Source organism: Eschscholzia californica, unplaced genomic scaffold, assembly GCF_041429995.1.
Source record: "Eschscholzia californica isolate CP2 unplaced genomic scaffold, dmEscCali1.0.p SCAF_3, whole genome shotgun sequence".
NCBI lineage: Eukaryota > Viridiplantae > Streptophyta > Magnoliopsida > Ranunculales > Papaveraceae > Eschscholzia > Eschscholzia californica.
Window position 1 is genome coordinate 48,220,094 of NW_028238420.1, and position 140,646 is coordinate 48,360,739.

At 36.3% G+C, this 140,646-nt stretch overlaps 12 protein-coding genes, 1 long non-coding RNA gene and 2 pseudogenes across 21 annotated transcripts in view; 7 read left to right on the forward strand and 8 right to left on the reverse strand.

Annotated features, from left to right (window-relative positions):
- The window catches only part of LOC147551123 (uncharacterized), a 1,707-nt gene extending 583 nt beyond the window's left edge, over nt 1–1,124 (reverse strand). The window contains exons 1-3 of the long non-coding RNA XR_015237629.1: nt 1,106–1,124; nt 655–775; nt 1–241 (exon numbers count right to left, since the gene is read on the reverse strand). The exon at nt 1–241 is cut by the window's left edge and continues 583 nt beyond it. This is a non-coding gene — a long non-coding RNA (uncharacterized LOC147551123). The remainder of the gene's footprint in view (nt 242–654; nt 776–1,105) is intronic.
- A 2,668-nt stretch (nt 1,125–3,792) lies between these two features.
- On the reverse strand, nt 3,793–9,751 carry LOC147551124 (F-box protein At1g20360-like). Its single transcript, XM_086669230.1, has 3 exons — nt 9,477–9,751; nt 5,642–5,844; nt 3,793–5,102 (listed from the first exon to the last, which is right to left on the reverse strand). The coding sequence occupies exons 2-3, from the start codon at nt 5,772–5,774 to the stop codon at nt 3,946–3,948; spliced, it is 1,290 nt and encodes a 429-aa protein (XP_086525356.1). The 5' UTR covers nt 5,775–5,844; nt 9,477–9,751; the 3' UTR covers nt 3,793–3,945.
- On the reverse strand, nt 5,980–6,466 carry LOC147551125 (uncharacterized). Its single transcript, XM_086668529.1, has 2 exons — nt 6,437–6,466; nt 5,980–6,393 (listed from the first exon to the last, which is right to left on the reverse strand). The coding sequence occupies exons 1-2, from the start codon at nt 6,464–6,466 to the stop codon at nt 5,980–5,982; spliced, it is 444 nt and encodes a 147-aa protein (XP_086524655.1).
- Nucleotides 9,752–17,882: 8,131 nt separating the features above from the next.
- On the reverse strand, nt 17,883–24,360 carry LOC147551126 (F-box protein At1g20360-like). 2 transcript variants are annotated; one of them, XM_086671680.1, is made up of 3 exons: nt 24,327–24,360; nt 19,734–19,908; nt 17,883–19,192 (listed from the first exon to the last, which is right to left on the reverse strand). In XM_086671680.1, exons 2-3 carry the CDS (start codon nt 19,864–19,866, stop codon nt 18,036–18,038), a joined length of 1,290 nt encoding a protein of 429 aa, XP_086527806.1. In that variant the 5' UTR covers nt 19,867–19,908; nt 24,327–24,360; the 3' UTR covers nt 17,883–18,035. The 2 variants fall into 2 exon arrangements, 1 of the variants encoding a protein (XP_086527806.1); XR_015238556.1 differs by lacking the exon at nt 24,327–24,360 and having other exon boundaries at nt 18,845–18,970; nt 19,072–19,192; nt 19,734–19,872.
- Nucleotides 24,361–40,095: 15,735 nt separating this feature from the next.
- LOC147551127 (acylamino-acid-releasing enzyme-like) lies at nt 40,096–44,732 on the forward strand (annotated as a pseudogene). Its single transcript, XR_015237035.1, has 13 exons — nt 40,096–40,271; nt 40,378–40,687; nt 40,798–41,024; nt 41,110–41,450; nt 41,967–42,091; nt 42,173–42,258; nt 42,517–42,694; nt 43,042–43,087; nt 43,200–43,352; nt 43,587–43,787; nt 44,155–44,223; nt 44,322–44,398; nt 44,491–44,732. The product of XR_015237035.1 is annotated as an acylamino-acid-releasing enzyme-like (transcript).
- Nucleotides 44,733–48,690: 3,958 nt separating this feature from the next.
- Nucleotides 48,691–60,551, forward strand: LOC147551128 (vesicle-fusing ATPase-like). Of its 3 annotated transcripts, none has more exons than XM_086667720.1 (11): nt 48,691–49,522; nt 49,705–49,836; nt 49,914–49,974; nt 52,769–52,887; nt 53,003–53,090; nt 55,948–56,070; nt 56,159–56,224; nt 56,849–59,566; nt 59,658–59,709; nt 59,869–60,128; nt 60,193–60,551. In XM_086667720.1, the coding sequence occupies exons 1-8, from the start codon at nt 48,900–48,902 to the stop codon at nt 56,987–56,989; spliced, it is 1,353 nt and encodes a 450-aa protein (XP_086523846.1). In that variant the 5' UTR covers nt 48,691–48,899; the 3' UTR covers nt 56,990–59,566; nt 59,658–59,709; nt 59,869–60,128; nt 60,193–60,551. The 3 variants fall into 3 exon arrangements, with proteins under 3 accessions (XP_086523846.1, XP_086523847.1, XP_086523845.1); XM_086667721.1 differs by having other exon boundaries at nt 56,849–59,562; nt 59,810–60,128; XM_086667719.1 differs by having other exon boundaries at nt 56,849–59,562.
- On the reverse strand, nt 50,194–52,493 carry LOC147551129 (kinesin-like protein KIN-5B pseudogene; annotated as a pseudogene).
- A 5,129-nt stretch (nt 60,552–65,680) lies between the features above and the next one.
- Nucleotides 65,681–69,920, forward strand: LOC147551130 (V-type proton ATPase subunit F-like). The gene is made up of 5 exons (XM_086666567.1): nt 65,681–65,807; nt 66,835–66,911; nt 67,383–67,464; nt 69,232–69,314; nt 69,580–69,920. The coding sequence occupies exons 2-5, from the start codon at nt 66,852–66,854 to the stop codon at nt 69,742–69,744; spliced, it is 390 nt and encodes a 129-aa protein (XP_086522693.1). The 5' UTR covers nt 65,681–65,807; nt 66,835–66,851; the 3' UTR covers nt 69,745–69,920.
- A 222-nt stretch (nt 69,921–70,142) lies between these two features.
- Nucleotides 70,143–77,861, forward strand: LOC147551131 (acylamino-acid-releasing enzyme-like). 3 transcript variants are annotated; one of them, XM_086666560.1, is made up of 19 exons: nt 70,470–70,815; nt 70,866–70,902; nt 71,756–72,098; nt 72,204–72,513; nt 72,628–72,849; nt 72,935–73,171; nt 73,298–73,375; nt 74,076–74,214; nt 74,772–74,923; nt 75,020–75,102; nt 75,198–75,322; nt 75,404–75,482; nt 75,581–75,758; nt 76,101–76,161; nt 76,297–76,419; nt 76,667–76,867; nt 77,295–77,363; nt 77,449–77,525; nt 77,619–77,861. In XM_086666560.1, the coding sequence occupies exons 3-19, from the start codon at nt 71,948–71,950 to the stop codon at nt 77,680–77,682; spliced, it is 2,349 nt and encodes a 782-aa protein (XP_086522686.1). In that variant the 5' UTR covers nt 70,470–70,815; nt 70,866–70,902; nt 71,756–71,947; the 3' UTR covers nt 77,683–77,861. The 3 variants fall into 3 exon arrangements, with proteins under 3 accessions (XP_086522684.1, XP_086522685.1, XP_086522686.1); XM_086666558.1 differs by lacking the exon at nt 70,866–70,902 and having other exon boundaries at nt 70,143–70,628; nt 71,923–72,098; XM_086666559.1 differs by lacking the exon at nt 70,866–70,902 and having other exon boundaries at nt 70,336–70,698; nt 71,923–72,098.
- A 4,950-nt stretch (nt 77,862–82,811) lies between these two features.
- LOC147551132 (acylamino-acid-releasing enzyme-like) lies at nt 82,812–91,035 on the reverse strand. Of its 2 annotated transcripts, none has more exons than XM_086666561.1 (18): nt 90,561–91,035; nt 89,624–89,799; nt 89,209–89,518; nt 88,876–89,097; nt 88,554–88,790; nt 88,392–88,469; nt 86,700–86,838; nt 86,006–86,157; nt 85,826–85,908; nt 85,606–85,730; nt 85,447–85,525; nt 85,038–85,215; nt 84,625–84,685; nt 84,379–84,501; nt 83,964–84,164; nt 83,466–83,534; nt 83,287–83,363; nt 82,812–83,193 (listed from the first exon to the last, which is right to left on the reverse strand). In XM_086666561.1, exons 2-18 carry the CDS (start codon nt 89,772–89,774, stop codon nt 83,130–83,132), a joined length of 2,349 nt encoding a protein of 782 aa, XP_086522687.1. In that variant the 5' UTR covers nt 89,775–89,799; nt 90,561–91,035; the 3' UTR covers nt 82,812–83,129. The 2 variants fall into 2 exon arrangements, with proteins under 2 accessions (XP_086522687.1, XP_086522688.1); XM_086666562.1 differs by having other exon boundaries at nt 89,624–89,776; nt 90,561–90,975.
- A 360-nt stretch (nt 91,036–91,395) lies between these two features.
- LOC147551133 (uncharacterized) lies at nt 91,396–93,285 on the forward strand. The gene is made up of 2 exons (XM_086666568.1): nt 91,396–91,651; nt 93,031–93,285. The coding sequence occupies exons 1-2, from the start codon at nt 91,523–91,525 to the stop codon at nt 93,127–93,129; spliced, it is 228 nt and encodes a 75-aa protein (XP_086522694.1). The 5' UTR covers nt 91,396–91,522; the 3' UTR covers nt 93,130–93,285.
- Nucleotides 93,286–93,424: 139 nt separating this feature from the next.
- On the reverse strand, nt 93,425–95,641 carry LOC147551134 (DJ-1 protein homolog E-like). The gene is made up of 4 exons (XM_086666564.1): nt 94,913–95,641; nt 94,382–94,825; nt 93,792–94,154; nt 93,425–93,693 (listed from the first exon to the last, which is right to left on the reverse strand). Exons 1-4 carry the CDS (start codon nt 95,093–95,095, stop codon nt 93,514–93,516), a joined length of 1,170 nt encoding a protein of 389 aa, XP_086522690.1. The 5' UTR covers nt 95,096–95,641; the 3' UTR covers nt 93,425–93,513.
- An 8,043-nt stretch (nt 95,642–103,684) lies between these two features.
- On the forward strand, nt 103,685–107,332 carry LOC147551135 (3-ketoacyl-CoA synthase 11-like). The gene is made up of 2 exons (XM_086666563.1): nt 103,685–104,693; nt 106,442–107,332. The coding sequence occupies exons 1-2, from the start codon at nt 103,914–103,916 to the stop codon at nt 107,222–107,224; spliced, it is 1,563 nt and encodes a 520-aa protein (XP_086522689.1). The 5' UTR covers nt 103,685–103,913; the 3' UTR covers nt 107,225–107,332.
- A 14,834-nt stretch (nt 107,333–122,166) lies between these two features.
- Nucleotides 122,167–124,890, forward strand: LOC147551136 (GDP-mannose 3,5-epimerase 1-like). Its single transcript, XM_086666565.1, has 7 exons — nt 122,167–122,470; nt 122,951–123,358; nt 123,490–123,583; nt 123,673–123,802; nt 123,918–124,050; nt 124,172–124,379; nt 124,477–124,890. The coding sequence occupies exons 2-7, from the start codon at nt 122,952–122,954 to the stop codon at nt 124,630–124,632; spliced, it is 1,128 nt and encodes a 375-aa protein (XP_086522691.1). The 5' UTR covers nt 122,167–122,470; nt 122,951; the 3' UTR covers nt 124,633–124,890.
- A 1,433-nt stretch (nt 124,891–126,323) lies between these two features.
- On the reverse strand, nt 126,324–129,481 carry TRM5 (zinc finger CCCH domain protein). Of its 2 annotated transcripts, none has more exons than XM_086665786.1 (4): nt 129,070–129,481; nt 127,620–128,954; nt 127,335–127,530; nt 126,324–127,126 (listed from the first exon to the last, which is right to left on the reverse strand). In XM_086665786.1, the coding sequence occupies exons 1-4, from the start codon at nt 129,220–129,222 to the stop codon at nt 126,543–126,545; spliced, it is 2,268 nt and encodes a 755-aa protein (XP_086521912.1). In that variant the 5' UTR covers nt 129,223–129,481; the 3' UTR covers nt 126,324–126,542. The 2 variants fall into 2 exon arrangements, with proteins under 2 accessions (XP_086521912.1, XP_086521913.1); XM_086665787.1 differs by having other exon boundaries at nt 127,335–127,524; nt 129,070–129,475.
- Between the last annotated feature and the right edge of the window lie 11,165 nt (nt 129,482–140,646).

A 140,646-nucleotide genomic window follows, 5' to 3' on the forward strand; every position in this document is an offset into this window, starting at 1 on the left:
CCTATTTCAGATATACCCTTTGGCATTTCAATCATCCTAGTCTCTTCTTTAACCACATCGAATGCCATAATACGTCCCTCTTTAGTTAACCAATGTATACTTCCTCTAAAGCAGACAGGAGTACATCCCGAGCATAGTGACTCACTATTCAAGCCATTACCGTAGCTTATCATTGTACTCTTATCAGCATCTCTCCAACGGCCGATCTCCGGAGAGAAAATCTTGAATTGAAAAGCCGTCTCTGCTAGCAACAAGCAAACAACATTGTAGTGGTTGTAGTAATATGAAGAGGACGCTTGCCCAAAGGCTAACACAAATTCCCGATGGTATCGACGAGGGATTTTCTTGGGAGAGGGAATAAACTGTTTTTTCTTGGTTGAAGGGTTGAAAACGAACATTGATTGGTTTGTAAGTGTAAGCAAAAGAAGGCCGTGACAACTGTGCGTAGTGAATACATAATTCTTCTCAAGCTCTATAGGTAAGTGCAGAGAAATAATGGTTTCACTTAAGATAGAGGGTGAAGAGGGATCAAAAGATAGTCGGACGACATTCCCTAAATAGTGTGAAATTTCGCGAAAAAAACTAGGAGCATCTTGATTGGTTTGAAGTCGAGTATGTTTATTTACAAAAGAAGGATTAGAGATCAAGGAATACCATCTTTTGTTGATAACTTTTAACTGAGCTAGGGTCTTTGCAGGCAGTCTTGTTAAGATTTCGCCAAGGAGATCGTCGTCAAGGTTGTCCAAGACCACCATAGTTGTCATCATACAATAACCTGCACAAACACAAAGATGTGAGAATAGTCCTACATGGGAGAAGGGCGATATAGCAACCAAGAATATAATGTCAATTGGTTTTGAATTCAATGATTACAAACTTAACAACAGGGAAACTCTTAAGATACCATGTCTTTCTCAATCTCCAAGAGGGGGAATCCAGAGCTATATATATATATAATATAGCTCAATTTATACAAACATAGAAAGATGAAGTTTTTAACTCTGACCAACTAAAAATTCGCTTTCCTGAATGAACTGATTAGCCCAATTCATCTTTCCGCATAAGAGATGACGATTAAAAGTTATATATAGGGAGAGATAATTACCTAGTTTGCTTCTGACAATCCTCCTGTTTGGGGAAGTAGTCTTGCGTTTCGAAGTCATTCTGTCGGCGAACACTGATGCTGATCTCCGAGACGATGATGTTGATACCAAGATGACGGCCACATACAGGGAACCCAAATAGATAAACAAAGTGGGCAGCCGACTCTCTATTTATCTATCAAGTAGATGGTACTACTGGGGTTCAAAAAAAAAGGGGGAAGTTACTAAAATATTATAGGTAAATATATGATAGTGGTATATTTGAATTCACTAAGGATCAACCAGATTTAAAACAACAAAAAGGCACAGATCTGACTTGATTTATCAAAAAATGACCAAACTCAAAACCTAAACCCTAATTTGATGCGAACAATAAGAAATTCTCAAGTAGAAAAACTTAAAACGAACCTGTTGAAAGCTTTTAATTGTTTTTCCAAGACTCTTACCAACCTCCGGCAACTTAGAAGGACCAAAAACTAAAGCAACAACACCGGCGATAACAGCAAGTTCCGGTACACCAAGACCAAACATACTCCGACAATTAAATCCCCTTTGACCTCTTCTGTTTCTACTCAAAATCAAGGTTTTGGTAGTGTTTTTGTTCGTCAAGAGAAGAGATCTTCTTCCATCGTTAAAGAAAACAGAATTTGAAGAAGAAGAAGAAGAAGAAGAAGATGAAGGTTGTGTTTGATAGCAATTTGAACAAAGGAAAAAAGTTATGGAAAATTTTACTCCGACAAACTTTTTCTTGGAGAATCATTTTCTCTATAAATATTTTCTTATTTTTCATCGTTTGGTTGGGCAAGAGAAAAATTAATAGTTTCTCGTTTTTTTTCCATTTTCTTTACCGTTTGCTGTACTAAGAAAAAATAATTAACATAAAAAACACAAACAGGTAGAAGTTGATGAGCCAATCAATTTGGCACATCCAATATGTCAACACACAAGCCTGAGAGACAGATTCTTTTTGGGTATTGCATGATTGTATCTGTTTTACTCCACCTTTACCATCACCACTAACAACTTTTTGCAAAAAAATTGTGTAATGATCAACCTTATTAAGCAATAAACCCTAACACATTTTTACCTTAGATATTGTTTTTCAATCACATACATCTTCTTACTTCTACAATGGACAAAAGTAGAACCACCCAGATTGTAACAGTTACATATAAAAATCCTTTCCCAAACTCTTTATCTTCTTCTGTACTGTATTTATATTTGATCAAGAGGAGAAGGGAAATTGTTTACAATATACTAGAGAAAAAGAAGGAACCATATTAGGGATATCATGAGTCTCTATAATTTTAGAGAGAGAGAGAACTTTAGATCAATGTTAGAACGAACAGGAAAGATCATTTCCGAATTGTTCGATCGTTCCGGGTGTTCTTCCACTTACCATTATCATGTTTACCCACATTAAAAGCATCTTCTTCTTCTTCTTTAGAAATCCATTTTTTGCTTCAGAACTCTCATTTTCCCTCTCCATTTACTCCCTCCAATTGATTTGTCCATTTTTCTTATTCAATTTTATTTTTTAGAGAGAAATAGAGAGATGAAAATGAACCCTAAGCTTTTTTAGAGAGAGAAAGAGGTCAAGATGAACTCTGGACTTAGTTGATAATTTGAGCACCACTAGTTGTTGGCAACGGTTAATTGTTTTGAAGTGTTGATCTGATGAGATGTTTTTAACAAAAAAAAAGAAAAGAAGAAAAAGAGAATTTGACAGGTTGTTATTTGGAGCGCTCGGTTGTTACCCATTTGGTCTGCTTCTCTAGTACGTATTTTGGCAACGAACGTGAGTGGCATGGATGTTTGTGGGGCTGAAGCAAGTGTGAGTGTTCTAAGGCAGCTGCCAAATTCCATATAGGTCTGAAAGGGAAGTGGGGAGTACCAAAAGAAACAAGGAATGAATATCTACGCAAGCCTCAAGGCATGCCAAACACCAAGTTATACATGTTGGATAATAACCAAGGTAGTCGATGTTTGAGGGTCAAATCAGGGCCAATATAAAAAGAGGTTTGCTAGTAAAACTAAGGATAGGATACCTGAAAAATATCAATTGTGCTTTTATATGTTTTGCTTGCTCAAGTCTATATCAGTGTTGAAATGCTGATAGTTTTTGTAAAGTTGGTTAATTTTACATGTTAATGAGGCATCGACAGAAATAGAGAATATATGGAAAGCTGCGACTTTGAGGCATAAAGCATAATTCACTTGATTGAATTTTACCCCCCAATCTCCATCTTCATCACCACCATTTGCCAACACCACCAATAGATATTTCATTTTCAATAATTCGTTTCACAAAATTACAAGTTTTCAACATACATATATGAAAAAAGAGAATACCAATAATTGGAAAAATAGTAGCCCTGACGACAGGTTCTTAATAATTGGAAAAAACAGATTCTGCAAATTCAACAACAAACATATATGGAGCTTCAGGTAAGTGTTTTCTTGCTCAGACAAAAAACCTAACCCTGATGACAGGTTGCTATACAGGATGAAATTATTTCAATGTTGTGGAAATGGGAAGCCATAAAGATTTACGGTAATAGAACCTTGTTCCAGCCGAAAGTGTGAGAAAAAGAAATGCTTTCTTGTAATTAGAGACAACTATATTATGATCAACAACAAATAGAACAAGTTCGAGTTGTAATAAATATTTAAGAACTTTTCGACAAGTTCATAAAAATGAAATTGATAATAAATTAGCTTAAGAAAAGGAAGAGGAAAACTAACCCCCTCCTCCTCCCCTAGTGCAATAAAACATTAGATTATATGTTCTCTTACAATAAATATCTACCCAAGTTTCATAGTACTAGTTTTCTAATCAAGCTTAGTTACTACCACAAACTTCAGTTAGAGTGCTTATATAAGGAAAACACCGCATACCATTTCTACGACATAAAGGTCCTAAAACGCCGGTTCGGATATTGTATTCTTGCCAATGATCTTTGGAGCCACTACCCCACCAACCACCCTCGCCAAAGGTTTGGACGGCTAAAACAAACCTCTCACCATCGAAGAAGATGGGAATAATAGTGCAGTTATTGTCTGCTTTTATAACATCTGTTCTCTTTATTTTCCATTGCTTGTTTTCGTAATCATGGAGTACCCATACTTTTATTTCATGTTCGTGCGTAATTAGTACAAGATTAACTTCATCTTCTACAACTCCAAGCCAAGTACGCCACCACCAATGAATATTTAATACAGTTCCTATGTCAGATACACTCTTTGGCATTTCAATCATCCTAGTCTCTTCTTTAACCACATCGAATGCCATAATATGTCCCTCTTTAGTTAACCAATGTATACTTCCTCTAAAGCAGACAGGAGTACGTCCCGTGCATAGTGACTCACTATTCAAGCCATTACTGTAGCTTACCATGGTACTCTTAGCAGCATCTCTCCAACGGGCGATCTCCGGGGAGAAAATCTTGAATTGAAAAGCCGTCTCTGCTTCCACCATGCAAACAACATTGTAGTGGTTGTAGTAATATGAAGAGGACGCTTGCCCAAAGGCTAACACAAATCTCCGATGGTATCGACGAGGGATTTTCTTGGGAGAGGGAATAAACTGTTTTTTCTTGGTTGAAGGGTTGAAAACGAACATTGATTGGTTTGTAAGTCTAAGCAAAAGAAGGCCGTGACAACTGTGCGTAGTGAATACATAATTCTTCTCAAGCTCTATAGGTAAGTGGAGAGAAATAATGGTTTCACTTAAGATAGAGGGTGAAGAGGGATCAAAAGATAGTCGGACGGCATTCCCTACATAGAGTGAAATTTCGGGAAAAAAACTAAGAGCATATTGATTGGTTTGAAGTCGAGTGTGTTTATTTACAAAAGAAGGATTAGAGATCAAGGAATACCATCTTTTGTTGATAACTTTTAACTGAGCTAGGGTCTTTGCAGGCAGTCTTGTTAAGATTTCGCCAAGGAGATCGTCGTCAAGGTTGTCCAAGACCACCATAGTTGTCATCATACAATAACCTGCACAAACACAAAGATGTGAGAATAGTCCTACATGGGAGAAGGGCGATATAGCAACCAAGAATATAATGTCTATATCCTCTCCCCTCATTGCCAATTGGTTTTGAATTCAATGATTACAAACTTAACAACAGGGAACCTCTTAAGATACCATCTCTTTCTCAATCTCCAAGTATATATATATATATATATATATATATATATATATATATATATAATTGGGCATAACTTATCATTATATATCTAACACTATCTGTTTTGTGGTTCTCACATCAATTTATCAATATACACAAACAATATAAAGTTTCTAAAACAACAACTAAGTAGATCTATCTACAAACAGAAAAAAAAATTAAGTTTTTAAGATGTCTACAACAACCAAGTAAATCGATGAATCAATTTATACAAACATAGAAAGATGAAGTTTTTAACCCTGACCAACTAAAAATTCGCTTTCCTGAATGAATTGATTAGCCCAATTCATCTTTCCCCATAAGAGATGACGATTAAAAGCTATATATACAGGGAGAGATAATTACCTAGTTTGCTTCTGACAATCCTCCTGGTTGGGGAAGTAGCCTTGCGTTTCGAAGTCATTCTGCCGGCGAACACTGATGCTGAGTGATGCTGATCTCCGAGACGATGATGTTGATACCAAGATGACGGCCACATACAGGGAACCCAAATAGATAAACAAAGTGGGCAGCCGACTCCCTATTTATCTATCAAGTAGAAGGTACTACTTTTTTTTTTTTTTTTTGAACAGAAATATCATTAAACCCAAAAGATTACAATGAAGTCCTTAAAGTAATGAAGAAAAATAAGAGGACTACAGAGTGACAAGTTAACTACTAAGGACCATAGACGGATAACCAAATTAAGGAGGATTGAACCAAGATGAAGCTAAATTATGCGCCAGTTGATTCTGAGAACGTGGACAGTAGGTTATCTCCACTCGGCTTGAATATATTCTTTCACGTAGCTCATTTATGACCGTCCACAGACGCCAAGGTATCGAAGGATCAATGGTTGTGATCAAATCAACCATAACCCTAGAATCTGTCTCCAATATAAACCCTATCTCCAAATCAGTCGCTAACTCCAACCCTAGAGAAATGGCGAGCATCTCACTTTCTAGGGCAGTTTGTGGCTCGATCAGTTTAGTTTTTTCTCCGATGATGGTTCCTGAGCTATTTCTAGCAACCGCAGCACATGATCCTCCATCAGATCTAAACGAACCATCACAGTTAATCTTCACTTTACCCATTGGAGGTGGGTTCCAGTCGTGTTCCTGCATGCGATTATCAGAAAAAATAGGAGTAAAGTTAACATACCTCAGTGACTCCTTGGTTCGTCGCCAACATCGATCTATATCAACCGGTGTTTGGTTGAAGATTAGGTCATTCCTCATCTTCCAATGATTCCATATCAGATAAGTTGCTTCATACCAAATATGGGAACCTATATTATCCTTTACAAGCATATCTTTTAGGGTTCCTATTAAATCGATTGTAAGTGGTTGAAGGTCCGGATGATTTGTATGATTAATAAGATCTCTGAACACCTTGCATGTACTGAAAAGATGATCTCTGGTTTCGAGTTCTTGTCTATTACAAAGAGTGCAGAAATTAGGTATGTTCGGAACCTTACTACTAATATTTGTTAGATTAGGTAACCCATCATGGATCAACTTCCATATAAATATTTGAATGTTAGGATCCATATATTTCTGCTTCCAAAATTTCTTCCAAGGGAAGTTATATGCTTGATCTGACAGTATTGGATTAACCTTGATCTGTTGATAATATGACTTTGAAGAAAATTTCCCATTTTCTACACATGTCCACATGAGTTTATCTTTCTGTTGATGTTGCGGAATGTGTATACTTGATATGGCTTGAACAGTGGACTCATCAAAATATGTTTGTAATAGGTCCTGATTCCATAGGTATGATGATGATTCCCTCTTAATAAGATCAGCCACCCAAAAAATGTTGTATGGTAGTTCTCGAATGATATGTGGTTGGTGTCCTTGAATGTTAGGAATCCATGGGTCTTGTTGTATTTTGGTACTGGAACCATCTCCAATAATCCAGAGACAATTATTACGAATGGTATCCTTCGTAGTTATAATAGCCTTCCAGAAATTCGAAATTGATGAGGGACTTTCCGAAGTCCAAAAGTCATCTTCCTTAATGTATTTGGACTTAACTAACTTGACCCATATACTGTTAGGATTGGTGAGGAGCTTCCAAGTAAGTTTAGCTATAAGTGATTCATTGACTTCCTTTAAAGATCTTATACCAAGTCCACCCTTATGCTTAGGACTACAAAGTATATCCCATCTAAGGAAATGAAATTTCCTATCAGTGATTTCATGACCCCACCAAAAGGTCCTTTCTGCTTTCTCTAGTTTCTTTATTACTGTCTGAGGCAAAATCTGAAAACTAAAGGGGTAAGTACAAAAAGAGGATAGAATAGTTTTAATGAGTACTGTTCTTCCTGCTTGAGTGATAAACTAACTTCCAATTTGAGAGTGATTTGACAAATTTCTCTTCTAACCATTGGTGACTTTTGACTCTGTTACTTGGCTTGAGGAGGAAAGAACCCAGATATTTGGACTGATCAGTCATCAAAGGTGCCTGGAGTTGTGAGATGTATATATTCTTGATGTTGGTGGGAACCCCTCTGCTAAAATGGATGGAAGATTTGTTGAAGTTGACGCTCTGCCCTGAAAATTTAGCATAAATGTCCATTAATTGTATAATAGAGCTTAAATTTTCAGTTGTAGCTTTACCAAATATAATCAGGTCGTCCGCGAATAAAAGATGTGAAATACTAGGTGCGGCCTGATTAATTTGGTACCCTGTAAATTTCCCTATTTGTTCATAATGAGAAATTAAGAGGGAGAGTGACTGTGAGGCTAGGATGAAAAGATATGGAGAAAGTGGGCAGCCTTGCCTAAGGCCTCTAGAGGCCGTGAAATCTCCAACCAGACTACCATTCAATTGAATGTTAAAATGGGTAGTGGTTATACAAGATAAAATAAGGGATAAAATGTTTCCCTCAATGCCAGTGGCTCGTAATACTGCCTCAAGAAAACTCCAGCTGACCCGATCATAGGCTTTGGCCATATCTATTTTAAGAGAAAAGTGGCCCTTCTTAGCAGTAGATTTATTCATTGAATGCAGTAGTTCCTGAGTAATAACAATGTTTTCCATGATTTGTCTGCCTGGGACAAAGGCATTTTGTGTCCACATCACACATTCACTCAAAAAAGGGCCCAAACGATTGGCGATGATTTTTGTGATGAATTTGTAGACCGAGTTACACAAGGAAATTGGACGATAGTCAGAGGTCATACTCGGGTTCCTGATCTTAGGAATTAAAGCAATTGTAGTATAATTAAGAGCTGGAGGGATACAACCTGATTCAAATGTTGACTGGATGAAGGTGATTAGCTCGGCTCCAATTGTGTCCCAATTATGTTGAAAGAAAAAATGTGGGAGCCCATCAGGTCCCGGGCTTTTAATTGCCCCCATATCCATAACTACTTGCTTAATTTCCTCGGGAGAAGGAACTCTTGAGATGTAGCCCAACTGTTCGGCCGAGAGTATCTTGTATGAGTTAAGAATCTCGGTCGGACTGGGGTTCAAAAAAAAAAGGGAAGTTACTAAAATATTATAGGTAAATATATGATAGTGGTATATTTGAATTCACTAAGAGGGTGTTTGATTCTTGCACTTATTAAGTGATTTTCACTTAATAAGTGTGGGCCGGCAATTTTATGCCGTTTGTTTTTTCACTTAATAAGTGAATATCACTTGTAAGTGGGGTCAAAGTAAGTGCAAAAAAGTAAGCTCCAACTCATCTCTTCCTTCATTAGTCACGGAACCATCCAAACTCCATGATGCAACGTAAGTTATTTCTCCTTCATACTTTTTAATTATTTGAGGTTAATATTTTCAACACAAAGTATTAATAAACCGTAATTCTCTTGTATCTAAACTCGCGAACACAATGAATTAGTATGAAATACTAATATGCAAATACTTTAAGGTCAAAATAGACAATTTCTCATTTTTATGACATTTAGAATTAATATAAAAACAAAAATCAAGCACTTAGAAGTGATGGAAAACAAACGCCACAACACTTACAAGTGATATCACTTACTAAGTGATTATCACTTAGTAAGTGATAGCACTTACAAGTGCTAAAAAATCAAACACCCTCTAAGAATCAACCAGATTTAAAAGCACAAAAAGGCACAGATCTGACTTGATTAATAAAAAACTGACCAAACTCAAAACCTAAACCCTAATTTGATGCGAACAATAATGAAATTCTCGAGTAGAAAAACTTAAAACGAACCTGTTGAAAGATTTTAATTATTTTTCCAAGACTCTTACCAACCTCCGGCAACTTAGAAGGACCAAAAACTAAAGCAACAACACCGGCGATAACAGAATTTGAAGAAGAAATTGATTGAGAAGAAGAAGATGAAGATGAAGTTTTTAGAAAGAGAGATAATACAGAGAGGAGAGATAACATCATCACTTTGGGTGACAGAAATACTAGATTCTTTCATGCTTTAGCTTCTGCTAGGAAAAGAAACAACAAAATCATAGGACTCCAGAACCCTGATGGAAAATGGGAAGTAGACCCTCCAACTATCAGTAAACTGCTAAATTCCCATTTTCTCCAACTTCTCTCAACCACCCTTCCTCCCAGGGCTGACTTCATCAAAGATATCTTTCAACCTGTTATCTCTATGGAGACCAATAACACTCTCACTGCCATACCCTCAGCTGATGAAATATCTCAAGTGGTTCATAACTTTATGGCTGATAAATCTCCAGGCCCTGGTGGATTCTCTCCATCTTTCTTCCAACAAAATTGGGACCTAGTAGCTGAAGACACAATCAAAATGGTTCAAACTTTCTTCAAAACCCACCACCTTCCATCCCAGTTAAACCAAACTCACATAACCCTCATACCAAAAACTAAATCCCCCTCATCTCCCTCAGATTTCAGACCTATAAGTCTATGCAATACCACATACAAAATAATTTCAAAGATTCTGGCAAATAGGATCAAGCCTCATCTAGATAATATTATTAGTCCTCACCAAACTGCCTTTGTTCCTGGGAGACAAGGGACTGACAATATCATTATTGCTTCAGAAATCACTCACTCTATGAGACTTCAGAAGGGAAACCAAAAATACCTGGGACTAAAATTAGATATGTCAAAAGCATTTGATAGAATAGAATGGAGTTTCCTATCTGACATCATGATTCAACTTGGATTCTAAGACTCCTTTTGTACTCTTATAAACCAATGCATCTCAACTTCATCATCCTCTGTCCTTCTCAATGGTATTCCTAGAGAACACTTCTTCCCTTCTAGGGGACTTAGACAGGGGGATCCTCTCTCCCCTTATCAGGGTCGTGCCTGAGAATCCGGGGGCCCGGTGCCAAATTTTTTAGTTGGCCCCCCTTGTATAAGCAAACGTAAAATCTAAATTTTTTTACGCATTCGGTTGCTTTTGTGTATGTCAAGGTTGTGGCTAACTTTTTCATCTCACACATGAAATTATAGTTTAGTTATGAATGATAATGAGAGTTTGGATAGAGATTTATATGATAGAAAGAATGAGAAATTTTAGAGAGGAAAAATAAGGATTAAAAAGTATGTGTCAAAGAACAAATTGCGTTGCGATAAAAATTATAGAAATATCATGTCGCAAGAGAGACTGAGAGAAAGGAGATATGTGATAGTTAGAGAATAGTTTTGTTTTCCTTATTAGCTTTGGGATGAAAATACTATATATTATACCATTTTTTTTGTTGACATGTATATTATACGACTTGAATCATTGACCATTAACGTTTCAATGTGACCTCTTCCAAAAAAATTAAGGGAAAGTGCTACTGGAAGCACTCGAACCCAAGACCTCTAGCCCAAGAGATGAACGATGCACCAGCTGAGCTACTTAACAACTCATGCTAATCCTATAACCTTCCCGCTTTAATAGGGTTAATAAATGGCCAAAAACTTAAAAATGACCCTTTGTGGTGGGGGGCCTTGTGCGGGCGCACGACCCGCACCCCCCACTGCACGGCCCTGCCCCTTATTTATTTATCATCTGTATGGAAGCACTGAGCAGATTGTTAGGTAAGGCTCAAAATAAAGTTAAACTATAAGGGTTCAAGTCCTCTAATAGTGCACCTATAATTACTCACCTCCTATTTGCTGATGACTGCCTTCTCTTCACTAAAATGGATATCCCCTCTGTACATAATCTTCTTCATTTGCTTAGGAATTTTGGGGAGGTTTCAGGTCAAGTCATCAACTTTCAGAAAAGTGGTATCTTCTTCAGTGCTAATGCTCATCCTAAACATTGCAAGATTGTATCTCGAATACTTAAAGTTAGAGCTATCAACAGAGAAGACCCATACCTTGGAACTAACATCTTCATCTCCAGATAAAAAATAAAACCCTTTCTACCCATTTTGGACAAACTCCAACAAAAGCTAAGTAATTGGAAAAGAAACCTTCTCTCTCAGGCAGGAAGAGGTGAACTCATCAAGTCATCTATGTCTGCTGCCCCTAGATACCAAATGGCTATTTTTGATCTTCCCTGCAAGATCAAAAATTCCATCACTTCCCTTCAGAGGGAATTTTGGTGGGGATCATCTCCAAACAAGAAGAAAATATATTTCAAAAATTGGAACTCCATATGCAAACCAAAAACTCAAGGTGGCCTTGGTTTCAGAAACATCAACATGTACTTGGCACTTAGAAGCAAACTGAACTGGACTCTCAGGACAAAAAAAAAACACTCCCTGGGTTCAAATCATAGAAGCTAAATACAAAAGCAATTCCAGACAGAATTCTTCTAAGGCTTCATGGCTATGGAATAACATCAAAAGCAACCAAGCTAAAACAGATGAACACATGTCATGGGATATTGGTGATGGTTCTCAGGTCAATATATGGACATACAGATGGATTCCAGGTATTCCACCTCTAGGTCTCCCTTCTCAGACTCATGGGTTTGATAAGGTTTCCCAACTTATTCTTCCTAACAATGTTTGGAACACAGAAGCACTCTCAATCCTCTTCCTTGAGCATATCCAAGAGCATATAAAAACCATCCCCCTCAACTCTGAGTCAGACCATCTCAAATGGATTCTATCTAATTCAGGTGATTATTCTGTTTCCTCATATTACAAACATCTTATCCATACTCACAATCACAATGGTCATCCTTTTGGTCATTGGAAGGACCTTTGGAAACTCAGAGTCCACCCTAGAATCCTCCTATTCCTTTGGAAGTTAGCCCAGAACATACTCCCTTTAAACAAAAAACTTTCAGAGGTACAAGGAACCATTTCTCCAATGTGTATTCTGTGTGGTGTAGGAGAAGAATCTCCCATGCATTTCATTCAACAATGCACAACTGTCTGAGGTATCTTAGGTGAGATTATCCAAAGCTACCCAGATCTAAATCACACCAATTTCGAAGAATGGTTTAATCACTTCCACAAAATAGATGAAGACAATAACCTGGAAGCAACTCTAAGCCAACTGGAGACTTTGGTAACTGCTCTCTGGCTAGTTTGGAAATGCAGATGTGACATAGTTTTCAGAAATACAACGATGAACATTCCTCTTTTAGTCAGGAATATTCGAAGTTACATCCAATCTCAAACCAGCATGTTGAAAGCTTTCCCTCTTCTTCAACAGCCAAACACCAATCACTGGAACAGGCCCCCTCAAGGAGTTCTTAAGATCAACTATGATGTTTCTTTTATCAAGACCACTTTAACCTCAGCTCTAGCTTTTGTTGTTCATGACTTCAAAGGAAAGCAAATTGCAGGAGGGTCCTTCCTCACCAAAGCCAGGTCCGTAGATGAGGGTGAAGGGAAAGCAGCCGTTCTTGGAATTCATTGAGCTATTGATGGGCCTAAAAGGTTACCCTAAATAGGTCTCCACCCGCAAGTATACGGGCGTCAAGTAATAACCCGGTAAGACCGGGATCGATCCTCAAGGATAGAGAGGTAATTCGGATATCAAGAGAGTCTAGCCACCGGTCTAGGTGTCACTCACTATCTCAGACTAAAATGAAAAGATGATAATTGGGGTTTTGATTGGTTTATAATACATAAACAAATAAAACGATCTAATCTAAAGGTGAGAGGTGAGAGTGATTCGGGAAAAATGGTCGAGCAAGAATCGAATGAGGAGGATACTTCGATCCACAAAGTCGATAGTGACTAGTACTAATGATCTATAAGCATAAAAAGTTAGTTAACTTCACCCATTTACTTGGATGGGTCAACGAACTCTTGGTTTAACTCAGATTCCAGTCCATGAACGGTCTAAAAATCCGGAAGATTTTATCATTAAAAGCAATAAAACTCTTGTCACATCAAAACATGTATCTCGAGTATCCGACTACAAAAGCAAGCTAGACATGGCAATACAAATAATAAACGGGAAGAAAACAAAGAAAGACACGAGTTAAGGTGAGAATCTCCCTATTCCGATGAGACGCGAGACTAAGATCGACGGAAAATATATGTGTTTAAGTGTTGTCGATCTCCCTGTAACAGAATGCAGGAGTCCCTTTAACAATGTATAATAGGTGTCCTCTCAGCAGAACCAGAGTTCCCCTTAGCAACAGAGCTTCTTCTTCCTCATAAACAAAGATCCACCATAAAGCAAGCTTGAAGCTTTCTCTCTCTAAAATTTAAGCACGCACAAGGAAATCACAACCAAATATAACCCAAGGATTCTAGCAAGATAATAAGAAGAATCAATCACAAAAATTGCTCCAAAATCCGGCACAAAGAAAGCTTCAAACTCCGGCCAAACAAAGGTGAAGATTCCGGCCAAATCTGCTATTCCCGAGCTCTCCTTCCTTCCACCTACTGTTCCGGGCTGCTACTATGGGTCGTCCCGTGAAGAACCAGGGCTGCTGTTCCCGTGATTGAGTTCGTCCCGAGCAGCTGTTGTCCCGAGCTGCTGCTAATGGCGTCGATCTGAGCAGCTCCTATGGGTTTGATGAAGAACCCGAGCTGGTTCTTGTTGAAGACCGATTTGAATCTGCTGTGAAGGTTAATCCCGTGCTTTGCTGCCTCTATTCGTGTTCTAACCGTGTCGTCCCTTCTCTGCCGGCCAAAGCTTTGGCCGGTTTAACTTTCTGGCCAAGCTTTGGCCGGAATCTTTCACCCTCCCTTTCTCTCTTTCTCTAACTCTCCAAACCCTAATACTTTGATGGAGATGATGACCTGATTTTTTTTGCTTTTTATTTTCCCTCTTTTCTTTTCTAAAGGCAGCCCAAGGACTAAAACTCTCTAAAATCTCAAGTCACTTGGTTGGGTGCCTACAAGTTTCTTCATTTGTCTCTTTTCTTTCAATTCTTGGGCCTTTGGGCTTTGGATTTTGGGCTACATTAAGTAACCAAGGGGTGCTTGCATAATTGTTTCTACTTCTTCTAATTTTCAGAAAAGACAAAAATGTCCTTCGGCTTCTTTCCTCCGTAACTTTTCCGTCCCAACTCCGATTCGACTTCCGTCTTCGCCGTTGGGTTCACCATAGACTCTGCTTCCCATCTAACCTCTGATTTTATCAAAATGACCAAAATACCCCTGGCGCTCTTTCCTATCGATTTCTTCCACACGAGATGAAAAAGTGATAAATGCTCTGTTTTATTCCAAATCAAACGTCAAACTCCAAATAAGCTACCTACCAGGGAAAACATATAAATAATTAAAATTAAAACCCGAAACGAACTAACTCATCAAAGTTAAAGTATCCAAATGTGGCATTTTAACGCCACATCAGCTATCAACAATGGAGTCAGGAAGGTCATTTTGGAGGGAGACTCCATAAATATTAACAACTTTTTGAATGGAGTTCCAAATAACATGCACTGGACAGCAAAGCATGTTCTTAGACAAGTAAAAGAAGCTAGAAGTTATTTTGATTGTATATCTTTTGTGTATGTTAATAGGAAGCTAAACTCTAAAGCTAACTCACTTGCTATTAACACTAGGAATGGGGTTTCTTCTACCTCTACTTCTATTCCTATTTGCTACTCTTCTCATCATAACTCTTATGTAACTATTTTGAATCATCAATAGAAGTTATGTTGTTTGAAAAAAAGAGAGGAGAAGAATCTGCCTCGGAATAAAATACGCCTCTAATTACGTACTACATTTTATTAAATTTCGCACGTGCTACTATTAAACGGAATTTGGGGTGGAAAAATCACTATTGAATAAAAGGGAACGCGGCTAACCAGATTTGACCAAATCCATGGGCCATGAGAGTGAGGGCAGCCCAAGAATAAAAGAGAATAGACTAAATCCATACAATGTGATAAGCATGATAACTGTCGAATTACTACTGGTCTAAAACCCGACGAGACTATAAATGGCTTAAAACTCACAGAAACTACTTTATTTATACCTAGGTTTGATATTCTTAGATTTGCAATTTCATGGGATCAAACGTGGAACCTCAGCTTGTGAAGTAGATGCACTGACCAACTGGGCTATCAGTTGTTGGCAACGGTGTAATTGTTTTGAAGTGTTGATCTGACGGGATGTTTTTAACAAAAAAAGAAAAAAAAAAGGGAATTTGACAGGTTGTTGTTTGGAGCCATTGGTAGCTACCCATTTGGTCTGCTTCTCTAGTACGTATTTTGGCAACGAACATGCGTGGCATGAGTGTTTGTGGGGCTGAAGCAAGTGTGAGTGTTCTAAGGCAGCTGCCAAATTCCATATAGGTCTGAAAGAAAAGTGGGGAGTACCAAAAGAAACAAGGAATGAATATCTATGCAAGCCCCAAGGCATGCCAAACACCAAGTTATACATGTTGGATAGTAACCAAGGTATTCATTTCACCAAATTACAAGTTTTCAACGTACATATATGAAAAAAGAGAATACCAATAATTGGAAAAATAGTAACCCTCACGACAGGTTCTTAATAATTGGAAAAAGCAGATTCTGCAAATTCACAACGAACCTATATGGAGCTTCGTGTAAGTGTTTTCCTGCTCAGGCAAAAAACCTAACCCTGATGACAGGTTGCTATACAGGATGAAATTATTTCAATGTTGTGGAAGTGGGAAGCCATAAAGATTTACGGTAATAGAACCTTGTTCCAGCCGAAAGTGTGAGAAAAAGAAATGCTTTCTTGTAATTAGAGACAACTATATTATGATCAACAACAAATAGAACAAGTTCGAGTTGCAATAAATATTTAAGCACTTTTCGACAAGTTCATAAAAATGAAATTGATAATAAATTAGCTTAAGAAAAGGAAGAGGAAAACTAACCCCCTCCTCCTCCCCTAGTGCTAGTGCTATAAAACATTATAGATTATTCTCTTACAATAAATATTCACCCAAGTTTCATACATACTAGTTTTCTAATCAAGCTTTATTACTACCACAAACTTCAGTTAGAGTGCTTATATAAGGAAAACACCGCATATCATTTTTAGGACATAAATGTCATAAAACGACGGTTCGGATATTGTATTCTTGCCAATGACCTTAGTAACTACCCCGACCACCCTCACCGAAGGTTTCAACGGTTAAAACAAACCTCTCACCATCGAGGAAGATGGGAATAATAGTGTGGTTCTAGTCCGCTTTTATCACATACTTTCTCTTTATTTTCCATTGCTTGTTTTCATAATCATGGAGTACCCATATTGTTACTTCATGTTCTGGCGTAACTAGTACAAGATTAACTTCATCTTCTACAACTCCAACCCAAGTACGGCGCCACCATGGAATATGTAACACAGTTCCTATTTCAGATATACTCTTTGGCATTTCAATCATCCTAGTCTCTTCTTTAACCACATCAAATGCCATAATATGTCCCTCTTTAGTTAACCAATGTATACTTCCTTTAAACGCTAAACCCTAAGCCCATAGATTGACAACCCTCTTCATTTATCTATCCCTATCCCTTCTTTGAAAACAAGTAGGTCTAGCCGAACTTCAAATAACAATAAGAGAATATATGGGTAAAATTTCAGCGGACTCCTTAGTTATAGAGACCCCCGGTGTCCCTTCTTCTAAACCAAGTCAGTCTCGCTGGTACTTTCGGAACAATAAGAAAAGATTGAGGTATAAAATTTCAAAAGGAATTTGTGTGGGTCAAAATTTGCGGAGCTACAATCTCTGTTTTTTTCGCTTGAAACTCTTTCCTTCACCAGAAAGTGTGATTAAAGAGTGCCAAAGTAGAAGGAAGACAGAGAGAAGAGAGGAGAGAATGGTTGTAGTCTGAAGTGGTGGGTGGAGGAAGAGACCAAAATTTGAAGTAAATAAATATTAAAGGTCGCTGCAGACATCAGTTTGTCACGATTTGTATCCGTTCCAGGCCAATAAATCAGGACATTTCTGTCATATATACTCCTCTGGCATGGTAAGTGAAAACTGCTGATTGAGAGTTACAGAACAGGTCAGTTTATTTTTCACCGAAAACAACAAACCCATATGGATGTTTTTCCTGCTCGACAAAAAACCTAACCCCGATGAGGCAATGACAGGTTGCTATACAGGATGAAATTATTTCAATGTTGTGGAAATGGGAAGCCATAAAGATTTACGGTAATAGAACCTTGTTCCAGCCGAAAGTGTGAGAAAAAGAAATGCTTTCTTGTAATTAGAGACAACTATATTATGATCAACAACAAATAGAACAAGTTCGAGTTGTAATAAATATTTAAGCACTTTTCGACAAGTTCATAAAAATGAAATTGATAATAAATTAGCTTAAGAAAAGGAAGAGGAAAACTAACCCCCTCCTCCTCCCCTAGTGCAATAAAACATTAGATTATATGTTCTCTTACAATAAATATCTACCCAAGTTTCATAGTACTAGTTTTCTAATCAAGCTTAGTTACTACCACAAACTTCAGTTAGAGTGCTTATATAAGGAAAACACCGCATACCATTTCTACGACATAAAGGTCCTAAAACGCCGGTTCGGATATTGTATTCTTGCCAATGATCTTTGGAGCCACTACCCCACCAACCACCCTCGCCAAAGGTTTGGACGGCTAAAACAAACCTCTCACCATCGAAGAAGATGGGAATAATAGTGCAGTTATTGTCTGCTTTTATAACATCTGTTCTCTTTATTTTCCATTGCTTGTTTTCGTAATCATGGAGTACCCATACTTTTATTTCATGTTCGTGCGTAATTAGTACAAGATTAACTTCATCTTCTACAACTCCAAGCCAAGTACGCCACCACCAATGAATATTTAATACAGTTCCTATGTCAGATACACTCTTTGGCATTTCAATCATCCTAGTCTCTTCTTTAACCACATCGAATGCCATAATATGTCCCTCTTTAGTTAACCAATGTATACTTCCTCTAAAGCAGACAGGAGTACGTCCCGTGCATAGTGACTCACTATTCAAGCCATTACTGTAGCTTACCATGGTACTCTTAGCAGCATCTCTCCAACGGGCGATCTCCGGGGAGAAAATCTTGAATTGAAAAGCCGTCTCTGCTTCCACCATGCAAACAACATTGTAGTGGTTGTAGTAATATGAAGAGGACGCTTGCCCAAAGGCTAACACAAATCTCCGATGGTATCGACGAGGGATTTTCTTGGGAGAGGGAATAAACTGTTTTTTCTTGGTTGAAGGGTTGAAAACGAACATTGATTGGTTTGTAAGTCTAAGCAAAAGAAGGCCGTGACAACTGTGCGTAGTGAATACATAATTCTTCTCAAGCTCTATAGGTAAGTGGAGAGAAATAATGGTTTCACTTAAGATAGAGGGTGAAGAGGGATCAAAAGATAGTCGGACGGCATTCCCTACATAGAGTGAAATTTCGGGAAAAAAACTAAGAGCATATTGATTGGTTTGAAGTCGAGTGTGTTTATTTACAAAAGAAGGATTAGAGATCAAGGAATACCATCTTTTGTTGATAACTTTTAACTGAGCTAGGGTCTTTGCAGGCAGTCTTGTTAAGATTTCGCCAAGGAGATCGTCGTCAAGGTTGTCCAAGACCACCATAGTTGTCATCATACAATAACCTGCACAAACACAAAGATGTGAGAATAGTCCTACATGGGAGAAGGGCGATATAGCAACCAAGAATATAATGTCTATATCCTCTCCCCTCATTGCCAATTGGTTTTGAATTCAATGATTACAAACTTAACAACAGGGAACCTCTTAAGATACCATCTCTTTCTCAATCTCCAAGTATATATATATATATATATATATATATATATATATATATATATATAATTGGGCATAACTTATCATTATATATCTAACACTATCTGTTTTGTGGTTCTCACATCAATTTATCAATATACACAAACAATATAAAGTTTCTAAAACAACAACTAAGTAGATCTATCTACAAACAGAAAAAAAAATTAAGTTTTTAAGATGTCTACAACAACCAAGTAAATCGATGAATCAATTTATACAAACATAGAAAGATGAAGTTTTTAACCCTGACCAACTAAAAATTCGCTTTCCTGAATGAATTGATTAGCCCAATTCATCTTTCCCCATAAGAGATGACGATTAAAAGCTATATATACAGGGAGAGATAATTACCTAGTTTGCTTCTGACAATCCTCCTGGTTGGGGAAGTAGCCTTGCGTTTCGAAGTCATTCTGCCGGCGAACACTGATGCTGAGTGATGCTGATCTCCGAGACGATGATGTTGATACCAAGATGACGGCCACATACAGGGAACCCAAAGAGATAAACAAAGTGGCCACCGGACTCTCTATTTATCATTTTTTTTTTGTTAAGGAATTTATTTTTATTTTTTTATGAGAATTAATTTTTTTTTTTTTTTGTTGAAAGCTCCATTTATCAATTAGGGACGCCCATATTTTGTTGAGTCCATGGGTATATAGACCAAAATTAATTTGATAATAGGTCTATAGACCATTCTTCTTAGATTATGGATTTTTGGTCCTTTTACAAGAAGGGTATAAAGTATGGCTAATTTATTGGGTAATACCAAATGTATCCCAAATCAAAAAACCCCGGGTTTTTTGAATTTACGAGGGTTTTAGGAAACTTTCCCAAAACCGTGGGCGTGATTTGTGGGGGATCTTTATTCAGCCGAAACAGATTGGATACCAATCTTCATAAAGACACTTTCTCTCTCTAAACCTACTTCATTTGGGATTTCAATCGGTTTAATGTACCTTGATTTTAGGATAAATTTAGGAAAAACGGTTAGATTCTCACGAAAATTTCTCTCTCTTCTATAATCTGTTTAGAAACAAAATCTAAACTTTCCCAAATCAATTTTCTCTCTCTTCTTTACAGATTTAATATGGAGATTTATTAGCCAAAAATATGGAGATTTATTAGAAAAAAAAGATATAAACAAATCATAATTTCTCTCTCCTCTAAACAGATTTGGAAATCAAATTTTCTCTTTCCTATTATCTGAATCAATCTAGGATCAATTTAGCGTGATTTGGGGGTTAATATACAAAACATATATATCACTTTCTCTCACTTAACTCTCAGTTTTGGAAATAGTATATTTTTCTGGAAACATTAAAGCAGCATTTGTTTTCGTTTTTACTCATACATAAATACAAATCGAATACAAATTATGAAACAAATACGTAAATTATGTATTATTTATGACGAATAAACCATCATTAGTCAAGTATACAACGTAATTTTTTGTATACCCTTCTTGTAAAAGGACCAAAAATCCATAATCTAAGAAGAATGGTCTATAGACCTATTATCAAATTAATTTTGGTCTATATACCCATGGACTCAATATTTAATTTTTGAGTCTATAGACATACTTTCTTGTTCAGTAAATTACACATACTTTAATTTTGGTCTATATACCCATGGACTCAATATTTAATTTTTGAGTCTATAGACCTATTATCAAATGTATTTGGGTCTTGTTCAGTAAATTACACATACTTTCTATTACATAATACATAATTTCTTTTACATTACACATCGTTTACATTCTGTTACCAAAAAATCGTTTACACTATATTGTCGAAGAGCATATGTAGTCTTGAGCAGGACAAACAACATTTACACTATATTGTCGAAGAGCATATCCAAATGATTTTGCACCACCAGGAAACAAATGACCAACTTCAGTAGCAAATTCCATAAGTAACAACAAAACTGCAAAAAGAAAACATATACATTTGTTAACAAAACAAACAATTTACTAGAAACGACATGTATAATGGAATAAATTATGCATACTGTTTGTTAAACTTCATAATGTGTTAGAAGACAAACATAACGTTAGTTCGAATCACAAGGTCACTGTTATGTGAAAAAATATGTATAATGTGCAATAAATTACATATAATTTTTGGAACATTTATTGTACTATAAACGGCAACTGTTTTGTGAAAAAAGTACGCGTAAAGTACATGTACTTTATATCCAGAGAAAATAATGAATCTGAATATACCGCAAATCTGAATCCGTCAGTGAAGATGAATCTGATCTAAAAAAAACTTCAGTAATGATTAAACGAAAATCTTAAGATACATACCACGAAAATTGAAAGATATAGAACATACCTAGATTCAATAAAACATTAAATATGATATAAAGATCAAAGATTTCATTATTGATATTAAAATTTTAGAGAGAGAGAGAAGTTTAGACTTCCATTTCAGATCTATCAAAGATGGAAATATATATTATGAGAAAGATCTACAATTGAATCGTTTTTTCAGAAATAATACATAACAATTTGATACAGTTTAAAAAATTAATTATTAGATCTTAAAAATGAATCTAAATACAAAACAGTAATATCAAATACATGAAAACAAAACGAAATCTTACAAATGAATGTTCTCATTATGATTTTAGCAAAAATAATTACCTTCAAGAATTGATCTTCGATAAGTTTAATGGAGATGAATGTAGAGTTCTGATGTTAATAGTGGTTAAACAACTAGGTTAATGTTCTTGAAAATGAGATATACTATATTACGGTTACATATTAGATTTGTTAATATTTCTTTCTTTATAATTCTGATTGGAGAGAGAAAGATGGAGACAATTAAGGAAATGATATATACATGATTATTTTGGCAAAAACGGTTACAAAATATATGGAAAGGTTATAATAGGTATTAATAAGGATTAAATATTATAGAGATTTGATATTTCTCTCGAGATGAATACAAATGGACTAGATCTCTTTTATGATGATTAATTTGGTTTTTAAATCCTTTTTAGGATTATAGAGGATTAAATCTCCTATTAGGACCCTATTTTTGGTCTATAGACTCAAAAATTATTTTGAAGAAGGGTTTTTTTAGGAGAGAGAAACACCCGAAATAAGGGCGATTTTCTCATCTCCTTTTCTTCCTTTGCAAGTCACCCAAATCATGCACTATCTTCACCTCAAATCTCTAACTCTTAGTAGTATTTCTCGAATCTGGATAAACAAGCTTGAATTCTTTCAAAAATCTTGATTCAAGCTGTGAAGATTTGAAGTTTTTTTGGGAGAGAACAACCGGGAGCAGTCACGACTTGTTTCATCCCTTTTCCACTCTTCAATTTTCATATACTCAGTTATCCCTGAATCATCCCCAAATCACATAAAAAGTTTGTAACAACTTCTCACCCACCCTCAAATCACATACAAAGATCAAACAACCCCTCAATCCATCCCAACATAACTCTTCCAGTTAGGACATGATTTCAATAATTCCAAAAACCACAAATAGCTCGAACACATATCATCTCCCAAATAAATTTCAAACCAGAACAACTAATAGCCCAGGAAAGTGAAGGCTAGGGTTTATTCTTAGATCAGCTAGCCCTCAAATATGAATCTCCATCTAATCCGTACCACTTCGACCATTAGCTGAGGAGAAGAAATAAATCGGCGAATCGATCTTTCGAAACAGATCTGCACTTCAAAACATCAGGGAGTTCCTCATCTCTTACCTCTTTTCTCTTGTCATTTAACATCATGCATGTTTATCTTTATGATTTTCTGTACCAAACCGGTAACTAGATTGATAGCTTCATCTTTTTTATATTTCTAGTCTTTATTCTAGGCCTTATTCTCATCCTTATTATAGTGTCTGGAATGGTATTTTGCATTTTTTGGTTGAATTTTGTGTTCTTTAGAGCTGTCCGTAACAGTACTTCCACAAACATGTCTATTTTTCTGCATCTCTTGGCTTTTAGATGTACTTCTTTAGAGATCAATCTTAGCGCTAAACCTCGGTTGGCGGTTTTCAACCCCCTCCGGTTAACCGATGATCATACTTTAGGTTCAAATTTCTCTTCTATTTTACCTAAAAATTACTTTAACCTCAGTCAATCTTCCACCATCTTACAGTCCATCACCAAGAAAGGTTATATAGTAGGGGATCAATTCATGTTAATTTGGATCCATCGCTTAACCTTATGGCTCATGATCTCATATCGCTTATCTTATAAAAGATTCAACATTAGTATTAATTTACCTTTCGACCCAGGTAGACACTTCGATTCAAATAGTTATGTCCATCTAAGTACCCCACCTTTTGTTTCTTACGCTTCAGCTCAATCTCTGTCGAATTCTTTCGTGTTTGATGTTCGAATAGATTTAACTATTTATCCGCGGTCCTTAACATGCTCACTTCCACCCATCTTCGCAACTCATTTGCGATCTTTTGTCGGATTAGCAGAGTATTTATACTCGGGCTATTACGGCGATCCCAATTTCCAGGTATCTGATCAGATTCTACTTTGTGGAACTCGAAAAGATATGGTCTCTGCATATGGAGAATACTGGCGGGATAACTCGGAACCATCTTTTGGTTCCACCTTACAGACACCCTGGTTTCGTTCTGGAACTTCGGGTGTTTGTTTAATCCATCTTCAATGTTACAGGAAAGCAGGTACTAGTTTCATCTTTCAATCTATCGGAAGAAATATCAAGACCAACTTTTTCATCATCCTCTTTAAGAGCTGTCAGGCGTATACGCTACAGAATGAAGGAAGTTACACTACTATGAACTATTTTAAGCAACTCCTCAATTCTGTATTTTGTTGTATTACTTTGTTTACTGTTATGTTTTCTTTTTGAATTTGGATATTGTAATAGACTCTTAAGTTAATGAATTTGCTTTCAACAAAAAAAAAAATTAGGGACGCCCATATCCCTTCTTCCAAACGGACTCTCTATTTATCTATCAAGTAGAAGGTACTACTGGGGTTCGACAAAAAAAAAAAGAAAAAGGGAAGTTACTAAATTATTATAGGTAAATATATGACACGTTTAAAATAATGTTTGATCAAAAAAAATATTTAAAATAATAAACAAGTTTAAAATAACATTTGATAATTGTTATTCATGTCATTTTTTTCATTCCCAGAATAATCTTGCCCACTAAAACTCACTCTCTCTAAAAAATACGTAAATTTTTTGGGTTTCTTCTTCCACTTAGGATTTCATCTTCTTCTGCGAATTTTTTGTTCGGTTATGGTGTCTCCTAGTGTTTTAAGCGGAATCTCAGTCATTTAATGTCTAACACTAGTATTCTCAAGATCTCATGCATAAGTATAATATGAACATATTTATGGGTATAACCCATGTTTATATGTCTTATCTTTCTAGTCATATCTTTCGATCAAGTCGACACTCTTTGGTGCAACCCGATGTAAGATCCGGACGAAGTTAGCCGCAAATCGCATCGTGATTCGACAATCGTAGTCGGTTCCTAGCTAAACACTACGGTCCCTAAATCATCCGGACTTGATGATCTTCTTCATCAATTGTCTTATCCGATAAATTGCTCGCATGCTCGAATGACATCTCCTTCATCTTCTTCTTCTTATGCCATTTTTTAACCCTAACAGATTTGAAGAAGAAACTCTGATTTTGTTGTTGTTATCAATTTGCAAACGGGTTTGCAAAATCTGAACCTGATGGGTTATGAAAATGTCCCATCTAAGTCGTTTAATTTAGCCAAGTTAGTCGGTTTCGAGTCTTTATTATAATAAAATGGTTGGTTTTCTTGATTACGTGTTTTTTGCAGAGTTAGGTGTGAAAAACGGTTACAAACGAGGAAAAGATGAATGAAGGGTATTTTGGTCATTTGGATTCAAGGACATTTTGGTAATTTGGCCAAGGTCGGTGAGTGGTTGAAAAGTAGAGGTCGAGACGAGTTCGTAGGAGAAAACGGAAGTCAAATCGGAGTCCGGATGAGTGAAATATGCAAAGTCAAAGATGGGTCAAGTTCTGTTAACCAGGTGGGATACAATCGGTGCAAATTCGGGCATGCGGGATTCTGCGGGACACGTGTCGAGGGACGGAGGCCGGTGCATCCAAATCCCATGTTTTTGCTAAGCAGCGAAATGGACCCTATAGGCCTGATCAGGTGGATCGCGCTGCAGCTTAACTCAGTGGTCCCAAGCCCACGTTTTAATCTCAGCCGCTTCTTTCCGTGTTTTTGAAATCCGACGGCTCCTGTGCATCAGCTCCTTTATCACTTATCCCATGCGCCAGAAACAGTTTAGATCCCGTGCTCCTGGACGCGTGGCTCTTTCTCGTCCCTCCATATCCGTGCGCTTCAAGATTTAACGGTTGCTGAATCGTCTCACCTTATTATCTTATAACCGGTTCCACCTTATCATCCGAATTAACACCCTAACGGCCAGATTCTCTCTCCCAGTTCATAGCCGACACATGGCACCTTACCCTAGCTGCTTGGAAGCTTCCATTTTCACCAAAATTCCAGAAATAACCCCCAATTTATCATTTTCTACCATTTTAACCCTACACAAACCCTAACTCTATTTAATAACACTTCTTCCTTCTTTTCTCTTTAGACTTGAAAACCCTCTCAATCCCCTCTTACCTATTTCTTTCTCCTACCTTCTTCTTCCCTCTCATTTAGTATTAGTAGTAGTAGCTAATCTTCTTCTTACTAGTTCTTCTTACTACTACTACTACTACTTCTTCTCTACCACTATTATTCTTCCATTAATAGTTTTCTCCTTCTTCCTTCCATATTCTTCTATCATCTTTATCCCCTTTCATCTCTTATTTCCAACTTCTTTCTACATCTAATTTCTTCTTTCTCTTTCTTTTTCTTATTTGGGTGACAATAAAATAGCTATTACTTGGATTTCTTGGAGTAAAATTCTTGAGTATAAATGGAGCAAATCTTGGATAAAATGGAGATACATGGTAATATGGAGTTTGAACATTCTTGGTGATTTCTTTCCATTAATTTCTTAGTATTTTCATTTATTTTACAATGTCAATGAATGTTACTCTAAATTTCATGTATAGTTAATTTAGCAATCTAAGGTTGTAGATGTACCCATAATAGATCTTTGTAATACTTGTTCTTGATTAATTAAATCCCTTGATGTGCTTTAATGTCTATGGATTGTTTGTCTATATGGATTAGATTTTCTTTCCATTATTCATGCCTCATAATTAGATATTTCATATTTCCGTTAAGTTGTTAGATGGAGTATGCTTTTTAGATGATGAATAGTAGTTAAGCAATCCGAATCTCTATAAGGAAGACAATTAGAATTGGTGATTATAAAATTATTTTATCTAGAACATCAGCCGGAATCCAAATAGTTCATTATATTGGATCCCGAGTAAATACAAAAGAGATTTAAGTAATTAAGTGCTTGTTTTATAAAGTAAAATTATGCGGTGGATTTTATAACCTTAGATATCTTCTTACCTCTCTCTTAGTTAGTTTATTTAGTTTTATTCGTTTTCTTATTTCTTACATATCAATCATCAAATCTATGAAGTGGGGTGTGTGTGTGTTTTAGTCTAGTTAGTTATTGACATTTTGATTATTGGGCTAAACTCGCCGTCAATATCCGAAGTGCCTACCTATCCCTAGGGACGATTCACGAATTTACTAACATATTATAACTTGACTCCCTATACTTGGGGAATAGACCTATTTTTAGGCCTATCAAGTATTTGGCGCCGCTGCCGGGGATAGGTTTAGTAGTTTGGATATCGTTTGCTTGTTTGTTCATTAGTTTAGTGTTAATTTCTTACTTAGACATTTTTGCTTTATTTATTTTTCTATTTTCTTAATTGTATTTTTTTTTAGGTACCATTTCAAGGAAATAGCCAGAAGAGACATAGGAGCGAAGGAAAGGAAGGAATCAAGAAGTAAAGCTAAAAGTCGATAGTATCGCATTCTGTCTCTTCTTTCTTACTTTTGTGCGGTTGTTTAGTTCAATAATTGTTTGTTCCCATTTTGTGATTATGTGTTACCATCTTTGAATACTGTTAGATCATGGCCCGTTCTTATAACGGTTGGCCATTCGATGTTGATGATGATGAGCTTATTTCGAGGATTCCCCGCACTAACCGACCTGATATGACCTTAGGTGAATAGCAAAGGATGTGTAGGGATGCTCCGATTAGTGAGGGGAATAGACCATTTGAGCCTGACCGATCTCGTATGACCCTAAGAGAATACCGATGGATGTGTAGAGACGATCAGATTAGTGATGGATATGATCCAACATCAAATATGTATGAGAGACTTTACATTTCACACTTTTCTGAGACAAATGATTTTAGAGGTAGGTATCATCCTAGCGTGTATGGTGGGAACTATCAACAAGAGTCTTCATCTCGTTACACTTGTGAGCCTTATCATGAAGAGACTCTTGAAGATAGTTCTCAATTAGAGTTTGTGAGTCGTCTGACTGAAATGATGTTACAACTTAAAGAGACACAAGATCGATTTCAACAAACGCAAACTCAAATGCAACAAGAGATACATCAGAAGCAGATTCAAATGCAACAAGAGTTACATCAGAGGTTTGAGTCTCTAAATCGTAATTTTGAGTCTCTAAATCATCAATTAGAGATGATTGCTCCACAGTTATTAGCCGACGAGGAAGGGGTTTTACCACCCCAAACTCAAGAGGGTACTAGGTCTGATGGCGAGGGTAATACGTCTAACCCTAGTACGAAGTTAAATGTCGACGAATCAACTGAGAGGGCCCAAGAGCTTGAACAAACTGATAACCTTGTTGTCTCGTTTCCTCACCATGTGTCGTCTCATCATGATAGGACTACATTAGACATTGAGATTCAGGGTGATGGATCTATGAACAAGTTTGGGGATGACACTATATTGAACTTTTCGATGTTCGACACTTGTAAGGAGTCAGTCTTAGATGCCAGACATGATGTTATAACTGACTGCGAGGCTCCAGATGCCTTTGAGGATATCGATGACGTAGTAGTTAGAGACATGTTGGATAGTTTGTCAGACTATTTACCTAAGGAAACCATGGACCTTGACTTGGTCCCCGAGCCTATTGCCTTACTCTTAGAGTCTAGTTCGACTTTCCACATGATCTCAAACTCGGTTGTTGATCCCTTTTGGGACATTTCAGACGTCTTCCCGAAGACGTCTATGGACATAGTGGATGTTTTATCCACTAAGCTTCCAGATGACTTTTTGCCTTCGACTGGCCTCTTAGTCTTTCACTTGTATGTCGATCCTTTTGACGACTTCTTAGTCGTCGCCCCTAGCATTTATGCTTACTTGGTGGATCGTGCATCCACTAAGTTTGGGAATGACTTATTTTCTTCAATCGTCTTACTTGCACTTTACAGTTTGTATATAGTTGTGAGACGATTACCATTTGTATATAGATTTCTTTGGGTTGACCCCCAAATCTTTCGTCTTTTGCTTTATGATCGTTAGGCCGATTGAGATGGGTCTTGATGTTTGTGGGTATCATCTCTGGAAACCCTCCACGAGACATAACTCGTGTTCTTGTGTGAAATCAAGAGAATCAAAGGCTAATTGCATAGGTCAATGCAATCGTGTATACCCGCGTTAATGGTAGATTTGTATGTGGTCATGTCTTTTATGTGATTCATTCTCATGATATTTGTTGATATTTTAGGAGCAATTCTTATATGTTTTACTTCTAAGGCGTGGTTTGTTCCAAGTTTGGGGATGGCGCGAGCTTGGCATCAACTTGGAACCTCTTTATACATGAGCCTTGGTAGTATCATCTTTTATCTCCTTCGGTTGTGGTAATATCTCTCAACTCTTTTCTTTAAATTAATGTGTCTCTTTATCTTTTGGTGAGTGTATGCTTTAAACATTGAGGACAATGTTAGTTTTAAGTTTGGGGATGCGGGATATAACCATAACCAATGCATGACCATGGGTTTCAAAGACAAAAGGGTTCAAATTAAGCCAAAATTTGAAAATTTTGAACATTTTGAGTAGATTTGCATGTGATTCTAGTGATAGTTTTAAGAATTTTGATGCATATGTGTCGAATTGATGAGTTTTGTGATTGTTAATGACCTTTGCATGAAAGTCGAGTCTTTTAGTGTTTGTGTTGTGCCATGTAAGTGACATCTTAGTAAAGAAGAAACTTTTTTAAGAGACCTAAAGTAGTCATTATTGGAGACTTAACCCATGTGAGAGCTCAAAGCCTAAATTGCCATTCGAGTGAACTCTTCCGCGCTAACTCCGAGTAGAATGAAGAGCTACTCAACCTCGTAACTTATAAAAGAGCTCATTTGATCTCGTGTGCTCAACTTCCTTAGCCACTAGGAGTGACATTAGGATAGCAAATTAACCTTGCCCTTGTAGTCCATGAAACCCAATGAGAATGTCAACTAGAGGAAAGCGGATACTCCATCACCATCCATCATCTTATATCCCGGGAATGAAGACATGAGATAAAAGAATGAAGAATGTCAAAAGCAAGTATGAAATGAAAAGTTGATTGCAAGAATAAAGTTGTGTGTGTAGTATTTTGTTTTGGTTGATTGTAGTTGTGTTATAAAAAGAAAAAAAAGAAAAAAAAAAGAAAAGAATGCAAAAACAAAAAAATGAATGAAAAAAAAGTGATGTGAAAAAAAAACAAGTGAAATAAAGTGACTTTTTATGTATGTTTGAGCATGTGTTAGCTCTTTTGTGTGAGTGTTGTGATTGTGTATATGTGTTGGTGTTTTTGTTCATGAATAAGTATTCGAAGCAAGAAACAAATATTGAGATACTTAAGAGGTTCTACCATAATGAAGAGGTCAAAATTCTCGAGAATCCACCATCATCATCCATCTCTAGTATCCGCTAAACTTTAGAAGACATTTTTAGAGGGTAGAATGGGTGAGAAGAGCGAGTGAGCTTCCCCACTCTATTTACTGGCTAATTCCTTTTCGAAGATCATTTGTTCCAAATGTTATCCTCACCCCTTTTTATGTGTTGAGTCCTAGTTAAGTGATCACACTCACACATACGAGTGAACCATTCTTGAGTGATTTCATTTTTGGAGTGTATGTCTGTGAGGCCGAAGTCAAGGCGAAATGTACTAACTTGGAAATCAAGGTTTTGTGACTTCGGAACATAGATGTGCTTATTATGGTATGACACTTGCATTTTAGGGTAAGATCATTAGTGAAGGGGCCTTTAGCTTTTACAAGAGCTTATTTACTTGATTAATTATGTGTTGACATGCTTAAACCCTTTACTATATCAATCATGCTTATCTACGATTTGGATTTTGGACCCTTATGTATTTGAAACCATGATGTTTGTGGGTCATCTATGGAAACCCTCACGAGACCACACTCGTCCACGAGGGCAACCTAGGGGTTTAACGGCTTGTTGCATACGCTAAATGCAACCGGGATGCCTCCGAAAGTGAGTTAGGTTTTTCTTTCATTTTGTTTTGCTCGAGAACTAGCAAATTAAGTTTGGGGATGTTTGATGGGTTATGAAAATGTCCCATCTAAGTCGTTTAATTTAGCCAAGTTAGTCGGTTTCGAGTCTTTATTATAATAAAATGGTTGGTTTTCTTGATTAGGTGTCTTTTGCAGAGTTAGGTGTGAAAAACGGTTAAAAACGAGGAAAAGATGAATGAAGGGTATTTTGGTCATTTGGGTCAAGGACATTCTGGTAATTTGGCCAAGGTCAGTGCGTGGTTGAAAAGTAGAGGTCGAGACGAGTTCGTAGGAGAAAACGGAAGTCAAATCGGAGTCCGGATGAGTGAAATATGCAAAGTCAAAGATGGGTCAAATTCTGTTAACCAGGTGGGATACAATCGGTGCAAATTCGGGACGTTTTTAGATTAACTTTATCCTTGTCAGTTGTTTTGGGCACTGATTTCCTACTGGATGTTAGTGACGTTGTTGTTGTTGCCCGTAACGATGTTAATTCATTAAGAAAACGTGGTGGTGTTGTTGCTCTTGGAGTGGTTGAACCTTATGTTGCCTGTGATTGTGAAGTATCATGTGCAGATAGAGTTGGAGTTGCAGACTCTCCTTCTTGTGAGGGATTCTCTACTACGATAGTTGTACTCTTTTTTGGGTTACTTCTAACAACACCTCCATGACAACTTCTGACATCATGACCAGTCTCATAGCATCTTGAGCACTTCCTAAGTTTGTTTGTTGACTGTTGATTATGTTCTCCGACAACCTTATATCTATTCACCTTTTGTAGACCTGGTTGCCTTAATGGAGGCGTACTAACTATATCAATGGTAGGCTGCATGTTCAAAATAGGAAAGAATAAGAAACAAGAAACCTTAACCTCTTTATAAGAGAAAAAAATCGAATGACACAATGTAATAAACATCAAAGTATAAGACATCCATTCATATAAACACAAAAGACATTGAACACAACAAATCAAATATTAAAAACCACACATTTAAAATTAAACCATTTCTTTACCCACTCAGTAGAATCACCAATTGGATGCACACTTCCTTGAGAGGAATCTTTATATGTCAGCACATTTATTAAGCGCGCTACACATTCTACATAAATAATAAACAAACATGAGATAAAAATAAGGATAAAGGCAAATATGCACATCATGTACAAATTATTTATGAACAAACTAATGCTAAATTTCAGACAAATTCTAACTGAATGGAACCCTAGATTACAGTCTCTATAACCATAATTTGAAACTCATCAACTAAAATGGAGCAGATTTAGTGGAATCATAGTTCTAACTGAATGGAACCCAATCCAAAATTACCCCTAGTTCGAAGGGATAGTTCAAATGGAGTACCAAGAGAGGGCGAAAATGCTTGGTAATTCGAAAGGATTGCTGTTACGGAGAGAGTACCTGGAGACCTTCGAATGGAACTCTAATTCGATCGAGTTACTGAAATTACCCAAGTTGATTCATCAAGTTGTCTTCGGGCAATTTCCCTTTCTTGATTTGGAGATTTTAGAGTTTGGAGTTGGCTGAGTTTGTTGAGTGAGTAAGGGAGAAGAAGGGTTGGTGTTATAAGCGCCTCAGTGTTCTATCGAAGGCGCCCCAACTTTTTGGTGTCAGAAACGAGGGTTATGTAGCAAATTCGCTACCGTGAAATCTAACATAACATTAGGATATATGTAGTCCACCACCTTTATAGTAATTTCTCTCTTACTATAAAAGCAAAACCAACGTTAGGGGGCTGGGAGTCCCAACCCCCAACCCCACCCTCTCAATTCGGGAGCCCCTCAGACCCATTATTGTACCGTTTGGAGTCCCCAACTGTAGTATTGGGGTGATCCCCTATTTAATAGGGATCCACCCTTCTCTCAATCAATTTCCAAATCTCTCTCTTTCTCTCTATCAATGTGTCTTCCTCCATTAATTTTTCAATCTCTCTCTTTCTCTCCATTTTGTGTTTAATTTCTCTTTCTCTCTATCAATTTATCTCTACAACTTATCTCTATCTTCTCTCTGATCAATCCATCTTCTCTTTTCATTTTCAACTTTGTATCATCTTATTCTAACTTCAATGGCTAGTCCAAACTCCCAATATAACACTAATGAAAGCTTTAACGATAATGAAAGCTTCGTAGAAATGTTACATAATTACGAGGAAGTTGGTTTATCGAATGACGGGGTCGAAGAAACTTTTAAGTTTAATGAAACGCCGAATTCATCGGTAACTCATAAGCGTTATACTCATGTAGATGATAATGTGCTCGTTAATGCTTATTTACATATTACCACTGACGCACTTGTTGACAATGATCAAAGAGTGGGTACTTTTTGGAACAAGATTGCCGGACACTTCAACGAGCGTACAAATCAAAATCGTGCTCCAAAGGATCTTAAATGTCGTTGGAGCAAAATTAACAAGCAATGCGCGAAGTTTTGTGGGTATTTGTCATTGTTGTAAATGAACCCAAAAAGCAGAGAAAATGATGATGATCGGGTAATTACTCTTACTATATTTGGACAACATTATGATTTATTTTTGACAACATATTTGAAATTAAATTTTTTATTTTGAAGTTGAAATCCGCATATGAATTGTTTAAACGAAACAATGGCGACAAACCTTTTAAGTTCGAACATTGTTATAAAATTTTGAAAGACCATCCCAGATGGTCATCAAACTTATCTCAATCTACGTCAAACAAAAGAAAAACTTCTTCGGATCAAGACGAAGGATCTCCCTCTACAAACCAACAAAGACCACTTGGAAGAAAAGTAAGCAAGGAGGTTAGAGATAAAGGCAAAAGTGGTGAAAGTTCTATAACGATTGAGTTTTGGAAGGAGAGAAATGCAAATCAAGAGACTAGAGATAAACTTCTCAATGACTCCATAAATGCGCAAAAAGAAAGTCTAGTCCTTCAAGAGAAACAATTAGACGTGAAAAAGATAGAATTAGACGTGAAAAACAAAGAATTAGACGTGCAAATAGACACCAACAACGTTAAACTCATAAGAGAAGAAAATCTTCGGATGCAAATTGGAGTAGAGTTGATGGACAAAGATAATTCAAACATGAATTCCGAACAACTTGCTATGCATAGGATGTTGACAAAATGGATGAATGCGAATAATTAGATTAGTTTTATTTTTTTTAGAGTTCTATTTTAGTTGTTTTAATTATGCATGATTTTTAGTTATGAGTTAAATCTTAATTAATTTTAATAAATTTGAATTATAACAATTCATAATTTGAATTTAGGAGTCCTTATTGGGAGCCTTGGAATTGAAAAAAACTCAAAAAAAACTCAAATTGTCCTATGTGTCAAGACGCTATTGAGTTTCTCTTTCCTAGATGTCAATGTTGAGATCCTCAATTCAAAAGACATCTCCAATGCAACACTCTAAAAACCTAAATATAATTTATGTGTCATTTCCTAGATGGTTAGAGCATCTCCAATGCAGAACTCAAAAAAATCTCTATTCATCCTACGTGTCAAGTTCCAATTGAGATCTCACTCCTAGATGGAGTCAATAGAGATCCTCAAATTTTTTGTGTCTCCAATGCAAAACTCTAAACTTGTCTTATTTACTTATGTGTCATGGTTATTTTTGTAAATAAATAATTAGTTATTTTAGAAAATATAGAAGACTCGATTTCTATTGGTTGAAAATCAAATATTGATGAGGTGGATAATTAGAGATATCTCAAGAGGACACTCTAGAAATAGAGTGTCCTCTTGAGATATCTCTATTCCACCCTCGACACGTCATCTTAGATATCCAAATAGAGTGTTGCATTGGAGATGGTTTTTAAGAAAAAACTCTAAAAATCCTAAGTGGCACTCGGAGTTTCTAAGATTGATTGTTGTATTGGAGATGCTCTTTAGAGCATCTCCGAGCATCTCCAATGGGACACTCAATCTCTAACACTTAGAGTGCCACATATGACTTTTTTGAGTTTTTGTTAAAATATCATCTCCAATGGAACACTTTGTTAGAGCATGTCCAATGTGGGGGGGCTGGGGCTCCCAAATTCAAAATTTGGGAGCCCCAGCCCACATGCTCCAACCCGGGAGCCCAGCCCAGCCCCAGCCCACATGCTCCAACCCGGGAGCCCCGGGGCTGGGCTCCCGGGTGGGTTGGGAGCCCGGGCTGGGGGCTCCCAGCCCCAATTATATTCCCGTTGGGATCCACCCCAATTTTTTTTTGTTAAATCTCATTTTCTCTCTCTCTCTTTTATCTCTCTTTTATCTCTCTCTCTCTCTATTTCATCTCCTCTCTCTCTATCAATTTGTCCTCCATTAATTTTTTTTTTCAATGGATCCAAATGCCAATTTGCATAATTTAGGCTATATGGAATGTTGAACTCCGATTTCAATTATGTCGATGAAGTTAATTTATCCAATGATGGGATCGAAGAAAGGGTCGAAGAAAATCTTGATTGTAATGAAACGCCAATGTCGTCGGTTTCTAGTAAGCGTTATACTAATGATGATGATATTGTGCTCGTTCATGCTTATTTGCATATTGCCACCGATGCGATTATTGGTAATGATCAAAGAGCGGGTACTTTTTGGAGCAAAATTGCCGAACACTTCAACGAACGTAAAAATCAAAATCGTGTACCAAAAGGTCTTAAATGTCGTTGGGGCGAAATTAACAAGCAATGCGCGAAGTTTTGTGGGTATTTGGCATTGTTGCAAAGGAACCCAAAAAGCGGAGAAAATGATAACGATCGGGTAATTACTCTTATTTTACATTTTGACAACATTATGATTTATTTTTGACACATATTTGAAATTTTAAAATTTTATTTTTGTAGATAAAATCCGCAATGGCAATGTTTAAACAAAACGGCAACAAAGAATTTAAGTTCGAACATTGTTATAAAATTTTGAAAGACCATCCCAAATGGTCATTAAATTTATCTCAATCTTCATCACACAAAAGAAAAAATTCTTTTGACCAAGACGAAGGATCTCCCTCAATAACCCAACAAAGACCACTTGGAAGAAAAGCAAGCAAGGAGGCTAGAGATAAATCCAAAGGTAGTGAAATTTCCGCGGTGCTTGAATTTTGGAAAAAGAAACAAGATAGTAGAGATGAACTTATCAATGACGCCATTAATTCGCAAAAAGAAAGTCGACTACTTCAAAACAAACAATTAGAAATGAAAGAAAAAGAATTAGTCATCGAAGAAAGAAAATTAAACGCTAAAGTGATGCAAATGGGGATAGACTTGGTGGGCAAAGATACTTCGAACATGACTCCCGAACAACTTGCTCTTCATAGGATGTTGATCTTAAATTGGCAAAAAAATAATGGGGGTGCATTTTAGTGATTCTAATTAGATCCTTTTAATTATGTATGAATTTTAATTATTTATGAATTTCAATTATGTATGAATTTTAATTATTTATAAAATTTTAATGATTTTAATTATAATAATGTAATGGGTGAAAATTAAAACACAAACCTCACACACTTACACCACACATGTACAAAATTTAGATTTGGGAGCCCAACATTGGAGTTGCTCTAAGCCCCGGAGCTCCCAAAATTCAGGGGCTCCCAAAATTGGGAGCCCGAGCCCCACATTGGAGTTTGCCCTTAGACACTCTATTATGAGTTGGACACATTTATTATAGAGTGTCTAGAGAGAGAAACTCTAAAATGAGAATGCCTACTTGAGACTCTCTAAGTGTTACTTTATAATTTCAACCAATAGAAAACTTTGCTTTTCAACTACTTTTTCTCTATTGAATTGAAAATGGACATGTGTATTTAGTAAGAGATTTTAGAAATCTCCATTGGAGACCAAACAAATGTAGAGTATCTCTATTTTGACACTAGGAAAGAGAATCTTTTTTTGACACTTGACAACTAGATTTCTAGAGTGTTTATTAGAGTGTGCCATTGGAGATGCTGTAAGGGTTTATTTCAATTGCGTAATTTTATGAAAGGATTTCATAGAAATTAGGGCTTATTCTCAGTCATCTGAGTATTTCAACAACAAAAAAATAGTCATCTGAGTACTATTTCTTTTTAGGTTTAATCTTTCCTAGAGGTAAAATTAGTTCGCGTACTGAAATTTTAGTTGATTATAGTTCTCTTTAGTTTGATTAGGGTTTATTTCCTTATAGTAAGAGAGATTCTTAGTGAAATTTTAACGCTCTTATACATTAAGTGGATCTTCTTGTATAACGCTGAAATTTGTATTCTCGTTTGCTTGGTTCAGTTGATATGGGGTCTTGATTTGCATTGGAGAGTGAGATAAGGTTTCTTTTTCGTGTTGGTATCCGATCCACTTGAAATTTCTGCCAAATTCCTGCCATTCTTTGTATAATTGGAGAGAAAATGACTCCTATTTTTCGAAAAATCTTTTCTGCTTAAAGCACATAGTGATTATACATTATTCCCCTGTTAACGTTTGAATACCCTTTTCCTTAATCTTATAACTTAAAAACTAAAAGACACCCATAAGATTGTTTTCGTTTGAAAATTGGTAATTGTTCTCAGTATTGTTAAAAAAAACTCTTTTAAGATGGGGTTCACCAACATGCAGATTTACATGTTGAAATTTGAAAAGCCTTCAGCTTTTTGTCTTGTAAATTGTTCTAATACTGGTTATTTATTTTCGCAGGATACTATAACCAGATTCCTACTCGCTGGAGTGGGTAATGTTGACTTGCGGAGAAATATCAATTACTTAATTGTGGACTCAAGTATGGTAACAAGCTTTGGCGAATCTTCATATATTACAATACGTTTTCCTGTAAAAGATGTCTGAGGGCATAAGCTAGTGAAATATGGGTTATACTTTCTTGTTCATCTTAGGCTTCACAACGTATATTTTAGCTCAATTAGATATTAAATGTCGGTTTTTGTCTATCTTTAGAACATATATGTAAGTTCAATTCCACATTAACAACTATATTTCAGAAAGATAAAGCTACCCATGTTTTATGTCTGTTCTTTTGTAGTTGAAGTGAGAATAACATACTTACAAACTATTTCATTGATAGAAAAGACTGAAGTATAAGTTTAGCACCAATTAAGTTCAATTTCCTAATGTTCTTTATGTCCTTGATTTTGATTTAGAAACAACGGTTAATGCGATAGAAGATGCATTTGAAGATTTTACAACAAGGGAGGATATTGCTATCGTGTTGATTAGCCAATATGTAAGTCGTTCTTTATATTCCCAACTTCTCTTTAGTGTATTTCTTGCTGTTATTGGACTAGTTTAATTCAAACAACTTATTTAGGGAGGAAAAGGATACATCGAAAGAGAAAAATAAGCTCCTTTTAGATCCTCACTAGGCAAACATATGTTGTATTTTTAATTTCTCTAACGTTCTATTAAATGACATGATGAAATTCGACCAACTCCTATTTACCTTTGCGATCAAGTTGCGAACATGATAAGGTTCTTTGACTCTTTGTCGATAGCTACAATAAACCCGTTCCAGAAACTTTGGAGATTCCTTCCAAGGATCATCCATATGATCCGACACACGATTCTGTTCTTTCTCGAGTGAAGTACCTATTTTCTTCTGAATCAGTAGCCTCCGACAGGTGTTGAGGAGTTGATCGGAGCTTTGTTATGCATTTATCGATATATGAAACTCTAGATTCTTGTTATTTATATGTTTTCTATTTCTATTGTAATCTGTATTTTATGTTTAATTTGTTTCAAATTATATTCCAAATAAGAACAGTAATGTTATAATAATTCAAATAAATTGTTTTGGAACCGACCTGTTGGATTAAAAGCTTGCTTGCAAGCAAAACTGTATTCTCTTACCAAAACCGGCCGGTGTGCTATGAGATCATATCTTTTTGGTTCTCTATGGGGGCTATGTGTACAAGGGTATTTTATCCAAAAAAAAGGAAAAAAGATGTCTGCAACCCCGACTCATTATGACCACCTCACTTCATATGAGATTAGAGACATCTTGGTTTACTAGAGTTCCGTCTGTTTGAAGTGAACATCTTACTTCTCTTTCTGTCTACAAAAACCAGTTAAAATTTTATTAGCCGGGTTGTCTAGGATATCATCGTAAATATGGTAAGAGAAAGTTGACGTCATGCTGGCACACATTTTACTCCCAACGCATATTTGGCACATTTTTTTCCCGAAAGAAGAAACAGACCCCTTAGATAAGTGGAATTAGGTGGATGGTCTTTTTTTGTCGTTGAAATTAAGTGGATGGTCTCGATTTAAAGAGAAAATAAAACATCTTGGTCAAGTCAGTCGGGTATCGGGTAGGTGGTGGGTATCACAATCCGAAGGTGGCTATGAGCCTATGACGAGTGCGTATATCATCACCACTTGATTCTCTTTCCATATCTTGTCAGTTAAATTTTTATTAGTCGAGTTGTCTAGAATATCATCGTTATAGGAGAACTTGACGTTATGCGTAGCACACATTAGACTCAAATATTTGTCGGAACTCGGAAAAATAAACAGACCCCTTAAATCAGTGGAATTAAGTGGATGGTCTCGATTTAGAGAGAAAAGAGAACATCTTTGGTCAAGTCAGTCGGGTATCGGGTAGGTGGTGGGTATCACAATCCGAAGGTGGCTATGAAGAGTGCGTCTATCATCACCACTACCAATGCTAGCTCACTAAAAAATTACGCTAGAAGAACCACTAATTTCTTACTTTCTTCTTCATCTTCTCCTCTTCTTCATCTCAGAATCAGACCTGTCTCTTCTCCACCCTACTAATAAGTCTCTCTCTCTCTCTCATATTGATTGTTTCTCGATTCGTGTTAGTCTTTAGTGGATTCAGAAATCAAAATTGACATGAAATTGATTTGAATTTCTTGCTGATAAGATTAGGATAAGATTTTGAGATCCATTCCTGGGTAATACTTCATTTTGTTAAATTCCCATTTTGATTTTATGCATGTTCCTAGTAGAGTTGGAACTTGTTATTCATCAATACTATCTTATGAGTTGACTCTCTGTTTAAGATGATGAATATGTGAAATTTTTGTCTTATGATGTTAATTTTATTTTTAATCTTGTGAGTTGTGATTAGTTTAAGAGGGAGGGGATTTTAATCGTGGTTTTGATTAGATTGCTCCTTGTTAATCTTTGATCATTAATTGGGATTTCAGAAAGTGTGAATCTTTTGTTCATATAACTGTTGAAACTAAATATGAAATCTAGTTTGTTTGTAGTTGGTTATTGTTCTTAAATTTTTATTATGTTCTTCACATTCAATCAATAGTCAGACATCGTCGGCATTGTTAGCTATGGATGCTATTGGAGCTGTATCTTCTAAAGAAGTGCCTCAAGGTTTAGAGGTAACTGATGAAGAAGAGTTTGCTTCTCAGTCTAAACTACTTCAAGAATTTGCCACCATGTCTATTATCGACAAGGCATGGGTTTTTCCATCTGACAATGGTATGGCCTCTATCTTCATAAAATTTTACTTTCGTTCGTCGAAAAATGTATTTTTTTGCAATATATTGATATCTGAGTATATTTGTGTGTAATTGTTTACCTGTAGGAAGTAGTTCTCGTGCAATGTTTTCCGTTGCCCAACCAAATATATTAGGAAACAAAAAGCGAACGCATATTCTTTCCGCTCATATTTCAAAAGAGACTAAAGAGTCTGTAAACTTTCAATGGTCTCCATTTCCTGTTGAAATGTTGGGTGTATCAACAATTGTCCCATCACCATCGGGATTGAAAATGCTCGTCGTGAGGAATCAGGAAAATGATAGTCCAACCCAATTTGAAATATGGGGTCCATCTCAATTGCAGAAGAAAATACATGTTTCTAAATCTGTTCATGGCTCAGTATATACAGATGGATGGTATTTACTAATAAACCTGTTTTCATGTTTTATCTGTTTGTATGTTTAACTGTTTCTAGAGAGGGAAGTGGACAACATTATAACTTTGAGAAGCTTTCTCGACTTCATAGGTTTGAAGGGATCTCCTGGAACTCCGATGAAACTTTAATTGCATATGTTGCTGAGGAGCCATCACCGTCCAAGCCTGTCTTTGATGGTTCGGGTTACAAAAAAGGAGGTTCAACTCAACGGAGAAGGGAAGTGGTAGTTGGAAAGGTCAAGGAGATTGGGAAGAAGAATGGGGTGAAACCTATGTGGGAAAAAAACGTCCTGCACTATTTGTAGTCAACACTGTCAGGTTGAATTTCATTCTCTGTAATCATTTTGTTAAGAATGAGATACATATGCAGAAAGAAAATGATTTCAACTTCTCGTGATTACAGTGGAGATATACAAGTCGTTGATGGAATCTCGAAGTTTTTAAGTGTAGGACAAGTTGTTTGGGCACCGAAGATGAATGGTTTGGATTACTACTTGGTTTTTGTTGGGTGGCCATCAGATTGTGGTTCTCAAAAACTGGGAAGAAAGCTTGGTATAAAGTACTGTTACAACAGACCATGTTCACTGTAGCCCATGTGAGTTACTGGAGTTTAAGTTTGTGATATTTTTCCTTGTATCATTTTCTTATTATGTTTCAGAGACGAAACAACTGAAGATACGACGGCAATCATCAATCTAACTCAAGATATAAGTAGTTCATTCTTTCCTCGGTTCAGGACTTCAGGTTCATTTTATTACTTCACCTCTTTGCTTTGACATATGCAGTGTAAGCGACTATAGTTTTACTCATGGTTTCGCCTCAATGTATGTGAAGCCCATCTGTTTTACTGGAGAAAGGAATAATATGACAGATGGTGTTATTGTGTTAATACTATAAATTATTAAACCTCGGCCTATTCAAGAATGCTATGTTTCTAGATGTTAAGTCCTTGGAGCAGAGGAAGAAAAACTTCTAACATGAAAGTGGACCCAATTGGTTGAACTGCTCTTCCAACCCATGATTTAGGTCCACATAAGCTCCTTCCACATCCCACATTTCCTGGGCTAGGTTTTAGTCTTTATGCCGAACAGAGAAAAACTTATGTTTGATTTGCGAGTTCTGGAAGGATTATCCATTGTAGTAGATGGGAACATTATTCTTTCTGGTAACATCAAAACACTGAAGTGACTACTCTCCCATAAAACTAAAGAATGAATTTTGTATGACTTTACCAATTTCTTTTCCTTTCTATGTATAAAGTGTGCAGTAGTCCTACAGAGCCTCCTCAAATCAAGTATGGTCGTCCTATTGCGAATGAGCCAATTGCAACTGCTGGATGGGGTTGGTTAGATGTTACTAGTCCTCTATCTAGATACTCTGCGAAGGTAAGCAACTTCTTTTTTTGACTTTCTAATTCTAGCACTTGAACTATTGTTAAACATGTCTCTTGTTCTTATCTTTGACAGGTTACATCTTTGCTGTCATCTCTCCAGTTTAATATTATATCAATCCCTGTTAGGCGTTAGCAATGTCACCGAAAACCTTGCAGAAGGTACTCTTTCGATACCAAAAATATTGATTCACCTTTTCAATCTCTACTGAAAGAATTTTAGTAGTGAATACTGAAGAGTCTGGGTGGGAAAGGATAGGGGGGTCAAAAGGGTAAGTTCTGAATTTGTGACTATGCACAAAAGTTTAGTAGGAACTGACCTATTTTTCTAATCCCATGATAATTGAACTGTTTCTTCGTAATGTTTTAAGTTCGTTTGTATAGTTGTACTGATATCAATGACTGTTGAGTTCATTTCAGGAGCTAATAAACCTTATGAGGCCATATTCGTGTCTCACAAAAGTCAGAAGAATGGTGGATGTCTTCCACTATTCGTGATCCTTCATGGCGGACCACATTCTGTGTCATTGGCAAGCTTTAGTAAATCTCTGGCTTTCCTATCTTCATTAGGTTACAACTTGCTCATCGTAAATTATAGGTGAGTCCCATAAATTCTTTTTCTTGTCATTCAAACTTAGACTTGGATCTACTTTTGCTAGCTACTTAATACTGATCATCATATCCATTATCCAACATCAGTTTAATGGAATATAAATTTTGCTCCCATGCTTCTCAAAAACTTGTCCGGATAGCATTATTAATTGCTTTCACAGTAATCGGCATTGGAGGAGGATTCACCGTATCTCAGACTCCATGAATTCTCGAAAATTAACAATATTCGTTTGTGTTATTACTGCAATATTTCAACTGTTTTAGTGACAGATTGACAAAAAACAAAATTAGTATTCCACCGTTATTGGAATCACTTGATTTTTTGTTGTTCAGAGGTTCATTGGGTTTTGGGGAGGAAGCACTGCAATCTCTTCCAGGGGTGTTTTAACTTTTACTCTTTTATATCAATACACATACAGGTGTTTATTGTCGTTTGTGGATATTTTTTGGTTTAGGTATTTAAACAAATCACAGTGAAGTCGTGTTTTCAGACAGTAATCACCAGTTTTTATTATGTCCAGAATGTTAATGATGTACTCACAGCTCTGGATTATGTCATTGAGAAGGGACTTGCAGACCCATCAAAAGGCGCTGTTCTTGGAGTTTCACATGGTGGCTTTTTGACGACCCACTTGATTGGCCAGGTACAGTTTAATTACTTATTATGAAGTATTAATATATCATTTTTATCATGCTAAGATGCTATAATATGAGATTATCTTTATGATTAACTCAAGCTCGAGTAAATAAACCAACAGAGTATGATAACAGTGAGTTTAGCAACTTTTGTGTATATTCTTGTATCTGATAGTTTCATTACACCCATGTAATTTTTGTATTTGCTTTTGACAGCTCTAAGATACCCGTGTTGTATGTAGGCACCAGATAGATTTGTCGTAGCAGCAGTGAGGAATCCTGTTTGTAACCTTGCATTGATGGTTGGTACATCTGATATCCCTGATTGGTGTTACGTGGAAGCATATGGTACTAGTGAGGGTAAAGCTCACTTTACAGAGGCACCAACACTTGAAGACCTTCACGGCCTTTACAATAAATCTCCAATTTCGCATCTTTCAAAGGTATGGTATATTTGTAACTGGAGTTTGAGGTTGGGTTTTCCCTAAAACAAGCTCGAGTTGAGTTTCCATGTTTTGGTTTCTATGGTATTTCATAACAAAATACTGAAACTAACTTGTTTAGGAGGGCACGATAATATTTTAGTTTCAGTCACTTACTCACTTATATAGTATATAATATTTTCGGTCATACTTATTCTAAGATTAAACAGGAATACAAGTATGACTATGTTAACTTTCAACTTTCTTTTTCCTCAAATGTGTCTCTGTTAGATTTTAATTGTCACTCAGACGGGTAGATCCAATACTACCTTAGAAGGAATAGGTAATTCATATTGGGGCAATTTCATGTTCACGCTCTGAAATGCAGGTCAAAACACCGACTCTTTTCCTTTTAGGCGCACAAGATCTTCGTGTTCCAGTCTCTAATGGATTGCAGGTAAGATTTTCTTTTTACCCTTCAAAGTCTAAATTCTTCGGAAATGACAGTCATTGCTGGAAATTATTACATAGATAACATGGTATAACTTTGTGTAGTATGTTCGAGCATTGAAGGAGAAAGGGGTTGAAGTAAAGGTGATTGTTTTTCGTAACGATTGCCATGGAATTGAAAGGTACGCTAATATACTCTATAAGCTTATTTTCTGGAACAAAATTAGTTGTTAAGTTGGATCAGATTCTTGACATTATTGTTTCTTTCATACAGGCCACAATCAGAGTTCGAAAGCTTTCTCAACATCCGTGGTTGGTTCAAGAAGTTTTTAAAATGAACATGTATGTTAATTGTTATGACCATTTCAAATACTTGAATAAACTATAAAAATGGTGATTCGGAAGCTTATTTGCCTCGGTGGTCCTCATTCCAGTGTTCTCTTGGAGAACTTAACTCGTGTCGTTCTATTGGTAATTATGATATTTAAAATAATGTTAATACTACATTTAGGGCCATGATAGTGGTTTCTGACTCCATTGTCTCGCTAGTTTGACTGCATTCTACTAATCTAGTTTCAGGGATCCTGATATTATGACCCTTAAAATAATAAATAGACTCTAGTTTTATGGTTTCATCTGTGTTTGTTTGAACCCTGAATCCTTTTCAGAGAAAATTGTGACATCTCTATGTCTAACAGGCTCTAAAATCTATTTTCGTAAAATTTGGACTAATGGCACGTTATGTTTCTTCCTAGATGATTTCTAAAATCGTTTTAGGAAAAACTCCGTTTGGGCCTCGGACGGGTCAATGTCGGAAAAAATATGCTTGAGACCGGAAAGAAAAGGTTGAAAATCTCCCACTCGAGTCAAGGCCAAACTCAAAAAGATCCAAGTCAAACTTGGTCAAAATCCTTTGACTGGTCCCGGGTCAACCCAAGATATGTCTCGGCTTAGCCTAGTCAAAACCAGACCTAGGGATAGCACGTCCCAAACGCGCTCAGTCCCTAGCCGTTCGGGACCAACATATGTCATCTTGGATTCCAAGTCCAAGATGCATAGGGACGCACAAAACGCGTCCTAGACGCGTTTGGGCACGGGACAAGTGCCTAGACCATCTCAGACTCCAAGTCTGAGATGCTTAAGTGCACCGGAGACGCGCCTAAGACGCGTCTCGTGCATCAGATGGCATAGGCCGTCTCGGACATTTAAGTTTGAGACGCCTCTGGACGCGTCTGGTTACTTCAGACGCGTCCTAGACGAATCTGGATGCACCAGTCGCATCCTAGGTGCGTCTGGAAGCTTCCAGATGCATTCGGTCGTTCCAGACGCATCCTTGATGCGTTTGGACACCGTCCTTGGACCTTGGTCTCGATCCAATATGCGTCCAAGACGCGTTTGGGATGTTTGAGACAGGAAGTCTCGGACATTCCCAAGTTCGGTTGGGACTGGGATGTCCGAGACCTATGGGTCTCGGACTCCCAGTTCGAGTAGGACTAGGAGTCCCAGTCCTTTTTGGATTAGGATTTGCTAGTCCCGGGTATCCCAAACTCCCGGGACTCTTTCCCGGGATGGGTCACGCCAGATGCGTCCTAGCCGCCCTGGTTAGGTTAGTTTCTAAAATTTGATTTAGAAAGTCTAACCACCCCTATCTTCTTCCTTCTTTTGGCTTCTAAGCTGTTGTTTTTGATGATCGTCATCAGCAAAGACACAGTTTTGATTAAAATAATCAATCTACATAAACCCTAAAACATGTTTTTCGAAAACTATTTTCAAAAAACTAAAGTTCTAAGGATATTTGCTATTGAAAATCAATCAAAACCTTCATGATTACGTCTAAATCACATTCAACCCAATCATATACATGTTCAAATCCATATTCAAACAAATCTATCTAGTATTCAAGTTTGAATCTAATTCGTCTAGCCAAAAATAATTTCATGCAACCGGCTCGTGATGTCACTGTTGGGAATTACATGTCTCTAAGACTACCCTAATCATCTAGCTAGTGTTGTTAGCGGAATCTCAAACATCATATGTTTAAAACTAGATTATCCAGGATCATATACATGAACTAACTATGAACTAGAAGGAAAGATGAATACCTTATTCGCTTTTCCACAAACTAAATCCGGACTAGTATTTGAAAGATAAAGAGCTTCAAGTGTAGCTCCTCTACTTAAGACACCGAATGTATAACTTGAACTCACTTCTTTCAGTCAGCTGGGACCTTCTTGAAGGTTGAGATGAAGAACACCTTCTTCTAGACTAGAAAACTAGAATGAGAATTTTTCTTCTGAAATCCTCTTTCTCCAATAATTGTGTGAAGAGAGTAATTTCCTTCCTGAGAAAATTCTGCACCTTTTCTGTTCTCTAACTTGGTCCTTATATAGGCAATCCCTTAGTAGAGTTTCACTCAAATAATAATTCCTTAAGTCCCACAGAAAAGATAAGCTTTGTCAGAGTCCCATCTGACTGGGAATCCCTATTAGGACCATACTCCCATTAGGGTTTTTCTTAGTGTATGGTCGGCCAGACTAGCCCCTTAATGGGCTTAGTCTGTCCGGCCCACTACCTTCTTTTGGCCGGCCATCCCTTAAAGGGGTTTGACCTAGTTGGTCCAAAAGTGAGTTTTACACTTTTCCGGGCTTCCCTTTCGAGCCCTATTCTTTTTTATCTTTTATGCACTATCAAACTGGATCATATCCATCTATATGCCAATTCCCACTAGTCTATTTTCTTTGTTCAAGTTACCATTCTTATGTGTAACCCGTTGCAGGATCCGATCTATGTTAGCCGCAGATAACCGAAGTGATCTGACAGACGTAACCGACTTCTAGCTAAGCATTACGACTCCTAATTGAACTAGACTGAATGATCTTCCAAATAAGGTCATCATTATCCTATGAGCCAAATCGTACGCATTGCCATCTTGGTCGAAGGACACCCCTTCGGAAGGACATCCTTCAGACCGCAAGGACATATCCTTCATAAAGGTTGGTTTAAGTTTGTGGAAGGCTTAAACTTGTGCTAGTACGGGATCAAACTAATTACATGTGCCACATGTTGTCGAAAGTTCGAGGGGCGAAAGTTTATTCTGTGACAAGGCCCTAGAACCCCTTTAGGGACGATTGGGTATGTGAGGTCAGCGGGCTCTCGCGTCATTTTTCCATCCCTAACCACAACTCATGTGTGCGTCTATAGGCATCCACTTTTATTTTACTCTTGGACCATCCCTTTTTCTTTGCGCCTCACAGATGAGGGTGGTCTGGGGTAGGGGTGGGAATCGGACCGGACGGGCAGTCCGTGGACAACCGTCGTCCTGGTCCGGGCAGATCGGACACATGCTACCATTGACCGCTCGGACAATCAGACTAAACGAAAATTACTTGGTGAAAAAGCCCGTCTATAACCGTTTTTTTTTTGCCAGACTTGCCGGACATCGGTCGGACGGGAACGGGTATAAAGCCCAAAAAAGAACAAAAATTGATCCATTTATTAGAAGTTCTTCTTCACTTTAAGCTATAAGAATGAAGTGATGAAGATCCAAATCTGAAGTTGGATCTCCATTTGACAAAAACAAAGATTACGCAATGATACTGTTTCATATCCATAATTTCACACAAGAAAACATAAAGTGCAACATCATCAAGTAGAAGCAGCAAGGGCCAAGGAGCAACACTGCAGCAACACATAGGCAAGAAATCGACGACGAAGATGAAAAAAAAACATTAGAACATAGGCAAGAAATCGAAGAAGAAGATGAAAAAAACAAAAATAAATCGAAGAAGAGAAACAGTGGATACCTACATCATGAGAGAGTCTAAGTGTTCAAGATTAGAGTTCGTGAAGATGAAGTTGATTTTCAGATTCAGAGTAAACAAAAAACAATTTTTTTTCCAGATTATCAAATAATCGAAAAAGATGGAAATAAAAAATAATAATAAAAGAAAAGTAACAGATTAAGAAGAATAAGAAGATACTAACAGAGATTCAAAGAAGAATAAGAAGAACTGAGGACGAAAACGAAAAAAGGCAGGAGAGAGTGAGTGAGGGGTTCAGCCGTTCAGTCAATTAGAATGAGATGTTTAAGGTCAGATGTTTCAATACTTGTTTATATATGGTGACTCTAGGTATTAATCTAACCGCTCACATTAAACCCTAGTTAATCTAACGGACGAAACATATTCGGAAAGGCGGGTTATCTTCCGAACTAATGGGCGGTGTTTCGGTCGGGCGGACGTGGCGGACTGCGTAAGGGCTGTGCCTGCGTCCGTCCACTTAAACCTTCCCGGACGTCGGGTTTTGTCCGAGCCGGTTATCGGGCGTCCACGGACCCCGACGGACCCGGGCGTCCGTGAACGGATCCGGGCTGCGGACCAAAATCCCACCCCTAGTTTGGGGTCTCTCAAATTGGGCTTAATATGTGTTGGGCTTGAACATTACATATTAGGCCCAGTTGGAGGGCACTCGGACTGTCCTTATCCATGGCCTCACAGCAGAAAGAACCGACCCTTATTACTCTTTTTTTTTTTTTTTTGTTGAAATAACCGACCCTTGTTACTCACAAGTCACAACTCATTCGTTACTTTTCTCAAGAAAAAAAAGAAACTCATTCTTTACTATTCTTTCGTTCCAAGAAGTAAACCCCAGAGAGAGTGAGAGAGAGGAGATCGAGCTTCATCAATGGCTGAAGATCTTGAAGATCGTCACAATTTGACGATCCAGGTTGATGATCCGCCTCAAAATCCGCCTCAAAATCCGCCGCAAAATGCAAATAATCTAAATCAAATCAGACAGAACGACAAAATCCCAGTAAAGCTCTTTCGGTGGATTTCAGATCCTGCTAATCATGGGGCAGTGAGATGGGAGGGAATGGATTTCATTATTATATTTACAGAAGCATTTCAGATACGGTTTCCTGAGGAAGCTGGAGATATGATCAGATTCAGAAGGTTCAGGACTAGGATGAGAGATGCAGGGTTCGTATTGCAACCCATGAAGACAAGATGTAGAACCAGACCCTTTTATCTATACTGGCATTCAAAGTTTACTAGCAACACAGAAGCAAGTGACTTAGGCAAGGTAAAGTTCGATCGGAGTCAACCTAGGCAATTTCCCGTTAATAGGGTGCCCAGAGATTATCGGGTTGAAGATCCTCCTGCTCCACGCCAACCCGCTGCTAGGAGACAACAGCAAGCAGTCGCCCCTACACCAACTGAAGGAGTCGCTGTTCAAGTAGCCCCTCTTGCTGGAGGCCTACCCATCGAAGGATGCGTGCAACAAGGAGTGAACCTGGCGCGCTATCGGTAATATAATTAAATGTTGTATTACTAATTTACTATAAGTGCCTAATAAAGTTATTTAGTGAGTCCTTTTATTTTGTTGAAGTCTAGTATTTCTTATTTGAGTTAGTCTGAATCAAAAGCTTGTTCCTAGTGAAGATCATTGACGTTACATAGTATTATAATATTATCACATTATTTTGTAGACTCAATGGGATTCTCGACTGTGGTGAACCACACTCTCACGTTTATGAAAGAGCTACCCGGTTCTTAAAGCAACTCAAAGCCAGTAGAGGAGGTCCTCTTGTTACATGCCTTTTGGAAGGCCCAAGTGGCAGGTGTGTCTAGTTATCTCGCTTACCATGCTCTTGCTTATTCACATGTACTTTAATTTATGAACCTCTTTCTCTCGCAGTGGTAAGACCGCAATGGCAGCTACAATAAGCATTAATAGCGGTTTTGCTTGTACGAAGATGGTGAGTTCCCTCCCCCTCTCTCTCTCTGTGTGTTTTTCTCTTTTCTTTTTTTAAAATTAGTGCATCTCTGTGCAAATTATATTCTGCAAAAGTGTACATCTTTTCTACAATGAGAGGTTGTTACATTTCACCGCGGTTTTAGGATGCAGTCTGAGTTGATAAACTGACCTCATCTTCAATATACAACATTTAAACTTGCCGGTTCCTTCGACATTTCAATCAGTTAACAGAAGCAAAAGGGATTCTGTTTGGTGATGACTCCATAAGACATTGCTCGTTCTTCCCACCTTCAGTTTCTTCTCCTTTTGTTCTGTTTAATGACTTCATCTTTCCCACTAGAACTTCAAAGAAATCTGTAGTAGCTCTAGGTATTAGTTGCGTTGGAACCAAACTCCTTCGAAGTCCCTCCCCTTGTTGTCGAAAAGAGAAAGTTAATAGCTCTTTTTGTTCATCAAGATTAGTGTTGAACTGTTGAAAGTTAATACCTCTCCAGACTCCAAAACAGTAGTTGATAGGAAATTATCTATGGCCATAGTTTGAGCTAAAAACTTTTGCTCTTTTTTATCTTTCAAATTTGAGGATCCGGCTCTTTGTAGTGTTTCAGCTAGCTCCTTCAAGAATATGACTCCTGAAGAAAAGACACCTTTCATTTTCTCGATTCAATATTTCCATCAACTTGTTTTCATCACATTTACTAGCAATGAATGAGCTGACATGTTCTTCCGTACATCTTAGTTGTGGCTGTTGGGAAAGTGACCCCAGGATTGTCTTGTGCAAACCTTTTAAGCTTTGATCAAGCTGAGACCCAAAAGACAGAACTAACCCATGGTTTGCTGTTTCCATCACATTTTTACAATCTATTTTCGAACAGAGAGCTGTTATATCATCTGATGCATATTGCAAATTGGCTTGTAACTCCTTTACCCGTTCAATTATCGAGTTTTCAGACTCTAGTAAATTAGAAATTATGAATTCCTTATCCTTCAACTTTGGTACGGCTATCTTGTGGTTGTCTTAAGTTCTTGCAATGTTTTTGTTAGTATTTTCCAAATTTATCTTTCATTTCTTAAGTTCACCTTCAAGATCCAGTTTATCTTCTTGCTCAGAAAGGTAAAGCTCTTGAAATTTATCAGCTTGTTTTCCCCTTAAGATCGAGATCGAGCTCCAACTGTTCTATCTTCTCAATCATTGCCTTCTTCTCAGCTTCATCTTGGACAATCTTTCATGTGGAATAGAACACCATTATTTTTCCTCGGTGCTTTACCATCTTGTTTAATTCTTTCAATTTTCGAGTACAAGTCCTTGAGAAGTACAGCTTTCGAATTTTTTTGGTAAACCTCTAGTTTATATTTTTAGCTCGGTATGCATGGTCAAGTGTACTCAAGGTTTCGTCCGAACAATGAAAAGTTGGAGCTATGAGTCGATGACACAGGTTTTTGTTTTACCGCCCAATGAGTCTCTTAACAATCTGGTCAGTTTACTATCCTGTAAGGTATATGACTAGAATGTTCAACAAGTGCATTGATGCAGCGACCAAGGGTAAACAAGCTCTTGTTTATCTCCCCTGCTTTCCTCGCTCGTGCCTCTCTTGCACCTGTCCGACATATATTTTCTGAGCCTGCCAAGTCGATAAGATTAAGTATTCCACAGTTTATTAGATCCTCTTCTCCCATTGTTGTTTCTTTAACATGGATTGTTATAGAAAACAGAGAATAAGACCGGCTGCTGTGCTTCTTTAATAAAGTATCGATTGTGCGTCTTCTAGCTGATCCCCATTCCAAGAGGCTATAAATCTCATTTGCACTGTAGTTAACTTCTTCTTCAAGACCTCTCACAAGGACACCACCTTTTCCGTCCTCCATCAGAGATATTGTTCTTTTCTGTTTATCATCCATAGTATTGGAAGAATCTTCTGGAGCTGACAGATCGGTTATTTCTTCATTGTATAGTTCCAAAAAGGTTTTCATACTATAGCCGACCTTTTGTGCTTCTAGTGTTTCAAATATTTGTTGTACTGCCCTTGGAATGACACCAGCTTCAACAGGAAGGTCTCCTGTCTTTGCTGTCATGCCTCCTTCCATTGTATATGTGTTACCTGTGCCCGTTTACCAATTAGCAAAGACCGTGCAGTTGAAACCCTCAAAAACTTCATCGACAATCGGTGAAATAGCATGTTCATATATTGACCGTTGTTGTGCCTTCAGACCAAAAACCTTATCATAGGTGAATACCCTATGTACTTGCTTGTTAGCTATACTTTGCAAAACAGTGACTTCATTTTTTTTGCTCATTACATGAGTTGACCTTTGGCACGTTAAGTCTTTGCTCCTCATCCCTTAATGGCCTGCCTCAAGTAGAACTTGAACATTAACCTCTCGGTCTCTGTCCTGCCGATTTGTATTAGCATCCAGCGGTCTTGGATCTGTTCTTCGTCTTTCAGGACGACACATTAAAAAGGGAGAAGGAGATGGTATTACTCCTACTCCAACTTTTCTTTGATGGTCAGGCGTAAAATGCATTTCTCTTACTTCTTTTGAAATCGTATTTTAGAGTTTAAGAACCTTAAAGAGATGGATTGGTTCTTGATGAATCTTGAAATTATAGCTTTTTCTTCTTATAAGTTTCAAGTCCTTGATTTTGATCTCCTTTAGAGCTTCTTCTTTTGCAACTCCCCCTGATTGAACAGGAAATAGGACTTTTAAAATCTGGGAGTCTCTAACGACTATATTTGATGCTTTTGTGTTTTTTCTGATATAGTTGTTATTCTAACCTTTTACCCTTTGCATGTGATTAGATATCAGCGGAGACGATGGTTGGTCTTAACGAGAGCTCCAAATGTGCGTATATTATCAAGGTCTTTGAAGAAGCATACCAGTCAGACCTAAGCATCGTTATTCTCGATGACATTGAAAGGTGAGTTCCGTTAGTTTTAGTCTCGATGCATCTTTTTTTAATTCATTGTCTTCTCTATATCAATATCTTTGTTTCAAGTTGCAATCAATAGTTCCTCTTAATCTTAAATGTGTAGGCTAGTGGAGTATGTTCCAGTTGGACCACAGTTTTCAAATTCAATATGTCAGACCTTACTGGTCTTGATGAAACGATATCCTCCAGAGGTATTGCATTACTGGTCTACAATTTTTTTTTTTTTTGAATGATTGGAAATAATGAAGTAATATTTATAGAACTGCCTAAGAAATTTGTCAAGGGCTAAGGCAGAATAGGCTTCTGCAGGCCAATTTACAAAATGTTAACGATCTATTATTTCTATTATCCCCTGCCAAGAGATAATGAAGTCAAGATAAGAGTAATGCTTCGTCCATTTATCCTCCCTATTCCAAAAATACAGAAACGATTTTACATCTTCTAAAATTTTCTCGGAGCTGACCTTGCTGCCTTTAAAGACAGCATTGTTTCTCTCTTTCTATACTGCCCAAACCATGGTGTGAGGAATTATTATCCATATCTTCCTTCCCTTTTTAGGTAGAGCATCAATGCCCCATCAAACAAACACATCTTGTTTTAGCTGTGGGAGACAACCCATTACACTGAAGCTATAGATAAAAAGAAATACCGCGCTGCTAAAGTAATGCTGCAGCGTATGAAAAAATGAGGACCAGATTCGGTTTCTTTTTTGCCCAAGCTGCGTATATTCGGCCTCGTGGATCCCCTTTTGATTAATTGGTCCTCTGTTGGGAGCGTACCTAGGATGGCTGCCCATATCACAAAGCTCAAACTGGGTGGAATGTTTCCTTTCCAAATGTGAAGCATGATCCTATCTTGCACGATTGGGACTCGAGTAAATTTGCAATAACAGTTTCTCACTGAGAGTCTGTGATTCCCTCCTCCCTTCATTCCATTTATACTTGTGTACATCATCTGAGATCTGAGTGGAGTTAATAGTCATAAGGATAGATCCCACATATTCGACTTCCCAGTCATTTAAGTTCCGTCTAAGATGAATGCTCGACTCAGTGTTATTCCTTCGATTCACATGGTCTGACACTAATCCATCTTTCTCGATAGCAATGTTAAATATATCAGGGCAGGACTCCTTGAAGGGGTCAATGGAGCACCATCAATCGTGCCTAAACAAAGTTGATATACCACTTCTCTCTTCAACAGTTCTTTAAGCTTCTGCTTTTGATTGTAGATTCCTGTCCATACCGAGCAGCTGTATGCTTTGGTCAGAGTTTTACTAAGTCTGTTCCCTGCCTCCAAGTTATACTTTTCTTCTATTATCTTCCTCCAAAAAAGCATTGTTCTCAGCATCAAACCTTCAAATCCATTTTGCCAGTAGTGCTTCACTGATGGCTTTAATATTCTTTATTCCAAGACCACCTTCTGATGTTGGCTGGCAACATTGATCCCATGACACCAAATGGATCTTTTTCTCTTCCTCGCTGTTGTCCAAATGGAAATTTTTTGCATTTGGATTCTATTATCTTGGAGTAGAGGTTAGGATGTGGAATAAGGATAAGAAGCATACATTTGACGATAATTCTAAGAAGGTCCATGTTATCTACCCCCGACCTCCATTCTACAGGTTCCTTATAAGAAGCACACCACACCACCTCATAGATACATCTTGATCTGAATCTGTAGTACTTTAGTTTGGTCCACCACCAGGCTCAAAATTTTGTTGAGCCTCAGCTCTACATTGATGATCTTGTGGAAGTATTTTGAGTTCCTACCCTTGCCTTTAGCCACTTCACTCTAGACTTCTGTCCAAGATTTCTTCCATTTTCAGTAACTTTTCTAACTCTGCCTTATTAGCACTCCTATGGAATTCCTCATCATTTAGATATCTATATTCTTTTTCCCAAATCCCCATTGTTTATGTCTTTTTGCAACTTATCTAATTCCTTACAGAATGCTTTAAACTTAGATATCGACCATTGCTTTAGGTTGCCTTTCAAGTGCTGAAGTTTCCTCCTCAAATTCTCCCCTTTATTATAATCTGTATCACTTCTTTCCAGCATTTGTCAACCAGAGGGAGGAACTCATCGTCTTCCATCCATGTTTCTTCAAGTCTAAAAGGAGGATTGATCCTATTTGGTTCCTCCGTATTTAGCACCACAGGACAGTAACCAGAGGTAGCTTTGCCAAGGATAATTTGAGATGTCATCAAAGTGATCATCCCATTCAGAATTGATGATGAATCTATCTAATCTGCAGTTCTGCACATGGCCGGATTTCTCTGGTTGTTGGACCAAGTGAAACTCCTTCCACCTCAGGAAGATTGATCATATGGTTTTGATTTGTCCCCTGAAATTCCAAGTTGGGAGTTTTAGAAACACGGATACTCAACTGCTCCCAAACTGGACATCGATTTAGTTCTCTTACTGGTGTTTATTTGTCCATCTTCCATGTGCCACTCTAGCCTCTTGGCCCTTCTCTCGGCTTTTGTTAAACTCCCTGGTTTGTTCTTGAGATCTGTTACGCCATACGCATCTCTCTCTCTTTTTTTTTTTCTGGTGTGATGTTAGATGAATCTAGAGGAATGACATTCAAGGGCTTATCATCACTGATTTCCATAACGTGCAGGTTGTTTTTTGTTCCTTCCTCTTCTATGGACCATCCTCATTATCAGAACTATCAAACTCCGAGACTCCCTTAAATTTCGTTATCCTCCTCTTCTTCGTCTACCTGCGTTTCCTTCGGATGTAAGGGTATGTTCAGGTTCTCCATTAAGACAAATACCTTATCAGATTGATTATCATGCGAGAAACCCTAGCTATTTCCAGTGGCCTTCATTTCTTCTTTTCCAGAATCCAAAGCAGAAATCACTAATATCTCATTGTTATCAAATTCAATGCCTCTTTGGCTGCTTCTTTCACTATGATCCATCTCTGTGCAATGATGTATTACTCCCTTTGTTTCCTTGTGCTGGTTCCTTTTTCTTCCCCCTCTAAAAAAAACTTGAACCCTTGAATGCTTTTAGTTTGTATTAAGTTTTGGTGATTGTTTCAGGGGAGGAAAATGATGTTGATCGGGACGACAAGTGAACTGGGATTCCTGCAATCTGTTGGAATCTCAGATGCTTTCACCGTGGCTTACCACATTCCTAAACTTAACAGTTTAGATGCGAAAAAGGTAAACTAAGTAAAGCATCAGTAGTTAACTATAAAGATACTTTTACGCTTCAATCTAATTTTACTGATGCTTTCGTCATTTCTTATAGGTCTTGCAGCAACTTAACGTATTTGGTGAAGAAGATGTTGATGCCGCTGCTGAAGCCATCAACAATGTAAGCGACCCTATTACTAATGAAGTTATAAAGTAGTTAAGAACGCAAAATTCATTTCCCTGCAGTAATATTAAAGTTGTTAGAAAAATGCATATGATTTGGATTTGATATAACTTGTTAACTGATAAAATGACAACAACTATTCATGCATATGGGAGATGTCAAAAGGATTTCAAGGCCCAAATTCTGATTTGGCATGCCCTAGATGAATTGACCCATTTAGGACCTTGAATAATGTGATCCTAATCCACATGGGTCTTTGTGGAAATTTTACTTGTTTCTAAGTATTAATTAGGATGGTCAAGTGTCTTTAATGTGTTTAATATCTTTTCTGACGTCGATAGAGTCCTACTAGCTCAGAATTTCAAAGGTCTAGAAGTAAATTTAGTATTGGATGCCAAGGGCTAGTTATGACTATGTATATAGGTTCTGTTCCTGCTTTTAAGGGGACAGAGAGAAAAACTTCAGCAGCTTTGAAGCTACCTATATTTGTGTGATGTAAATATATCTCTAGGTGTTACTTATCTTATGATTAAGTTATTTTCCTCTTCGATTCGTTTTCCCTTGTCCTACATCATTAACTCCTAACTATGTTCATTATTTGTGAATAAATGCATGGTTCAGATTCCAATTAAAAAGTTGTTCTTCTTAATTGGAATGGCTGTTCAAGGAGAGGAAGGTGAATCTGCCGAAGCTATCTACTCAGGCGTAGAGAAAATAAAGTTTTCTCACTTCCTTGATTGTCTCCGCGACATCCTCAGCTGAGTGACTCACTTCCTTTTACTATTTGAATTCGTTTTACTTAATTCTTCATAAAACATTTACATGACTTCAAACTCTACAAGAAAAATGTAGCGAAGTGTAGCTCAAAAACCAGTCTTACTAACTATTGAGGTCATTAGTTTACCTTGAGCATATGATCTAATATGAAGAATTTCCTGAAACATTTCAACTCATGAGTTTGTTATTGATATCTCTGTAACATGCTGATTTGATTTTTATATCTTACTCAACAACTATAACCATAGGACAAATTTAGATAAAAGTTAAAGACTACCCTTGGTATAGTTTGTAGAGTATCACGAATAGACGTATCGAAGGAGAAAGAATCATTAGAAGAGCTTGAACCAAGAGCCTTTTCTAGTGCCCATTTTACATACTGAGTTTTGCCTCCAAATGGTTGCAAATTATTAACTAAACTAAGGATTGCCTCCAAATGGTTGCAAATTATTATCACGAATAGACGTATCGAAGGAGAAAGAATCATTTGAATAGCTTGACCCAATATCATTTTCTAGTGCCCATTTTACATACTGAGTTTTGCCTCCAAATGGTTGCAAATTATTAACTAAACTAAGGATTAGCCTAATTTTGTATCTTCTTGCTTGTGTAATCCAGTGCCTGCCATTTACCCAAGACTTAAACTCAGTTGTTAGGGTCTCTCTCTTAACTAAACATAAAACAAGCAAGAAATCAGAGACATACATATTGAGTTTTCTTTTTTTTTTTTCTTCTTCTATATATTCATTTGAAGTTTCAAGGAAAAAAAAAGCTCCATCATTAAAGGCCCAAGTCCTGCAAACTGTGAGATCCATTTTTGAACCAGCTTGTAACATAGCTCTCACCTTAGGCCTACTGAATTCTCCAACAGCTTGATCCATGGAGCAATATGAATTTCAACCATCCACATAAAACACTTGTCCATCCACCATAAATTGAGTCCCACTTTTTCCCACAAACCTATCTTAGGTTCTTTATACTGAATTTTCAGATTTCCAAAAAGACATAAATATGAAGCAAAACTGACACATGGCAATGCAAGTCCATTTCCTCCCACCATTTCTTTTTTGTTCATACTATGCTGGAGAAGCTCAGAACTAGATATCACAAAAGAAAAGGCCAAAGATATGTAACAGTTCACCTGCAATTCCGAAAACCAGAGATACCCAAGTCAAGTTTTAGCTACCCAAATTTCTGCTGTCCTCTTACTACCAAAACTAGAAAGATAACTTACATCTGATTTTGTAGAGAGAGAGAGAGAGAGAGAGAGAGACAATCTCTCTTGTCTCACTCTCTCTCTTTCTCTACACTTCCAATACTGGGTTGGAACAAAATGGATTGTCTTGGTAAGAAGTCATAACCACCGGAGAATGAATTGTTGACAATTGGCCGATTGACCACTTATCACCAACCTGCATAAAAAAAGATCACTTTTTTTCTTCTTCCCCTGTACCACTTATCACCAACCTGCATCAAAAAAGATCACTTTTTTTCTTCTTCCCCTGTACCACCTCCGACAACCCACCACCACAACCATCTCATTTAGTCATGTCTATAACCAGTTCTTGTGAAGAAATTAAGTTTCAAAATATTTGAGCGCATAACCGAAATCAAAACCCTTGAAATACTTTAGGACCAAGGGTTTGACAAAAAAAAAGTATAAACATGAGAAGGGTAAAAAAGGAAGTTGATTTTGAAGGTTGGATTTTTGGCCAACTAGTTACGAGATCAAAGATGTGATAAACACGATTGTATGGACACATCAAAGATGTGGTAAACATGATAACCTTCTAATTCAAACTCTTACAAGAACGTCCAACTAAACTATGGCCTTAAAGCTCAACAACATTATATATTACCTTAATAACCTTGAATTCATTAAACCATGGAATTCACCTCTCCTGAACTGAAACTTCTAGGGATTTGGAGTTTATGTGAACATTATCCACCCACTTGGGCTACCAAATGTTGACAAGATTGGAAGAAGTTGAAATGATAAAAATTGATTCTTTTTCTCTTTCCAGATTTAGGGTTACAAGAAGAGAAGGGATTAAAGAAGTGTGTATTTTGAAAAGTGGGTTATTGGCATACAAACAAATTAGATGTAAATAAATGCAATAAAATATCAGTTTAAGTTTCTTTAAACTAAAAAACAAGTTATACTTTGTTTGGTTAAAAATCAATAACACCTAATATTTGTACTTTGTTTGGTTAAAAATCTAAAAGAATTTGCAAAGTATTGCAAGCAGTTGCAACCCACTTGCAACCAGTTGCAAATGATGAAAATACTCTGGGAGCTAAAGACTGGAAAATGATCATTTTTCAGCAAAACAAAAAAATTATAAAGAGTTTTGACCAAATTTCACATAAAATATATTAGTTTAGTAATAAAATAGTATTACTACCTCAAAATATAAGAAATTGAAGGTTGTGTATAGCAATTTGTTTGGGTATATCTTAGAGATGCTAATTGAACTTCCCTTGCACTTTTTAGGACATGTTGGTGAAGGTTAGCTCCAAGGATGAGAAATAAGATATGATGCACTTTCATTTCGAGGGTTGGTTATTTGTCCAGATTTTGATGTAACTAGAATTCTATTCGTCCTTCCGTTTACTTGCTTCTATCTCTGATATGGTGGATTTAAATGTGCAGTATCTTGATGAGAACAAATCCGTTCATCCACAAAGACGAGTGAATGTGCAGAGTAAGTTAATCTAAAACATGAGCTTATCTTATCCTCGCACAACACCACACCTAGGAAAATCTCTTTGTGGCTCACAGTTATAGTTCAATCATGGTGTTAGTGGCATATCACTTATTTTGTTAGAAACGGGTTCTTGATTCTATGCTCCACTATTATCAGCAATGCAACAATAGCAAGGTTATATAATCACCATGGCATGAGCTCTGGCGGTAGAGTAAAGCTGGGCTTAACCTGATCCACAATGAAAGGGGCTTCTTAATTTCAGCTGCATCAACCTTAGTGGGGATTTGCAGGGCAGTAGCAGAGGAGTAACAGTTTCCTCTCATTGTTCGGGTGAACTGGTAACTCTGAAAGACAAGGTCGAGAAAATATGTATTAGGAGAGCTGCGAAGAAGAGAGTAACTGATGGCCAGAAAAAGGTAAACACCTAGTCTCAATGTTTTAAGATCGGTATCTTGTTGAGCAATGAATTTTTTTCTATAGGCTTTCGGTGATAACTGGTGAAACGGAACCTGGGTGGGAGTTGATATTTGAAAACTATGTGGCCTGAAAATGTTTGAGTCTTAGATCATCATCCTGCCATCAAACACTGATGCTGATCTCCGGGACAATGATGCTGATGTGAAGATGAGGGCCACAGAATGGGGAAAGCAGAGAGAAATAGGAAGGTGTAAAAAGACCTGATAAAGTAAAGAATGTTCTTCAATTAGCAGCATTTGATCCTTTCCTCCCCAAGACGTTCAAATTGTTTATACCTTAAGATCATAAAACTACAACACATATGCAACAAATTGCTTATACTAAATAAATGAATAGACATCAGAAGAAGGTATTGACAATCCTACTGTTATTGCAAAATCCAAATGAACTAATTGCATGTCTACCCACCACAAGCTTCAAACTGAAAACAGTTTTGTTAACCAAATGACTCCCACCCAAATCAGTTCTGTTGATTTTATCTTCTACTAAAACAGCAAAGTTGATTTCACCTTCTTGGCACCAAATTTGTTTTTGTCCCATCACCTACTCAGAGCTATACCATATAATCTTCCTCCTAAGTTAACTAACTATGTAAGGGATGGTCCTGAAACAACCATCTACCAACTACACATTTAACAGGTCTTCCCTTTCCATGTGTTGCACGGACTATGACGGATATAAGTGTATGTGGGTAATACACAACTCTACTTAAGTTATCATAACTTGCCGAATTATTTTTGGCTTTAATCAGCTTCTCCTGGGTTTTGTTTAGGTTTTTGGTGTTAGAAAAGTTAACAATCAAAAGCGATGACAATATGGCGAGACAATCATAAGACTCAGAGCACTTTAGTATTGAGGTCATTGATGAACATATTATGGCTATTCTGGATAAGTGTTTTATTTCTCAGGAACTATATAATTCTTTTTTTAACACATAATATCTATCGATTATAATTAAGATCAGTAACATGGATGTAATGATGAGAGAAAATGCAGTTAGGAATACAAGTGAAGGAGTTAGTACTAGCTTTCCTAGATTTAGTAGCAAGAGTGTTAGCTTTGCTATTGAACTTTCTATTGACAAACAAAAACGAGAGGAGACTAGTTTCTTGATTTCCTTTAGCACATTGATAGCTGTCCAGTGGATCGAGCTTTGTATTCCATTCAAAAAGTTGTAGACATCAGTTGAGTCTCCTTCCAAAAGGACCTTAGTAGCTCCATGATTCTTAGCCCACATGACACCTTGAAGTGCCGCTTTCCCTTCCGCTTTGTCTACTGTTCTGGAGGTGGAGGTGATGGATTCACTCGCAAGTTGCTTACCTGTGTATTCTCAGGCTCATAACTTGTGATCGGAAGAAACTTTTAGTGACAACATAGATGACAGATTGAATTAAATTCCTCCGAAAACAATATCACAGAGATGACGGATTGACTGATAACAAGGAAGCTTTTAGGAACTAGTATATAATTGAGTAATGAATATAAATGTCTCGCGTAACTATATTTTATTCTTCTTTGTGATATTAATGTGTTTATATCCTATTTTTTCCTGTCTTGTGATGCCCAGATGTTCCTCCACAGGTAAACTGAAATCTCGACAAAAACTATACAACAAAATTGAACTCATAATTTCTCCAACTTGTATCTTCTATACTCCCTCATTTATATTCAGTCTTTGTCTTGGTCGGAATAACATTTCGGAATACTAAAAACTTGAGCTAAATAAACATGAGATTAATATCTGAACCCACATAACTAGGAAATTCTTAAGTTTTTTTTTTTTTTTTTTGAGATAAACCAGAATTTTATTCGTAGAAAGATTTCAATTCGACAACTACATGGTTTTGATGTTTTTGACTCCTTTGAGTACTACATGGATTTACTAATGAAAATTACAACATGAATCTCAAAGTAAAGACAACATGAATGAAAATAGGTACAAGATTGCAAAAATTAAAATAAAAAGACCATAAAGGTCACAAGCTAAGGATCCTAAAAATCACAAATGAGAGGACCCTAAAGGTCATGAGTTATTATACGTACATATATGTATTAGGATCTTGCCCTGATTCGTCGACCTTCAACTCGATCTTTGATTGAAGCCCTATTCGATGTTGTTGCATATGTTACCACCAGCATCTCCATTTGACAAACATTTTTTTTTTTGGTGATTTGGGTGTTGATTTAGTAAGGTTTTATCATTTTCTTCTTCAATTTCTTGATTCTGGATCGAATCCATCATATAAAAAAAGAAAACCCTAAGGTCCAAATTCCGGAAACACCTAGATTAAAGAGAGAGGAATTGGTTTTCTGATCCAACAATTACATTTACAACAAAAACCGATGAGAACCAAGTTCATACCCGAAAATAATACACTAGTAGAGGGAAGGAAAAGAGATTCCGGCGAAGAGACAACCCTTTGCCGGAGGAAAGTGTAGATCTAAAGTGGTTTTCTCTGTAAAAGTAGTTTCTAGCGAGAAAGAATTTTGTTTTTATCGTAAAACCAACTCCTTAAGTTCTTATCACTTACATTGTTTTGTTGCAAAAATGACATTTAGGAGTACTAAAACTTGAGCTAAATAAACATGAGATTAATATCCCAACCCACATAATTATGAACTCCTTAAGTTCTTATCACTTGACATTTTTTGTTGCAAAAATGAAGGTCCTACTGCTCACACAACCACTACTCCAACAGATAGAATGAAAGTCATTGTTGAATCATCAGAAAGGTTCGTAAACCTCAAGAGTTCCTTTGTTTCATTTCATAGTCTTTGCTTCTCCCTTTATGAGATTCCAATCATAAACTTGTTCGCAAATAGAAATCATCGCAAATTCTTTTAAACATTTGAACTTTATGCGACTGGTCATTTCAATTTTGAGCAACTAAAAGATCTTAAAGTCCTTTATGTACGTGGAATTTATGTATATTCCAGTTGGCCAGTGCATCTACTATGTAATGCAGACATTTCATTTTGTTTGTATTTAATTTTATCGGGTTTTAGATCAATAGTAATTCGGCATATCGGGCCTATCATGTGGTATCTATGTATTAATGCCTATGTAAAACTGCAGGCAGACCAGGCAGACAAACCAACGTGGACTCTAACAAAATTTGGTACTTTCTCTATTAAATCAATGTATAATTTTCTTCGAACAGGAAGCTCAGAAGCGATGCATGACCAAAACGACTGGTTCTTCATATGAAATATGAACACGATTCCTCGAATTAAGTTATTTTTATAGAAATATTGCATTAACAGTCTACCAGTTAAGGACAAAATTGGTAAGTTTATTGAAACTCTTACTCTTGCATCAATTATAATGATATTGAAACCTTGGACCATTTGATGTTACATTGTACCTATGCGAGAGCAATTTGGTTCCACTTTCAGGTAAGAACGAAACAACTAAACACGATTAATCTGTGGATTGAACAATGGAAAACTTAGACGAGAACACAACCACTTTATATGCCAAAATACTATGGTTCATTTGAAAAACCAGGTGCGAAAACTGCTTTTCGAATAAGAAAAAACTCATATCCAGACGATCGTCCGGATAAACAATTCCTCGACTACTCCACTCAAAATTGAGTCTATTACCACTAACAAATGCAGGGAAAAACTAAAGAAACAAAAATGGAGACCTCCATCGACACCATTCCTTAAGTTGAATATTGACGCTTCCTTCTCCAAACTCACTGAACTAGCTGGTATTGGATGCATTATTCACGATGACGAATCAAACTTCATCATAGCGACAGCTGACACAGTGCGATGCCAAAATGCGAAAGAATGCAAAAGCATGACGATTCACTTCAGCATATTATGGGCCACTCAATTGCGCATTTCTCACGTGCACATAGAGAGCGACAATCTAACTTAGATCCAGTATCTCAACGGCAACAGTGACGGACTACACTGGCAATCCAAAAAAATCCTGAAACAATCTTTGGTCCTGAAAGATCAGTTCTCAAACATCATTTTCACCTATGCTACGAGGGAATGCAACGTCCAGGCGGACGCTTTTGTGAAATGGGGTAGACGCAATGGTCAGAGACAAATGTGGAATGTAATACCTCCTTTTATTGCTTCGTTAAATTAGAGTATCTTGTATGACTTTGTTTTTTTGGTTCAATGCTAGTTTATTTCATAAAAAAAATAGAGTTAATTCCTATTTGGCCCCCTACTTTGTGACCCCTTTTTTCTATAAATTCAAATATGACCCCCTTTGTTAACACCGTCAGTTAACTTTAGTGGTTAACTCTTTTATTTCCATTATTGCCCTTGTAATAAAAGAGATTTTAGAAATTCAGATTTGACCCCCTTTGATATGGGTCAATTCAAAAAGAAAAATCAATCATTCTGGACAAAATTAAGGGGCCAAAATAGAATTCAATCTAAAAACACTTAAGATACCTCATCCTTCCCTCTCTCTCATCCACATCATCGAAACCAGACACCTCATCATCTTCTCCGATGAAGGTCGTCGACCGGCAAATATTTCCGGCGACCTTCAACCTAAAAAAAAATTTGTATTTCTACTCTCTTCTTCTCTCTTTTCTTTTCTCTCTCTCCTTTCTTCTCTCTCTCTCTATATATTCTCTCTCTCTTTCTTTTCTCTCTCTCCTTTCTTCTCTCTCCCTCTCTCTATATTCTCTCTCTCTATTCTCTCTCTATACTCTCTCTCTATACTCTCTCTCTCTCTCTCTATTTTTATCTATCTCCGGCGAAGGGGAGTTCCCCTTCGTCTGAGGGTCTGGTTTTCCAGACCTTCAAGCTCTGGAAACCAGACCGGGAAGGTCTGATCGACCAGACCTTCAAGAGGTCTGGCGACCAGACCTCATCTAGATCTGGAAATCTAGATCGTCCGGATCTGGATTTCTAGATCCAGACGTGGTCTGGTCGCCAGACCTCTTGAAGGTCTGGTTTCCAGACCTTGAAGGTCTGTAAAACCAGACCCACCGACGAAGGGGAACTCCCCTTTGTCGGAGATAGATAGAAAGAGAGAGAGAGAGAGAGAATAAAGAGAGAGAATATAGAGAGAGAAAAGAAAGGAGAGAGCAGAGAGAGATTTTTTTTTTTTGAGTTAGAAGGTCGCCGGAAATATTGGCCGGCCAACGACCTTCATCGGAGAAGATGATGAAGTGTCTCGTTTTGATGAGAGAGAGAGGGAAGGATGAGGTATCTTAAGTGTTTTTAAATTGAATTCTATTTTGGCCCCTTAATTTTGTCCAAAAAGATTGATTTTTTTTTTGAATTGACCCATATCAAAGGGGGTCAAATCTGAATTTCTAAAATCTCTTTTATTACAAGGGCAATAATGGAAATAAAAGAGTTAACCACTAAAGTTAACTGACGGTGTTAACAAAGGGGGTCATATTTGAATTTATAGAAAAAAGGGGGTCAAATAGGAAGCTGGTCACAAAGTAGGGGGCCAAATAGGAATTAACTCAAAAACATATTACCATTTTGTCAATAAAAAAAAATAAAACAAAAAGTGAAGAGCTTCTCAAAACAAGGGGTTTCCGTAATTCTCCCAATAAATTTCCCCAATCTCCCTCGGTTTTTTCCCGATCAATCGAAAAGGAAGAACAAATTAAGGAGGAAAAGAGGTAAGGGTTTATTTCAATTGGGTAATTTTATGAATTCCTTTCAGAGAAATTAGGGCTTATTCTTAATCATCTTTAATTGAGTATTTCTTTTTAGATTTAATCTTTCCTAAACGTAAAATTAGTTCGTACTGAAATTTTAGTTGATTATACTTCTTTTTAGTTTAATTAGGGTTTATTTCCTTATAGTAAGAGAGATTCTAAGAGAAATTTTAATGCTTTTTTTATGTTGACTTGGTTGTCTTATACATCAAGTGGATCTTCATGTACAAAGCTGAAATTTGTATCCTCGTTTGCTTGATTCAGTTGATATGCGGTCTTGATCTTGCTTTTGAGTCAATGTGGTGTTGCCCTAAGTTTTGATCTAATTGGAAGTGAAATTAGGTTTCTTTTTCGTATTGATGTCTGATTCACTTGAAATTTTTGCCAAATTCCTTCTATTCTTTGTATAATTGGAGACAAAATGACTCCTATTTTTCGAAAAATATTTTCTGCTTAAAGCACATAGTGATAAGACATTATTGCCCTGTTAACGTTTGAATTCCTTATGTATACCATATTATTGTGTAATCTTATAACTTAAAAACTAAAACACACCCATAAGATTGTTTTCGTTTGAAAATTGGTAAGAAAGTCATTATGGGTAGAAGACCTATTCTTTGAGTTTTTGTTCTCGGAAGTGTCAACGAACGTTGCACACTTGTAATTTCACATTGTAGAGAATTTTAGAGATCAATATGCTTGAGATTTAAAGGTCGTTGCTTTTAATTATGTTATTTGTCAAAGTAATCAGTATTGGATAATATTTCAGCTGTCATTTTTGTTTTTTTTTCCGAAATTCCAGTTCGAACTTCGAAAACATAAAATATGATGTATTTATCATTTAATTGTTGTCGACAGTCTCTTTAGATGTCTTTAATCATTGATGTGTTAAAGTTATGGGTTATTGTTATCGGCTGTACATGAATTCCTGAAATGTTTGTGATGATTAAATCGTATCTACAATTCCAATAATAATTGCTTTTCGCAGGAAAAATTATTCTTTAGATGGCTAACAGAACGGGAGTTTCTAACAACTCAGCGCTCATTGCTATGATAGCTGATGAGGTATGTGTATTAACTTTAAATCTTCAGTATTTAGATCCCTTACGGAATCCCATGTCTGTTGCTCAAAATTGAAACAACCGGTTGAATAAAGTTCAAATGTTTAGAAGAATTTGTGATGATTTCTGTTTGCTTCTTTGTGTTCAATTGGCACATAGTAATACCTAGCAAAGTTATGGATGCAGTCTTGTTACTCTTGTATTGTTAATTTATATGAAAGCGCGTCCTACTTTAATCACTTTAAGCCTCAAAGGTGTATAAATCACTAAAATTAGACAAAAAAATGTTCATTTCCCATCATTTTATTATTTTATGCTCATGAATTAGGCACTTGATAATTGTTTTCAGTATTGTTAAAAAAAAACTCTTTTAAGATGGGGTTCACCAACATGGCAACATGCAAAATTACATCTTGAAAAGCCTTCAGCTTTTTGTCTTTTAAATTGTTCTAACACTGATTATTTATTTTCGCAGGATACTATAACCGGATTCCTACTCGCTGGAGTGGGTAATGTTGACTTGCGGAGAAATACCAATTACTTAATTGTGGACTCAAGTACGGTAACAAGCTTTGGTGAATCTTCATATATTACAATACGTTTTCCTGTAAAAGATGTCTGTGGGCATAAGGCCTCGTTTGGGAACGCTTAAAATAAGCTAAAAGTCAGCTTTTAGCTTATTTTAAGCGCTTTTTTAAATTTTTTCATGTTTGGGTAAAAAAAGCTCGAGCTTTTATTAAGCACTAAAAGCCCATTTTCCTCCAAAAGCAGAAGCCAGAAATTTCTGGCTTCTGCATTTAGCTTATTCGGGAAGCTGGTTACGGTGATTTTAGAGGAAGAAAAAAATTATTCTCTTTTTGCCTACTCCTTCTCCCCTTTCTTTCATCTTCCTTATCATGTTAGGGTTTCATAAATACCAGGTTTCATAGTTCTAAACTTCAAACTAAAATTTCACTACTAAAAATTTGAAACCCAGAATTAAATTGAGCTATCTAGCAAAATCTCTAACGGGAAGTAAAACAATTGGGATTGAAAAAACGATATCTGATTTTCATTACACATTGGAATTTGAAGAAGAGCCATTGAGAAGTAATTATTTTCTGAATTTCCACTAGCTTCAATATCTGGAACTGTTTCTTTTGGTACTCATTTGATCTTTCTTCAATGGAGAATTCTTTGAACCCTAACTGGAGTTATCAAAAGATGTTGAAATTTCAAGTGAGGAGCTTTAAATTTCCATCCATTAAAGGAAGTTGTTAATTCAAACCTTAATAAAATCAATGATAATCATGAAAAAAAACTTTATGCAAGAAATAGTCTAGTTTTTACGGTTGGGTTGTCCTTGATTTCATTAATGGTTTCTGAATTTGTTCTTCATTAACTGGACGACCAATTACAGAAACTAGGGTTAACATTGTGGAACCAATTAAATCTAAACAACCCACAGCTTATGAGGTTTTAGAAGAAGAACCCAATAGAATTGTTTTGCATTTTTGCCTATACCTTTATCACCGTTTCGATTTGGGAGAAAATTGTCTTCACTTGGACTCTCAAGTTTCAAGCATGGACCAATTAGGGTTCAATTTTGACAGCCACCAGCTTCCCTCTATGCCTTTCTATTATCCAAATTGCATTAACATGTAAAAATTTGACCTTGATAAGAAAAATGACTGAAGAAAACAAAACTAAAAGATAGAGAGATAGAAGTATTAATGGATGCAGTGTACTCGTCGATAAAGCTACATTTCACATTTACCTACATTTATGTTGAAGTTTGATAAAATAATTAATTTATAGAATTTTGGTGAACATAAAATACATGGACTAGTCGATAAAGTCACATTTCACATTTTTTTACCAAACGTTACGTAATAGTTTTTGCAGATAAAAAAGCTAAGTTTATTTTGTCATACCAAACGACCGCGATAGTTTATTATAAAGCACTTTTGTTTAAGCTCTGAAAAAAAAGCTATTGAAATAAGCTATACGTGTTCCCAAATGAGGCCTAAGCTAGTTAAATATGTGTTATACTTTCTAGTTCATCTTAGGCTTCACAGCGTATATATTAGCTCAATTAGAACCAAGGTATTAAATGTCGGTTTTGGTCTATCTTTAGAGCATATATGTGACTTCAATTCCACATTAACAACTATATTTCAGAAAGATAAGCTACACATGTTTTCTATCTGTTCTTTTTTTATTTGAAGTGAGAATAACATACTTACAAACTATTTCATTGACAGAAAAGTTTGAAGCTGCAATAGAAGTTTAGCACCTACTAAGTAAATTTCCTAACGTTCTTTAAGTCTTTGATTTTGATTTAGAAACAACGGTGAAGGCGATAGAAGATGCATTCAAAGATTTTACAACAAGGGAGGATATTGCTATTGTGTTGATCAGCCAATATGTAAGTCTTTCTTTATATTTTGAACTTCTCTTTAGTGTATATGTTGCTGTTATTGAACTAGTTTAATTCGAACAACTTATCTTGTGTCTTCATACGCCTTCGAATACCTCATGAATTTAGGGAGGAAAAGGATACATTGAAAGAGAAGAATAAGCTCCTTTTGGATCCTCTCTAAGCAAACATATGTTTTTTTTTTTAATTTCTCTAATGTTCTATTAAATAACATGATGAAATTCGACCAACTCCTATTTACCTTTGTGATCAGGTCGCAAACATGATAAGGTTTTTTGTCGATAGCTACAACAAGCCTGTTCCAGCAATTTTGGAGATTCCTTCCAAGGACCATCCATATGATCCAACACACGATTCTGTTCTTTCTCGAGTGAAGTACCTCTTTTCTTCTGAATCAGTAGCATCCGACAGGCGTTGAGGAGTTGATCGGAGCCTTGTTATGCATTTATCGTTATATGAAATTCTAGATTCTTGTTATTTATATTTTTTTTTTCTGTTTCTAATGTAATCTGTATTTTATGTTTAATTCGTTTTAAATTATATTCCAAATAAGAACACTAGTGTTATAATAATTCAAATAAAATTGTTGTGGAATCGACCGCCGTCGGATTATAAGCTTTCTTGCAAGCAAAACTGCAAAACAAGTGATATGATGAGATCATATCTTTTTGGTTCTCTATGGGGGCTATGAGAGAGACTTGGTGAAAAAGCCTATTCTCTTACAACCATTGCATTTTGTATTCTCTTTCAAGTTCCAACCATTATAAGATGATCTATCTTTCACAAAGCCCAATATGAATAAGGGTATTTTATTTGTGATTAGAGACAACAAGAAAAGAAAGATATATGGTTCACTAGAATTCCGTCCGATTGAAGTGAACCTCTCAATTCTCTTTTATAAATCTTGTCTGTCTACATAAGCCAGTTAAAATTCTATTAGCCGAGTTGTCTAGAATATCATCGTTAATATGCATAAAAAAGAGGTCGGTGAAGATGGTAAGAGAAAGTTGACGTTATCCCCAACTCACATTTGACTCAAATCTTTTTCGAAAAAAGACAGACCCCTTAAATCAGTGGAATTAGATGGGATGGTCATGGTCTAGACTCTAGACCCCTTAAGTCAGTCGGGTATCGGGTTGGTGGTGGGTATCATAATCAGAAGGGGGCTATGACGAGTGCGTATATCATCACCACTACTCTTACTAGCTCACTTAAAAATTGCTCTATAAGAAGAAGCACTAATTTCTTACTTCCTTCTCCTCTTCTTCATCTCAGAATCAGACCTCTCTCTTCTCCACCCTAGTAACTCTCTCTCTCTCTCTCATATTGATTGTTGATAAGATTAGGATAAGATTTTGAGATCCATTCCTGGGTAATTCTTCATTTTGTTAAATTCCCATTTTTATTTTTTGTATGTTCCTAGTGGAGTTGGTAGTTGTTACTTATCAATATCATATGAGTTGACTATTCTATTTAAGATGATGATTATGTGAAATTTGTGTATTATGATGTTAATTTTATTTTTAATCTTGTGATTAGTTTAAGAGGGGAGTTCAATCGTGGGTTTGACTAGATGGCACCAGGGCCGGTCCTGAGATTTTGGAGGCCCGAAGCGAGTTTTAAAAATGGGGCCTATACGCGTTTCACAAGAAAAAAAATTGTACATCAGAACTTTTTGTGTTTTCTTTGCACATAATGTGAGATTTAAACATGAAACTTGTGTTCACAATTAATTTGCACTCTGAATTGAATGATTTGGTTGAGTTACTCGTAAATCGGCATGGGTTCGTGGAGAACCCTTGTCGGTCTATGTACGCCCTCACAATTAAGTGGTTCAGCGAATTTAGAATTCGGTGAATCAGTATGTTGTTTAGTATTTTTTTAAACCGAAAAAATATATATTAGATAATGATTCTCCAACAAAAAAATCAATAAGTTTCAACCTTCTTTTTTTGTGTTTAAGGGGATAGTGTTGATTGTGATTGTGGCCTTGGAGGTTTTATAATGGTGGTAGTTGTGGTGTTGGAGTTTAGTAATGGTAGTAGTCGTGGTTGTAATTTTTTTCTAAATCTACAGTTTAATGGTGGTGGTGATGATAGAGATAGTGGTAGAGGTTTAATAACCGTGGGTGTAGTAGTGGAGGTACAATTTGGAGGTTTAGTAGTTGTGGTGGTGGTAGAAATCAACTAAAGTAGAAAAGAAAAATTAATAAGAAAAAAATTGCTTATGCTTGAGATCGAACATGGGTTGTTTGGACTGCTTCAAATGCTTTCTACCAATTGAGCTGATGTTAATTTCTTGTCAAGTTTGATAATTGTTTGTATAAAGATACAAAAAATCGGGGCCCCTTTGATTCTTAATTTTTTACCTTTCGTGAGGCCCTTTGGCCCTGGGGGCCCGAAGCGAGGCTTTGCTCGCTTGCCCCTCAGGGCCGGCCCTGGATGGCACTCCTTGTTCCTTAATTGGGGTCTAATAAGTTTTGAGCATTATGAATCTTTTGTTCATATAGTTGTTGAAACTAAATTTGAAATCTAGTTTTTTTGTAATTGGTTATTCTTCTTAAATTTTGATTACGTTCTTCACATTCAATTAATAGTCAGGCATCGTCGACATCGTTAGCTATGGATGCTACTGGAGCTGTATCTTCGAAAGAATTGCCTCAAGGTTTAGAGGTAACTGATGAAGAAGAGTTTGCTTCTCAGTCTAAACTACTTCAAGAATTTGCCACCATGTCTATTATTGACAAGGCATGGGTTTTTCCATCTGACAATGGTATGACATCTATCTTCATAAAGTTTCACTTCCATTCGTCGAAAGATGTATTTTTTGCAATATGTTGATATCTGAGCATATTTGTGCGTAATTGTTTTCCTGTAGGAAGTACTTCTCGTGCAATGTTTTCCGTTGGCCAACCGAATATATTAGGAAACAAGAAGCGGACCCATATTCTATCCGCTCATATTTCGAAAGAGACTAGCGAGTCTGTAAACTTTCAATGGTCTCCATTTCCTGTTGAAATGTTGGGTGTATCAACAATTGTCCCATCACCGTCGGGTTTGAAAATGCTTGTTGTTCGGAACCAGGAAAATGACAGTCCAACCCAATTTGAAATATGGGGTCCATCTCAATTGCAGAAGGAAATACATGTTCCTAAATCTGTTCATGGCTCAGTATATACAGATGGATGGTATTTACTTGTAAACCTGTTTTCAAGTTTTTATTTTTTCTTGTATGTTTTAACTGTTTCTAGAGAGGGAAGTGGACAACATTTTAACTTTGAAAAGCTTTCTCGACTTCATAGGTTTGAAGGGATCTCTTGGAACTCCGATGAAACTTTAATTGCGTATGTTGCTGAAGAGCCATCACCGTCCAAGCCTGTCTTTGATGGTTCGGGTTATAAAAAAGGAGGTTCGACGGAGAAGGGAAGTGGTAGTTGGAAAGGTCAAGGAGATTGGGAAGAAGAATGGGGTGAAACCTATGTCGGGAAAAAACGTCCTGCACTATTTGTAGTCAATATTGTCAGGTTGGGTTTCATTCTTTTTAATAATTTTATTAAGAATGAGATACATATGCGAAAAGAAAATGATTTCAACTTCTCGTGATTACAGTGGAGATGTACAAGTCGTTGATGGAATCTCCAAGTCTTTAAGTGTAGGACAAGTTGTTTGGGCACCGAAGATGAACGGTTTGGATTACTACTTGGTTTTTGTTGGGTGGCCATCAGATTGTGGTTCTCAAAAACTGGCAAGAAAGCTAGGTATAAAGTACTGTTACAACAGACCATGTTCACTGTATGCAGTGAAGGCAGGTCTTCATAAATCAGAAAGTGATAAAAATCAAACCAAGTAGGTCCTCTCCTTTAGCAAATGATTCCGATCAGCTTGGTCCTTGCTGTCTTCGCTGCTATTAGCCCATGTGATTTACTGGAGTTTAAGTTTGTGAGATTTTTCCTTGTATCATTTATGTTTCAGAGGCGAAACAACTGAAGATACGACCACAATCATCAATCTAACTCAAGACATAAGTAGTTCATTCTTTCCTCGGTTCAGGTGCATTTTATTACTTCTCCTCTCTGCTTTGATATATGTGGTGCAAGCGACTATAGTTTTACTCATGGTTTCATCTCAATGTATGTGAAGCCCATCTGTTTTACTAGAGAAAGGAATAATACGACAGATGGTGTTATTGTGTTAATACCATAAATTATTAAACCTCGGTCTCCATTCAAGAATGCTATGTTTCTAGATGTTAAGTCCTTGAAGCAGAGGAAGAAAAACTTCTAACATGAAAGTGGACCCAATTGGTTGAACTGCTCTTCCAAGTTCCAACACATAGTTTAGGTCCACACAAGCTCCTTTCACATCCCACATTTCCTGGGCTAGGTTTTAGTCTTTATGCCGAACAGAGAAAAACTTATGTTTTGATTTGCGAGTTCTGGAAGGATTGTACATTATAGTAGTTATCTTCTAAGTTCTAATGGTAATTACCTAGGAATGCTTATAAAATAACCAAATATGTATTAACTAAAAACTATGTGTGAACCCCGATCAACCTTGAAACTGTTGTAGTTCCGCATACATGTATTTCATTGTTTGCATGATCTGTGAGTACTTCTATGAAATTTTTTGCACAAGGAAGCTACTGTGTTGCTGAAAGGTTGTATTTAGTTGATTTTAATCACTGACAAAATACCTGCGGAATAAATTGTATTTGTTAAAAAGTATTTACGCAGTTAGAGTGATTTTACAGCCCAGATGGAAGGTTCCTTGTTTTTGTATCTGCAAAAAGTGCAGTCGACAGTGGAGCTCATTCGGCCACTTACTCACTTCACCGAATTGATTGGCCCAGTGATGCGAAACCATGTTCATCTCCAAAAATAGTTGATGTGGTAAGCTCTTATATTTTGCCAGACAATACTGTTTTGTTCAAGTCTTTTAGATGACCTGAAAATGCATGCATATGCCAAGTTCGGGGTTTCTTCATGTACCTCTGGTTAACGACATGCATCTGTTAATGCACAGACCTCCAACTGTTAGTATAGAAGCTTTGCGCAACTACATCCAGAATCTTGAAGTTTTAACCTTTAAACTGGGTTACTTAACAACTATCCAGGCACGAAATCTACTTCGATTGCGATTACTTAGTTAAAGTTGATTGACTGAACTGCTGTCCCACTGCCTCGTTTACCCAGTTTATGTGCATGATTTGCCATGACTGATAAAGATCTTGGGACATACATACATAATTACATTAGCGGGATAGTAAAAGTATTTGCTATACCTGTAAGTCCTCTCTTTTTCTTGTATGCCATCCTTGCTTTGCATTGAATTTTCACCTAATTGTTATATATAATGGTTGGTTTTGAATTGGTGAACTTGTACGTTGTAACATAGTCATGGTTTGAGGAAAAGTAAATCGTAGGTAATTTTCTGGAAACAAATGTAGGTCCCAGTCGTAATGTCTGCTGAAGAAGGTTCTTTCCCCGGACTTTACTGCTCAAGTGTCCTGCGTAAACCTTGGCTCTCCGATGGGCAAACAATGATTATGTCTTCATACTGGCGTAGCACTCAAGTGATACTTGCTGTGAATGTGTTGAGGTAATAATTAGAATCTTCTCATTTTCTATTTGCCGGTAAGGCAACGACTTGTTATTCCATGTAATTAATTAACAAGATGCATTCTTTCAAGTGTAGTGGAAGTGTATCACGTGTCAGTCCTAATAACTCAAGTTCTTCATGGCACGTTCTGGCCTTAGATGGGGACAATATTCTTTCCGGTAACATCAAAACACTGAAGTGACTACTCTCCCGTTAAACTAAAGAATGATTTTTTTATGACGTTACCAATCTCTTTTCCTTTTTCTGTTTAAAGTGTGCAGTAGTCCTATAGAGCCTCCTCAAATCAAGTATGGCCGTCTTATTGCGAAGGAGCCAATTGCAACTGCTGGATGGGGTTGGTTAGATGTTATTAGTCCTCTATCTAGATACTCTGCGAAGGTAAGCAACTTCTTTTTTTGACTTTCTAATTCTAGCACTTGAACTATTGTTAAACATGTCTCTTGTTCTTATCTTTCACAGGTTACATCTTTGCTGTCATCTCTCCAGTTTAGTATCATTTCAATCCCTGTTAGCAATGTCTCCGAAAACCTTGCTGGAGGTAATCTTTCGATACCAATAATTGAACTGTTTCTTCGTAATGTTTTAAGTTCAGTGGTACAGTTGTACTGATATCAATGAATGTTGAATTCATTTCAGGAGCTAATAAACCTTATGAGGCCATATTCGTGTCTCACAAAAGTCAGAAGAATGGTGGATGTCTTCCACTAATCGTAATCCTTCATGGCGGACCACATTCTGTGTCATTGGCAAGCTTTAGTAAATCTCTGGCTTTCCTATCTTCATTAGGTTACAACCTGCTCATTGTAAATTATAGGTGAGTCCAAAATATTATTTTTCTTGTCATTCAAGCTTAGACTTGGATCTAGTTTTACTAGCTACTCAATACTCATATCCTAGATCAGTTTAATGGACTATAAACCCCCATGCTTCTCAAAAACTTGTTCTAATAGCAATATTAATTGCTTGAGCAATAATTGGCCGGAGGAGGATTCACCGCATCACAGTTCGCGGACTCCCCGAGTTCCCGAAAATTTAACAATATTTGTCTGTGCTGTAACTGCGACATTTCAATTGTTTTAGTGACAGATTGACAAAAAATAAAATGAATATTTCACTGATATTCAAATCTCTTCTAATAAGATTGTTTGTTGTTCAGAGGTTCATTGGGTTTTGGGGAGGAAGCGCTACAATCTCTTCCAGGGAAAATTGGATCTCAGGTGTTTATAATTTTACTCTTTTATATCAATAAAGGTGTTTGTTGTCTTATTTGGATAGTATTTGGTGAGGTACTAGCACAAATCATGGCAGACTCGTTTTTTTAGACAATAATCACCTGTTTTTATTATGTACAGGATGTTAATGATGTACTCACAGCTCTGGATTATGTCATTGAGAAGGGACTTGCAGACCCATCAAAAGTCGCTGTTCTTGGAGGTTCACATGGTGGCTTTTTGACAACCCACTTGATTGGCCAGGTACAGTTTAAGTATCTATTATGAAGTGTTAATATATCATGTTATCATGCTAAGATGCTGTAACAGGAAGGGATCTTTGATATGATTAACTCATCAAATAACTAAACCAACTGACTACAATATCAATGAGTTTAGCCATTTTTGTGTATATTCTCAACTTCTCGTATGTGACGATCATTACACCCATGTAATTTGTGTATCTATTTAGTACTTCTTTTCAGCTCTAAGATACCCGTGTTGTATGTAGGCACCAGATAGATTTGTCGTAGCAGCAGTGAGGAATCCTGTTTGTAACCTTGCATTGATGGTTGGTACATCTGATATCCCTGATTGGTGTTATGTGGAAGCATATGGTACTAGTGAGGGTAAAGCTCACTTTACAGAGGCACCAACACTTGAAGACCTTCATGTCCTTTACAATAAATCTCCAATTTCGCATCTTTCAAAGGTACGGTATATTTTTAACAGGAGTTTGAGGTTGGGTTTTCCCTAAACAAGCTCGAGTTGGGATTCCATATTTTGGTTCCTATGGTATTTCATAACAAAATACTGAAACTAACTTGTGTAGGAGTTTCAACAAAAAAAAACTTGTTTAGGAGGGCACGTTAATATTTTAGTTTCAGTCACCTATATAGTATATAATATTTCTGGTCATACTTCTTCTAGGGGGGGGGAGGGGGCTAAGATTAAACAGGAATACAAGTATACGACTATGTTAACTTTCATATTTTTTTCCTCAAACATGTCAAACGTCTCTCTGTTAGATTTTGATTATCATACTCAGACGGGTAGATCCAATACTCCCTTAGAAGGAATAGGTAATTCATGTAGGGCCAATTTCATGTTCACGCTCTGAAACTTTGAAAATATTGCAGGTCAAAACACCGACTTTATTCCTTTTAGGCGCCCAAGATCTTCGTGTTCCAGTCTCTAACGGATTGCAGGTAAGATTTTCTTCCTACCCTTTCATGTCTAAATTCTTCATTGCTGGAAATTATTACGTAGATAACATGGTATAACTTTGTGTAGTATGTTCGAGCATTGAAGGAGAAAGGGGTTGAAGTAAAGGTGATTGTTTTTCCTAACGATTGCCATGGAATTGAAAGGTAAGCTAATATACTCTATAAGCTTATTTTCTGAAACAAAACCAGTTGATAAGTTGGGATCAGACTCTTGACATTATTGTTCCTTTCATGCAGGCCACAATCGGACTTCGAGAGTTTTCTCAATATCGGTGGTTGGTTCAAGAAGTTTTTAAAATGAACACGTATTTTAATTGATATGACCATTTCAAATACTTGAATAAACTATAAAAATGGTGATTCTGAAGCTTATTTGCCTCAGTGGTTCTCATTCCAGTGTTCTCTTGGAGAACTTAACTCGTGTCGTTCTCTTGGTAATTTATGATATTTAAAGTAATCTTAATACTGCATTTAGGTCCATTACTGTGATTTGTGACTCCATTGTCTCGCTAGTTTGACGATTTTGTTTGGCCGTTCTGGATCCTGATATTTTGACCCTTCAAATTGTATTGCATTAACTTCGATTCAGACTCTAGTTTTATGGTTTCATCTTTCTTTCTTTGAACCCTGAATTCTTTTCAGAGTAATAACATTCTATACTTCTCATGTTTCAACTTTCAACTCTTCCACATACGTTTTTTTTTTTGAGAAAGATTGACTACGATCTCCAACACCAACTAAGTAAACGAGAAATCAATACTCCATACAAACATAACAAGATCGAGTTTTTAACTCGGACCAACTTAAAATTCCCTTTCGTTAATGAATGATTAGCTCAATTCATCTTTCCCCAAAAGAGATGACGATTAAAAGCTATATATATATATATATATATTATATAAAGAGAAATGCTAGACTTACAACTAAAAGTGTGTAAAAAGTGTCCAGATCTAGGTGGCAGTCTTGGAAATAAAATAGCATTAAACACCACAATCTCTCTTCCGGAAATACCCTCCCTTGGTTCTATTGTTTCTCTCTCTAAACAGCCCTCTCATTTTCTTTTAACTCAGGAAAAATCATATAAAACTTCTTCATCCTTTTCTTCTCTTTTTTTTTTTTTTGATGAGTACCTTATCTTCTCTTCTTGAAAATCTGAAATTAGAAATCACAAGAGACTTCTTTCCCAACCTAGAAATAAGACTTTATTTCTAAGAAGTTTATTGAGTATTTGAAAGTTCTCATTGGTATATCTTGATGGTAATTTTGATTAAACTTTCAATAGGGGAGAGAGAATGAAAAATTTCTCTTGTAAAACTTAAACAATTTCTCATATGGGTTAACCACTTTCTTCCAAAAAATCTCCAATTTATTAAAACTCATAATCAATCCTTGAAATCTCTCTATCCATTATTGAAATCTCTTTTTATCCCTAAAATTTTAGGTCATGAAATTTATACCTAGTTCAACTATAATAAAATCAGAAGAATAACGCACATAGATAGATGGAGAGAGAGAGAGAGGGGATCTTGTTTGATGGAAAAAAGAAAACTTCAATTTCTTATGAGTTACTGTAAATCAATACAAACATAGAAGTTTAGAGAGAGAAGAGAAAAAAGTTTATGGAAACTAGAGAGATGAGGGTATTTTGGAAATAGAAAATCTAGTGGTAAATGCAATTAAATTTCCAAGACTGCCACCTAGATCTGGACATTTTTTACACACTTTTAGTTGTAAATCTAACATTTCTCTTATATAAAACAGAAGGGAAAACGATGACTGGGACAAACATCCTTATTTAATTATGCATATTGTCTAGAAGCCCTTCTCAAAATTTAAAATATAGTCCTTCGTAGAAATAAAGTTACCTATTTAAAAAACAATAATTCTTTCCTTCTTAGAAATAAAATAACTAATTTAAGAAAAAAAGAAACAAAATAAATTTCAAGGGTTAAAGAAAGAAATTAAAATCTCTCTCTCTCTCAATAAAATAATAACTAATTTTAGAGAAAAGAAATAAAAAAATAATACCAAAAAATAATAACTAACAAAAATCTCTCTCTCTCATTAAATTATAAAATAAATTTTGTAACATTTGATTGATATAAGTGTCCGTGCCCTAGGGCACGGGATATACTCTAGTCTATTATATAAAACAGAAGGGAAAACGATGACTGAGACAAACATCCTTATTTAATAAGGGATATTGTCTAGAAGCCCTTCCCGAAATTTAAGATATAGTCCTTCGTAGAAATAAAATTACCATTTTAAAAAACAATAATCGTTTCTTTCTTAGAAATAAAATAACTAATTTAACAAAAAAGGAACCAAAATAATTTCAAGGGTAAATTCCTTTGAGGAAAACAACTGAATTAATGGCGACTTCAAGAAATTCGACAGGAATTCTAGCTATGTCACCTATAACCATATAAAAATGAATGGAATTATATAGTAGTGATGAAAACAAACTTGTCAGAATCTTAATTGAAAGAAGAAGAACAAACCTTGGGGAGACTGTTGACGATCTCTTCGGTCCATTTCTAGGGTTTTATTTCTTCCCCCAAAGTGGAAGTGATCCAGACTCGAATTGGGGGTTTTCAAGATTTGAAGTTGCGCCAATTTTTGGTTCTACTTAAGGCTGGAAAAAAAAAGTCCCCAAACCGTACCCGAGTCAGTTAAAGTCCGTGGGTACCCGAAACCCGAAGGCGGGTTTAGCCCGACCGACCCGATGAAATCAACGGGTCGGGTACGGGTTTTGATGTGCTACCCGAACCCGCCCGATAATCTTGACCCGACATAACCCGCTTAATAATGTCATCCATTCGTACGATAACACCTATGCACATTATATGCATGCTTGCTGTATGTACTTATGTATACGTGTATAACATATATATATCTATTATATAAAACAGAAGGGAAAACGATGACTGGGACAAACATCCTTATTTAATTATGCATTTGTCTAGAAGCCCTTCTCAAAATTTAAAATATAGTCCTTCGTAGAAATAAAGTTACCTATTTAAAAAACAATAATCATTTCCTTCTTAGAAATAAAATAACTAATTTAAGAAAAAAAGAAACAAAATAAATTTCAAAGGTTAAAGAAAGAAATTAAAATCTCTCTCTCTCAATAAAATAATAACTGATTTAAGAGAAAAGAAACAAAAAAATAATACCAAAAAATAATAAATAACAAAAATCTCCCTCTCTCTGTAAAATATAAAATAAATTTTGTAACATTTGATTGATATAAGTGACAGTGCCCTAGGGCACGGGATATACCCTAGTATATATATATATATATATAACAAAACAGAGCTGGTTTTGTCGACTAGGACAAAATAAATGCTCTATTTTGCTGATTAGGATCCTAATAGCCGCCACGTGTACTAGGTAAAATTCTTCCATCTGAGATGAAATCCAATCGTCAGTAGTACAGGCAGACCAAAAGCCCTTGTGGTTTCTGTTGACTGTTGTGTTCTCTCTTCCAATTTCTAACGGAGATCTTTCTCAACTAATCCCCTTGGTTCCATCCTTGAAGCTGACTATAAATATGCTTGAGAAACTGAGTAATCACCATCCTTCAAAATTTCTCTGTAGATTGGTAAGTTTCAAAACATCTCTCTTCCAATTCCCTATTTAGTTTTTATTTAGTTTCTATAGAGCAATTTTGTAGTTGTTTTGTAGTTTGTTAGTTTGTTTCTATACAGAAATTTTGTAGTTGGTTTGTAGTTTGTTTCTATAGAGAAATAGTTGGTTTGTAGTTTGTTTCTATACAGAAATTTTGTAGTTGGTTTCTATAGAGCAAATTCTGTTGAGAAATTTGTAGTTTGTTTCTATAGAAAAATAGTTGGTTTGTAGTTTGTTTCTATTGAGAAATTTGTAGTTGATTTCTATAGGGTTTATATTTCAAACAGTTGCACATAACATGTTTGACAAAACTCCCCAAATAGATTATACCGTGCTAAATCATAGTTCATTGTCTTGCTTATGATCATGGTAATTTTAGTTTGACTCTTTTACATTTTGTATCCAGGGTATTGCATCCAATAGTTTTCTCGACATCTCCAACTTCCATCGTTACACATAGGTTAGTACTGTTGTCAACTTCCAAATAATGTTTACCAAATGTTATCTCTTGAATAGCACAGTTATCCCGCTAAATAATGTTACAAAAAGCTAGATATATTCATGTTCTTTGAAGAGATTGATATGATGTCAAGAATATTACAAGCTTTCTAGGCATCATAAGAAAATCCTGTTTTGATTTCATGTTCCTTAATGGCCTTGGCTCAGTTATCATATGGAGTAAATAGGTTCTGCAATCTATTTGACTATATATGTGTAGTAAGAGGTTAGTATGGCAGAAACACTACCTCATATATGTAACCCCCTTCGCCGGACTTGTAAAGAGAGAGGGAGAGAGTAAAGAAGAAGAAGAAGAAGAAGAAGAAGAAGAAGAAGAAGAAGAAGAAGAAGAAGAAGAAGAAGAAGAAGAAGAAGAAGAAGGAATTTTTTATTCCGGCCGGCAACCTATTGCCGGAGAAGAAGGGTGAGGTGGAGAGGAGGTGGTGAGATGGAGGAGAGATAAGGTGAAGTGGATGATAAAGAAAGGGGTGATGTGGCTTTTTTTTGTTTTTACCCTTTTTCAGAAATAATTCTATTTTGGCCCCCGGAGATAATTTCGTCAAAAATTTGGCTCTTGGAGCCAAAACGAACTGCCGGACACTTATGGGGGCTAAAACGGCCAGTTGGTCACAAATCGGGGGCCAAAACGGAATTAACCCTAAAAAGATTCATGATTATAAGGGCAATTCCAGTGTACTGGGGTTGGATTCCCAAAATTTGAATTTTGGGAGCCCAGCCCCCATACAAAGGCGCCCAACCCGGGAGCCCCGGAGCTGGGCTCCCGGTGGGGCTGGGGGGCTCCCAGCCCGAATTGTTAAAATGGGGCCACTTAAATTTAACTTTTTTTTCAATTGTTTTTTTTAATCTTATTAAAATGTTTTGAGCTACTTTGGAATCTTTTTTTTCCTCTCTTCTTTTTTTTTGTGTTTATCTTTTAGAAATTATCTATCTCGGACAATATCACATTTTAATTTATAGTCGAAATCTAAAATCAAAATTTCGCACACGTACTTCGCGCACGTACATTATTTAGATTTGGGAACCTCTGTTGGGAGTCTGACGTTGGAATTGAGACAAAGCCCCGGGGCTCCCAAAATTGGGAGCCCGAGCCCCACATTGGATTTGCCCAATTATTTGACTATATTTGAGAAAAATTTAAGAGATACTCTTCAATTGCCTAAGAATGGCAGGTGATATTTTTGTGTTTGAGTTTGGAGAACTAACATTATGTGGAAGAGTGGAAACATGAAAAGTATAGAATGTTATTGTTCTTAAAAGAATTTGGGGTTCAGAGAAGAAAGATGAAACCATAAAACAATAGTCTGAATCGAAGTTAATGCATACAATTTTATGTGTCAACATATTATGATCCCCAAAATTAGATTAGTAGAATGCCATCAAACATAATCATCGAACTAACGAGACAATGGAATCATGAAAATGGCACTAAATGCAGTATTATCATTCATTTTAAATATCACAATCACCATGAGAACGACTTGAGTTCAGTTCTCCAAGAGAGAACTGGAACGAGAACCACTGAGGCAAAAATAAGCTTCAGAATCACCATCTTATAGTTTATTGAAGTATTTGAAATGATCTGTCGATCAAAATGCCTGCTCATTTTAAAAACTTCTTGAACCAACAACCGATATTGAGAAAGCTTTCGAAGTCTGACTGTGGCCTGCATGAAAGACATAACAATGTCAAGAGTCTGATCCCAACTTATCAACTGGTTTTGTTTCAGAAGATATGCGTATAGAGTTTATTAGCTTACCTCTCAATTCCATGACCATCATTAGGAAACACAATCACCTTCACTTCAACCCCTTTCTCCTTCAACGCTCGAACATACTACAGAAAGACATCCCATGTTATCTATCTCAGAATTTGCGGCAATGACTTCGTTTCATTTTTAGAGAATTTAGACATGAAAGAGTAGGAAGATAATCTTACCTGCAATCCATTAGAGACTGGAACGCGAAGATCTTGTGCGCCTAAAAGGAATAGAGTTGGTGTTTTGACCTGTAGTATTTTCAAAATTTCAGAGAGTAAACATATACTTCTATTCCTATTCTTCCGTCGATTAAGTATGATTAAATATGGTCTATATCATTGAGAATAAGAGGTTTTCAGCCAGTCAGACCCAATGAGTCTGAATGCAGAGGGAAAGGATTGAAATCTTACCTGGGTCAAGTTAGGACCTTATATATTATATAAGTGACTCAAACTCAATGTTACCCTCTTAAACAAGTTCTTTGTTGAAAAGAATAGTTTGAAGTCATGAATATTTCAGGATCCATCCTCCAAAGTTCAGTAAATTCAGGGAAGCTATAGCATAATTGCAGTATTTTGTTATGAAATACCATAAAACCAAATACGGATATGCATTGCCAACTTGAGCATGTTTAAGGAAAAAAGCAACCTCAAACGCCAGTTAGAAAGTTATCGTACCTTTGAAAGATGGGAAATTGGAGACTTATTGTAAAGGACATGAAGGTCTTCAAGTGTTGGTACCTCTGTAAAGTGAGCCTTACCCTCACTAGTACCATATGCTTCCACAAAACACCAATCAGGGATATCACATGTACTAACCATCAATGGAAGGTTACATACAGGATTCCTCGCTGCTGCTACGACAAATCTATCTGGTGCCTACATACAATATGGGTATCTGAGAGCTGTCAAAAATACTAAATGGACAGAAAATCATAGCATGGGTGTAAAATGATCATCAGATACAAGAATATACACAAGCTGCTAAACTCATTAGTTATTCCAGCTTGAGATAATCATACCGAAGATCACATCCTCTTATAGCATGATAACATGATATGTTAATACTTCATAATAAGTACTTAAACTGTACCTGGCCAATCAAGTGGGTTGTCAAAAAGCCACCATGTGAACCTCCAAGAACAGCGACTTTTGACGGGTCTGCAAGTCCCTTCTCAATGACATGATCCAGAGCTGTAAGTACATCATTAACATCCTGGACATAATAAAAACTGATGATTATTGTCTGAAAAAACGACTTCACTGTGATTTGTGTAAGTACCTAAACCAAAAGACAATAAACACCTGTATTGATATAAAAGAGTAAAAGTTAGAACACCTGAGATCCAATTTTCCCTGGAATAGATTGCAGTGCTTCCTCCCCGAAACCCAATGAACCTCTGAACAACAAAAAACCTTGTTATTAGAAGTGATAACAACGAAATATTCAATTTATTTTTGTCAGTAAGTCACTGAAAAAATTGAAATTGGGCGGGCGTGGAAATATGGCAGTTACAAAACAGACTAATGTCGTTAAATCATCAAGAAATGTAGAAGTCTACAACTAGGCGAATCCTCCTCCAACACCAATTAATGCATATTGTCGAATCAGTTAGTACTGCTATCAAAACAAGTTTTTAGAAGTATAGAGGAAAATTTATGTTCCATTAAACCAATGTTGAATAAGAATAGCTAGTAACACTAAATCTAATCTAATCTTGAATGACAAGATAAAGAATATCTGGAACTCACCTATAATTTACGATGAGCAAGTTGTAACCTATTGAAGACAAGAAAGCCAAAGATTTACTAAAGCTTGCCAACGAGACAGTATGTGGTCCGCCATGAAGGATCACGATTAATGGAAGACATCCACCATTCTTCTGACTTTTGTGAGACATGAATATGGCTTCATAAGGTTTATTGGCTCCTGAAATGAATACAACATTCATACATATAAGTACAACTAAAATTAAAACATTACGAAGAAACAATTCAAGTATCATGAGATTAGAGAAATTCCCTGCATAGTCACAAATTAAGAACTTACCCTTTTGACCCACTATTACATCCCACCTAGACCCTTCATTATTGGCTACTAAAATTCTTTCAGTAAGAAATTGAATAGATAAATCAATATATTGTGGTATTGAAAAATTACCTTCTGCAAGGTTTTCGGAGACATTGCTAACAGGGATCGATAAAATACTAAACTGGAGAGATGACAGCAAAGACGTAACCTGTCGAAGATAAGAACAAGAGACATGTTTAACAACAGTTCTAAAGCTAGAACTAGAAAGTCAACAGAAAGGTCGCTTACCTTCTCAGAGTATCTAGATAGAGGACTAGTAACGTCTAGCCAGCCCCATCCAACAGTTGCAATTGGCTCCTTCTCAATAGGACGGCCATACTTGATTTGAGGAGGCTCTATTGGACTACTACACACTTTAAACAGAAAAAAGGAAAAGAGAATGTAACGTCATAAAAAAATCCTTCTTGCATTTTACGGGAGAGAAGTCAGTTCAGTGTTTTGATGTTACCAGAAAGAATGTTGTCCCCATCCAAGGCAAGAACGTGCCATGAAGAACTTGAGTTATTAGGACTGACACGTGATACACTTCCACTACACTTGAAAGAATGCATCTTGTTAATTAATTACATGGAATAACAAGTAGGTTGCCTTACAGGTAAATAGAAAATGAAAAGATTCTAATTATTACCTCAACACATTCACAGAAAGTATCACTTGAGTGCTACGCCAGTATGAAGACATAATCATTGTTTGCCCATCGGAGAGCCAAGGTTTACGCAGGATACTTGAGCAGTAAAGTCCGGGGAAAGAACCTTCTTCAGCAGACATTACGACTGGGACCTACATTTGTTCCAGAAAATTACCTAAGATTTAGTTTAGTTTTCCTCGAACCGTGACTATGTTACAATAGACATGTTCACCAATTTAAAACTAAACATAATATATACAATTTGGTCAAAATTCGACGCAAAGCAAGGATGGCACAGAAGAAAATAGAGGATTTACAGGTTCCAATATATACTATTATTATCCCTCAAATGTAATTATGTTTATGCCCCGAGATCTTTAATTCAGTCTTGGAAAATCATCCATATAAACTGAGTAAATAAGGCAGTGAGACAGTAGTGCAGTCAATCAACTTTAATTAACTAGTTGCAATCCAAGTTGATTTCATGCCTGGATAGTTTAAAAGTTCACGATTCTGGATGTAGCTGCGCAAAGCTTCTATGATAACACCAGTTGGAGGTCTATGCATAAACAGATGCATGTTGCTAACCAGAGGTACATGAAAGAAACCCCCGAACTTGGCATATGCATGCATTTCCTGGTCATCCGAAAGACTTGAACAAAACAGTATTGTCTGGCAAAATATAAGAGCTTACCACATCAACTATTTTTGGAGAAGAACGTGGCTCCCCGTCACTGGGCCATTCAATTCGGTGAAGTGAGTAAGTGGCACAATGAGCTCCACTGTCGACTGCACTTTTTGCAGATACAAAAACAAGGAACCTTCCATCTGGGCTGTAAAAAATCATTCTAACTACGTGAAACACTTTAGAAAAAGTCCAATTTATTCCAAAAGTATTTTGTTGCCAGTAATTAAAATGAATTAAATACAACCATTCAGCAATAGAGTAACTTCCTTGTGCAAAAGGTTTATATAATTGTTGTACTAACAGATTTGCAATACTTAATTACATTTCTAGTAATTGTTGTACTAACAGATTATGCGGAACAACAACAGTTTGAAGGTTGATCGGATTTCACTCGTAGTTCCTACTTAATTAATATTTGGCTATTTTGTAAGCGTTCCTAGTTACTTAACTCCAAAAATAATTCTACTATAATCCTACCAGAACTTGCAAACCAAACACAAGTTCTTTTCTTTGTTCGGCAGAAAGACAAAAACCTAGTCTGGTGATGTGGGATGTGGAAGGAGCTTGTGTGCAACTAAACTGTCGGCTGGAAGAGCAGTTTCACTTAAGAAGTTTTTCTTCCTCTGCTCCAAGGACTTAACATCTAGAAACATAGCATCCTTGAAAGAGACTGAGGTTTAAAAATTCACGGTATCACCGTCTTGTTGGAATCGGAGCCGATTTATGATCAGTTTTATTAGTCAAAATAAGAAGATGGACACACCATTGTATTCGTCTCGTCGAGCTCTTCAATTTAGAGTCAAGAATCGCTCAAATCCGATTTTGGATGAATGAGATATGCTCGATCAAAATTTTGATGGGATTATGACTTGATTTAGGCGATTGGTGGGACCACTTCGGGATCATCCAGGGGATGACGTTTAGTCCGCCCTTTGCACTCAAGATCCAACAGATCTTATTGCAACCGTCGCCTCCCTTAAGCCAACTGTCACCAATAGTGTCCCAAATCCAACAGACACGTCCCTAAAGCATGTATCCATTCAATTTCTATTTATTTGACTCAAAACATCTCCGAATGGAGATCTGTTTTTTCCATTAGATTCTTACTTGTTAAGAGTCCATTCCAGAGCACTTAGAAAAGATAGTCAGTTCATGTTAATGGGTCATTCTCTACAAAGAAGTTCATATTACTTATAAGAGTTCGCCAGACTTTCGATAACAAGACGTACCATCTATACTTCGAAAGTGTACTCCGTTTTATCCTGGGAGACTAACACCATTACTGTTGGTACTGTATACAGGGTGTATATTGTCTTAAGGTAAGAGGTATCCTCGACTCGGAGTTAGTAAATCTTCTTACTATTTTCTTTAGTTATTTATTATTTTTTCTTCTTTCGATTTTGCTTGATTCAAAGAAATAAATCTAGTATCTGGAAAGCCAGAATAAATTGACATGTCTTTTCTCTAAGAAGATTTGAAGAGTCTTATGGTTTATCTCTCGTTGATAGAATGAATAACCAAGTAAATCTAGACAAGATTATTGTGTTATAATGGAACACCGAAAACAACATGTCTGTCATATTATTCCTTTAATCCTTTCTCCAGTAAACCAGATGCTTTCACATACATTGAGGTGAAACCATGAGTAAAATTCTAATCTCATACATCAAAGCAAAGAGGAGAAGTAGTATAATGCACCTGAACCGAGGAAAGAAGGAACTACTTATGTCTCTAGTTAGATTGATGATTATCGTCGTATCTTCAGTTGTTTCGCCTCTGAAACATATTAAGAAAATGACACAAAGAAAAAATCTAACAAACCAAAATGATTGTAATAATTTGCTAAAGGAGAGGACCTACTCGGTTTGAATTTTATCAGTTTCTGACTTATGAAGACCCGCCTTGACTGCATACAGCGAACATGGTCTGTTATAACAGTACTTTATACCAAGCTTTCTTCCCAGTTTTTGAGAACCACAATCTGATGGCCACCCAACAAAAACCAAATTGTAATCCACACCGTTCATCTTCGGTCCCCAAACAACTTGTCCTACACTTAAAGACTTGGAGATTCCATCAACAACGTGTACATCTCCACTGCAATCACAAGAAGTTGAAATCATTTTCTTTTCAAAGATGTATCCAATTCTTTATCAAATTATAAAAGGAAATGAAATCCAACCTAACAATATTGACGACAAATAGTGCAGGACGTTTTTTTCCCGCATAGGTTTCACCCCATTCTTCTTCCCAATCTCCTTGACCTTTCCAGCTACCACTTCCCTTCTCCGTCGAACCTCCTTTTTTGTAACCCAAACCATCAAAGACAGGCTTGGACTGTGATGGTTCCTCAGCAACATATGCAATTAAAGTTTCGTCAGAGTTCCACGAAATCCCTTCAAACCTATGAAGTCGAGAAAGCTTCTCAAAGTTATAATGCTGTCCACGTCCCTCATTAGAAACAGTTAAAACACACAAAAAAATCAAACATGAAAAGAGGTTTGCTAGTGAATACCATCCATCCGTATATACTGAGCCATGAACAGATTTAGGAACATGTATTTCCTTCAGCAATTGAGATGGGCCCCATATTTCAAGTTGGCTCGGACTATCATTTTCCTGATTCCGAACAACAAGCATCTTCACACCCGATGGTGATGGGACAATTGTTGATACGCCCAACATTTCAACAGGAAATGGAGACCATTGAAAGTTTACTGACTCGCTAGTCTCTTTTGAAATATGAGCGGATAGAATATGAGTTCGCTTTTTGTTTCCTAATATATTCGGTTGGGCAACGGAAAACACTGCACGAGAACTACTTCCTGCAGGAAAACAATTGCACAGAAATATATTCAGATATCAACATACTGCATAAAATACATCTTTCGACGAATGGAAGTAAAATGTTGTGAAGATATAGGTCATACCGTTGTCAGATTGAAAAACCCATGCCTTTTCGATGATAGACATGGTGTAAAATTCTTGAAGTAGTTTAGACTGAGAAGCAAACTCTTCTTCATCAGTTACCTCTAAACCTTGAGGTATTTCTTTTGAGGATACAGCTCCAGTTGCATCCATAACTAACAATGTCGACGATGTCTGACTATTAATTGAGTGTGAAGAACTTAATCAAAATTTAAGAATGATAACCAACTACAAACAACTAGATGCATATTTAGTTTCGACAATTTATATGAACAAAAGATTCACAAACTTATTAAATTCCAATAAATGATCAAAGACTAACAAGAAGCCATCTAGTCAAAACTACGATTAAACTCCCCTCTTAAACTAATCATAAGATTTGAAAGAATTTAACATCATAAGTGTGAGAATAGTCCAACATGCGAGAAGGGGTAACTAGCAACGAAGAATATAATGTCTAGATCCTCCCTACTCATTGCCAACTGGTTTTGAGTTGGATGACCACAAATTTAACACGGTATAAGAGCTAGGGTCACAAGTGATAGCTTTAAAACTCACACGTGCTCCACGTCACACCACACGTGAGGGGGCGTATGAGAATAGTCCCACACGGGGGAGAAGGGGTAACTAGCAACCAAGTATATATAATTATCTAGGTCGTCTCCACTCATTGGTTTTGAGTTGTTTGACCGCAAACTTAACAATAAGACACATATTGAATGGGTCTCAAAATCTTATCCTAAATTCCTAATCTTATCAGCAAAAATTCAAATCAATTTCAAGTAAATTTTGATATCTGAATCCACTACAAACTGAGAGACAATCAATATCAATATGTGTGTGTATATATATATATATATATATATATATATATATATATATGAGAGAGAGAGAGAGAGAGAGAGAGAGAGAGAGAGAGAGAGAGAGAGAGAGTCTTACTAGGGTGGAGAAGAGAGAGGTCTGATTCTGAGATGAAAAAATGGAGAAGGAAGTAAGTAAGAAATTAGTGGTTCTTGTACCGTAATTGTTAAGTGAGTTAGTGGTACTGGTGATGATATATGCACTAGTGAGTCATTGAACCTTTTCTTTTTTTGAGATGCCCACTTACCCTATCAATTTCGTCTTATCATCTTCATGGACCTACTTAATGCATATTAAATATCAATGGTGATATTCTTATGAACTCTTAAACCAACAAAATTGCTAGACAAATTTAAAAGTGGGGAGAGATGGTCCACACAGTCATTCAATACACTTTTTAACACGATAATATCTGTTTTGATGAGGTTTTTGGAGATCTTCTTGTAAAGCAATCTCAATGGAGATGAACTATGATGCCCTACATTTGAGTTTAAACATTTTTTTTTTCTAATGAAGTATTTTAAAGTCGTTACATTATAGAATACCAAAATGAGTAGTATTACTGGATATAACAACAAATATTTATATATGCATAGTTAGTCGTGGAACCCTATCATGTGTGATATCTATTTGTCAAAAACGCGATGTATCTGTTTTGAGAGTTATCAATGTTCTCAAGCAAACCTGTGTCTGGTCAACTCGTCAGACATTTGGTAGTCAAGGAATGGTCAGGTTTGAGTCAAACTATAGATGGTACCGTGGCAATGAGGATCGTGGTGCCAACAATCCTTAGCTCGAGTGGTAAGAGGTAAGTCTTCCAACTTAAAGGTCAAGGATTCAAGGCACACGCTTACCAATTTTTAAAAAAAATGAAAATTGTGGCCTGTGGGGCATTAGACGTGACCGATGACCTTTAAGGGTGCACGGTCACCCCCTCCATTTTTTCCTCATGTACTTACTTCCCAGCCCTAATTTCTGCAATTCTTTTGGTTCCTAGGGTTTCTGCAGTGGGAGATTTAGGGATTTCTGATTAAAAAAAAATGTCGTCGGTGAATACATCGAAAGGGATTCTAGAAATCGTTAAATTTGCTTTATATGTGAGTGTTCCGATCGGTCTTATGTACACATTCGCCTACAACACCAACAATCTCCAGAAAATCATGGGCAAGGTATTTCTCTCTCTCTCTCTAAAAATCCCACCTTGAGATATCTGTGATATATCAATTTGGTGATGAAATTAGGGTCTGTAAATTGTCAAAACAAATTTATCCCCAAATTTGATCACCAAATTAAACTAGTTCTCTTGATTTGAATTGAGCTAGTCAGATCACTTTATGTGGAGATTGTTGTATTTATCCCTTTAAAATGCAAATATGGTGAGAAATAGTGGTATATTTGCTGAGCAAAACAAACTAGATCTAGATCAAGAGTACCCAAGTTTTCTTTTAAGTCAATTTCAGGTAGAAAAGTTAGTGTTTTTTTTCTAGCAATAGTGCTCTGGGAACAGGTTTTGATAAGAAATTCTCACGATTTTTCTACTTCCATCTTCTGCTAGGGGATGCTATTCTTTTAGAGTAGGGTTTAGTTATGTTTTTGTACATCCAACTCAAAACCAATTGGCAATGCCAATGAGTGGAGAGAACCATGTCTTTGGTCCATGTGGGACTATTCTCACACGCCCGCACACTTGTGGCATTCTTTTGAGCCTCACACGTGCCTTTTGTGGGTGGTGCGGAGCATTTGTGGCCGTTGGGCCCAATTTTGATACCATGTTAAGTTTGTAGTCATTCAACTCAAACCAATTTGTTATGAGTGGAAAGGATCTAATGTTTATATTTTTTGTTATTTTGATTTTTGAGTACCCTCCGTGCATGTAAGACAATTCTCAGAGTTTTTCCTTGATGGTGCAATGATATGTGCTGTATGACTAGGTCTCTCCATTTAGCTCTGTTATGTTTCCACTGAAGACAGTAGTGACTCTAGATTGTTGTCAATTCTATGTTTAACCTCATCATAGTTGACTAAAAAAATACCATGCCATTAACTTGTAACTACAAGTATGAAGTTTATATTTTATCAAAAAAATAAGTATGAAGTTTATATGAGTTATTCTTGTTGTTTTTCCTTGTAATTGGCTCGTATGACTAGTGTGGATATTGATTAATTTAGATCACCACGGTTAACAAAAAGTTGGAAGATTTGGTGCTTCTTAAGATTCGAAAGTGGAATTGTTCAGTAAGACCTTGAAGAAAATTGTATATGTTTGATAAGACCTTGTTTACATTCATAATATATCTGCCTAACTCCATTACTATTTAGAAATGCAGCATTCTCTTTATCATTGAACACTCACAACTTAACATGCCATTTTCCAATGACTTGGATTATAGTTTCTTCTCCCTTCTTAAGAATCATTTAATTCTCAAAATTGGAGTTTTCAATATACGTTCTTGCACCCTTTCATGTTATGAACATTATAGAAACTTTGTTCTACTTATCTCATGTCTTATGTGCAGCCTAAATTGATTTTGTTTCTTTTGGTGCTCAGTCGTACGTGGTATATCCACCTGAGGGTCCTCGTCCTCAATCACCCGAGGAACTTCGAGAGATGGCTAGAGAAATTGCTCGCAAGAGAAATTTACCTTGATCGATGGCTTTCATTGTGTAAGTAGTTGTTGAAGTTAAATAACCCGTATGCTGTCTTTAGCGCGTCCTCATTGTGTAAAACACTGTAGTTTTAGTTCATATTTGGCAACAGTTTGAACTGTAATGCAGAAGAACGAAATAAGTTGTTTTCTACGAATCTCTCTCTCTCTCTCTCTCTCTCTCTCTCTATATATATATATATATATATATATATATAGACACACTCGGAATTAGCTATTGTTGTGTTTCTGTTTCTTGTTTAAAGATGTTAAATTCTTTTGAGCACTTGTACCTGGTTTTTAGCTTCAAGAGAAGAAAGGCTAACTTCATGTGTTTATTCATTTCAATGCAATTCAAAAACCTTTGGAAGTTACAAATAGAACATTCAAAAAACTACATTAATTCCCAAGAGCTCAATAAGATCTGAGATGAAAACTGGAAGTGCCGACCACCCAGTTGCCGTTAGCAGCTTCCCATGAGCCACCGACTCTGCCGATTCAACTAACTTTCCTCCTGCAACCTTAACAATGGCTTTCATCGCATAACCACTCACACAATTCTTCCCCTGCGAACAGTAACCACAACCGAATTGTTAATCCTAAAGGTCAAGTAATCACAAGTTATCTTGTTAAAAGTGATGTTACGAGTCTAAGAGAGAGTTACCTCCAAAACACCAGCAGCAGCAATGAGCAATTTCCCAGTACCAATACCAGAAACAACTTTGTTCTTCTCTGCAAATTCCTTAACCAGAGCAACAACTTTATCATCCATGACCAGGAACTCAGGTGATCTTCCTCCTGGTATCACAAGGCAATCATAATCTTCGACACGAACTTCATCCCAGTTAGCATTAACAATGAAGTTATGCCCTTGTTTCTCACTGCAAACTTGAGCTCCCTCATTATCATGTATTGCCGTCACGCACTTCTCTCCTTTCTTCTTCGTTGGACTAACAGCATCCACTCTGCAACCTAACCCTCCTAATGCTTGAAACGGCACGTTAATCTCATAATCTTCTACATAATCCTGATTTCACAAAATACAATACAATGTCAACATCGATACTTCAACACTTAGATATTATCTGTTATTCTACTCGACAGAGTCTAACTTCTCTGAATCTGACTCAAATAGACCTATAGTCAACCCGAGTCAGCCTTTTAGATGAGTAATGCAAAAAAACGAACATTCTGAAATCTGGCACGACAACTTACAAATTCAACATAACAAAATTTGAGAATTCAAGAACTTACCCCACAAAGAAACAACACAGATTTATTCTGATTTCCAACAATTTTAGCACCCATCAATCTTAACAAGATAGATAGGTAATCTGAATGAGCAGGCCACCCAATTGCACTAATAATATTCCCATCAAGAACACAAGAAGTAACAGGTTCGGGATCAATCCAAGACCCACCACAGAGATTAATCACAGGCTTCAAACTTGGAAATCCAGTACATTTCTTCCCTTTCATTATTCCAGCTGAAACAAGTATCAATTGACTGTGACAAGTTGTAGCTATGGGTTTTCCTGCATCGGCAAACTTTGAAACAATCTCAAGAACCTTATCATCAACACTGATTAACTCAGTGAATCTTCCTCCAGGAATGATCAAAGCATCATATGACTCAGGAACGATATCGGCGAAATTCGAATTCAATGTGAATGAATGACCTGGTAATTCTGTATAGAGCTGCTCAAAACAAAATCAAATTTCAAATTGAAGATCAAATTCTTCATTTTTCATAAGTGCATGTTAATGGGTAATTGAATGCATTACCTCATAACCCATATAATCATGAACGGCGGTGAGACATTTGTCACCGGAGTTTTTGCCGGAAGAAACACAGTCAACTCTGATGTTAAATGCTTGGAGAGCTTGAAAGGGTACGATTACTTCATAATCTTCCATGTAATCACCACAGATCATAAGAACTGACTTTTGGGTAGGCACTGATCCCATTTTTTTTTTCTTGAATCTGAAAGCTTGAGTCTAATCAATCTCTCTCTGAGAGAGTTATTAAAGTCTGAGAATCCTTTTAAGAGTAGGAGAGATTTCTAATTTAAAAGCCCACGGGAAGCTCGTGAGAAGGTATAAACTTTGCCAAAGGTTGACCTTCAAATTTGTATTACAAGATAAAAGAGCAATTTGTCATAATATATTTCAAGATTCCTAAGAGCACGTAGGAATCTATTTGGCCTTCGGTAAGGGGAGCCAAGTTGGGTTGTACGAGACTTTTAGGGGTGGGATTTTCACCCGGCTGCCTGCTACCCACTACAGACGCCTGGGTCCGAAACAATCCATGGGCGCCCATGCCTCAGGACAGGTATATCCCGCCCGGCCCGACGAAAAATAGTGAGTGGGCTCGGGTGTAAGGGATTACCTGCGCTCCGCCCACACCCGAGCCTGCATCATATTGCTATCTCGACACTAATGAAACTAGACTTCAATAACCCCACTAGGAACTAAATCCCATCACTCATTAGCTAGCTCATTACCGTAGGCCTCAAAATGGCCAGCGCTTTGGGGAAAGCTAAATAGTTTCCGGGGTGTGAAATTTTAAAGGGAATATGTAGAATTTTGAAAATTTTCCGGAGAAATATATTTTATGGGGAATATTTTCTAACACCTCATGTATTCGCCACCTCATCGTCTTCACCTTCAACCATAAATTTTTTTTTTTTCCTTCTCTCTCTAGATCTGATCTAGAGAGAGAGGAGAAGGAAAAAAATTTTCTTTTTTTTTTAATGGTTGAAGGTCGCCGGCCGGAAATTGGCCGGCCGGCGACCTTCACCGGTGAAGACGATGAGGTGGCAGAGAGAGAGAAGTGAGGTGGAGAGAGAGAGAGCTGAGGTGGAGAAGTTATTTTGCTTTCCCCTTAAATAAAATTGTCAAACAAAATTGACCAATTTTTGATCAAGTCTTCACACCCCGGAAACTATTTTGCTTTCCCCAAAGCGCTGGCCCTCAAAATATGTCAAGAGTTGGGGTTGCCTTTATAAATCTATCATCATGGAAGATTTCCTATGAGTTGTCAATGTGGGACTATGTTCTTTAAGAGTGAGAGTTTAGTTCTACATTGTCTCTTTACAAGTGAGAGTCTAGTTCCACATTGATTTCACGTAGTCCCACATTGTCCGAATACAAGAGAGAGTCTAGTTCAAAGCTTTAATCAAGCTTGCTTTTAACCCGATTTCCGATTCGTTCCAACCCAAATGTCCCGACTATATTAACGGGTTGGGCGGGCTGTGGGTATGAGAATTTTGAAAAGTACTTGCCCGATTCACCCGACTGCTCCAATTAATAGACAAGCACATAATCTACCCAACCCGCCTGAGCCAAAAGTTAGTTTACATGTGGGCGCCCATTCCCGCTCGATTTCCACCCATAGTAGGAGTTACGTTTTTTCACTTTTTGGATTTGAAATTAAATAAAGATATATAGAGGGATTAGAAAGGAATAACATAATTAAAACGTTGAAAGGTAAATGTTTTTCTTGTCATATTCTTCTTTAAACTCTAAATATTTCAACAACAATACCTCTATTTTCTTCTCCGCAATCAACTACACAGCAAACATTACTACTAAACAACTAAAGAATTTATTTATTCTCACTTTCTTTTCATACATTTATCATGGAGGAAGAAAATATCTTTCAATCGAACCAATAACCACCAATTTGATCAAACAATGATAACTCGGGTTGTTCGTTGGCACTCTTCGTGGATATATTTTCTCAGAATTTTTTTTAATCTATATTCTTTTTTTTTATGGATCAAGATTTCAAGTCTAAGACAATAATGTTTCATTCTAAAGATGTTATGACCATGAAAATTAGCTATTATATGAATTGCAATAAAAGTTTTCATCTTAATTTTGCTTAGCTCAATTTATTTGGCTTGATTGTTCAACAAAAAAAAAGTTATTTGTCTTGAAATTATTAAAAATTTGTTGAAGTTGAGAGACAGGTGGAGATAAAAAGTGAAAACAATATGTTTTCCCTTGAGAATTGCATATTTATGTTGTTTTTTCACCAAATTTCCCCACAATTGAGGGAAATGTAATGAGAAAAAGGAGCAAACAATATGTTTTGGTCGATGTCTTAATGACAGTCGGAGTTGTGTTGTTGATGAATGAGAGGGAGTAGTGGAGAAGTGTGGGGAGAATGTAGCGGAGTTTTTCTCTTCTTGTTCTTGTTTAATTTAATCTATTTCATTTAAGTCCTTCAAAATATAGAGTTATAAATCTAAAAACTATAACACTAAGGTCTTAAAATTATAAATTTAAAATATTATCTCCCTTCACTAATGCATATATATGTCTCCCCAACCATTGTGGGTATCCAACAACAGTACTCACCTCCCCTTACCAAAAGTCATCTATTTCCTTTTCTTTTTCTCTCTCTCTTCTTATTCTCCTCATCTTCAGAGGATAGACCTATGTGAAGACCAGCTTGAGCTATTGCCCAGTCTGAAATTTCTAAATTATTCTATACATGTATAACACATGTGAGTTTGTTGCTCAGTTATATATTGAAGGCGCCTCTTGAAGGAGATGTCTTTCGACCAAAGATGCAACGCGAGCAGTTTGTCGGATAAAATAATTGATGAAGAAGATCATCAGATCCGGATGATTTAGGGGTCGTAATGTTTGACTAGAAACCAACTACGATCGCCGAATCACGAAGCAATTCGCGACTAACTTCGTCCGGGTCCTACATCGGGTTACACCAAAGAGTGTCAACTTGATCGGAAAATATGACTAGAGGGATAAGACATATATGCATTAGTTAGACCCATAAATATGTCCAAAAAGCTTAAAAGAAGTTTAGTCAAAGATAGTACAAAATGTCCGAATAAAAGGAATTTGGGTCGGACACCAAAAAGGAGATTTTGGGCCCAAAAGAGGACTGGTCATGCTTGGTCGTGTGCCCCCTATAGGAGCCGGCCAGATCTACCCAATATGGGCATGCTATGGTCGGTCAAGGGAGGGGGAATGGGAAAATAACAACTAGTTGCTATTTTGACTATTTCCTAAATCTTATTCAACAGGGCGTTTTGAGAAACCTAATTAGGGTTTTACTCCAACTTAGGATTTTATATAATGTCTCTTGAGACTTGAATAAGGTGTGGAAAATTCTCTAGGAGCTCTCTTATTCTACAACATCAAGTAGAGTAAGAAAGAGAGAATTGATCCCAACTATCTATCTAGTCAAAGAAGAAGTGCTCTTCAATTTAACCACCATTGGAGTTTTAGCTAAAAACAAGGTGAGAGATCAAGGTGATTGCTCGGTGTTTCAAGTAGAGGAGCTACAATTGAAGCTTTTGGTCTTCTCAAAAGCGACTGGAAAGGTTCGAGAAAAAGATAGCGATTAAGGTAATCCATAATCAAGTTAGTTACATTATTGGCTTATGGATGAGATCATGAGGATACTAGTGTTAGACATATAGATGTCTGAGATTCCGCTACCAACACTACGAGACACCATAACGTAACACCTCTATGAAGCAAACATGAGGAATTTTTTTTGACGGATTGAGGCACCTTTACAGCTTTTTGGGGGTGTCTTTAAGACTGCCCTCACATCTAATTTTGTTTTGCTCTTGTTATGACCAACTCATGCAAATGACCCCCAAATTTTGATCAGCTTCTAAAATAGCCCCTTAGATAACTTTTTGTTATCTTTCTTTTTTATACGTCATATTTAAATACCAATTTTACAATTTTGTCTCAAAGATGATGAAAGATAAGAGTTATTACGAGGAAGAACGAGAGGCATTCCTCTTTCCTTTTTCTTCTCATGATTGAGGTCCTTGTCTTTCTATTTTATCTTCCTCTCAGAGAAGACGAGACTCATATGTTGTGAGAGACTAGTTCTTCGCTTGTGAGTCTCATTCTCTCTTCCTTTCTCTCCCCTTCCTCAACTACTATCTGCTTAATTTTAGGTAAAAATTATCAAGATTTTGTACATATATGCATGATAATCCGCGAAATTTGTATCTACGTACATGTTTAATTTACAATAACTTTAAACCTGCCCCGCTAGCTAAAAATCATGGTTCCGCTCACATGTCCTCTTCTCTCTCTTTCTCTACTCTCGTCGGCTATAAGGACGACCCTCCTTTGTCGATGGTCAGGAAACGAGGCCTTCTCTTCTGAATTTGGTTTCCGACGAGAAAATCTAGTTTCGAGACCTTAACAGTCTGGTTTATCAGACCACCAACGAAGGGATCTCCTTACCTTCGCCGACGAGAGTAGAGAAGAGAGAAAACTATAAAGAAGAAGTATTTTTCAAACAAATTGAGTTAAGGTTATTGACCGCGACTTTTTGTCGGAGAAGAATGATGTGGTGACGAGAATGAGAGAAAAAAAAGGTGAGTGGTAAACCTAAAAATGGAGAGATAAGATTATACTTGATCAACTTGTTTTGATGAAGTCTTGGGACAAAATCACATTGCCTCTAATAACAAGTAAGAGCATTGCATATAAAACTTCCCAATTTATTTGATTGACCAACTTAAATAGTTTGTCTTCTAAGCGGATGTCTTCCTCGCCTGCCTATAGCTAAGTTGTGGGCGCTACAATTTTTCTCTTATAGGAGAAAAGACAATCAAGGGGATGGGCTCCAAAATTGTTATAGGTGAAGAATAGTTATATGTGCCCCCTAAAATTAAATTTTGTGGGGGTGCATTTAGACTGGGTGCGCCTATAGATTTTTCCACATTATGAGGTTGTCTTCCGTATGGCTAGGCCCAAAAGGCTGGCTTCTAAATTCCAGTGTTGTCCCTCTTTTGAGTTTTGGAAATATTAGTATTACACACATGGAAATTACTATACAAAACATAGTATAAGACACAAATAGTCAAATACATTTTTACTACACAGATCATCTTCTTCTCCAATTTTGGCCCGTGATTTATCGACCACCACCTTCTCCTTTGCTCCTGCTCTCTCCTTCTCCTGTTCTGGCTCTCTCTGGTTCGAAAAGTGGTTGAGAGAGATAGCAAGAGAATATAGTGGTCTGGTCAATGGTGTGGTCTGTCACATATCTCAGTCAATGGTTGTGTTCCCCTTAACCTTGTTAGGGACATTCAAATGTAGCAAGGGGTAAATAGACTCTCAAAGAGAAAGAAATTTCCTTGCTTTAGATGAAAAATCACTTTATATTTTTAATTTGAAGAAAAGCAACACCCCTTAACTGATGTTAGAAAGTGAAAACAGAAAAACATCCTAACACTTTTAGAGTCAATTTTCAATTTAAACTCTATATTTCCAAGTGTCAAGCAACAATTTTTAGCGTTTTTTTTTTGTAAGCACCCCCACTACAAAATTCAGCTTGAATCTTTAAAATACTGTGACAACGTTTATCATAGCGATCTTCAAGTGGAGACCCTCTTTTTGACGATCTCTAAGTTTTACATAATGAATTCAATTAATTTTGTGGGAGATGCTAGAGTTACAAAGGATTTTGACAAAAGAAAGTTCTCAGCTGATGTGGCGGTTGTGATATTCATCTCTTAATGGTCTAGATTTAGTCAAAGTTTCAGACCACAACCGCCACATCAACTGGGAACTATCTTTTGCCAAAATCTCTTGTAATTTTAGCATTTCTCAGCTGATATAGCGGTTGTGATATTCATCTCTTGAACGTCTTAGTGGAGAATCCTGAGATCTACTTTCCACCCATGGCATATAAGATTTTTAGAGTTTTTGTGGAGGGGACATTCTTGTGAATTGGGTGAGATAAGAGGGGGCAATTAGGCAAGATTGTAATTTAAGTGCAAGAAATGGGGAGGGGGAGAAGACAGTTGTAAAGAAGTTAGGTAACGGTTGTAAAGGCTTTCAATGGTCATTGTACCCCCACATTCATTTCCCTCTCTCTCTCTCTCTTTTCAGAAGAATGACTAGTAAAAGTTGATCACCGCCCCTCCTCCTCTATGAACTAGACTAGATGATGTTCACTTTCTCTCTAAGGATAGTAGAAGTGAGTTGTGAAGAAGTTTGGGCAACCCAAAGCATACATGCTTGTAATAATACTTTTGACTTTGGGAATAGAAGTTAGAAGAGGAGGTAGACAACTAAGACCAGACTCCAACACTCACACGTAAACTCCCCATAGACTAGAGTATAGTACTTCTAGTCAATATTGACTTACCATTACATGCCTTAGTATTTTTTCCACTTCCTTTTTAATTTATAATAAACAACTGTGTTAGTGAATTTACTTTTAGAATGTGGAAGTAACAAATTGGATGAAGTTAGCTCTATGATTTATTGAGCTTAGATTATCAAAAATATAAATTTAGACTATTTGTTTAGTTGAAATTTATACATGTTTTTTAAAAATTTAAATTAGACTGTTATTGTGTTTATCATATTTTATTAATGTATTAATTTATTTATAACGATTGCGTGATCAACTTTCAAAAATTAAAATCCATCGTAGTCAAATTTCTAAAAGTTGATAAAAAAAAATGTACCAACTAACTAAGAAACTTAAAGGGATTACTCCTACAAAAATAAAGAAGTCTCTTCTAACTAACACAAGTCTTTCTTTTTTGTTGAAAAACTAACACAAGTCAAGTTACATGAAAGCCATAGTTGTTGATGAGCACAAGTCAAACTTCTCTTTGTCGGGCAACTAAAATTCATTTCAAATATATGTTTATGTCTAACACAGGTATACAACTGTTTTCTTTTTTGAAAATTGACTACGATCTACGATAATCATTAAATGACATTGATACATCAAAGACGGATACCCGTCTAATTTGAACTCTTACAAGAACGAGGCTATAGGCCAACTAGACTATGATCTAAAACTCAACTAAACTATGACCTAAAACCTAACAACATTATTTATACTTTAAAAACTCAAATTCAATAAACTATGGAATTCACTTCTTTTTTTTTTTTTTTTTTGATGAAATAGCATAGCATTAAACAAACCAAGCGTACATAACAGAGAAGCGTAAACAGCAAAAAACTCTCAAAATATAATACATATACTATTAAAGTAACGGCAATACAAATGCCGGCACTGAATTCCATTCTTTCCGTTCTCCATGTCTTCTTCCCCATTTTGGAATTCACTTCTTTTGGAAATCGAACTTGGGATCTCCAGGATTTTGGAGTTTATGTCAACGTTATCTCCTATTTGAGATACCAAATGTTGAGTGGTATACAAATGCTAGTATTATTTAAAAGCCACGGATAAGTCTAAAACATAGTAATTACCATCTAGCCCAAGTGTTTATTACTTGGTATGGTTGGATTACTAATAAATTTTCATATTAGATATAATTGGACTGCTCTTTCCTATAAATTTTGATGTAGTTACAGTTTGACTCGAGAAGTTTTTCTCTTTTAGAAATTAATGGATTATATACAATTCTATCTTTGACATAAACTTCAAAATCCTAGAAGTATCAGGTTTGGTTCTCAAAGGAAGTGGATTCCATAATTTGTCGAACTTCAATTATTAAGGTATAAATAATGTTGTTGGGCTTAAGTCATAGTTTAGTTGGGCTATAAGAGCATCCTCAATGGCCTTCTATAACGTCATTATTTGGCGTTATGGTAGGAAGGGGACACCCAATGGCAATGGAGATCACCAAAAACCACCAATGTGGTGACACAGTGACCGGCCATGGGTCATATGTCATTTTCTTTAGATTCTGTCTTTGTTTTTTTGTTTTGTTTTAGTCTTTTTTTTGTTTTTTTTCTTTTAACTCTTTTAATATTTCTTTTTTGTGTGTTTGGTACCATGAGAATTTTAATTACTTAATTAAATTACAATAAAAAAGAAAATTAGACGTTTCAGTCAAATATTCGGGAAAAAAATTACCTTAAATATTTTTATTTATACCCTTAATAACACATAATTGAAGTATTATGGAGGTGGAGGTGGCTATAGCGGTTGATGCAGAGGTGACAAAGGAGATGACGATTTACCTCCGTATTAACAAAGTAGTTTCAATTTGTAGCTTTCGTAAATGTTGTTCGTAAAATGTTGTAGTTATAATAAAATGTCGTATTAGCTTTAATTTGTAGTTTCAGTAAAATGTCGTATTTGTTTCGGTTTGTAGTTTTAGTAAAATGTCGTATTTGTTTTAATTTGTAGTTTAAGTCTTGTAATTTCAATTAGTTTTAGTAAAACGAGTGTTAAAAATGATAAAAATGAAATTTAGTGTGATGAATAGTGATGTGGTGGGAGCTTTAGTGTTCTGTCTTTGAGTTCAAAAATTTGAAAACAACAAATAATTTGGTGAAGATTCCTTTTTAGTGCCACCCATTGGAGATGCTCTAAGTCCGTTATTGTAAGAGTTTGAATTAGTCAGTTATCGTGTATATCGTCGATGTATCAGTTCCATTGTGGTGACTATAATAGATGGTACTCAATTTCTCAAAAAAATTGAATAGCATTTTTTAATTGAAATTAATGTGAGAGGGCACAAATGTCATCAACCTTAATCCTTTTCTTTGGGTGGAGAATTAAATTTTACACCAATTAACCAATCATACTAATTCATTTCTCTCTCTCTCTCCCTCTCTCTCTAATCCTATAAAATCCGACCAGTCCCCAACATATTCTCACAATCTAGTGTGTTCAGTTTCTTCTAAAACTTCCAATCAAATTTCTTCCTCTTCTCTCTATTCTCTCACCAAACCCCACCATTTGTCTTCACCTCAATCTTCATCTTCTCTCATAACTTTTACAATTTCTGGTTCCAAGTTCTGCAAAAACAGAACAAGTACTGTTCTTTGTCAATTTCAAATTATGGGTCAAATCAAAAGAGACCCAGTTTCTGATTCTATTCAAATTCAAGTTCAACCCAAGATACTTAATAATAAGCTTCCTGATCTCCTTTCATCAATTAAACTCAAATATGTCAAACTTGGGTACCATTATTTGATCTCTCATGCTATGTATCTCTTATTAACACCTCTAATTATCATCACATCGGTTCGTATTTCGTCCCTAAAATACGTTGATTTAGTTCAACTCTGGAACCAACTGAAGTTCAATCTTGTAACTGTAATTTTATGTTCTGTTCTATTAGTGTTTATAGCTACACTATACTTTATGTCTAGGCCCCGAAAAATATACCTAGTTAATTTTTCGTGTTATAAGCCAGAACCAGAACGAAAATGTACTAGGGAAATATTTGTGGAACGGTCTACGTTAACGGGGAACTTTTCCAAGGAAAATTTGGAATTTCAAAAGAAAATTCTCGAGAGATCAGGGTTGGGTCAATCGACGTATTTACCAGAGGCGGTTTTACGGGTTCCACCGAACCCGTGTATGGCGGAAGCTAGGAAAGAAGCTGAAATGGTTATGTTTGGGGCAGTTGACGAATTGTTGGGAAAGACCGGGGTGAAGGCTAAAGATATTGGAATAGTGATAGTGAATTGTAGTTTATTTTGTCCAACTCCTTCTCTATCAGCCATGATTGTTAATCACTATAAGTTAAGGAGTAATGTTGTGAGTTATAATCTTGGTGGTATGGGTTGTAGTGCTGGACTTATTTCTATTGACCTTGCCAAACAGCTCCTTCAGGTTAGTCTTTTTTTTTTTCTCAATCTTTTTTTTCTCATAATAGCACAATTTGTCTAGCTGCACTTGCATACAAGGGTGCTATGTGGCCAAAAAGTATGCCACTAAAAAGTCCGTATGCTGGCGTGACATGCTCATTTTCTACTATGTTAATTCCATGTCAGCAATATGGCCAGGATTAGGCACGTTTTCGGACTAAGAATCATATTTCGATTGTATATTACGAATATAGGACCTTTGTGAAGTCTCCGAAGAGCCCTTTGAATATTTGTACTTGGTTATATTCTTACGCTTTAGAGCCTATGAAAGCCTAGTGTGAATTGCGAAAAGAAAAATTACTCCATGTAGAACTTATAAGGAACCTTTTACTATCTACTACAGTATATATTTTGTGTGTATACATGTATTAATAAGGTATGGTTAGTAGGTTACCTACCAATCTACCACAGAATATATCATGGACTGGTGTTAGCCAGGTAGCAAATTACGATGATAATATTAATTGTACATGCCTTAGAGCAACTCCAACGTTGCCGGGCTGGGGCTCCCAAATTCAAATTTTGGGAGCCCCAGCCCCAGCCCCTCCTTTCCAACCCGGGAGCCCCGGGGCTGGGAGCCCCATGCTCCCGGGCTCCCAAATGGGAGCCCGGGCTGGGGGCTCCCAGCCCCATATTCTATCCGTTGGGAGTTCCCAACGGCTAGTTGGGGACTCCCAACAGTTGAATTGGGGTGGGGGGACCCACCCCATGTTTAATTTTTTTTTTGTTTTTTTTTTTTTTTTATTATTTTGTTTAATCTTTTTCTGATTTAATTTTTTTGGTGTAATTTTTAAATGTAAATCATTTTTTATTATATTTTTTTTAAATAGAATTTCTTTGATTTTTTCTTAACACACTTCATAGATTGAAAATCAAATACATAATAATCGAAATACATAATCGAAATACATAATCATTTTTTAGAGCCAAAATTTAATGGGTGAAAATTAAAACACAAACCTCACACACTTACACCACACATGTACAAAATTTAGATTTGGGAGCCCAACATTGGAGTTGCTCTAAGCCCCGGGGCTCCCAAAATTCAGGGGCTCCCAAAATTGGGAGCCCGAGCCCCACATTGGAGTTGCTCTTAGAACAGTTGGCTGATGGATGTCTCATGCACCCCTAATAAATATGGGCCACCTTTCTCTATCTATACGCCCATTAAATTGTAGACTTTCTAATGTTTGATTTATGGGGGTGGGGGTGGGGGTGGTCTCAATTTTATAGTGAAAAAGTAAATTCTTTCTAATTTTCGTCGAAAAATTATCGGACTTTTAATATTTTTTTTTTTTTTTGAAGAACGGACTTTTAATATTTAATAAGCGATGGATATCACTTGTTCATATTTTTTTTTGGGAAAAGAACCCTTAATTTGTTAAGGGATTGATACGTTAATCTAACAAAGTGAGACCACTAGTACAGAGCGGACGATAGAGGTCAAAGGAAACGTTTTTATCTTAAATGATTCTAGTGAAACAACCAAACACAGTCATTAATCTGATTTAGAGTTTACATTGTAAGACCCATGTTCTAATATGGTAAAATTAAAGATCATGGGGTAGGCATACCTAATGAACATCAATAGTCAATTAAAGGGTGTTTCTTTATTTTAATTTAAGTCCAAATATTATCAAGAGTTACCATAAAATACTCGTATAGTTAGTTATATCTCAACTTACCCATCATTTGTTTTTTTGTAAATAACAGGTACATTCAAACTCTTACGCGCTCGTAGTAAGCATGGAGAACATAACCCTAAATTGGTATTTCGGTAATAACCGATCAATGCTCGTTTCGAACTGCTTGTTTCGAATGGGTGGGGCAGCAGTTCTTCTCTCAAACAAATCATCTGACCGTCACCGTTCCAAATACCAACTCATTCACACCGTTCGAACTCACAAAGGTGCAGACGACCGATCTTTCAATTGTGTATTCCAAGAAGAAGATGAAGCTAAAAACATTGGAGTTGCCCTATCGAAAGACTTAATGGCAGTAGCTGGGGAGGCCTTAAAAACAAACATCACAACTTTAGGACCCTTAGTCCTACCTTTATCAGAACAACTACTATTTTTTGGGACATTGGTAGGAAGAAAGATCCTAAAAATGAAGATAAAACCATATATACCAGATTTTAAGCTAGCATTTGAACATTTTTGTATTCATGCTGGAGGGAGAGCTGTTTTAGATGAACTTGAAAAGAATTTAGAGTTAAGTGATTATCATATGGAACCATCAAGAATGACTTTAAATAGGTTTGGAAATACATCAAGTAGTTCATTATGGTATGAACTTGCTTACTCTGAAGCTAAGGGTAGGATTAAGAAAGGAGATCGAACATGGCAAATAGCTTTTGGATCGGGGTTCAAGTGTAATAGTGCAGTATGGAGAGCTTTGAAAACGATTAATCCGGCGAAGGAGAAGAACCCATGGATGGATGAGATTCATTTGTTTCCTGTTTATGTACCTAGAGAAGTTTCCATTTTGTCATGAACATTTCATGCTACTATATAGTTAGGTTTTATCAACTTTTGTAAGACCAATTTGAAGTGCTTGTTCTTTTAATGACTTGTATGCAATGTTTATAGGGTTTTTTTAGCTTACCCCCTCAACACTAAGTCACCCTCAACACTAATCAGTAATTGCATTTACCCCCTTCAGTAATTGGTAACTGAGCTTACCTCTTTGAATTTAGAATTTTTGTCAAATTTGTTAAGGACATGTTTGCCATTTGATAATAAAATCGTAAAATTAATAATGTACAAACAAAACAAGTATTTAGTAATTATATTTGCGACCAAATCAAACAATAGAGTAAGGTGAAATAACTAATAGGAATCACTTTCAAGAATAATTGCTCTTGGTAGTTACAATTATTTCACATACGCCAAACACAACCTTTGTGTTTTTGTAAAAAATAGTAAATCTAAGGGGGTAAGCTCAATTACCCATCATTGAGGGAGGGTAAACTCAATTACCAATTAGTGACGAGGGAGTAAGCTCAATAAACCCTTACATGATATATAAATGAAACCTTATTGATTAACAAAAAGTATACTTAACCCACCTTGTAGGACACCCACTTGAATCGTGGAGAGAGAAACCCTTGTTTCTCTCACATGCGGTTCAAGTGGGAGTCCCAAGAGGCTGGTTGTGTAGCCTTGTTGATTTTATATTGTTAGGAGAGTTGATGAGCGAATTAAGCTACTCTTCTTTACGAAGCCCACAAATTATTATATAGAATTGAGCGAACAAGCGAAATCAAATTTTTAACTAATTTAGGAAGTTGTGGAGTTTTTTTTTAACTTTTCAATTCGAAAGTTTTATAAATCCCAAGGAAGATTTGTTGGAAGTTGTTTTGACTATAGACACTGTGGATTAGTCTTATAAATAAAAATGTTTTATTAGGTGAACAAAAAATAATATCATGCCCTAGGAGGCACACTAGAATACTCGATTTCTAATATAAATAACTTTTGTCCCCCATCGGTCTTTGTAGTGGTTGGGCACCACTCCAAAACCCAAAAGGTTCAGGTTTGATTCTCAGTAGAAATATAAATTTATGATTTGTTGAATTTTTGTTATCAAAGATATAAATAATACTCCAAGAATAAATGGACTTCGAAGGCAGCAGGGGCGGAGGCATGTGAAGACTGACCCAGGCTATAGCCTGCGTTAGACTTATATCTTCCGCAACATAGTTAGATCAAATATGTGAGATGGCTCGGCTGGTAAGAAGCTTACTTAGTGCATCTTAGGTCATGGGTTCGGGTTCACCTAAGTGGGTTGTTTATTTTGATTTTATGTCTTTATCTTTTAAAATGAAGGGCCATGATTTACAAAAGAAAATTGTACGACCGAGATTTACAAAATCAAAGTTATGACATGGCACCAAAACCTATGTCATTTGTTATATAGATCTTAATTTTACCCTTAACTCATAATCAACTGCCGTTTTACCCCCCATTCATTTTGCACTTATTTTGTTTTACTTTGTTCTTAAATTTTTTATTATCTTTTATCTCCCTTCACTTCATCTTTCCTCTTCTAGATTTCATCTTTCTCTATTCTTCTTCGTCTTTCTTCTTTTCTCTTTTTATTAGTTGTTGTAGTGAAGGAAAGAGTCTTCTTTGTCGGAGTCTTTCCTTTTCGTACACGACAACTTAGTATTTTACCATCTTTTGTTCAATTTACTTGGTAAGACAGAAGAATTTATGTCTTATTTTTGTGTTTTATCGCGAATCCAATTTCAAAAGAATTTCTTCGCTTTCCAAATTTTATGTATGTCTAATGGTAGAAAATAGAAACTTATTGTAAAATAATAAGAAGACAGTAATTGTAAAACAATAAGAAGACAACAATTGTAATCGAACAAAAAGATCCACCATCTTTCATAAGTAGTAATGCCTTAAAATTTCATACACCAAACTCAACTTGAGTCAGCCCTGCCTAAAACGAAATCTTGGCTCCGCTTCTGGAAGGCAGTACAATAGCCTCAAGGATCTTTACAGTCATTAGGACCCAAGATATCTTTAAGGATAAAAATAGGTCTTATTCAATTTATAATATATATTGTATATTGTATATTCATAAAATATCTACATATTACACAGTCGTGATGTATCCATGCCTTGTAATAAAGGTAAAGATTCTTGACGTCTATGTAAAAAAGAAAATTTATCCTGGCCACACCGAAAAGGGTGAAGAGTAATGGTGGTTGTGCTATAAAATCTCTTTTTTTTAGTTGGTGCCATAAAATCTCTTTAGGCCGGGAAGGTGGTTACATATTCTGACCCATTGGAATGGCCCAAGCCCAGTATCCCATGTAACATAGCCTCACTCGAAGCCTCACAATAAGGTCCAAGCTCTAAGAGGTATTATGGGCACAGAGCAAGTTTACTTGGGCCAGACATGTATACCCTAATTTAGAACTCCAATAAAAAGAGCCCTACTATAAGGTGGGTTCGCCGGGTACCACAAAAGATGTACTTGTCTTATTGTCTAAGTTCTTATAAAATAATTATTCCTATATGATATATTAGGTAAGTTTGCCATAAAATTTCAAAAACAGCATCCAAAATAAATTGATAAGGTATGGGAGATGGATCATCTCCTCTACCCACTTATTTGTTGAATTCCCACCGAGTAGTGTCAATAATTTAAATACGAAAATGACAGTCTGTTGTGGCTTTATATAACACCTATTATTATTATTTTATTATTCTTATTTTATTTGCTTTTAACACTAATAACACCTGCTCTAATTTACTAATAAATCAACTAGTAATTTAGGGCTATTAATCTAACTAAAGATAATATAATAAAAAAGTCCAAAGCTTCCTTGCGAAATATCGTCCATTATTATTATTTTATTATTCTTATTTTATTATTCTTATTTTATTTGCTTTTAACACTAATAACACCTGCTCTAATTTACTAATAAATCAACTAGTAATTTAGGGCTATTAATCTAACTAAAGATAATATAATAAAATAGTCCAAAGCTTCCTTGCGAAATATCGTCCATTAATCTTTTGTTTTGCCTTTGACTATCGAATGAGTGATCAAACTCCAAATAGATCTAGATCTCAAGCTCATTATCACTTTAGTTTAACGAATCCTTTAAGGTATTATGTTATAGTTGGATACTGACACAACTAAACCTGTAGTACTCTTTGTCAGGGCCGTGTCTGAGAATCCGGGGGCCCGGTGCCAAATTTTTTAGTTGGCCCCCCCTTGTATAAGCAAACGTAAAATCTAAATTTTTCTACGCATTCAGTTGCTTTTGTGTATGTCAGGGTTGTGGCTAACTTTTTCATCTCACACATTAAATTATAGTTTAGTTATGAATGATAATGAGAGTTTGGATAGAGATTCATATGATAGAAAGAATGAGAAATTTTAGAGAGGAGGAGAAAAAAATAAGGATTAAAAAGAAAGTTATGTGTCAAAGAACAAATTGCGCGATTGTGATAGTTAGAGAATAGTTTTCTTATCCTTATTGGCTTTGGGATGAAAATACTATATATTATACCATTTTTCTTTGTTGACATGTATATTATACCACTTGAATCATTGACCATTAACTTTTCAATGTGACCTCTTCCAAAAAAAAAATTAAGAGAAAGTGCTACTGGTAGCACTCGAACCCAAGACCTCTAGCCCAAGAGATGAACGGTGCACTAGCTGAGCTACTTCACAGCTCATCCTAATCCTATAACCTTCCCGGTTTAATAGGTTTAATAAATGGCCAAAAATTTGAAAATGACCCTTTGTAGTGGGGGGGCCTGTGCGGGCGCACGGCCCGCACCCCCCACTGCACGGCCCTGCTCTTTGTTTCGTGTCAAATCTTATTCCAAACCTATAAAAAATCAATAGTATTCATTTTTAAGTGAGTTCAGTTAGTCTCCACTTTTGTGACCAGCTTCCCGCCTGACCACCTACTTTGTGACCAGCTTCCCGCCTGGCCCCCTACTTTACAAGAAATACCCATATGGCCCCCTAAAATCGTTAACTTTAACTTTCCGTCACTCTCTCTCCTCCATCACTTTTTCTCTCTCTTCCATGTCACGCCACCTCATCTAGTAGGCCACCTCATCACCATCTCCGGCAGAGGTCGCCGGCCGGCCAAATTTCCGGCCGGCGACCTTCAAACTAAAAAAAAAAAAAAAATTTTATCTGTTCTTCAAGAACAGACCACTCCGGCGAAGGTCTCCCTTCGCCGGAGTAATTTTAGAGAGAGAGAGAGGAAGAGAGAGAAAAAAAAAAAAATTTTTTTTTTTAGTTTGAAGGTCGCCGGCCGGAAATTTGGCCGGCTGGCGACCTCTGCCGGAGATGGTGATGAGGTGGCCTACTAGATGAGGTGGCGTGACATGGCAGAGAGAGAAAAAGAGATGGAGGAGAGAGAGTGACGGAAAGTTAAAGTTAACGGTTTTAGGGGGCCATATGGGTATTTCTTGTAAAGTAGGGGGCCAGGCGGGAAGCTGGTCACAAAGTTGGGGGCCATTAGGGAAATAACCCTAGATTTTTTCACTTTGATGAAGAGTTGATCTTTATTTAGGTCTGAATAGATCTACTTTTGCAGACTTTCTTCTATCGATCTCTTAACCAATATCTATTTAGAGATAATTAGTAGGTTTTAACCTTTTGTTTCGATAAAAAAAATTTATCATAAGTTCAACAATTGAAATTCAAAAATCTTTCTTGATTGCAGCATGGAGTCGCACGATAGTTCTAACATGTTTAAATTCATGCAGTAGTCCTAAATCTTTTTATAGCCCGAAGGCCCAGCGGAATTTATAACAAAGAATATTGGTATAATTCACTATTATATTTTCCTTAATAAGATAATTAGTGTACCCATAACCTATTATTAGCTGTACAAATTAAGTATATTTTCTCAAAATTTAATAGCTGAAATATAAATTGCTTGTCTAATGTAATTTAGCTTTTGTGGTTCCCGACCCATTAAATTCTTGAGAGTAATATCCAGCGATAACGTAATACCTTATTCTCACCATATATATAAGCCCACTTGTGATAATCTCATATGCTTTTCTTCACCGCTCGCTTATAAGGTATAATATTCAACGTGTTATGTTTAGGAATGTCCACAGAATATTCTCCCCCCTAGGGCCACAGTGCCACCTCTTCTCCCACTTGACTAGATCTCAAGTCACACTAATTGGCTTTTTCAATTTTATGATGACATTTATTTTGATACGACAAGGAAAAAAAAGTATAGAAGATTGACTTTTAACATGGTTAAACCGTTCTAAATAAAAATTTGCATTAAATTTGAAACCATACAAATAACACCGATAAAAAGCCACATATTTAAAGGTTACTGGTACCATGGTACATAATTATTTTCAAATTCTTTTGTCATGTACAAAATATTTATGTGTTTGTGTCATGTACAAAATTTTTATGTGTTTGTCTAAATTCAAAATTTAGAGAATATATTTCAAAATTAAACTACCACACTAAAAAGAATATACAATTGTTTCTTTTTTTTTTGTTGAAAGAGAACATACAATTGCTGGTAGAAGAGAATCTCAATAATTTAACCAAGAGACAAATACTACTTTGTTCTCTTCTTTCAATTATTCAAGATGGTGGCATAACAATTAAAAGGAAGGGTTGGGTGTTATTAGGACAATTTGATTCCATGAGAAACTCAAGGAGACTAATACTTTATAAATTTATGTATCTTAATAAATCGAAAACAAATACATGACTATTTAATTAGGAGTAGTCAACAACTTATAACTCAGTTGGTAATGGATCTATTTCGAACTCGGGAGATTTCAAATTTGATTCAAGTACTTTCGAGCACACATCTAATTAGAGCTCACAATATAAATTTGGAAATAAATTACATGTTGGATTTTCTTAATTGTTGCCTCAAGTGAACTTTTTAGATATTGATTATCTACATTGAACCAAAATCAATACAGTCGCTGCGAAAAATTGAATATTTTTTCGTTAAATACAAAAAAGTTCATGACCCGAATTATCCTAAACAAATTATGTTGTGAAACTTTAGGTGTCTCAGGCATAGTAGCTACATGTATAGTTCGTTAAGTTCACAACCTCAGTCAAAATTTAATCTTTAATAACAAGATGTCTGATATTTTATCAGAACCATGAAAAACACTTAAATAACATTTTGAACAAAATTGTGAATAGTAATTTTAGAACTAGAGCCAACCAACGATCAGACAGTAATGTAATTGGTTTCAGTTTTTTTTATAACAGTCATAGCATTCTATTCATTCAAATGAAAGTGAGTTACAATGTTGCTATGAACAGTGGCGAGGCCAGAAAGTTTTAGTTGTGGGGGCACGTTTTAGTGACAATAGTCAGTAAATAAAAATTACATATGTCAAAAAAAATATACAAGGAAAGTTGGAGTCAAAAGTGAAACAGAAAGTTATATATTCACACACCATTCAACCAATCCATTGGAAAAATTAGGACTCATTACTTATGAACACAACATAAAAAGATATCGCCAACAACTGGTAGCCCAGTTGGTAAGTGCGGAGGTCCCAATTTTGATCCTTCCGTAGAAGTGCAAACCCAGGAATATTGAACTTGGGTATAAATAAAGTAGTTGCTGTGGACTTTAAGCCAGTGAGATGTAAAGTGAGAAAGGGGGAATCTTTCTCTCCTGCCTGTGGCAAAAGGGCTCTCTACTAACAGGTCTTCTTTGTCTCCTTATCTCTCTCTCTCTTAACATGATGATCTCTAATCTTAACCGACAACTCTCCTTCCGTCCCTCTCGAATTTACTCTCTTTTCTATCTCTTTTGATGGTTGTCGATATCGCTGGCAAAGAGTTTCCTCCCGATTATGCATATTCAACTCCTCTTTTATTTCGGACTTAACAAAAATTTGGTCCCAAGAATTCGACTATGACCAAGACAAAGATGAACGCCGCGTTGGGTTCCTAACATAAAAAATGTTCCAACATGAGATAAGAGTTAGTTATGGTGAAGTAATGATAAGTCTATGGTTAGTGATATGCCCTGGCTTGGTTTGAAAGAAGTTTGAACTTCATACCCACAGGAGTTCATGTTTGGGGCTGTGGGGGCATGTGCCCCCACATGCCCCTATGTGGCCTCGCCATTGGCTATGAAGAGAAGTCAAGAGAGTAGGAGTACAAAATGTTACATTAGTTCTACTCTTTTTAGTACTAATAGCTAAAGAGTTAGCTATCCCATTCAAGTTTCTATGAACATACATAAATTTTAACAAGTCAAAAGAGGGGGAAGATCTCTTGATTTTCTTTAATACATTCTTGGCAGTCCAATGCACCGAGCTGGGAAGACCATTCAAAAAACTGTTGACATTAACCGAATCTCCCTCCAAAATGAGTTTCCTAAACCCATATTTCTGTGCCCACAAAAAGCCTAGCTCGGCTGCTTTCCCTTCACCCTCGTCTACTGACCTTGAGGTGGTGAGGAGTGACTCCCTTCCGATTTCTGTTCCTGTGTGATCATGAATAACAATAGCCAAAGCCGAGGTTAAGGAAGACTTCATAAAAGAAACATCATAGTTTATTTTGATTACTCCCAAAGGTGGTGGAATCCAAACATTTGGGTTAGATATAGCACTAAGAGAGTAACTTCTTAATGCTTCTGTTTGAGATTGAATGAAGCTTTTAGCCTGGGCTATAAGTGTTGGAAGATGAGGTTCTGTTTCATGAAACACTTTGTTGCATCTAAATTTCCAGATATGCCAGAGAGCAATAGACATTTCTTCTATAATTCTTAATTGATGTTTGTTGTTGTCTTTGTTCGAAGCCTCATTGTAATGTGAAAACCATTCTTGGAAATTTGAGCATGAAGGAGGTATAACTGTGTTCCCTATGATCATTTCCATAATATTTCCTACTACTGGACAAGATAAATTCTTAAGTTCCATAATTCCTTCCAAGCATGAAATGAAGTAGGTTGGGTAATAGCTTGGTTTTGAGAAAAGGCTAAGTGTTTATACAGAGAAGAAACTGAGAAGTCACCTGAGTTCGATACAGTCCATTTTTGTTTGTCATGAGGTGCATCTATAGGAATTGCTTGAATTCTTTGTATAATATCTGAAGAGAAGAGTGTTTGGAGAGCTTGGAGGTTCCATGAGTGATTATCATCAATGAGCTGGGAGACTTTAATGAAACCTTTTGTATCTTCAGGTTTCTCAAGTCTCTGTATACCCGGGACCCAACTATCAGACCAAATGTTAACTGAAGCACCATCTCCTATATCCCACATAATGAGGTTATTGATGGTTTCCTGATTCTTAAAAATAGACTTCCATAACCAGGAGGTGGGAGTATTTGTTTGTCTAGAAGAATTGTACTTACCTGTAATCAGTTGAACCCAGGTAGTTGTTGGTTTAGATTTGATGACCCAATTCAGTTTACTTCTGAGAGCTTGATTATCTTTATGGATACATCTAAGTCCTATACCTCCCAAAGCTTTTGGTTTACAGATGGTTGTCCATTTCTTGTAATATATCTTCTTCTTGTTTTCCTTTGATCCCCACCAAAATTCCCTCTGAAGAGAAGTAATGTCCTTCTTGATCTTTTTGGGAAGATCAAATATGGCCATTTGGTATCTAGGGGCAGCTGCTAAAGAGGACTTGATGAGTTCTCCTCTTCCAGCCTGAGATAAGAGTTTTTTCTTCCACACACTAAGTTTACTGTTTAGTTTTTCAAGCAAAGGTTGGAAATGTTTGATCTTTGATCTACCTATGAAGATGTTGACACCAAGGTACAGGTTATCCTTGTTAATGTCCCTGACTTTCAAAATTCTGGACACAATTCTACAAAACATTCTAGGAGCATTGCTGCTGAAGAAGATTCCACTTTTTTGGAAGTTGATTGCTTGTCCTGAGGCTTCTCCAAAGAGTTTCAGGAGATCTACAAGGTGATGAACTGCTGGGATGTCCATTTTAAGAAAGAGTAAGCAATCATCAGCAAAAAAGAGATGTGTAAGTATGTCAGAAGAGTGATTGAATTTAAACCCCTGAATAAGACCATTAGTATTAGCCTTGTGGAGAAGTCTGCTTAGTGCCTCCATACACAGAATGAACAGATATGGAGATAGGGGGTCCCCCTGTCTCAGGCCTCTAGAGGGAGAGAAAGGGTTACCAGGATGACCATTAAGAAGAACAGATGTGGTTGTTGTAGAGATGCATTGTTTGATAAGCTCACAAAAAGTTTCAGAAAAACCCAACTTAAGAAGAATTCTATATAAGAAGCTCCATTCTATTCTGTCGAAAGCCTTTGACATGTCTAGCTTTAACCCAAAATATTTTTGTTTCCCTTTCATATGATCCATAGAATGAGTTATTTCAGTAGCTATGATAATGTTGTCAGTACCTTGCCTACCTGGGATAAAAGCATTCTGAAATGGGCTGATTATATTATCCAGTAAAGGTTTTAATCTGTTGGCAAGGATCTTTGATATGATTTTGTAAGTTGTGTTGCATAGGCTTATGGGTCTGAAGTCAGATGGAGAGGTTGGGGATTTAGATTTAGGAATCAGAGCAATGAGTGTTTGGTTTATTGGCTGACCAATCTGATGATTTTGAAAGAAGTCCTGAACCATGAAGGTAATGTCATCAGCAACAGTCTCCCAATTTTGATGATAAAAAGAAGGAGAGAACCCATCAGGCCCTGGGGATTTATCACTCTTGAGATGGTGGACAACAAGGGCTATTTCATCTGCTGTTGGAATTGCTATAGTTTGATGTTTGTTTCTGAATCAATCACTTGATGAAAGATATCATCAAGAAAGGTTGGCTCTGGAGGTGAAGAGGCTGTGAGTAGATTTTTAAAATGATTGAGTAGTAAATCTTCCATGTCATTTTGATTAACAATCCATTCTCCTGACGAATCCTTAAGGGCCTTTATAAAGTTATTTCTTTGTCTTGAGGAAGCTAGAGCATGAAAAAATTTTGTGTTTTTATCTCCAGTGGATATCACCTGATCTCTAGATTTCAACTTCCAATATTGTTCCTGTTCTTCCAATAAATGATTGAGAGTTTTTAACAGGTAGGGGTAGTGGTCCATGTTTTGACAATATTGTATCTGATTTGATGTCTGAGAGATCTGAGTTAGCAGCAGGTTGTAATGATTCCTGTTCCAATGAGATAGAAGAGGCTACAGACCCAAGAGTTTGTTGTGAACCATAATAGAAGGGTGGTCAGTATTAGCTTCCATCCAGTGATTATCTATAATATTTGCACATTCCCCATCCTTGAACCATGCTGGGTTATACTTGAAAGGTTTCCTAACATATCTGGAGTTTCTAGCTGTGCTCATTATGATGGGATTATGATCAGAGCCTAATCTAGGTAGGTGAGTTACAGAGGTGAAAGGATAATTCTGGAGCCAAGAATTAGAAGCCAGAGCCCTGTCTAGCAACTGTTGGACAAGCTGGTTTTGAGTCTTGTTATTTTTCCAGGTGAATGGTGATCCTTGGTAGGGGGTTTCAAGAAGACCTATATTATGGATGAGGTTATTCCTAGTCTTAATCTTAGAGATATCCACAGAATTGCCTCCCACCTTTTCATAAGAGTGGAGAATAATGTTTAAGTCTCCTATAATCAGAAAAGGTATGGATTTGTCAAGATTCAAATTACAATAATCTTGAAACGAGCCCCAGAAACTGTCTTTCTTACTACTATCCGGCTCTCCATATATTAGGGGTGGCAATGGGTACCCGTTTACCCGAGAACCGAACCGATCCCGAGTCTTAATGGGTAGGTACTGGGTATAGGTTTTAGATCCATTAAGGAAATCGGGTCTTAAATGGGTATACCCGAAAGGACCCGACTAGGAGGCGGGTCCTTATCGGGTATATCCGCCGGGTACCCGACGGGTAATGGGTACCCGAGATAATACGAAAAAATACCCTAGATTATCTAGTATTCTTGTACGTCAGGGTTTTTCTCACCAAGTTACCAACTCACCAAGTTATGAAATTTCTTAAATCCTCTTTTCCTTGGTTGAAAACTAATTTATAAAACACAAAAGTGAGCGAGTTAATATAACATAAAGGTTCATTTCTTCTTTCTTGATTCCCCTAATCTCTAATATCTTATACTCATCAACTATTGTACCCGAGATATTTGCTTATTTAAGGATCTATGTCGTTTATGATATTTCTTTTCACTAGATTCATGCAAATTCTTCTACTTTAAGAAATATTTGATATACTTTTGTGAATACCCAATGGGTACCCGATACCCGATGGGTACCCGAGAATTTTAAAGGTTCCGGTTCTGGATCCTTTGATTGAGGTACCGGTACCGGAACCGTCAAGAACCGAAACCGTTACGATTTATAGGTTCCGGTTCTGGATAGTTAAATACCCGAACCGGAACCGACCCGTTGACACCCCTACCATATATAAAGATGATGGAGCAGTCTGTTTCCACAATGGAATTGTTGACCTTGAGGTGTATCCATCTGTTGTTTTGAGAGATAATGTTCAAGTTTAATATAGATTTTGAAGCTACCACTAATCCACCACTGAGACCCATAGGACTTTGGATAATACATTGTTCGTAATGATTTTGATTCATAATGAGCTTGACATAACTATCCTTCTGTTTAGTTTCAGAAAGGAAACAGAGGTCTGGTTTATGTTTGTTAAGGAGCTGCTTCAAGTGATATCTAGTAGCTTTAGTACCTAAACCTTGGCAATTCCAACTAAAAACAGTAATAGGATGTTTTGAAATCATTGTAAAGATATAAGCAGTACTTAAGCTGAGAATGAGAAAATATACCTTGTTGGGTTGCTGTGGTGAGGAATTGGCTTGACCATTGGCAGGGGGGGCTTGAAGAATTACAGTTTGTGCTGCTGTTCCTTGAACCTGATTGTTTCTTGACCGTTGGTTCCCTTGATTTTGTAGATTTGTATTAGTGATGTTATTCTCCTTGTTGATAATACCTTGTTTGATAGAGACATCCTTCACTAGGATTTTTGGCTTGATATTCCTCTGTTTCCTATTTCTCTGTTGTCCTTTCTGGGATTCAGTTGAACCATAGATGGAATCGAAGTTAATGTTTTCAGAGAAAGTGTTAGGTATGTTTGGGAGAGAGTGAACATTGACCATAGGGGAAGGGAGGGAAGAAGGAAGGTGTTGAGTGAGTTCTTCATCCCAAACATGAGAGCACCCCAGATGTTTATCCTCCTTATATCTTTTCCAAAAGTGTTCAAGTCCCTCAACCAAGGAGTCTGAGTCATCAAAAATTGTACATTTGACTGAATTCTCATCATCTAATATTTGTTTTCTCTTATCCCTTCTGCTAACACCAACCATATTCAGATCTGAGTCCGAAATCTTTGCTACCTTCCCTTTATCTATATCATCCATTTTACCCTTACCTTTATCTTTAGGATCTAATGCAGGTTCTCTTTGTAACTGGTTAGGAGTAATTGGCTCGTTAATTTTGATCCCATGAAACTGAGGAGGCTTGTTAGTATCGTCGGTTGGGTTTTTCAAGAATTGTTTGGTCCAATTGGGATTAATTGACCTCATTGACTGATTTGTAGGGGTTGCTTTTATGGTGTGAATAATAGGAGGGAGTTCTGTTATAGGAGGGAGTGTGGTTATACTGATTGGTTCAGTGGTGCCTATAATAATCGGGTTGTTTGCTACTTGGGTGCCTATAGGAACCGAGGTTGAGAGTGATTTCTTGGTTTGATTCTTAAGGGGGTTACTCTCTAATTTAGGTTTAAATCCCACTAATGTTTCCAGGGTAACAGGTAAAGGAGAATATGTTGTAACCTGGACATCTGGTGTTCTGTTAGTAAGGTTATCATTTGGTAGTTGACAAGGGTTTGGGGAATGATCAATAACCCTATAATACAAACAGGTAGATTTAGGGAATGGGAAAAATCTATATTCGATCCTAGTTGTGGCTCCTTCTAATTGAACCGTTGTACCGGAAGGACAAGGTTTAGTTACATTCCAAGCAACTTCAACTTTTACTTTATTTCCAGGTAATGTAGTCCATTCTGAAGGAATGAACCTAAGAACATGTCCCAAAGGGCTAGCAATGACTCTAAGATCAGATTCAAAATGAAGACATGGTGGGATAGAGGACATTACCACTGTGAAGATATCAAATTGAAGAGGGATGGTAGCAGGGTCAGTGTTGACTTCCATAGCATGCAAGACAAGCAGGTAATCTAACACCACATAAGGCTTGTTCATTAGGACTCTGTTTCTGTCATCTTCCACTTTGAACTCAAAGATAAAACAATTCATCCTGTTAGGAATAGGTTCAATGGTGAAAGAAAAGGAGACCTCCCATTTTCTTTTAAGTTGGTTAAGGATTTTGTAAATGGGTATGAAATGATGGCTACAAATTCTTCCTATGAGCTTTTTGTTTATGTTCATTGTGTCTGTAAATTGGGTAAGTCTTTTCTGAATATAGACTACTGGTTCTTGATTAGGAGGAATGCTAAGATGGTTTTCCATTTGGTTAGCAAGCTGAGAGACGATGGTGTTTGTGATGGTTTGGGAGTTAATGTTAATGTCTGTTTTAGGAGATGACTGATTATCCTGGTTAGAAGATGAACCGGTGTTGTCCATTAGAGGTTTAGCGTGTTTGGGATTTGAGGGTAATGATACGATTAAGGGCTCTATGCATGCAAGCCATATAAGTACCTCTACGTGTTGCATCTCGTTCTCCGTGCCTAGAAATTTGAGCAAGAATGAGACTTCAAACCAGCCTGTTTGAGGATTATGCAGTCTTAATTCCTCTTGAAACCTAAATCTGAGTGGTATATCCTTAAGTGGTATTACCATTTCTCAAAGCCAATTGTGATGCTTCCCAATACCCCATTGATTACCTATATATGACGTCGTAATGGTAGAGGAATGCCATTTGTCAAAATATAACCCCTGGCTATATTTTGCCATTTGTTGAGAGAAAGTTGACGTGTGGTCCCCTGACTGTAATTCCCTTCCCCCGATCTGCCGCCGGAGCCTATCCTCACCTGAATATTAACAAGAGAGCAAAAACTAACAGAGAAAGAAGAAGATGATAGGTATTATAGAGTGGAAATAAAGATAGGACAATAAAGAAATTAAAGAAGAAGAAGTAGAGAGAAGGTTAGAACAAAAGAAATTAAATAGGAAGAAATAGAGAGAAGGTTAGAACACAAAGGAACTAAAGACTACTAACACTCCCTGCAGTGTTGGGCTCAGGGGTCCCTTACCTTCAAAGCTTAACTAGATGAAACAGGTTAAACCACAAGATCTAATTCCTTCAAGTAAATTTTATCCAATCTGTGATTACCACAATGTTTGTGATTCCTGACATGATAGATTTCAACATTGATGGGATAGATGTTGATAAATCTATCTATTTGTTCAGGACTAACTTATCAATATTCTGGTTTCTTCGCAGGAATAAAAGAAATGATAAAACTAGGAAAAAAAAAATTTGATTAGTTGAGATAAAAAAAAAACTACATAGAAGAAGTGGAAATCACTCTCAAGTCTCAACTTTTATTGGTTTCAGTTAGATAAGCTATGGAGAAAAAAAGACTTATCAATCCGAGTCGATCACATCACCCTTTAGTGTGTTGTAGGGTATGATTTTTGTACCATTTAGGATTACTTGTGGAAAAGCACAAAAGCAATCAACAATTACAAATTGATCACATTTTATTTTTCAATAAAAGACAGAATGACACTAGCTAGTACAATGGTTATCCTTTTGTGGTCCATTTATTCACGGCCTTTTTCTGCCCACTTAAATTCCGAAATTTATCATTCCAAGTTATTGACTTGCGTATAACGTGGGTAAACAAAACAACACTAGTCACTTAATCACTTTCTTCAACTTTAGAACTATACTAACTCTGTCAGTTGATTTCATAGTTGGGTTTTCTTTACACACTTCCAAGTGAGTCAAACAAACAGTAACTTGAGTTAACTTTTCTTGAAGACCAATAATTGTTCTTTAGGTCAACTTTACCAGATTATGATGAAATTATGGTCGAGATGATTGGATTACGAAATTATGGTAGCCCCGAGATGTACTTGATCAAATAGAACTAAATAAGAAAACTTTTTTCAATCACAAGAAAATGGATTCCATTAATCTATAAATAGTACAGAACCTTACAGGAGGGATCCATTCAAGTTTTTTTGGAGACACAAAAGCATATCTTCTTCTCTTCTTTCAATCTTCTAATTCTAGGTTTTTCAGGTAAAATACCCTTACAAACTTTTTAATTCTATCTGGTTTCTCCTTACTCTGTTTTTCTTTTACTAGAAGGGTTTCAGATTTTGAGTGATTGATTCTTGTTTCTAATATTTCCTTATCTGATTTAGAGTAATGGGTATTGTTTTATTGGGGTAAAAAATTGTGGGTTGTGTTTTGTTTGATGATTTGAAGTAGTTATGAGTGTGAATAGTCATGCCTGCTCTGTTTTCTAGGTTTCCACTTCTGTTCATTAGAAAATTAGAAGCCTGTATAATTTCCCAATTTTTATGGGTTCTGTTAAGTTTTTTAATATGTAATTCCCTTTATCTTTGTTATGTTTATTCAAACTTGTATATTTTCATGGATCTAGTAATTATGTTCATACTGAAATGTATAGATTTGTGTTTTTTTTTGGGTATTTTTTAATTCAATCTAGTTGAGGTTTCCCTTATTTGAAGTTCCTTGTTGTTACTATATTTGCAGAATGGGGAGTACTGGTGGTGATTATGGTGAATACACATACGCCGAGTTAGTGAGAGAGCCTTACTGGCCTTCCGAAAAGCTAAAGATTTCGATCACAGGAGCTGGTGGGTTCATTGCTTCCCACATTGCTCGTCGTTTGAAGAGTGAAGGTCACTACATTATAGCCTCAGACTGGAAAAAGAATGAACACATGACTGAGGATATGTTCTGTCATGAGTTCCATCTTGTTGATCTTAGGGTTATGGATAACTGTTTGAAGGTTACTTCCGGAGTCGATCATGTTTTCAATCTTGCTGCTGATATGGGAGGAATGGGTTTCATCCAATCTAATCATTCAGTCATTATGTATAACAACACTATGATTAGTTTCAATATGCTTGAAGCTGGTAGGATTAATGGTGTCAAAAGGTTTGTCATTTTTAGTCTATGATTTTTTAGTTCGATTCTTTAAATTGATTTCGCTCTCTGTCTTTACTTATAGTTTATTCGGAAACAAAATCTGGGTTCTGAGTAATTTACTCTAATTTCCCTATTTGCAGGTTCTTTTACGCTTCTAGTGCTTGTATCTACCCTGAATTCAAGCAGTTGGAAACTAATGTCAGCTTGAAGGAAGCTGATGCTTGGCCTGCTGAGGTTTGTTTTTAAACAACCCGAATGACTACTTACGCTAATTTATACTCTTTCAAAACTTAACCTATAGTCGGGTTTGGTTTTTCTTTTAGCCTCAAGATGCTTATGGTCTTGAGAAGCTTGCAACTGAGGAATTGTGCAAGCACTACACTAAGGACTTCGGAATTGAATGCCGTATTGGACGGTTTCACAACATTTACGGACCATTCGGTACATGGAAAGGTAAGCTAATTTCTTTTGCCGATAGTTAAGTCCTTCCGCTGTTATCTGCCACGAGTTTGTTTGTTTAATTTGTTCTCTATATCTATATGCTAATGTTTCTATGTTGGAACCATAGGTGGGAGAGAGAAAGCTCCAGCTGCATTCTGTAGAAAGGCTCAAACATCCACTGATAAGTTTGAAATGTGGGGAGATGGGTTGCAAACCAGGTCCTTCACCTTCATCGACGAATGCGTTGAAGGTGTCCTCAGGTATTCTTTTGTTACAGCATCCATTGAATTCAAATTCTTCGTAATAATTCGTCAATCCGTACTATCTAGAGCTCGAAACTGTATTATACTTGATTTGGCTTGACTTCGTTTCCTTTTTCAGATTGACCAAATCTGACTTCCGGGAGCCAGTTAACATTGGAAGTGATGAGATGGTTAGCATGAACGAGATGGCCGAGATTGTTCTGGGCTTCGAGGACAAGAATCTCCCAATCCACCATATTCCCGGACCAGAGGGTGTGAGGGGTCGAAACTCCGACAACACTCTCATTAAGGAGAAACTTGGATGGGCACCGACCATGAGGCTCAAGGTATAACTTGCAAAAAACTAGTTTGGTTTAAGTCATTCAACTTGCCTCTAGATGAAACTCGGCACTCTTTAACTCTTCCTGTTTTAAACTTTTATAGGATGGACTTCGGTTCACATACTTCTGGATCAAGGAACAGATTGAGAAAGAGAAAAACCAAGGAATTGATCTTTCCGTTTACGGATCTTCCAAAGTTGTCGGAACACAAGCACCTGTTCAACTCGGATCCCTCCGTGCAGCTGACGGCAAGGAATGAAGTTTGAGTGGTCTAAATTTTCTTACTTCCATGAACCGAGTGGCCAAGCCTTTCGACCAGTATCGGGTTATTTCTGTATTAAGGAAGATTTGGGTATGAAACAATAACTCAGACTGCAAACCTGTTTGCAAGTTCCTGTTCTTTTTCTTTCAGGGTTTAAGAGTGGTTGTTTTAAATATTGTTCTTTGGTCAAGCTTTAGCTGAGCTTCTATTGTTGCACTGTGTAATTTCAAGTAATATATCTTGCATTTATCTGAATCTCGCCCTAATTTTCGCCTTTATCTTTACTACTCCCAAATGAAACTAAAACTAAAACGTAAATTAAACAAGTTCTGCAGTGTCATCAAATGTGATTAGATGAATATTTCAGATGTGGGTAGTAGTAGCTGAAACTATATAAAGTTTTAGATTTTGAGTGGTGCGTAAAAGGTTCAAAGAGAATTATAGAATAGATAAGTTATAGATATACTTGAAAAGTAAAGTTTTGGAAAAGAAAACTAAGGATCGAAGATCTAATTTGTTACGTGAAGCAAGCATATCGATAAACAAGGAATGTACGGTACGAAAGATAGCACAAACAATTGCCATTCATGTTGCCCAAATAGCTCATGTTCAAAGAATACATGTCCACCATGGTATCCTCGTGACGTGCCATATCTAACATCCTTACCTTCTCATTTGCAGTTTTCCTTTTTGGATGTCCCTACAAATTGAAAGAAAAGAGAGACGGTGTTTTTCTATTTAGTACTTCAAAATTCATTTCTAATTAGAATTCTAAATATTGGATTCAGGCATTCCAACACTCATTCAGTGGATAGCCTAAATTTTTTGTGCTTGTTGTTAGTTAATCTTTAGAATGGAACTTTGCCAGAAGTTTTGTCGAGGCGTCGATATACTGATAAGACTGCACCAACTACTAAGCAGAACAAAAAAATACGCCTAACAAGTGCAGGAAATATGAATGTGAACTTGGCAATGGCATGTGACATGGGCCAGACCTATTTGACATATTCACCACTAAACTATTCTAAAGTTGGATAAGTTCAAAGAAACAAACCTAGGGTTAGGTTTCTACTTGGAGAAGGGGGCAAGACATTAATGAAGAAGAAAGATAGACAAGGAACACAAAGTGTGAAATGTGGTAAACAAACATGACAAAAATAAGGGAAACATGGCCAACTGGTTTGACGGGGCCACACATTCATAGTGAAAGAAGTGAAGGTGTGAAGTGAAAGCCCTTGGTGAAGAAGAATAGACCAAACTACTATACCCAATAATGATCTATCTAACTAACCAACAATAATAGACCAAAATATTGAAGAACCAGATGTGTCTGTGCCTCCTCTTTAGGGTTTTTATTTCCCACCTTTTCTTTCTCACTTTTCTATCGGTTCTTGATTTAACATGCTTATCCAATTACCATTGCTTTCCTCTTTGCAGTATTTAGGGCATTTCAATTCACTTGTATGAAGGAGTTTTGTATCCAACATCTACCCCTTTGGATTTCAATAATGAGAGACTACTTTCGAGTAACTTGAAGCACATGACAAGCATATCTGCACGTTCTTCTTAATTTGCGAAGTAATTAGTTCGGCATATACACGTGATCATTAATCTTTAACCGATGATAAAGCTGGAAAAATAATGAAAACTTTAATTGAGTAATTCTATCTCTTGACATAACAACTGAATTTCTTCAAAATCAAAGTTGGATTCCAAATTCCATTCATAGGTTTGATGTTCATAATTCTAAATCAGATTAAGATGTAATTATATGATTAAGTTAAATTGCTTTTACAACAAAAAGAAAAAAAGAAAACCAAAATTATCTCCTTGCCCTCGAGATAAAACTAATAAAACACAAAAAGGCCCGGGAAAAAAAATATGTTACCATAAATTAAATTTTATTCTCAAAACACTAATGTTCTTCTTAGTGTCTGAACTGAACTTTTTCGGGTTGGAGAAGCAAGATCTTTAATCGTCTCCGCGATTAAATCTTTGAATATTAGCCGTTCGATGTCCAAAACAGCTTCAGATATCTCAGTCGGACACTCTATCCATCCATTAACAGAATCATTGTTCATGTCTTTCTTTAGTGCCCCACAAATGATTTCAAGCAAATCTTCACTTGAATCCTTCTCTCTGATTCTTTTAAATTCAGTCCAAATTTGACGGAATGATGGTTTTCCGGTAAGGGAAAACAATTTCCATGGCGGCAATTGTCTCTTCCGATCGAGAATTTCTGTAATCGTATCGAAAATGAGCTTTCTTTGAATCATGGAATCTTTAGAAGTAGAATTGTATTGTCCTTTCTCAAGTAATAAGAACACATCTTCTGTGTCTTCTGAAAGACAATCTGAAACTCGAAGAATTTCCGAAATGTAAGTGAAATCAGAATCCTCTTCTGGTTCACTGAAACCCTCAAATTTCATTCGAACCGGCGAAACAACAGTTTGGCTCATTGTATCATCTTCGAGATCGATAGATTGATGATCTGAAAATTATATTAAAACCCAAACAATAAAAATGAGTTACTATTAGTACTATCATAAAAGAGAAATATAAGTTCATCTCCAATTTGGGTACTAAAATCAGAAGCACTAATTGAGGTAGATATAGGTCATCATTATCAATAATGGGTACACGTAATTTACGAAGAGAAACAGAAGATTTAGTTCAAAATTAGGGTTTATTGAACTTACCTTTGAAATCAATGAATCTTCTTCTCATGAGAGGTGAAGGAGAAGGAGACGATTCATCTTTGTAGAAAGATGAGTCAAGTACAGAAACTGGACTGGGTTGTAAATCGGTCTCAGCTGTTGTAATTTCAGCAATGCTGTTTAATAGTTTATCACATCTTTCCAAAAGAGTTCTTCCCTCCATTTTTGAACTCTGTAACTACACACAGGAAGAACAACAATTAAATTTGGATCCAAAAATGAATAATCATAAGAAACACAAGTAATAGAAGTCGAAATTTAGCTCACCTCGGAATTCATCGGAGATGATGTACTAATACTAGCATTGTCGTCTAAATGACTAGAATATCTCTCTCTGGGCGAAACATTGGTTGATACTTTTCTGTTTCTAGGTGATTTGATTGGTGTTTGATTCGCTCGTTGTTTGATCGGAGAATTCACCGGAGAACTTCTTCGTTGCTCCATGGTACTAGAATTGGAATCGTTTCCCCTCTTTTGAGTTTCAATGTTCAATGGTTTTCTTCTTGCTAGTGAACTAGGGCTTTTAACAGGACTATCTCTTCGATCAGGAGATTTTGAATTCCTTGAACTAGGTGGGTTAGGACTTGCTCTTCTAACTGGTGATGTCACATTCAGATTCCTCTGGTTTCCACCTTTAGATCTGAAACTCGAAGAAGAGGAAGTAGAAGAAATTGACTCTTGTTCTGTTCTTCTACTCCTATAATTATTGTTTGAAATCTGTGATTTTGATGGTTTGATGAGAATTATTTGAGATTCATCAGAAGAAAACTTCGGATCAAAAACGTAATTCCGATTTCCAAATCGTTCAACCGGTTTATTAGAGTGTAAAAGCCCTTTCAGTTGGAGAGCTTCGAGGATCTGTTTTAATGTCTCTAGATCTTTCTCTGGTTCATCAATTCCTCTCATCTTCAACCTCCGTTCAATCTCTCCATAGAGATATCCATTTTGCTTTGGATCAGGAAAAAAATCAGCTGAATCATAAAAGACTTTTCGCTGTTGCTGGTGATGTTCTATTTTAGATTTTCTAACAGAATACTCCATTGATGAATCTAGTGATCGAACTTTAGATTGATTCACTTCTGAAATTACTTTATCTTTCATACTAGAATTGAAGGATCCATAATGATCTACCTTATTAGAGTTGGTACAGTCGATGAAGCGATACTGAAGATCTCTTGAAACCCTAGACTCTGAAGCAGATCTCCTTAGTTCTGCTTTCTCGATAGGTTTCCGGCCAGAATCCGGCAACGTATCGAGTCCCATGAGTTTTGCAATAACACTCGTCGGTCGTCTCTGCTTGTTGTTTTCCTCGGTATTCATTGATTCCGTTTGGATCTCTCTTGGATAGAAACTGCCTTTTCCATCTACAGTTGCTCTGCTATCAAGAGACAATCTCGGAGATTCTCGTAGCTTCCATGGAGTTCGAATACTTTCTTTAGTATCAAAAACCGGTAACGGAGAAGTCATTTTCACAGGCGTTAAAACTTCGGGAGCCGGAGAATGAAGCACCGGATAAGGTGACTGTGGCTGAGATTTTTGTTCGTCAGAATACAATGGAGATCCACCGGACGATTTATCTGATTCCGTTGAAGAATCAAGTACCTGAATTAAGAATCAAAACTTATTATCAGATCAAACAAAACAAGTTTGTCTTTAATGGAAAAAGGAACGGTAAAAACTAATCTGACACAAGAAAAAGTAAGAAATTGAATCTGACCGGAGAAGAAGCAGTGAGGCGTTTAGTAGTATAGATGCGTTTTCCGTTCAGTATCTGATGACGATCGAACATTTGAAAGAATCCGGTCATACATCCCATCTGTTTCTGAATCTGCTTCTCCAGTTTCTGATCAGGAAGTACACCTGTCGCCATTTTTGCAAAAAAGATCTTACTTCAACGATGACGATTCCTCTCTCTCTTTCTCTCTCTAGAAACCCTAAAATTTCTGTGATTTCATCCAATTCTTCCGCATCTCCGATCTTGCTAAACTCTCTCTCTCTCTCTCTCTCTCTCTACTGTGTTGTAATCTCTCGCCTCGTCTCCCGCTCTTGGGTGTACTTTTAAAGTAAAGAACGAAATTAGGGGGAAATGAAACGTAAGCCAATAAATGTTCTGAATTGTCCTTATCTTTTATGACTATGACGAATGTATCCTTATATATTCAAAAATTACGATTTACTATACGAAGTAATTAGCTTTATTTTATGGGGACTAATTTTAATACCAATTTAACTAATGAGGTATTAGGAATAGCCGAAGGGAAGTTTTATAGGGCCTCCCCATGTTTGTTAAAGGGCCTCCCCATGAACCATTTCACTTGAGAAATAATCATTGAGGGGGCCTTTTAACAAAAACGAGGGGGCCCTATAAAATCTCCCATAGCCGAATAGATATATGATAGGGGTGGAAATTGGGCGGGTATGGGCGCCCGTGGGCACTTGAAGCATCGGGCCGGGCGGGTCGGGCACAAAACTTCAATTGCTATTAGGGTAAGTGGGTTAATCAGGCGGGAAATTTTGAAATTCGCCTTGTCCATTACCCGCCCAAGCCCATTAAGAAACTCGGGTAATTCGGGTATGGGCGGGCGGGTAGCGGATAATCTCATGACTTGAAAAAAAATCACTTTTTCTTCTCCTTTTATGAAATCTCCAAACGCCTTTCCTGATTCTAAAAAGACAATGTGAGATTAAAATTAGACGTTATTTGTGTTGTTCCTTTAAGGAATTTAATCTCACATTGAAAACTAATGAAGAATTCTCATGAGATATAATATAAACTTATCTCACTCTTTGTTTTCTCAAAGCCAAAGACTACTTCAGTGTTTTACTAGGAATTCTCTTGGGCCATTGCAAAGCAATGCATTGGGTTCATGTGATTGCCCTTAAACATATTGTTTACCATCTCAACTAAGCCTAGCAACATGAACTGTTGTGCTTCATCAACCCATAAAGTTGATGTAATTTGGTTGGTTATCATTGGGTGAGGTTAAGTGGGTGCGAACATGGGCGGGTGCGCGGGTAGAGGTTTTAACCCATGCCCGCCCACCAAAACTTGGCGGGCTGGGCGGGTTGTGCCCGTGACGGGCGCGGGCGTCCATGGTCCTCGTTGGGCTCGGGTGCCCGTGGGCGGGTTCGGGCTCATGGGCAAATTTCCCACCCCCGTATATGAGATGATAGTTTATTTTTATTTTTTATTTTTTTATTTTTTTTTGGAAACCGATTACATTGTCGTACAATTGGCATTGCTACCCGCCCACTCAAACTCTAACATGACCTGGCCTATAGTCCAACTAGATAATGGCCTAAAGCCTAACTACACTACCTTATTTATACCCTAATAATCTCAATTCAAATAACTAAACATTCCACCTTCTCTGGGATTCGAGGGATTTCTGGAGTTTATGTCAACACCTTGGAACCACTTTGGCTACCAACTGTTGACATATGAGATGATAGTTAAACAAGGGTCTACATATGAAAACAACAACTATAGTTCTTTTAGTTTGTATTGCGGCTGAATCCCAATCAGAACATACGAACTGGTGTTTGTTACACAAAATTACAGCATGACATACTATATTTTTAATTGATTAAAACTTTTTGTATTAATAGTTTTATTCGATAAATCAAATCATTTAAGAGAAGTTATAACAATGGCCCAGAAAATGGACTTACCACTGGGTAATGTTGATATAGGCGGCTCATATTACACAAACTATTTCTCCAAAAAAAACCCGTCATGTGAATACGTATCACATCAACATTTTGTCCGTGGACAGTCTTATTGTTCAGACCATTATTAGTTAACGGTTTTTTGTTTGCGACGAAATCAACTATTAAAATGAAGGAACAAGAGCAAGAGAGCCACACATAGCAAATTTGGTCGTATCTTTTCTTAAATAATATCTGCGTAGGGAATAAATTGTAGTTTTTTTTTTTGTTGAAAGTGTCGCTATACAGCTAGAGGACCAAAAGTTTTATAGTCAAACAAATAATACTGACTGTACTTTGGAAAGGTTAGATGTAACTAACAAATAAGATAGGATGGAGATCCTAACTATCAGATATGGTGACCAAGTTTGACGTTTTGGATTTAAGAATCTATTCTGTTACGATATATTATTCAGAAAGATCAAATATATTATCTCTCTTAATTATTCCCACTACGTATATCTTCGGAATAGTGGTTGGACATAAGATTTTTTTTTTTCAATTTATAACCCTAAGTTATGTTTCGTACACAAAAAAAATATGTGATTGTTGTAAATGATATTTTCAATTGAATACGATTTTCGTAATATGAATCTCCAAACTAGAAAGATTTCTTTCTCGTAAAATCATATAAACAGACAAAATCAATCAATCATCCATCGATCTCACCCCTAGTCACACCAAAGGATAAAAGCAAACTATTACTAAGTCACATTAGTCATTAGGGATACATGTTCCTAACAACCACATTTCCCCCCTTCCACAAATACAGTCACTTGGGTTTAAAAAATGTTAAATGCATGTAAACTTAAGAATGACCTACATGTTTGATTAAGAGCAAGCTTAGGTTAATATAATTCCTTCAAATCTAGCAAAAAAGAGTAAACATCGATTCTTTCTTTTGATAATTATTATCTTCTTTTAGGTACACATTTTAGCCGTTACCGTACTGTATAATGTCGGCATACGGCGCACTATATAAAGAAAAATCCAAAGTAGAAAGATATAATAGTAATAGTGGTGTCTGGTGGAATGCACAAAAAAAAAGGAATTGATTACCAAAGTTTCAATCTTTTATCAACTTATTATATCAAATGAAGAGAACATCATAAGGTAAGACACTTTGTTTACAACCTAAGTGCCAGTGCTAATTAGCTTTAGATTAGGTATTCACAACCAAAATCTGTCTTCATAACTATTTATGAATATTTTTAGATTGTTTTTATAGAAATTTATGTACTTATCGTGTCTTTATTGTGTCTTTTAAGATCGCACTAGTATGATATAAAAAACCAAAAGCACAGACTGTGATGCTATATATCTAAGATTAGGCCATTCAAAACCTTCCTCTAAACATAAATATTGTGGGGTTCACTCTAACGCATTCATATTCCACAAGATTGATAATTAGATAATAGTAAAGGTGAAAGAGAACTCTGGGTAGGTGAGACAAATGTAATGTACTAATATACATGGAAGTAAATAGGTTAAACGCGGAGTCAAACACTCTATAATAGGCCATCTTCTAAAAGGGTTGTAGAAGTTTCAGCTACTGAGTTAAAGATTTATTGGTCTAGAGTAGACGTAATATTTGGTTTTGTGTGAGGTTACATAGATCGTTCTATATTCGAATTGTTCTATATTCAAGACCATCGATGTATATCATTTCAAAAATAGTTTTGTAGTATTATAATATGATTTTGTGCAACGCAAACTCTTTTTTTTCTTTTTTGAATTTTGTGCAACCCAAATTTGTTATCCTAAAATATTGGGCTTTCACACAAAGAAGAATTGTCTATAAAGGTATGTTAGTTGTTAAGACCTTTTTATTAGAACTTCAAAATTTTCAAATTTTTAAGAGATCTGAGATAAAAACGTTATGGAATTTGAAGGTTTTGGAGCCTGGAAGTTTTGAAAAGTAAAATTTATGAAATCTTGAAGTTGTAGAACTTCAAAGTTCTTGATCTTTTATTAGAATTTCAAAGATTCCATTTTAAATCTAAGTAGTTCAAAGTATTAACCGTTACTAAAACATGAGTTACATTAGTTTATGACCTAAACTTTAGAATATTTGGACATCTTCATCGATGTGTGGCTTCCAGATCTAATTTCATCAAGGTTTAAAGATCAGATCTTTCTGCGAAAGGTTCCTCCCATTCACCGGAGAGAGGAAAGGAACAAGAAATAAGGAGGAGGAACAATAGAAATAAGGAGAAGATGAAGAAAAAAAATTAGGGTGGAAGGTCGTCAAACGTGTTCAAGGTCGTCAGACGAAGGTTAATGGCCGACGACCATCTGCCAGGAAAGAAGGGTGACATGAAGAAATTAGGTGGAGGGGAGATGGATGAAGTGGAGGAGGAAAGGGAAAATGATGTGGCAATTAATGTTTTTACATTGTTTAAGGTTACTTCCAATTTAGCTCCTAATTGTATTTTCGGAATTAGTTGAGATTTTTTTCGCTTCTTAGAGGTCAAATTGAACTGGCAGACACTTATGATCACCCAAAACAGCGAGTTGAGCACAAATTGGGGCCAAAACAAAATCAACCTATTGTTTATGTACGCCCATAGCACTCAAAACTTTAAATATCTACCTAAACAGGTAAAACTTTGAATTTGACAAACTTTATAAGTAAATTTGTCTCCAAAAATTCTAGGTCAGATTTTGGATTAAACTCTCTTAATTTTTCATTAAAAAAAGAATTTTTGGGCTTATAGCCCAAAAAACGGGTCCTAATAGTAGATATAATCCTCTTTAATCCTATAAAGGGTTTTAAAACCAAAAAAATAATATAAATGAATATCTAGTCCATTTGGTCTCATCTAGAGAGAAAACACAAATCTCTAGAATAAATATTATTTCATAATCCCTAATCTAACCTTTCCATATTTTATAACTAATTTACCTTCGAAATCTATGCATATCTTTTTCCATATTTATCTCTCATGTTTCTCTCCAATCATGTTCTATTCAAAGTAAGGATATCTTCATTATTTTCAGTAACGGAAACTCTTTATTTGATCTCTTTAAAACCGATTCTATGCATATCTTTTTCCATATTTATCTCTCATATTTCTCTTCAATCATGTTTCTATTCAAAGTAAGGATATCTTCATTATTTTCAGTAACGGAAACTCTTTATTTGATCTCTCTAAAACCGATTCAGTTTGACAAACCTCCATTAAACTAAGAAAATCTTCTTCTTTTACATTATATTGTTGTCCAAATTCATCATTTATCAGGTTTAATACTTTCGAAATCTTTATAAACACCATTGTTAATATCTAATATTTCTTCTTATAACTAAAATCCTAATTATTTCGCTCTATTATAAAACGTATCAGATTTATGATACATATCTATAAGATCTGTTTACTAATTCATTAACTTCGAATGTATGATGTTTATTTTCTCTCTCTAAAATTTTCATAACTGTTTAAGATCTTTATGTTTATTCCTTATTCAATGATTCATAACTAAAACCCTAAAATTTTCATAACTGTTTAAGATCTTTATGTTTATTCCTTATTTAATGATTCCTTCAAAGTTAGTATGTTATGTTTGAATCCAGTGATAATTTCATATTTCTTTAGATCTATGATTAATCTTCTGTTGTTTCTGATATTTCGTGAGATCAGATTATCAATCATCAATCGAATGTTTGATGTTTATGTTCTTTCTCTCTCTTAAAATTTCATTTATGTTTTTGATCTTGATGTTTAATCCTGTAACTCGAGTTTGACATTATTGCAATCAATCATCATAGCAAATATCTTTAGATTTGTAGTTTAAACTTAATGATATTCTCATTTTTTTTTTCTTCAGATCTGGTCTTCAATCCGTACGGATTTATGAAACATTTGTTCTTTCGTACGGTTACTCATAACAGAATTTACAGTACATGTACTTTATCTTAAATTACCAACATTTATAGTAAATTATGGATATTTTATAGAACATTACCCGTGCTTTAACACCAAAACAGTACTTATTTCATTAGTAGAAATACTTCGCTTTACTATCAAATCTCCTGTACTTTGCAATAAAGTATATATAATTTACGTATATCTTCATGTTCTTACCATTATGTATATAATTTACGTATAAGTGCACATAAATTATGTATTATTTATTTACCATTACGTGTACTTTTCACCCAAAACAGTAGCCTTCATAAGTTTACCAAACTACTCAAAACCTTCAAATGTTCTCAAAATTTGACAAACATTATATATAATTTACGAAACTGTACATGTAGTTTATAATACAATATATGATTTTTTTTCTTTAATTTATGTGTATTTATGTGTGTAGATTTGATATACCAGATGAAATTTCAAAAAGAATCATCAAATCAAAGTGAGTCGACGAAACTAATGGAGAGTACATGGATGGGCACCATTTTTGAACCAAAGAAGATTTTGTACTTTTTTTTGTAACAGAATGTAAAGGATGTGTAATGTAAAAGAATTTATGTGTAATTTATTGAACAAGACCCACATACATTTGATAAATTATGTTGTATACTTGACAAATGATGGTTTCCTCGTCATAAATAATACATAATTTACGTATTTGCTTCATAATTTGTATTCTATGTGTATTAATGTATGAGTAAAAACGAAAACATATGTTGCTTTAATGTTCCCAGAAAAATATATTATTTCCAAATCTGAAAGTTAAGGGAGAGAAAGTGATATATATGTTTTGTATATTAATCCCCAAATCACGCTATATCGATCCTAGAAAATATACTATTTCCAAATCTGAAAGTTAAGTGAGAGAAAATTGATTTGAATCGAAAAAAATTTACATAGTAAGAGAGAGAAAATTGATTTGGTTTCCAAATCTGTAAAGAGAGAGAAAATTGATTTGATTACGATTTTTGTTTTGAATTGATTTGGAAATAGATTTGCTTTCCAAAACGGTTAGAAGATAGAGAAAAATCAATTTCGGATTTATACGTTAGCTGCTTTAAATCCCCTAAATCACGCCCACATTAGAAACATTCCAAATTCACCCTGGAAAATTAAAAATCCCGTGATTTTTGTAGGAGGGACATGGACGGTAGTTATCTCATAAAGAATGGGTTATTATGTCCATAATGTAAAAGGACTAAATATTCATGTTTTGGGAAGATTGGATCATAAACCTTTTTTGAATATTATTTTGGTCTATATACCCACGGACCCTAAAAAAAATTAAATGACGCAATATTTTAATTTTTCTTAAAAAATGGTGTAATAACTTCGAAGTTCTTAAAAAAAGACGAACCAATAAAACTAAAGGGTTATTTTGCGAAAGGGTCGTACATAAGTACCAGGTTTTGTGAAAGGGGCATGACTGTTTATTATTTTGCGAAGGGGTCGTGGACTAGTATTGACCAGTTAAGTTTTTAACACCTTTTATTCTAGCTATATTGTTTAAAAGTTTTAGCACCATTAATATAACTACACTAAATTCACAAAAGTGAAAAATTATAACATTCACCGTGAAAATATTAATTTTTCAAAATTTGCTAGCTGCTTCTATTAACGTAACTTTGAAGTTCTTTTAAACTATTAGATCAAACAAAATGATCCGCCTAAAAATCTCTGATGAAAATCGAAGGTTGAAGAAAGAAAAAGGGAAGAAGATGAATTTAATATATTTCTTCGTTCAAAAACTGAATAGGTACTTTCAGATTCATTTGGGTTAACGTCGTTACATCTACTTAATGAATTAACTGTTCATGCAATGCGAAAATTAAATCTAACATTTATTTAACGGTCAATAATAGTCCACGACCCTTTCGCAAAATAATAAATGGTCATGCCCCTTTTATAAAACCCGGTACTTATGTATGACCCTTTCGCAAAATAACCCAAAACTAAACTCTAAAATTCTTAAATAAAATTCTGCATGAATAACACTGAAGTAACACTAAACTTCCACATTTTTAAGAATTTTGAAGATACTGATAAAAATTCTGAAGGTATAATCCCCGTAAAAGATAAGTTTTAGGAACGAGCAAATATAGCATTAAATAAATACCATTTTAAGATGTTTTTGGAAGTTGGGTTACATTATCTAAAAAGAAAATGATGACTTGTGAATTTGGGGTTAGAGTTAGACCCACATTTTGATGTTATTGAAGACATACCCATCTCAACTGTCATAAGAATTTACAACATAAAAAGGAGATTCCAATCTCCTAGGGTCATTCTTTCTTAGCTCTCCAATTATGAGAAATTTAGTTTTTATGTTCACTTCTTTGTTTATCTCCTCTGTCCTCTCTTCCACCCTCAATAGACCCAAGAATAGAAATCCCAACCATTGATCCCGGAAAGGATAGATTGGCCAATCTCTTCGAATTTCCATTACCCTTGGTTTTCACTTTTATATATCTTATATATTTGATGTAAATTATCTAAGTGTTCATCACTATAAAATTTGAAATTCGCAAATTCGTATCAATAAACTCAGTTTGAAGTGGTAGAATTCAGAAGTACCAAGTGGGTAATATAACTACCAATCTAGAACATGGCACAACCTTACAATCCTTTCCATTACATAATTTTCCTATATTAATTAGGCTATTAGTTAATTAAATGAAGAGAGATTCATCAATTCCGACTTCAAGCCCCATGTTATTCCAACCTACACTACCCAAAATTCCTTGTATATTATAATCTTTCTTGACAGAACTCACATTCCCTTGTATAAGTAATACATGAAAGTAAACAAAGAAGAATTATTTATAAGAGAAAAATAGTAAACTTTAGTCAAGGGAAATGTGTCCTAATTTAACATGTATATTTCTTCTTTGAATGCCTTGTGATATTTGAATATTTTATACAAATTTTCTTTTTGATTGGGTGTTTGAGATTTGGAAATGCTAAAAATCAATCATGAAGAAATGAGATTTTGAATTCTTTTTTTTTTGTGGGGCACTAAACCCTAGCTATTACTACTAGCCAACATGGAAATTTTGTATTTAAGGCCTATGGATTAGGGTTAATTAAATCTATAATTACTTAGTTTGGCCTAATAATGTGTCTAGAATTTAGGAAGCTAAGAGCAAGTTATACTTAATTTATGTTGATTGCTATTGAACTAAACAAGATTTTACCCACACTAAAGTAAAATTTACTTTGTAACATTACTAGTTTACTCCTACTAATTATTTTTGTCAAACTTAATTGGGATTCTCGGTTTCTACTTTCGTTACGTTTAGGTCTTGCTATTTTTGTTTGATTTATGAGTCCCAACCAACACCATTTTCAAGATTAAAATTACATGTAAAGAAACTGCAATTTGTCTAAAAGTAGGGATCCTAATTCAACTTACATAGTTAATGGTGATCCAGGTAATTAGACAAAAACCCATTTTTAGTCAAAATAGAACCCATAAGGCCACAGTATGTAACCATAAAACAAGGTGTTTGCCTTAAAGGTTGATCACATTGTCTCAGAATAATCCAAAAATGGTTAATTGTTTGATGAGTTTCTACAACTAAACTTATTTTTTACTCTACTATCTCATTTCTCTAAATCTTGACTTTCGTGCTCATTTTAAGAACTTAAGCTTAAGGTGTGAAACTTGCTTTGAGTGTTCTTATTTAAGAACTTAATCTTGAGGTGTGAAACCCGCTTCAACTGGATAATAACGTGTTTATTCATCTATCTGTTTATCTATAAAAACCATAGTCCTAATCTTAATGTTTCTCGAAAGAACGGCACATTTAGACATTTACCCCATATTAATGGGGATACTTTGATTGCGCTTGTGTCTTTTTGGAAACAACTCACACAGATAAACTCGTTTTCAGACGAACATCGTCGAACTCAAAATCAAACTCCAGTGAAGTAGTGCATGTGCCAATGACACATGCCAAATGTGACCAAAATACCTTCATCTTTCATTACCCAAGTGTGATCATAATTGAAAATGGTTAGATTTTATACTTGTGATTTTCTTCACCACTATTTCTAGTTCTGATTTTCTTTTTCCTCTTTTGCTTTATCTTAGGTGTAAAATAGAATATTTTTAAAAAAGTAAAACAGAACTTTACTAGCTGAGGTTAGTCATGTTTTCTGAGAACTGAATGAGTAAAAGTGATAAGTAGTCTGAATCACCTCAGAGACTTCTTCCTTATTAGCATCTCAGTTTCTCTATCTAGTCTCTACTTTTGGGCAGGTGAGAGAGAGAAAGAAGTGGTTGTAGGTCCAATAAGCACAAGGAAGAAGTATGGTATTAAAAAGTGATGGTCATGGCTCAGTGTCTCAGTGGGTGTTTGAAATTTGCAGGCTTTTAGTGTGGGGGGTTGCTTTCACTTTTTCTTGCTTGGGAAGTGTACAATAATTTAGCCCAAAACCAAGTCATTGGATTTTCTCTTCATGATTAACTCTTATCCCCCTCTCTCTCTCTCTCTCTCTCACTCTCTCTCTCTCATTTTTTTTGGTTTCTAACTTCTTACACCACCAATCTGAGTCGTGTTAAGCCGAAAAAATCACTTTTTCACCCAAAATTTTCAGCCTCAGCTCAACTTCAAAAATTCAGCTCCAACTTCAGCTTCTCTTGAAGCTGAAAGTTTGTTCATGTGGGAAATAATTTTTTAATTAAAAGCCCAAAAAATGGGGTCAAATACCAAATTAGGCCCAGCATGCATTAATAATTCTTAGAAAATCCAATTTTTTAAAAATAAATCAATATCAAACCCAATTTCGGATCCCCATGTTCAGTTTCCCATCTCAATGCACCCATATTTCTTATTAATTCCTGTTATACCCTTCCATATATGCATCCACTTTTCCCTCAAATAATCTCCAGCTAAACAAATCTTTTATTTCTCTCTTTCTCCCTCTAACTTCAACAGAAATTTTTGGTTCCCTTTCTTTCTCTCTCTAACCTCAACCGAAACTTAGTTGGTTTTCTCTACTGGATGGCTTTTTTCTTCATCCCTCTTTGCCGGAACTTGCGGGAACTTGCCGGTTATGAGTAGTACTAATAACCAACTACAAGTATGTTGCATATTTTCTAATATATTTCATTTACTTTCTTCTTCAATCTTTCATTTACTTTCTTCAAGTTTTAATCTTCATTACCGTTGAGAATCCCCAACGACTAAATCTCACCTCTCTCTCAATTTTACTTATTTCTCTCTCATTTTTCATCTTTCTCTCTCAATTTCTTCCAAGTTAAACTCAAATTTTTCATCTTTCTCTCTCAATTTCTTCAATGGATAGTTCAAATCCCGATTTCAATAATTTTGGCTATGTAGAAATGTTAAACTCCGATTTCAATTATGATGAAGTTAATTTATCGAATGATGTGGTCGAAGAAAATTTTGATTGTAATGAAACGCCAACGTCGTCGGTAAATCCTAAGCGTTATACTCAAGTAGATGATAGTGTGCTTGTTAATGCTTATTTACATATTGCCACCGATGCGATTATTGGCAATGATCAAAGAGCGGGTACTTTCTGAAACAAGATTACCGAACACTTCAACGAGCGTACAAATCAAAATCGTGTAGCAAAGGGTCTTAAATGTCGTTGGAACGAAATTAACAAGCAATGTGCGAAGTTTTGTGGGTATTTGTCAT

Excerpts from the sequence above, each read along its gene's own strand:
- LOC147551124 (XM_086669230.1), bottom strand. The coding sequence starts at position 5,774 with ATGTGGCCGTCATCTTGGTATCAACATCATCGTCTCGGAGATCAGCAT. Across the intron at positions 5,103-5,641 it reads GATTGTCAGAAGCAAACTAG|GTTATTGTATGATGACAACT; the intron begins GTAATTATCTCT and ends GTGTTTGTGCAG.
- LOC147551125 (XM_086668529.1), bottom strand. The coding sequence starts at position 6,466 with ATGTTGGCGACGAACCAAGGAGTCACTGAG. Across the intron at positions 6,394-6,436 it reads CGAACCAAGGAGTCACTGAG|GAACACGACTGGAACCCACC; the intron begins GTATGTTAACTT and ends AATCGCATGCAG.
- LOC147551126 (XM_086671680.1), bottom strand. The coding sequence starts at position 19,866 with ATGTGGCCGTCATCTTGGTATCAACATCATCGTCTCGGAGATCAGCAT. Across the intron at positions 19,193-19,733 it reads GATTGTCAGAAGCAAACTAG|GTTATTGTATGATGACAACT; the intron begins GTAATTATCTCT and ends GTGTTTGTGCAG.
- LOC147551128 (XM_086667720.1), top strand. The coding sequence starts at position 48,900 with ATGGCTGAAGATCTTGAAGATCGTCACAATTTGACGATCCAGGTTGAT. Across the intron at positions 49,975-52,768 it reads GTTTTGCTTGTACGAAGATG|ATATCAGCGGAGACGATGGT; the intron begins GTGAGTTCCCTC and ends GCATGTGATTAG. Across the intron at positions 53,091-55,947 it reads TGAAACGATATCCTCCAGAG|GGGAGGAAAATGATGTTGAT; the intron begins GTATTGCATTAC and ends TGATTGTTTCAG.
- LOC147551130 (XM_086666567.1), top strand. The coding sequence starts at position 66,852 with ATGGCTAACAGAACGGGAGTTTCTAACAACTCAGCGCTCATTGCTATG. Across the intron at positions 67,465-69,231 it reads TTACTTAATTGTGGACTCAA|AAACAACGGTGAAGGCGATA; the intron begins GTACGGTAACAA and ends ATTTTGATTTAG. Across the intron at positions 69,315-69,579 it reads TTGTGTTGATCAGCCAATAT|GTCGCAAACATGATAAGGTT; the intron begins GTAAGTCTTTCT and ends CTTTGTGATCAG.
- LOC147551131 (XM_086666558.1), top strand. The coding sequence starts at position 70,495 with ATGACGAGTGCGTATATCATCACCACTACTCTTACTAGCTCACTTAAA. Across the intron at positions 72,850-72,934 it reads TTTGTAGTCAATATTGTCAG|TGGAGATGTACAAGTCGTTG; the intron begins GTTGGGTTTCAT and ends TCGTGATTACAG. Across the intron at positions 75,323-75,403 it reads TATCTAGATACTCTGCGAAG|GTTACATCTTTGCTGTCATC; the intron begins GTAAGCAACTTC and ends TATCTTTCACAG.
- LOC147551132 (XM_086666561.1), bottom strand. The coding sequence starts at position 89,774 with ATGGATGCAACTGGAGCTGTATCCTCAAAAGAAATACCTCAAGGTTTA. Across the intron at positions 85,216-85,446 it reads CTCCGAAAACCTTGCAGAAG|GAGCCAATAAACCTTATGAA; the intron begins GTAATTTTTCAA and ends TATTCATTTCAG. Across the intron at positions 84,502-84,624 it reads CAGGGAAAATTGGATCTCAG|GATGTTAATGATGTACTTAC; the intron begins GTGTTCTAACTT and ends TATTATGTCCAG.
- LOC147551133 (XM_086666568.1), top strand. The coding sequence starts at position 91,523 with ATGTCGTCGGTGAATACATCGAAAGGGATTCTAGAAATCGTTAAATTT. Across the intron at positions 91,652-93,030 it reads TCCAGAAAATCATGGGCAAG|TCGTACGTGGTATATCCACC; the intron begins GTATTTCTCTCT and ends TTTGGTGCTCAG.
- LOC147551134 (XM_086666564.1), bottom strand. The coding sequence starts at position 95,095 with ATGGGATCAGTGCCTACCCAAAAGTCAGTTCTTATGATCTGTGGTGAT. Across the intron at positions 94,155-94,381 it reads CTGTGTTGTTTCTTTGTGGG|GATTATGTAGAAGATTATGA; the intron begins GTAAGTTCTTGA and ends TTGTGAAATCAG. Across the intron at positions 93,694-93,791 it reads CTGCTGCTGGTGTTTTGGAG|GGGAAGAATTGTGTGAGTGG; the intron begins GTAACTCTCTCT and ends TACTGTTCGCAG.
- LOC147551135 (XM_086666563.1), top strand. The coding sequence starts at position 103,914 with ATGGGTCAAATCAAAAGAGACCCAGTTTCTGATTCTATTCAAATTCAA. Across the intron at positions 104,694-106,441 it reads TTGCCAAACAGCTCCTTCAG|GTACATTCAAACTCTTACGC; the intron begins GTTAGTCTTTTT and ends TGTAAATAACAG.
- LOC147551136 (XM_086666565.1), top strand. The coding sequence starts at position 122,952 with ATGGGGAGTACTGGTGGTGATTATGGTGAATACACATACGCCGAGTTA. Across the intron at positions 123,803-123,917 it reads ACCATTCGGTACATGGAAAG|GTGGGAGAGAGAAAGCTCCA; the intron begins GTAAGCTAATTT and ends TTGGAACCATAG. Across the intron at positions 124,380-124,476 it reads CACCGACCATGAGGCTCAAG|GATGGACTTCGGTTCACATA; the intron begins GTATAACTTGCA and ends AAACTTTTATAG.
- TRM5 (XM_086665786.1), bottom strand. The coding sequence starts at position 129,222 with ATGGCGACAGGTGTACTTCCTGATCAGAAACTGGAGAAGCAGATTCAG. Across the intron at positions 128,955-129,069 it reads GCCTCACTGCTTCTTCTCCG|GTACTTGATTCTTCAACGGA; the intron begins GTCAGATTCAAT and ends TTCTTAATTCAG. Across the intron at positions 127,531-127,619 it reads CATCTCCGATGAATTCCGAG|TTACAGAGTTCAAAAATGGA; the intron begins GTGAGCTAAATT and ends TCCTGTGTGTAG.